The following is a 144,179-nucleotide window of genomic DNA, read 5'->3' as shown; positions in this document are numbered from 1 at the left end:
CATGAGGTTCTTTCCTCCCTCGCAGGGACATCGAGCGACGCAGCAAACACAAGGAGGTGATGGACGGTGTTCTGAAACTTTTCAGACACTCGCCTCCAATCACAGATCTGGTTTGAATCCATCATTGTTCTTTAGCTCACTTCGCAACCCCAGTTCAGACAAAGCTATATGGAGGAACGCGGCCATCCATCCTGGTGCTGCACAAGCAACTAGCAGTGGACCGTAAGAGGCGTTTGTGTCCTTGTAATGGCAGAATTCCCATACTATTGATCTAAGTGGAGTTGCCTTTAGGAAGTGGACATCATGGCAGCATTAGCAGGTATGACAGTAGCACTGGGGTGGAGGATGACAATGGTGATTGCATGCCTGGGTTTACCCTAAGACACACCTCATGACAGGGAAAATGGGGATTTGCTGCTAGAGAGGGAGGGGGCAAGAGAGGTTATAATTGAAAGGGAGGGAATAGGAGAGATGCCGACACTGATTAGATTTCAAAGGGAGCGAATAGGACAGACCATGATATCGATTAGAATTAAAAGGGTGTGCATAGGAGAGACCATGAAACTAATTATATTTAAAGGGGGGGTGAGATAGACCATAACATTGATTACATTTGAAAGGAAGGGAATAGGAGACACCACAACATTGATTACTTCAAATTGAAACCACAACAGATACTCAGGGGGTGAATGGGAAAGACTATGCCACTGGTTCGGACATGGGCAGAGTTAGTGGCCGGCAGACAAGACTTAGAAAAGCAGAAGGCAATGCCAGGAGGCTGGGGCACTGCATTATGGCGCAGGTAGGGAAGGTTCTCAGAGCAATCAAATAAGATCAATATGATATGAATAGTTTCAGAAGCACAAGGCAATGGAAGTGACCAACATTACCTGTGACACAGACTAGCGTCACTTTGCTGCTACAACTGCCTTTCCACCTATCAGCCCAATCACCCCATCTGTGTCCCTCATGGACCTCTCTAGGAACCTTCGATACCCCCTGTAATTGAGAAGAGTCCGTAAAGTTTTAGTACCTCGAACCTCCCAATGACCCCTTCCTTTTTCTGGGCCCTCCAGTCCATTCTGTCATTCATCCCTTCACCGTGCCTTGATGTGGGTTCAACAAGCTCCAGAGACATCACAGACACCCCCAGTGTCTCTTTTAGTGGCCATCTGTATGAACGGGGAGCAACCTAGACCTCGCGACAGCAGCCAGGCACCATTACAGGATCTTCTCAATACGCTTTGGACTTGGATAGGAGATGCCCAGTGTGGAGTGGGATGCTGATAGCCAGACTTGTTAATTATCTCCCCCCCAGGCTTCAGGCATTCCGAGTTAAAGTAAATATGATTAGCCACTAGTAGCTGCTTCCATCAGCATGTGGGGGTTAGGCCTAGCTTGGACCTGATTTCTCCAAAGTACAAAGCCCTTGCAGTTGCTCCTGTAGTCAGCTCGAGGATATGCAACTACAGATGTTTTTATGCTGGCCTCCCTGGTACTCAACTCGGCGGCTTGCTCAGAGCACAGAATTAGTAGTACAAGTAGTGGATAAAAAGGGACCAGTCACTGCCTCCAGAAGATCCCTTCACAGGTTGTCTTCGAAAGATTGAATGAGGCTAAAGCTAGGCTGCTGGATGCTTACGTGTATCAACAAACAACCACCTTATGAATGTGTCTAAAAAATATACAATCCCCACGTGAGAAAGCCTAGGAGCCATGAAAAAATGCTTTTGCAAATTCCACTAATTAAACTTGAATCCAAGGCCCTGTATTATGAAATCCTGTGCCAAACATTCTGAGATGCTTATCCGATCACACCACTTTTAGAAAAGCAACAAAATCCCACTTCGTCTAGAGAGGTCACGTGACAAGAGACCTATTTTGGAAGTGTGCGAATGTAAGTTCTGCCTTATGTTGGGAGGAAGCCAGATAGACAGACTCACAAACAGACCGACTGGCAGGCAGGCAGGTAGACAGAGATAGATATGGAGGCAGACAGACAGACAGACAGACGGACGGACAGACGGATGGATGGATAGCTAGAACAGCCAAAGCCCAACAGGAGAGATAGCACTTCCAGCAGATGCTAGATTCAAAGCATGTAAATCAACAAATGCTAACAATGGGTACCACTCATTTTGAGAGTACCTTAATAGTAATTGGTCATCACGGTTTACTTTGCTTGGTGTACCTCATCCTCAAGTATTGAAGTTGGTGGAAAGGTGTAATGGATAATCAGCCCAGTTTATGTTTATTCAGGGTGGTTTTACAGTACTCTTTAAAGTAAACCTAGCCATAGAACCACTTCTGGTTTTGTCCATTTGTCACTAACAGGCGATGTAGGGAAAGCCTCGAATACTAGTAAAACTTAAGGGCATATCAGCAACGAGGCGATAGAACATTATCGCCTCTATTACGGGCGTTTTCGGCCGAAAAGCGGCGATAATTGTATCGCCTAATTAGCAAGGTCACGCTATCGCGTGAAACCTTGCTTTAGCGTAGGGAAATCTTAACGCCAAGCTTTGCATCTCTAATGAGATGCAAAGTGGGCGTTCCTGACCTGACATGACAGGAGAAATGTCGCTATCATCAATCCCCACGCTATGAAGCATAGCAGCAAGAAAAGTAGCGATAAGCTCTGTTATCGCTACTTTCCTTACGCCTGCTTCAGGACTGACTTAGCCATGATATCCTATGGAGGGTGGATATCATGGCTAGGTTTGTGAGGCCCTATCAACAAGCTAACGCCACATTTCGTGAGATTATCACTGGGATTCCAGCGATAATCTCACGTTAGGCAGTTAGCGCTAGGATTATTATCGCTTTTGAGATAAGCGTTGCTAATAGCACGCTATCTCAGTGATAAAAATCCACGCTAGCCAGCGATAATTATCCTAGCGCTAAGTGCGCTTAGCGATAATTATCGCCGGTTGTTGTTGATAAGCCCCTTGATTAGCACATGTGTTCTCCATGTATCCTATTTTATCTCTGCTGGTGGCTTTTATATTTTTTTAAGTGCAGTACAAAAAGTAACATTAGAGTTTAAAACATCAATCCACATCATCATCTAAGCCGTGAGGCACTGAAGCTTTCATTTCGATAGTAATGGCATGGTTTATCGTAAAGCTTCATGATCTTTGTTCAAAACAAAACATGCAGGCAATAAATCAATGGGAAATAATGCATTATGGGTATAAGCCTTAAGGGTTGCCTCATCTCATGGACTCCCCACCTGAGGCAAATCAAGTCATAGCCAAGAGTCCAGACCTTCTAAACCTTGAAGCTGAGTAGGGCCCAATACTGTTTATTGGGCCGCCACTTTTGTTAAATTGGGGCACACTGAATCTGGCCAATACATATGCAAAATACTGAGGCCCTGATTATGAGTGGGCTGGAATGGGCGAAATCCTAATAATACTCCTGGGTGCCGCTTTTATGGGTGCAGTAAATGGGTTGACGCTTGGAAAATGGAGAATTACAATACAAACAAAGGGGCATATCAGCAAGGCGAGGCGATAGAATTATCGCCGCTTTTGCGGCCGTTTTCGGCAAAAAAGCGGCGATAATTTTATCGACAAATTAGCAAGCTCACGCTAACGCGTGAAAACTTGCGTTAGCGTAGGAATTCCTAACGCCCAGCTTTGCATCTCTAATGAGATGCAAAGTGGGCGTTCCTGACCTGACATGACAGGAGAAATGTCGCTAAGCGACATTTCTCCTATCATCACGCCCCACGCTATGAAGCATAGCGGCAAGAAAAGTAGCGATAACCTCTGTTATCGCTACTTTCCTTACGCCTGCTTCAGGACTGACTTAGCCATGATATCCTCTGGAAGGTGGATATCATGGCAAAGTTTGTGAGTCCCTATCATCAAGCTAACGCCACATTGCGTGACGCTGGGTTTCCAGCGATAATCTCACGTTAGTCAGTTAGCGTGAGGATTTTTATCGCTTTTGAGATAAGCGTTGCTAATAGCACGCTATCTCAGCGATAAAAATCCACGCTAGCCGGCGATAATTATCCTAGCGCTAAGTGCGCCTAGCGATAATTATCGCTGGTTGTTGCTGAGATGCCCCAAAGATATATGGCTACAGGGTGGCAAAAATGTATGATTGTTCCATACTAGGTTTGTAAAGCTCTGTGAAAGTAGGTGCTTACTTTATGATTTTCAAGGTTTCCAAAGAAATCTACTAGGGAAAAACTGCAACGTTTGGCAAATACTAAAAATTCTGATTCTAGAACAGACTTTCGTTTGCACAGGTCTCAGACTTATCACATTCAACATTCGGGTCTAAGTGTATTCAGAGTGTTAGGGCTGGACCCCAAATCAGGTTGAATTTGTCCTGACATTCCTTTCCCCGCACTCTCTCTACCTCTAGAGATATTGACACCAGAGGAATCTGTAACTCGATGTGCCGAAATACTGCTTAATCTGAGATTTTGGAAAGTAACATGAGGGAATGGTGTTTTGCAACGATGTCTACTTATTTTTCCAAGATCCAGAGTCACCTGCTTATAGCCAATTTTTATATTTTTAGTGATGGTATTTTAACAAAAAAAATTCAAAACTCAATTTAAAGCCAAAAAGAAGCTGCTTACACTTAAGGAATTTTAAACGTTTTATTGTATGTATCCAGCTGTGCAAAATTTTATGGTTTTAATTAACTGAAATAAATGATTTTGACTTGACATGTAATCCAGAGTTACCTGCCTGTAGCCCAGGCAGGTAGCTCTCATTATTGCCCCTACTGGCACTGCCAGGAACACCCATTATTAGGTCTCTAATTTCCAATCCAATCCCAAACAGCTTTATTCGACATTTGTCATAAAAGCAATAAACAAGTACAGGAGCAGCATATATACAAATCAAAAAAAGTCATTAAAATCCCTAGAAACAACTTAATTAACATATAAATTTAAAAAAGCAAACATTAAAATATGTTCATGGGTTAAAAGCATTACAAACATTCTCACTAAAAATGCTACTTAGTATCCAGGGGCCAGTAACACATTAATCCTCAATGCTGCGTTTTCGTATGATCCAAGCCCATCCTAGAAACTTTGCCACAGCTACAACAATGGCCGGTGATGTACTAGTACATAAAATCCTCATTGCCTCACCACTTAACCTAGTGCCCAATTGCTTACAGATTAGTCTCAACCACACCCTCCTAGGAGATAGGTATGCGGGACATACAAAAAACATATGGCTTAATGTTTCCTCTTGGAACTTGCACAGTGGGCATAAGGTAGCTTGGCTCATCGGGGCATTAGACCATCGAGCAGTAAAAGAATTAAAGGGCAAAGATCCTACCCGCAACTGGAAGTACAACTTTCTGTCTAATACTTTGGTGACAAGGTCCCAAAAGAACTCCAACCTTGGGACACATTTTATATTCAGAAAGTCATCAGTTAAAGAAGAGGTTTTGCAATCGGTCAATATCTTTATATTAATCATCTCCCAGTATTTTTCTTTTAAATAAGATTTTGTCGGAAAAGAAACAACCGAAGGCTTTACCCATAAGTCACTCATACCCAGCGCCTCAAGGGTTTTTCTAAGGTCCTTGAACCACCCAATATCACGAGATCCAATCATGGACAAAACATCCTTGAAACCAGCTGCATACTGGGATAATGCCGGCGTAGTCCACAATCTGCGCCAGTATAAAATTGGTCGTAATCTAGCTATGTCAGCAATGGCACTCTTACCCAGATCATACCTAAGAGGAACCAATGGCGTACTTTGGGGAAGTGATGTAATGCCACGAAAGAACCTGTTCTCAGAGATGGTTAAAGAGGACAAGCCTTCGAAGCCCCACAATTCAGCCCCATATAATGATGCACTAACTGCTTTGGCACTATAAACCTGGAGTACAGGCTTAATTGGTTTCGTTAGTGATTTCTTAAATTCGCCGCTTATTACTCCAGTGAGCTGTCTATGCTTTAGAGCTGCCAGTTCTTTCTGTTTGGTCCACTTAAGATTATTTTGGATATTGACCCCTAGATAAGTAAAAGCCTGTACTTGCTCTAGGGATTGGTTAAACAATAGAAAGGAATTTTTAAAATGCCGGTGGGGATTAAAAGCCATGAACTTAGTTTTCTTGACATTTACTTAAAGACCCCGTTCCTGACAGAAATTCTCAAAAATACCTAACGCTCGCTGTAGACCGCTTGGAGACTTAGCAATTAGAAGCGTGTCATCCGCGAACATTAGAATCGGGATTTTAGCACCCGCGAGAGAAGGAGCATCCATGTTTTCAGCTAAAAGACGATCAGCAATACCGTTAATGTATAAAGAAAATAAAGTAGGGGCCATTGCACACCCTTGACGAACCCCCCTTTCTACCGGGAAAGCCTCCGTTATCTCGCCCTGGCCTCCCCACCTTATTCTGGCGGAATTATCCTCGTGGAGCCTCTGAATTAAAGATAACAGTCCTGGATGAAGTCCCAAATCATTCAATACCTTCCATAACTTGAGGCGAGGGACTAAATCAAAGGCTGCCCTTAGGTCCACAAAGACCGCATAAAGACTCCCCTTACCCAAAATCACAATCTTCCAATATAGGAGGACAAAGCGAAATACCTGGTCCACTGTACGTATGTGCTCACGAAAACCCGCTTGGAATGGGAACAAAATGTTGTTTGAGGCTACCCACAAGTGGACACGATTTAAAATCAGTCTACCTACAATCTTCTGGGTAGCATCAATCAGGCTAATGGGCCTGTAATTTTCCGGGAGCGATCGGTCCCCCTTTTTGAAGACTGGAATTATCTCCGCCAATTTCCATGCACTGGGGATGGGAGCACCATGCACCAGGGCATTAACAACCAATTGGATGTACCTCCCCCACTTAGCTTTATCATTCAGAAGGAGGTCTGCAGGAACCCCACCTGGACCAGGGACTTTTCCTGAGTCACTTCTGCAGTACTAAATTCAGGAATTGTGGAGATCACCGCAGCAGTATCTACACTAGTTGTTGTGACCTGGTGGGAAGCATATTGGGGTTTAAAATACTCTACCCACCTCTCTGGCGCAACATTATTTTGTGGCCTCTCTGGTTGGCCACCATTACCCCACTTCACAATACCCCAAAACAATTTACTATTATTCTTAGTACTTGCTTCCAATAGATCCAACCACTTAAGTTCATCCCATTGACGTTTAGCCCTAATAATACTATTTTTAAAGTTATTTCTACTAACTCGGACAGCGCCTACATCGCCGTCCTTTAAAGCTTTCCCCAGTGATAACCTTGACTGTCTGCAGTCCTCGTTATACCAATTAACTTGCCTCTTAAGCGCTTTTTGGCCGGAATTCCTTTTCTTTATAAAATAAGATCTTAGGGAAGTAAAGCGGCTTGTATGGATAGTTATTACATCCCCTACCTCCCCATTTGAAGAAAAAATCTGTTCCATTTCTTGAATAGAACTGTTAACCTCCCTTGAGATACTCTGGAGAATATTAGAATTCTCGAGTATACAAGACCACCTCAGGCATCGCATATCATTAGATAGCACGACATTCGAGGCGGACAACTCACCCAACGCCCGTACATCAGGATCCCCCTTCCATAATTTATGGGAAAGACAAAGTGGATTATGATCACTTTCGGGCAATTCGAAAACCTTCATGTCAACAAGGGCTTGCCACAGGCTCCCAGCCGCAAGTATATAATCAATGCGACTCCGATTTTGTCCATTATTAAATGTGTATGCACCGTTGCGATCACTAGGCATCCTACCATTCAGTGCCCTCAAACTCTTCTCCATACAGAGAGAGTTAATCTGGATTATTATTTCTGTCCATCTTTTTACAGGAGGCAATTCTGTAGTGGGGATTCCCCAAAATGTATTTTCATTTTCAAATTCGTCTCCCGCAAATAATATCAGGGGATCAAAGGTAACATTAAAGTCCCCTACTATCATCACCTGGGAACCAGTTGAATGAAAATCAAGCAACCTTCTCTGTATGTTGCCGGTGCTGTGGCGCCCCTGATGTTAGGGTGAAACGATCTGTCTTGTGTGACCTTGTTATGTTTTTAAAAAACAATAAAAAGATTTTCAAAAAAAAAGAAAATCAAGCAACCTCAATAACTCATCAAAGACTGGGGATCTTGCCCCACCCGAACCTCTCGCATAGATATTATAAATATCAATTGTACCCACGGTTGCTAGCTCTAATCTAAGCAATTGTATGTCGGAACACCCAGTAGGGATAGGCTTACTGTTTAAATTTAGATCTTGTCGAAGCCATATCGTTAACCCCCCCGATGGACGGCCATGGGCCCCTTTTTTAGCTGGAATATCATAATTTAAATATCCTACACAAAACCTTGGTTCCAGCAACCAAGTCTCCTGGAATAAGCAAATATCATGTTATTAATAAATGCAACCCATTCTTCAATGGACAACTTGGCATTTAATCCCGCTATATTCCAGGATATTAATGAACCACCCTTCACTGGTAAAAATGTGTTAATAGATGTAGGGGGTTGAGGGGCAATTTCAACAGGATTTATCGGGAGAATAAAATCCAAAATCTGCTCTGGGGCCATAGTAGAAGAGCAAATATTAGGCCCTGAAGCCATAGGTGGGACAAAGACATTGCAAGAGCCAATATAAGGGTTGACAATACTATGGCAAAGGGTCCCATCAATTAGTTCCCTTGGAGTAGGGCTACAAGAATCTGTTTCTCCCAAGGCATTCGGTCAATCAACACCATCCAGAGAAGACCCAACCCCTCTGCTATAACTACTCTGTTGATCCCGCTTTACCCACCCTAAACCATGCTGTATAGATTTCCTTAACTGGATAGGGGAGCCATTAGGGGAACATGACCTAAACTCCAAGGTAAAAAGATTCTCCACAAGTTCGGTAGTATTTAACCTTAGTTCAATACAATCAGTAGGGGACAATGGGGAGGACAACCTAGTTGCTCTAATAATATCATCTCTAATGACAGAGCGGCAACCTCTGACATGTCTAAGCCAATGGATCGCCTTGTTTTTCAACGAATCAGCATTCTCGTAGTCTCTAGTTTCATAGGCCGGTGCCATGAATGTCCCATAATGCTTCACCAGGACACTTTGAAATTAATGCATGGGCACCTAGCTCAAGTAGAACAGTAAGGATTTATCAGTTACACCTTCAGTTTCATGATCAGGGCTGGACTGGCTACCGGGCGTTTTGGCATGCTGCTGAGTTGGGGGCTGATTTCGTTGATGGGAACCTGCGATCTCCATCAACGAAATTAGTCCCCACCTCAGTGACATCAGCCCCCAGCTCGGCAGCATGCCAAAACGCCCGGTAGCCAGTCCGGCCCTGTTCATGGTAGGAAGAGGCCAAGCCCTTTAGAGCAGGATGTCTTTCTCTCTAGTGCCAGCAGAATAGACTCACTCTAATAAGGCTAGCTGTTAAGTTGACAAGACAGTAGCATTGATGTTTACAGCTCACATGATTGGCAGTGGAGTTACTGCCCTAAGGCCATTGGAGAAAGAGTAATTAAGGTTCAGCCACTTGAAGACTCGATTCCTCTGGATTCTGCTGCCTTCTGCAGTGGGGATTAACCAGTGCTGGATTAAACCCTGTGGAGTCCCTTAGGTAGTAGAAATTTCACCCCCCCTCGCAAATTATTTCATAATACCTTATGCACCAGTTCTTTTTACCAACTGACAGCTGCCAGAAGATGAGCTTTTAAGAGACAAACTGTTATTGAATCTTAAGTCTCTGGTTTATGTACTTTAAGTTGTTAATAGGTACATTACATTAATACAGTATTTTCTCTATAGAGTCTTTAATGTAACGATTTTGGGTTTTTTGAGTTGCTTTATTTTTTTGTGAAACAATATTTAAGAAAGCTTGTGTGTAATTTTCTTTCAATATTAGTTTGATCTTTGTTGCAGGGCCCCTAAAAGGAGTGGGGCCCAGAGGCCGGTGCTTACTTTGCCTATTTGGTCACCTGGAACTGGGATTTGCAGCTGTTCTTGCTGCTTCTGACCAGACTCAACCCGAAGTCTTGTTGGAGAACCCAAACTCTCACTGTGGGTGTTTTGCACAGCTGTTTGAATAGGAAGGAGCCTGCTTTTGACACAATGTGCCCCTCCTTTTGCTGTTTTTACACAAATGATTTCTTGCTCTCCTGGCACAAAGGAATTCTGGGGCATATCATCAAAAGCGGAGTTAACATTATCGCCGTTTAGCGGCAGGAAACTGCCGCTAAAGCGGCGATGACGGGCTGGATAATATGCCCTAGAGAATTCCAATAGAAGCCCATGTTCTGGTGTTAGCATGGGCTTCTATTGGAATTCTCTGCGGCATATTATCAAGCCCATTATCGCCGCTTTAGCGGCAGTTTCCTGCCACTAAAGCAGCGATAATTTTAACACCGTCCTTGATAATATGCCCCTACTTTTGGTATTCACAGAAGGCATTTAGTAGTAGTAAAGTTAGGATTTTGTCTCAGTTAGTAGTAGTAAAGTTAGGAGTCCTAACTTTACTACTACTAAATGCCTTCTGTGAATACCCAAAGTAGTAAATTTAGGATTTTATCTCAGCTTAGTTCTGTGAATCGGCCCCCTTACCTTTAAATCCACCACAGTATGAAAAACTGGCCATTAAAACTGTAATTTGATGAATGCTGTAGTCTGTCAGCACTGCGAGGATAACCTGTCACACCAAAACGGTAGACAATGGCAATCATCACTGACCATGTACCCATGTCCCAGAGGGCATATCCGCACACACTCCTGTTAATTATGCAAGGCTGACAATGTCAGCAGGCTGAGGCGTGCATGTGTCACAACGTGCTGAATCCCAAGTGGATGGTACTCGTGTTTGCTCAGTGTTCGAGAGATAATGCCATTGATTTTCTACATGACCCCTGGAAAGGACAATGGAGAATGCATTTGCATTAAAAGTGCAAATCATAACTGTGTTTCTCAGATCGAGGGAGCGGCTGTCAAGCCCTTCGGCATCACTCATGGAGGGAAGGTGGGAAAAGAAGGCGACGCTGTCTTCCTTTATTTGCATGCAGACAATTCTCTACAGAGCCTTCAAGATGAAAGGATTCTGGAAAAATACAAAATGTCTTTTTATGCAAGCCTGTGAGATATTATTTTTCAGAATATGGATGAAGCATCGCCTCGGTTCAGGGATGTTCTTTCTTCTCTGTGTACGAAAAGGATTCAGGAGTAACTAACGAGCTGAATTGGCGACTTATTGGCTTTGTGCCTTTAATAAAATTTTGATGACTACTTGGTGGCCAAGCCTTTATCCAAGGGCCTTATTTGTACTTTAAAGAGAAGTACTCTAACTGCGGAGTGGCATCTCCTGGCTGATTTTCCTCCACCATTTGTATTGTATTGTGGCGTCAGGGACGTAACACAAGCCCCTGCGGTGCAAGGGGGCCCTCAGCCTTAGAGGGGTCCCCAACCATTTAGGAGGCTCCCATTCAGTTCAAGGCCAGGGCATATCTGTGAGATATGGGAGGCTCAATGCCACGCATCACATTCTGCAGGGGGCCTCCATTATTTTGTGTTACGACACTGTGTTGAAGACATGCAGGTGATGAATTGTGTATAGAATTTCCTTCTGAAGTTGTGGGATTTTTAGTTTCCTTTTAATTCTATTTGAGTTATTAAGGGTCATTTTTACAAGGGGATTGCGCCACAAGATCGTCACTTTTTCCGACGTTCCAGTGGCGCAGTTCCCTGCTCCATATTTGCAAGGCAGCGTTAAGCCACTTTGCATGGCTTAACGTCAAATTGTAAATATCGGCCCCTTTCACACAAGTATCTGCGTGAAAGGGGTGTGCAATGAGTGTTGCTGTGGGTGTTCCAACACGACATCTATTGCTTTTTGACGCTGCCCCAGATTTTCATGGATGTGTAAATCTGAGGCAGCACCAAAAACTTATGCCACTGATTAGCAGGCGATAGATTGTGGCAATGAGGCAAAATACTTTTATTTCTCCTCGTTTTTGCTCTTCCTATGTGTGCTCCATTCTGCAGTACGCATAGAAAGATCAAATCGCTTTTAAATATTGTTTATGTGTGTCCCTTCCTGAAGATAAATAATCATTCCCTGCAACACTGACACCCCTTTCCCCCTTGCACCATGATGCAAGGGTGCTAGCGTTGCAGCGAATCATCCCTGCACAGCACGCACCCTTGCATTATGGCACAATAGTGTCTGTGTTGACTCTAGGCAGCTTGTTTTTAGCGCCAGTGCAAGGGAAAACACAGGTGTGCATTATATTCTTGTAAATATGGCACATCCCTGCGTTTTTATAAATGATGCAGCGAGGAGCTGCTAAATTGAATGCAGCGCTGCACCATTTTTTGTATATTTCCCCGTAAGTGTTGTTTTATTATTTTATTCATAGAACAGACATTTAAATAACCCAAGAGTTGGGATGGGGTAATGCTAAATATATGCATTTTCATATCTTTATTTCTTTTAAACTGGTGAAGGTATATGTTTGTGAACTAAAACATTTTCAGTTTTCTTGCTTCTTGTACCTTCTCTCATGCTTACATTTTCCACTGCCACCCTTACCTGCCGTTGTAGCACCTTGCAAGTGGTCCGGGTGGTGTGGGGCAGTGTGTTTGTGATTGGAACTGTGCTGAGAGAAGATATCAGGAAGGAGTGGCTGACATATTTTCTCTTTTCCTAGGTCTTATTAGGCTCAGGCTTCATCCCTCGCCCTGTTGGTGAGCTCTGGGGCTTCAGGGCGGGTTGCAGCTCGGGGTTGGTTGCAGCATTCCAGGAAGGTATATTGTTCAGAAGTGCCGGCACACATGCACGGAGACATGTTATATTGAGCAGTTTAGGTACTGTGCACCTGCTGTTTTCCTGAAACAATACTACATCACAATGCACTACCACCCAGATCCCAGGTTCCTCTCCTACTACTTGTTGGCTTTAAACTTTAGTGCTTCATTGCCTTTTGACTAAGTTTACACTATAGAAATACTATATTTAAGGTTTCTTGATTCACATTGACTGCACGATGTGTTTTTGTTATGTAGATTAATTCCGTGGCTCCATAATCTAGAATTAGTGAATAAAGGGAATACTAGGATATTTTTACTATTCCGGTGAATCCAATCATTTTCCTTAATGAGCTCTTGTTCTTTTTCCCTCTGGGTTAGAGGACAACCCAACCTGACTAAAGCGAGTTATCTTATAATGCATTGCATCACAACGCTTTTGCAGATTCCTCTGGACTGATTGCTCGCTCTGTATTTCTGGATACCTAATATTTCCTCAGTCTCCTGATTTATTTTTCATCGTACTGAATGAAATCAGCTTAAAGACTTCAGTCTAACCATCCATTGGGCATTAGCCTTTTTACAATAAAACATGAGAGGAAAATAAAACTCCTGCACTTAGAACTATACAAGGCAGAGGAAAGGCTTGGAAAGAGATAGATTAGGAAGTAGGAGGAAACAGGGATGCACACTTACAATACAACAAGTTACACACATAACACAATGGCAGCAGCGGCCAGCACAGGTAAACGCAGAAGGACGGAGTGGGAGGGGGGAGTCGACAGACAGCGGATTAGGTATAATTAAATCAATAAATAATACCTATTCTGTCATTAGTCGGCTTCCTTCCTGCCGCACCTTGCCCCGCCCCACCGCGCTTACCTGTGCCAGCTGCTGCTGCACTATAGCATGTACATTAAGCATATATACAATGTATAGTGTAAGTTGTGTAGTCTATGTGGTAATCACAGTTTGTCCTCAGAGAGAGATAATTGCAGCGGCGGCTCGCCGAGGGAGGTAAATAGTTTTATTTATTTAATTACTTACCTTACTCCTGTCCATCGTATGTCGGACTCTACTACCCACCCAACCCTGCCCCTACCCCACCCCACCCCACCGCCTCGCAGTACTCCCTCGGCGAGCCGCTACTGGATAATTGTTACTCATGGATCTCCACAAGGCTGCCCACATTCATTTTTGTTCTAAACTCGGAACCAATTGTCCATGTCATCATTACCAACAATGTTACATATGAGAACAAAGTATGCAGAGTAGCACGTTAATTAGGATTTACCCACATGATGTAGCTATATACACATGTAATCTGGACAAGACCACAAAGGGAAGGATATATGGCAGGTGTCCTAGTCACACATTCAATATGGTTAAGACACACTTAATACGGCACCCTACAAAGCCTTCTACAGCAAGGAACAGTTGCCGAGCAGTAGACTGTTTTGGAATTATGTTTTCCTATATAACAGAAAATATGTTTGAGGAGACGTGTGATGCTATCCTAAAATAAACTTTTGCATAACTGAAAAATACTATTCACCCCCATCCCTTTTAGGTCAATGAAACTTCACTTAGATAGCGGTTTTACCCTGCCTTTGGCCTGCACTGGTATCGCTCTTGTCAGGACTGTCAGACCAAAGATAAGATTGAAGCCTTTGGTAAGGTCTAGGGTTCTGAAAACGATCATGCACAAGAAGAGGAGCGGTTTCTTAAGCTTATTAAAAGATCGATCTAAATCTAAAATGGCCGCCAACACTGGACCGAAGGAGCTGCAGGTTAGCGTTCTAGCTTTTCACAAGGCTAATGAAGATGCAGGTGCTGAGAGGTTGCCGCTTCGCACTTCACCAAGAATCTGAGCAGAGAAGGTCGTTGCCAAGCATCGCGAAGTCAGTCAGGGAAAATTGATACTTCGTTGCGCAAAACCCGTTCTTGAGCATTGTTAGTTTGTAGCGGAGATAAAACAAGTAAGACTGTTCCTGATATTAAAGCCGAAGTTGAAGTAGAGTGATAAATTGTCGAACATGTAACAGTTGATGTTATTATAGTTTAAGCAGCTTGGGAAGTCTAACCAGCAAAGGAAAATAGTAAAATAGTACCCAGGAGAATGCTCCTTACCATGTAAATAGAATTTACTTCAGACACAGTTTCCAGAACCTCTGCATGTGGAGAAATTAGCGTACAGCATATTAGTGAGAGTAGAGAGAGCGGCGAGAGATTGGAGGAAGTAGGAGTTCCAGACGCACTCAGGAGACAGAAATAAACTAGTATTAAAAGTATACTCACAGAACAGAATCCCGTCGAGGCGCTCGTCTCGAGTCCTTGGGTAAGGGCTACTGAGAAGATACCAGAACCAGATAAATATACAAAAGATAAGTAAGAAGAACAGGAAACGAATATTGTTCAATTTTAGTTACAGTACCACAAAAGAAAGAACAGAAAAATAAGAACCAAGATCGAAAGAAGAGAAGCATTGGTAACTATAGACAGGGAAGGTGATAGAGGAGGATCTCATTGCACACCACATACAGCTAGGTAGGAAGGGCAAGTTAACGAATAATGTTGTTTCTTTTTTAGTCACAATTCACCTGTCCCGTCCAAGAAGATAGAAGGGTCTGAAGAGTGAAGAACCCGGAGGACGATAGTGGCTGTCTCTTCTCTGTCCCATCCCCTTTCCCCCCTCAGAATTCCAGGGTGTGTTCGCTCAGATTATAACGCGGAACACCCGGAAGGCTAGGGGAGGTACTGGGAACTTGCGACATTCTGCTCCCGTGCTACGAGGCCTTGACAGAGTGAAGTGCCCAAGTTTTTTTTAATTGCACCTGAGCAGAATGGGGGAAGGTTTAGATTTAAAAAAGTTAGGAGAAATTCTGGAGGGAATTCAAAGGGAGTTGATTTCAGTTACAGAGGAGAGTAGGGAGCTGAGGAGAGAAACTACAGATTTAACCGTAAAGATGAGCAGCCTTGAGTCTGGCCCAAGCTTAAGATATTCTGCATTTCCTGGAGGGAGTATTAGTGATTCACGGGATTCCCAACCCAAAGTTACTACACAAGTACTTCACTCCCTGTCCCCAGTAATTCCTTTAGCGCCCCCAGAGCGTTTCAGTGGAGATCCTCAAAAGGCTCAAGTATTCCTGACACAATGCACATTACACTTTATGTGTCGTCCAGCACTTTTCCCCAATGCGCAGTCTCGTGTGGCATTTATCCTGTCTTACCTAAGTGGGGATGCCGCGTCTTGGTCTCTGCCTTTGGTCACCAGTAATGCTCCACTTTTATATGATTTGGACGAATTTAAAAAATAATTTCTTCGAATCTTTGACCGAAGAAGAGTTTCGCAGGCAACTGACAATGAACTATTGGAGATAAAACAGGGCAGTCAAGAATTAGTGGCCTACCTGGCCCAGTTTAATAAGTTGGCTGTGGAGACAGAATGGCCGGAGAATAAAAGAGCAGCCGTGTTCTATCAAGGCTTAAAGGACGAATTAAAAGATGCACTAGCACAAGTGCCTAATAGGCCCACAGAGATTTTGGCATTAATTGATCTAGTACTAGAAATCGATTTTCGTCAGAGTGAGAGAAGAGGAGAAAGGAAACGAGATTATCGTCCAATTGTGGCAAGGTTCGATCGAGTAAGGTCAGAAGGCAATAAGGAAAACGACTTGTCCCGTGGGGGTGAACCCATGCAAATAGGATCCATCCGAGGACCACTTTCAAAAGAAGAGAAGGAAAGACGGAGGGTGAACAAGCAATGCCTTTACTGTGGAAGCACTGGGCATTTCGTCCGGGATTGTCCTAAGAAGCCAAAACAGAAAACATCGGAAAACGCCTTGCACCACCAGTAAGCGGAGTTGGACTGCTGGTTGCTAATTCTGAGACAGCTCCAACAAGACATACCTTGGCGAATACCATACAGTCGGCGGCTCCGCACATGGTAGTGATGATGACGCTACGGTATAGAGAAAGAGTTTTGAAACAGGTAACTGTCATGTATGATTCAGGAGCAACGGGCAACTTTTGTGATATAAAGTTTGCAGAGAAGATCGGATTACAGGCAATCATGAAAGAAAAGAGTGAGGCAGTCCGAGCAGTAGACGGAACAAACCTTTCATCTGGGCCCATAGTAAGCCATACAGAACCAGTGGAGTTGGAATCTGAAGAAGGACATCGAGAAAGCTTACAATTCAATTTAATAGATGCCCCACAATTCCAATTGATATTGGGACTGCCATGGCTTACAGAACACAACCCCACCATCAATTGGGAGGCCCGAACGGTAACATTGAACTCGACGTATTGTAAGGAGAATTGTTATCACAAATGTCTACGAGATCAAGAAGGGACGCCAGCTTTTCATTTAAGTGAAAGAGAATCCACAATCAGTGTGATAAGTACCATCGAATTGCCTGCAGAGTATGCCGAAATTCAGGAGGTATTCAGTGAAGCTGAAGCGAAGAAGCTTCCCCCGCATAGAAATTTGGATTGCAAAATTGAATTGGAGCCAGGAAGCAATCTTCCCTGTAGCAGAATTTATGCCTTAACGGAGCGAGAAGATAAACACCTGAAGGAGTATCTACGAAGGTATTTGGAGAATGGATTTATAAGGCCATCCCAATCCCCAGTCTCTTCTCCACTTTTCTTTATTCCGAAGAAAAGTGGAGAATTGAGGACGTGCATAGACTACAGGGCCATCAATCGGATAACAGTAAAAAATCGATATCCCTTGCCTTTAATCTCTGTGCAATTGGATCAGGTGAAGGAAGCTAAAATTTACACCAAGTTGGATTTGCGAGGGGTGTACCATCTAGTCCGAATTCGAGAAGGAGATGAGTGGAAGACGGCTTTCAGGACCAAGCATGGGCTCTTCGAATATCAAGTAATGCCATATGGCTTATGTAATGCCCCAGCCGCCTTTCAGCACTTCATAAATGATGTGCTGAAAGAATTCATCGATAGGAATGCCATTGTATACATAGATGACATCCTCATCTACTCGAACACAGTGGAAGAACATCAAGAACACGTTAAGAAGGTCCTGCAGAAACTGCGAGAGAACAACCTATTTGTCAAGTTGGAGAAGTGTGCATTTAGCGTTGCCTCTGTGGAATTTTTGGGTTTTGTGTTAGCCCCGAGTGGAGTGACAATGGATGAAAACAAGATCAAGGCAGTGTTGGAATGGGAGTCTCCTAAATCAGTAAAGGAAATCCAGAGTTTCATAGGATTCGCCAATTTCTACAGGAGGTTCATTCCAAATTTTTCTCAGAAAATGATTCCCATGACAAGATTACTCAAGAAAGGAGTCCAGTTTGAATGGACTAAGGAAGCAGAAGAATCTTTCAATCTACTAAAGAAGGATTTCACCACGGCCCCAATTTTACTCCATCCCGATCCTTCAGAGCCATTCTTTGTAGAAGCTGATGCCTCCAATTGGGCCCTAGGAGGAGTGCTCTCTCAAAGACATAAGGTTACACGACAACTGCACCCGGTGGCTTACCGTTCAAGAAAACTAACTGCTGCAGAAACCAATTACACCATCACAGAGAATGAGTTGTTGGCCATCAAGGATGCGTTCAAGGAGTGGAGACATTACTTGATGGGGGCGAGGCATAAGGTAACTGTCTATACTGATCATAGGAATCTAAAATTCTTAAAATCAGTCCGAACTCTGACTCCAAGGCAATTACGTTGGTCTCTATACTTCGCAGATTATGACTTTGTAATTACTTATCGTCCTGGCTCTCAAAATGGTAAGGCAGATGCCTTGTCCAGGAGGGGAACAGAAGGAACTTTTGAAGACATTCCGATTCAAACAATTTTACCTGCTGATAAGGTAATTGGAGCAGTGTTACAAGAGTTGCAGGATGAACAAAACCAGATGTCGATGTCCAAGGCAGAAATGGAAGATTGGGTGAAAGAAGATCCTGGGCGAGAGATTCGGGGAGGTTTGCCGTATCACCATGGAGCTCTTTACCTGCCAACACCAGAAATGCAGCAAAAGTCTTTGAAGGAAGTTCATGATGACATACTGGCCGGGCACAAGGGTATTACAAAGACTGAAGATCTAGTGAGGAGACGATTTTGGTGGCCAGGTGTAATCAAGGATGTACGGCATTACGTAACCACTTGTGAGGTCTGCGCTAGGGGAAAGTCGGAACGGCAAGCTCCTAAGGGGTTATTGCAACCACTGCCCACTCCACCTTATCCATGGCACACAATGACCTTAGACTTGATTGTAGATTTACCATCCAGTAGAGGGTTTGATACTATATTGGTATGCGTAGATGCTTTTACCAAGATGGCCCACTTTGTCCCTTTAAAAGGGGTTCCCACGGCAGCGACTCTGGCACATGCCTTTAGTCAGAACATAGTTCAAGCCCATGGAATACCAAAGGTGTTAATATCAGATAGGGGTTCCCAATTCTTATCTCATTTTTGGAAGGCCTTTACAAAGAAATTGAGTATAGACACCAGGTACACAACCAGTTACCATCCAGAAACTGATGGCCAAACCGAACGAGCCAATCAGGAGTTAGAGCAATACCTCAGATTGTGTTTATTAGAGCAGGAGGGGGACTGGCCGGATTATCTATGGGCCGCAGAGTTTGCACATAACAATGCAAAAAATATGTCCACAGGTTACTCACCTTTTTATCTGAACACTGGAAGGCATCCCAATCTATCACTAAATTTCCAGGAAGTAGATGTACCAGCAGTTACTGATTTAGTAGAACATCTGGCACAAATACATAAGGCAGCCACTGAAAATTTAACTAAGGCCAAGGAAAGTTACAAATTTTATGCAGACAAGAAGAGAAGAAAAGAACCCGAATTACAGGCAGAGGATAAGGTATGGTTAAACACGAAGAATCTTAGACTTAAAGGGGTAAGAAAGTTTCAGCCAAGATTTGTAGGCCCCTACCTGGTTAAGAAGAAATTAAGTGCAGTCAACTACCAGTTACAATTGCCCAAAGGCTTACGGGTTCATCCCGTGTTTCATGTCTCTTTATTAAAGAAGGTTTCAAAAGATTTACGAATCAAGAGACCCCCAAAGCCAATTCAAACTGTGCAAGGAGAAGAATTTGAGGTACACCAAGTATTAGATGCTAAGAGGCAAAAGGGACAATTGTATTATTTATTGGATTGGAAGAACTATGGGCCAGAGGAAAGATCTTGGGAACCATCTTCTAATGTACATGCCCCCAGATTGATTAGAGAGTTTCATAGGAGATTTCCAAATAAGCCCAGGCCGGGAGGAAGCTCTTTGAGAGGGGGTACTGTCAGGACTGTCAGACCAAAGATAAGATTGAAGCCTTTGGTAAGGTCTAGGGTTCTGAAAACTATCATGCACAAGAAGAGAAGCGGTTTCTTAAGCTTATTAAAATATCGATCTAAATCTAAAATGGCCGCCAACACTGGACCGAAGGAGCTGCAGGTTAGCGTTCTAGCTTTTCACAAGGCTAATGAAGATGCAGGTGCTGAGCGGTTGCCGCTTCGCACTTCACCAAGAATCTGAGGAGAGAAGGTCGTTGCCAAGCGTCGCAAAGTCAGTCAGGGAAAATTGATACTTCGTTGCGCAAAACCCGTTCTTGAGCATTGTTAGTTTGTAGCGGAGATAAAACAAGTAAGACTGTTCCTGATATTAAAGCCGAAGTTGAAGTAGAGTGATAAATTGTTGAACATGTAACAGTTGATGTTATTATAGTTTAAGCAGCTTGGGAAGTCTAACCAGCAAAGGAAAATAGTAAAATAGTACCCAGGAGAATGCTCCTTACCATGTAAATAGAATTTACTTCAGACACAGTTTCCAGAACCTCTGCGTGTGGAGAAATTAGCGTACAGCATATTAGTGAGAGTAGAGAGAGCGGCGAGAGATTGGAGGAAGTAGAAGTTCCAGACGCACTCAGGAGACAGAAATAAACTAGTATTAAAAGTATACTCACAGAACAGAATCCCGTCGAGGCGCTCGTCTCGAGTCCTTGGGTAAGGGCTACTGAGAAGATACCAGAACCAGATAAATACACAAAAGATAAGTAAGAAGAACAGGAAACTAATATTGTTCAATTTTAGTTACAGTACCACAAAAGAAAGAACAGAAAAATAAGAACCAAGATCGAAAGAAGAGAAGCATTGGTAACTATAGACAGGGAAGGTGATAGAGGAGGATCTCATTGCACACCACATACAGCTAGGTAGGAAGGGCAAGTTAACGAATAATGTTGTTTCTTTTTTAGTCACAATTCACCTGTCCCGTCCAAGAAGATAGAAGGGTCTGAAAAGTGAAGAACCCGGAGGACGATAGTGGCTGTCTTTTCTCTGTCCCATCCCCTTTCCCCCCTCAGAATTCCAGGGTGTGTTCGCTCAGATTATAACGCGGAACACCCGGAAGGCTAGGGGAGGTACTGGGAACTTGCGCCATTCTGCTCCCGTGCTACGAGGCCTTGACAGAGTGAAGTGCCCACGTTTTTTTTGATTGCACCTGAGCAGAATGGCGGAAGGTTTAGATTTAAAAAAGTTAGGAGAAATTCTGGAGGGAATTCAAAGGGAGTTGATTTCAGTTACAGAGGAGAGTAGGGAGTTGAGGAGAGAAACTACAGATTTAACCGTAAAGATGAGCAGCCTTGAGTCTGGCCCAAGCTTAAAATATTCTGCATTTCCTGGAGGGAGTATTAGTGATTCACGGGATTCCCAACCCAAAGTTACTACACAAGTACTTCACTCCCTGTCCCCAGTAATTCCTTTAGCGCCCCCAGAGCGTTTCAGTGGAGATCCTCAAAAGGCTCAAGTATTCCTGACACAATGCACATTACACTTTATGTGTCGTCCAGCACTTTTCCCCAATGCGCAGTCTCGTGTGGCATTTATCCTGTCTTACCTAAGTGGGGATGCCGCGTCTTGGTCTCTGCCTTTGGTCACCAGTAATGCTCCACTTTTATATGATTTGGACGAATTTAAAAAATAATTTCTTCGAATCTTTGACCGAAGAAGAGTTTCGCAGGCAACTGACAATGAACTATTGGAGATAAAACAGGGCAGTCGAGAATTAGTGGCCTACCTGGCCCAGTTTAATAAGTTGGTTGTGGAGACAGAATGGCCGGGGAATAAAAGAGCAGCCGTGTTCTATCGAGGCTTAAAGGACGAATTAAAAGATGCACTAGCACAAGTGCCTAATAGGCCCACAGAGATTTCGGCATTAATTGATCTAGTACTAGAAATCGATTTTCGTCAGAGTGAGAGAAGAGGAGAAAAAAAAAAGCGAGATTATCGTCCAATTGTGGCAAGGTTCGATCGAGTAAGGTCAGAAGGCAATAAGGAAAACGACTTGTCCCGTGGGGGTGAACCCATGCAAATAGGATCCATCCGAGGACCGCTTTCAAAAGAAGAGAAGGAAAGACGGAGGGTGAACAAGCAATGCCTTTACTGTGGAAGCACTGGGCATTTCGTCCGGGATTGTCCTAAGAAGCCAAAACAGAAAACGTCGGAAAACGCCTTGCACCACCAGTAAGCGGAGTTGGACTGCTGGTTGCTAATTCTGAGACAGCTCCAACAAGACATACCTTGGCGAATACCTTACAGACGGCGGCTCCGCACATGGTAGTGATGATGACGCTACGGTATAGAGAAAGAGTTTTGAAACAGGTAACTGTCATGAATGATTCAGGAGCAACGGGCAACTTTTGTGATATAAAGTTTGCAGAGAAGATCGGATTACAGGCAATCATGAAAGAAAAGAGTGAGGCAGTCCGAGCAGTAGACGGAACAAACCTTTCATCTGGGCCCATAGTAAGCCATACGGAACCAGTGGAGTTGGAATCTGAAGAAGGACATCGAGAAAGCTTACAATTCAATTTAATAGATGCCCCACAATTCCAATTGATATTGGGACTGCCATGGCTTACAGAACACAACCCCACCATCAATTGGGAGGCCCGAACGGTAACATTGAACTCGACGTATTGTAAGGAGAATAGTTATCACAAATGTCTACGAGATCAAGAAGGGACGCCAGCTTTTCATTTAAGTGAAAGAGAATCCACAATCTGTGTGATAAGTACCATCGAATTGCCTGCAGAGTATGACGAATTTCAGGAGGTATTCAGTGAAGCTGAAGCGGAGAAGCTTCCCCCGCATAGAAATTTTGATTGCAAAATTGAATTGGAGCCAGGAAGCAATCTTCCCTGTAGCAGAATTTATGCCTTAACGGAGCGAGAAGATAAACACCTGAAGGAGTATCTACGAAGGTATTTGGAGAATGGATTTATAAGGCCATCCCAATCCCCAGTCTCTTCTCCACTTTTTTTTATTCCGAAGAAAAGTGGAGAATTGAGGACGTGCATAGACTACAGGGCCATCAATCGGATAACAGTAAAAAATCGATATCCCTTGCCTTTAATCTCTGTGCTATTGGATCAGGTGAAGGAAGCTAAAATTTACACCAAGTTGGATTTGCGAGGGGCGTACCATCTAGTCCGAATTCGAGAAGGAGATGAGTGGAAGACGGCTTTCAGGACCAAGCATGGGCTCTTCGAATATCAAGTAATGCCATATGGCTTATGTAATGCCCCAGCCGCCTTTCAGCACTTCATAAATGATGTGCTGAAAGAATTCATCGATAGGAATGCCATTGTATACATAGATGACATCCTCATCTACTCGAACACAGTGGAAGAACATCAAGAACACGTTAAGAAGGTCCTGCAGAAACTGCGAGAGAACAACCTATTTGTCAAGTTGGAGAAGTGTGCATTTAGCGTTGCCTCTGTGGAATTTTTGGGTTTTGTGTTAGCCCCGAGTGGAGTGACCATGGATGAAAACAAGATCAAGGCAGTGTTGGAATGGGAGTCTCCTAAATCAGTAAAGGAAATCCAGAGTTTCATAGGATTCGCCAATTTCTACAGGAGGTTCATTCCAAATTTTTCTCAGAAAATGATTCCCATGACAAGATTACTCAAGAAAGGAGTCCAGTTTGAATGGACTAAGGAAGCAGAAGAATCTTTCAATCTACTAAAGAAGGATTTCACCACGGCCCCAATTTTACTCCATCCCGATCCTTCAGAGCCATTCTTTGTAGAAGCTGATGCCTCCAATTGGGCCCTAGGAGGAGTGCTCTCTCAAAGACATAAGGTTACAGGACAACTGCACCCGGTGGCTTACCGTTCAAGAAAACTAACTGCTGCAGAAACCAATTACACCATCACAGAGAAGGAGTTGTTGGCCATCAAGGATGCGTTCAAGGAGTGGAGACATTACTTGATGGGGGCGAGGCATAAGGTAACTGTCTATACTGATCATAGGAATCTAAAATTCTTAAAATCAGTCCGAACTCTGACTCCAAGACAATTACGTTGGTCTCTATACTTCGCAGATTATGACTTTGTAATTACTTATCGTCCTGGCTCTCAAAATGGTAAGGCAGATGCCTTGTCCAGGAGGGGAACAGAAGGAACTTTTGAAGACATTCCGATTCAAACAATTTTACCTGCTGATAAGGTAATTGGAGCAGTGTTACAAGAGTTGCAGGATGAACAAAACCAGATGTCGATGTCCAAGGCAGAAATGGAAGATTGGGTGAAAGAAGATCCTGGGCGAGAGATTCGGGGAGGTTTGCCGTATCACCATGGAGCTCTTTACCTGCCAACACCAGAAATGCAGCAAAAGGCTTTGAAGGAAGTTCATGATGACATACTGGCCGGGCACAAGGGTATTACAAAGACTGAAGATATGGGGCCCAATTCACAGAACTAACTTAAGACAAAATCCTAAACTTACTACCATTTTGGTATTCACAGAAGGCACTTACTCATTTTGGTATTCACAGAAGGCACTTACTCATTTCGGTATTCACAGAAGTTAGGAGTCCTAACTTTAGGACTCCTAAATGCCTTCTGTGAATACCGAAAGTCTTAAAATTAGGATTTTTCTCAGTTTAGTAGTAGTATAGTTAGGACTCCTAACTTTAGGACTCCTAAATGCCTTCTGTGAATACCGAAAGTCTTAAAATTATGATTTTTCTCAATTTAGTAGTCCTAAGTTTAGGACTCCTAACTTTAGGACTCCTAAATGCCTTCTGTGAATACCGAAAGTCTTAAAATTAGGATTTTTCTCAGTTTAGTAGTAGTATAGTTAGGACTCCTAACTTTAGGACTCCTAAATGCCTTCTGTGAATACCGAAAGTCTTAAAATTATGATTTTTCTCAATTTAGTAGTCCTAAGTTTAGGACTCCTAACTTTAGGACTCCTAAATGCCTTCTGTGAATACCGAAAGTCTTAAAATTAGGATTTTTCTCAGTTTAGTAGTAGTATAGTTAGGACTCCTAACTTTAGGACTCCTAAATGCCTTCTGTGAATACCGAAAGTCTTAAAATTAGGATTTTTCTCAATTTAGTAGTCCTAAATTTAGGACTCCTAAATGCCTTCTGTGAATACCGAAAGCCTTAAAATTAGGATTTTTCTCAGTTTAGTAGTTGTAAAGTTAGGAGTCCTAACCTTAGGACTCCTAAACTGAGAAAAATCCTAATTTTAAGGCTTTCGGTATTCACAGAAGGCATTTAGGAGTCCTAAAGTTAGGAGTCCTAAATTTAGGACTACAAAATTGAGAAAAATCCTAATTTTAAGACTTTCGGTATTCACAGAAGGCATTTAGGAGTCCTAAAGTTAGGACTCCTAACTTCTGTGAATACCAAAATGAGTAAGTGCCTTCTGTGAATACCAAAATGAGTAAGTGCCTTCTGTGAATACCAAAATGGTAGTAAGTTTAGGATTTTGTCTTAAGTTAGTTCTGTGAATCGGGCCCCTAGTGAGGAAACGATTTTGGTGGCCAGGTGTAATCAAGGATGTACGGCATTACGTAACCACTTGTGAGGTCTGCGCTAGGGGAAAGTCGGAACGACAAGCTCCTAAGGGGTTATTGCAACCACTGCCCACTCCACCTTATCCATGGCACACAATGACCTTAGACTTGATTGTAGATTTACCATCCAGTAGAGGGTTTGATACTATATTGGTATGCGTAGATGCTTTTACCAAGATGGCCCACTTTGTCCCTTTAAAAGGGGTTCCCACGGCAGCGACTCTGGCACATGCCTTTAGTCAGAACATAGTTCGAGCCCATGGAATACCAAAGGTGTTAATATCAGATAGGGGTTCCCAATTCTTATCTCATTTTTGGAAGGCCTTTACAAAGAAATTGAGTATAGACACCAGGTACACAACCAGTTACCATCCAGAAACTGACGGCCAAACCGAACGAGCCAATCAGGAGTTAGAGCAATACCTCAGATTGTGTTTATTAGAGCAGGAGGGGGACTGGCCGGATTATCTATGGGCCGCAGAGTTTGCACATAACAATGCAAAAAATATGTCCACAGCTTACTTTTTATCTGAACACTGGAAGGCATCCCAATCAATCACTAAATTTCCAGGAATTAGATGTACCAGCAGTTACTGATTTAGTAGAACATCTGGCACAAATACATAAGGCAGCCACTGAAAATGTAACTAAGGCCAAGGAAAGTTACAAATTTTATGCAGACAAGAAGAGAAGAAAAGAACCCGAATTACAGGCAGGGGATAAGGTATGGTTAAACACGAAGAATCTTAGACTTAAAGGGGTAAGAAAGTTTCAGCCAAGATTTGTAGGCCCCTACCTGGTTAAGAAGAAATTAAGTGCAGTCAACTACCAGTTACAATTGCCCAAAGGCTTACGGGTTCATCCCGTGTTTCATGTCTCTTTATTAAAGAAGGTTTCAAAAGATTTACGAATCAAGAGACCCCCAAAGCCAATTCAAACTGTGCAAGGAGAAGAATTTGAGGTACACCAAGTATTAGATGCTAAGAGGCAAAAGGGACAATTGTATTATTTATTGGATTGGAAGAACTATGGGCCAGAGGAAAGATCTTGGGAACCATCTTCTAATGTACATGCCCCCAGATTGATTAGAGAGTTTCATAGGAGATTTCCAAATAAGCCCAGGCCGGGAGGAAGCTCTTTGAGAGGGGGTACTGTCAGGACTGTCAGACCAAAGATAAGATTGAAGCCTTTGGTAAGGTCTAGGGTTCTGAAAACGATCATGCACAAGAGGAGGAGCAGTTTCTTAAGCTTATTAAAAGATCGATCTAAATCTAAAATGGCCGCCAACACTGGACCGAAGGAGCTGCAGGTTAGCGTTCTAGCTTTTCACAAGGCTAATGAAGATGCAGGTGCTGAGCGGTTGCCGCTTCGCACTTTACCAAGAATCTGAGGAGAGAAGGTCGTTGCCAAGCGTCGCAAAGTCAGTCAGGGAAAATTGATACTTCGTTGCGCAAAACCCGTTCTTGAGCATTGTTAGTTTGTAGCGGAGATAAAACAAGTAAGACTGTTCCTGATATTAAAGCCGAAGTTGAAGTAGAGTGATAAATTGTCGAACATGTAACAGTTGATGTTATTATAGTTTAAGCAGCTTGGGAAGTCTAACCAGCAAAGGAAAATAGTAAAATAATACCCATGAGAATGCTCCTTACCATGTAAATAGAATTTACTTCGGACACAGTTTCCAGAACCTCTGCGTGTGGAGAAATTAGTGTACAGCATATTAGTGAGAGTAGAGAGAGCGGCGAGAGATTGGAGGAAGTAGGAGTTCCAGACGCACTCAGGAGACAGAAATAAACTAGTATTAAAAGTATACTCACAGAACAGAATCCCGTCGAGGCGCTCGTCTCGAGTCCTTGGGTAAGGGCTACTGAGAAGATACCAGAACCAGATAAATACACAAAAGATAAGTAAGAAGAACAGGAAACTAATATTGTTCAATTTTAGTTACAGTACCACAAAAGAAAGAACAGAAAAATAAGAACCAAGATCGAAAGAAGAGAAGCATTGGTCACTATAGACAGGGTAGGTGATAGAGGAGGATCTCATTGCACACCACATACAGCTAGGTAGGAAGGGCAAGTTAACTAATAATGTTGTTTCTTTTTTAGTCACAATTCACCTGTCCCGTCCAAGAAGATAGAAGGGTCTGAAGAGTGAAGAACCCGGAAGACGATAGTGGCTGTCTCTTCTCTGTCCCATCCCCTTTCCCCCCTCAGAATTCCAGGGTGTGTTCGCTCAGATTATAACGTGGAACACCCGGAAGGCTAGGGGAGGTACTGGGAACTCGTGACATTCTGCTCCCGTGCTACGAGGCCTTGACAGAGTGAAGTGCCCACGTTTTTTTTAATTGCACCTGAGCAGAATGGCGGAAGGTTTAGATTTAAGAAAGTTAGGAGAAATTCTGGAGGGAATTCAAAGGGAGTTGATTTCAGTTACAGAGGAGAGTAGGGTGTTGAGGAGAGAAACTACAGATTTAACCGTAAAGATGAGCAGCCTTGAGTCTGGCCCAAGCTTAAGATATTCTGCATTTCCTGGAGGGAGTATTAGTGATTCACGGGATTCCCAACCCAAAGTTACTACACAAGTACTTCACTCCCTGTCCCCAGTAATTCCTTTAGCGCCCCCAGAGCGTTTCAGTGGAGATACTCAAAAGGCTCAAGTATTCCTGACACAATGCACATTACACTTTATGTGTCATCCAGCACTTTTCCCCAATGCGCAGTCTCGTGTGGCATTTATCCTGTCTTACCTAAGTGGGGATGCCGCGTCTTGGTCTCTGCCTTTGGTCACCAGTAATGCTCCACTTTTATATGATTTGGACAAATTTAAAAAATAATTTCTTCGAATCTTTGACCGAAGAAGAGTTTCGCAGGCAACTGACAATGAACTATTGGAGATAAAACAGGGCAGTCGAGAATTAGTGGCCTACCTGGCCCAGTTTAATAAGTTGGTTGTGGAGACAGAATGGCCGGAGAATAAAAGAGCAGCCGTGTTCTATCGAGGCTTAAAGGACGAATTAAAAGATGCACTAGCACAAGTGCCTAATAGGCCCACAGAGATTTCGGCATTAATTGATCTAGTACTAGAAATCGATTTTCGTCAGAGTGAGAGAAGAGGAGAAAGGAAACGAGATTATTGTCCAATTGTGGCAAGGTTCGATCGAGTAAGGTCAGAAGGCAATAAGGAAAATGACTTGTCCCGTGGGGGTGAACCCATGCAAATAGGATCCATCCGAGGACCGCTTTCAAAAGAAGAGAAGGAAAGACGGAGGGTGAACAAGCAATGCCTTTACTGTGGAAGCACTGGGCATTTCGTCCGGGATTGTCCTAAGAAGCCAAAACAGAAAACGTCGGAAAACGCCTTGCACCACCAGTAAGCGGAGTTGGACTGCTGGTTGCTAATTCTGAGACAGCTCCAACAAGACATACCTTGGCGAATACCTTACAGACGGCGGCTCCGCACATGGTAGTGATGATGACGCTACGGTATAGAGAAAGAGTTTTGAAACAGGTAACTGTCATGAATGATTCAGGAGCAATGGGCAACTTTTGTGATATAAAGTTTGCAGAGAAGATCGGATTACAGGCAATCATGAAAGAAAAGAGTGAGGCAGTCCGAGCAGTAGACGGAACAAACCTTTCATCTGGGCCCATAGTAAGCCATACGGAACCAGTGGAGTTGGAATCTGAAGAAGGACATCGAGAAAGCTTACAATTCAATTTAATAGATGCCCCACAATTCCAATTGATATTGGGACTGCCATGGCTTACAGAACACAACCCCACCATCAATTGGGAGGCCCGAACGGTAACATTGAACTCGACGTATTGTAAGGAGAATTGTTATCACAAATGTCTACGAGATCAAGAAGGGACGCCAGCTTTTCATTTAAGTGAAAGAGAATCCACAATCTGTGTGATAAGTACCATCGAATTGCCTGCAGAGTATGCCGAATTTCAGGAGGTATTGAGTGAAGCTGAAGCGGAGAAGCTTCCCCCGCATAGAAATTTTGATTGCAAAATTGAATTGGAGCCAGGAAGCAATCTTCCCTGTAGCAGAATTTATGCCTTAACGGAGCAAGAAGATAAACACCTGAAGGAGTATCTACGAAGGTATTTGGAGAATGGATTTATAAGGCCATCCCAATCCCCAGTCTCTTCTCCACTTTTTTTTATTCCGAAGAAAAGTGGAGAATTGAGGACGTGCATAGACTACAGGGCCATCAATCGGATAACAGTAAAAAATCGATATCCCTTGCCTTTAATCTCTGTGCTATTGGATCAGGTGAAGGAAGCTAAAATTTACACCAAGTTGGATTTGCGAGGGGCGTACCATCTAGTCCGAATTCGAGAAGGAGATGAGTGGAAGACGGCTTTCAGGACCAAGCATGGGCTCTTCGAATATCAAGTAATGCCATATGGCTTATGTAATGCCCCAGCCGCCTTTCAGCACTTCATAAATGATGTGCTGAAAGAATTCATCGATAGGAATGCCATTGTATACATAGATGACATCCTCATCTACTCGAACACAGTGGAAGAACATCAAGGACACGTTAAGAAGGTCCTGCAGAAACTGCGAGAGAACAACCTATTTGTCAAGTTGGAGAAGTGTGCATTTAGCGTTGCCTCTGTGGAATTTTTGGGTTTTGTGTTAGCCCCGAGTGGAGTGACCATGGATGAAAACAAGATCAAGGCAGTGTTGGAATGGGAGTCTCCTAAATCAGTAAAGGAAATCCAGAGTTTCATAGGATTCGCCAATTTCTACAGGAGGTTCATTCCAAATTTTTCTCAGAAAATGATTCCCATGACAAGATTACTCAAGAAAGGAGTCCAGTTTGAATGGACTAAGGAAGCAGAAGAATCTTTCAATCTACTAAAGAAGGATTTCACCACGGCCCCAATTTTACTCCATCCCGATCCATCAGAGCCATTCTTTGTAGAAGCTGATGCCTCCAATTGGGCCCTAGGAGGAGTGCTCTCTTAAAGACATAAGGTTACAGGACAACTGCACCCGGTGGCTTACCGTTCAAGAAAACTAACTGCTGCAGAAACCAATTACACCATCACAGAGAAGGAGTTGTTGGCCATCAAGGATGCGTTCAAGGAGTGGAGACATTACTTGATGGGGGCGAGGCATAAGGTAACTGTCTATACTGATCATAGGAATCTAAAATTCTTAAAATCAGTCCGAACTCTGACTCCAAGACAATTACGTTGGTCTCTATACTTCGCAGATTATGACTTTGTAATTACTTATCGTCCTGGCTCTCAAAATGGTAAGGCAGATGCCTTGTCCAGGAGGGGAACAGAAGGAACTTTTGAAGACATTCCGATTCAAACAATTTTACCTGCTGATAAGGTAATTGGAGCAGTGTTACAAGAGTTGCAGGATGAACAAAACCAGATGTCGATGTCCAAGGCAGAAATGGAAGATTGGGTGAAAGAAGATCCTGGGCGAGAGATTCGGGGAGGTTTGCCGTATCACCATGGAGCTCTTTACCTGCCAACACCAGAAATGCAGCAAAAGGCTTTGAAGGAAGTTCATGATGACATACTGGCTGGGCACAAGGGTATTACAAAGACTGAAGATATGGGGCCCAATTCACAGAACTAACTTAAGACAAAATCCTAAACTTACTACCATTTTGGTATTCACAGAAGGCACTTACTCATTTTGGTATTCACAGAAGGCACTTACTCATTTCGGTATTCACAGAAGTTAGGAGTCCTAACTTTAGGACTCCTAAATGCCTTCTGTGAATACCGAAAGTCTTAAAATTAGGATTTTTCTCAGTTTAGTAGTAGTATAGTTAGGACTCCTAACTTTAGGACTCCTAAATGCCTTCTGTGAATACCGAAAGTCTTAAAATTATGATTTTTCTCAATTTAGTAGTCCTAAGTTTAGGACTCCTAACTTTAGGACTCCTAAATGCCTTCTGTGAATACCGAAAGTCTTAAAATTACGATTTTTCTCAGTTTAGTAGTAGTATAGTTAGGACTCCTAACTTTAGGACTCCTAAATGCCTTCTGTGAATACCGAAAGTCTTAAAATTAGGATTTTTCTCAATTTAGTAGTCCTAAATTTAGGACTCCTAAATGCCTTCTGTGAATACCGAAAGCCTTAAAATTAGGATTTTTCTCAGTTTAGTAGTTGTAAAGTTAGGAGTCCTAACCTTAGGACTCCTAAACTGAGAAAAATCCTAATTTTAAGGCTTTCGGTATTCACAGAAGGCATTTAGGAGTCCTAAAGTTAGGAGTCCTAAACTTAGGACTACAAAATTGAGAAAAATCCTAATTTTAAGACTTTCGGTATTCACAGAAGGCATTTAGGAGTCCTAAAGTTAGGACTCCTAACTTCTGTGAATACCAAAATGAGTAAGTGCCTTCTGTGAATACCAAAATGAGTAAGTGCCTTCTGTGAATACCAAAATGGTAGTAAGTTTAGGATTTTGTCTTAAGTTAGTTCTGTGAATCGGGCCCCTAGTGAGGAAACGATTTTGGTGGCCAGGTGTAATCAAGGATGTACGGCATTACGTAACCACTTGTGAGGTCTGCGCTAGGGGAAAGTCAGAACGACAAGCTCCTAAGGGGTTATTGCAACCACTGCCCACTCCACCTTATCCATGGCACACAATGACCTTAGACTTGATTGTAGATTTACCATCCAGTAGAGGGTTTGATACTATATTGGTATGCGTAGATGCTTTTACCAAGAAGGCCCACTTTGTCCCTTTAAAAGGGGTTCCCACGGCAGCGACTCTGGCACATGCCTTTAGTCAGAACATAGTTCGAGCCCATGGAATACCAAAGGTGTTAATATCAGATAGGGGTTCCCAATTCTTATCTCATTTTTGGAAGGCCTTTACAAAGAAATTGAGTATAGACACCAGGTACACAACCAGTTACCCACCAGAAACTGACGGCCAAACCGAACGAGCCAATCAGGAGTTAGAGCAATACCTCAGATTGTGTTTATTAGAGCAGGAGGGGGACTGGCCGGATTATCTATGGGCCGCAGAGTTTGCACATAACAATGCAAAAAATATGTCCACAGCTTACTTTTTATCTGAACACTGGAAGGCATCCCAATCAATCACTAAATTTCCAGGAATTAGATGTACCAGCAGTTACTGATTTAGTAGAACATCTGGCACAAATACATAAGGCAGCCACTGAAAATGTAACTAAGGCCAAGGAAAGTTACAAATTTTATGCAGACAAGAAGAGAAGAAAAGAACCCGAATTACAGGCAGGGGATAAGGTATGGTTAAACACGAAGAATCTTAGACTTAAAGGGGTAAGAAAGTTTCAGCCAAGATTTGTAGGCCCCTACCTGGTTAAGAAGAAATTAAGTGCAGTCAACTACCAGTTACAATTGCCCAAAGGCTTACGGGTTCATCCCGTGTTTCATGTCTCTTTATTAAAGAAGGTTTCAAAAGATTTACGAATCAAGAGACCCCCACAGCCAATTCAAACTGTGCAAGGAGAAGAATTTGAGGTACACCAAGTATTAGATGCTAAGAGGCAAAAGGGACAATTGTATTATTTATTGGATTGGAAGAACTATGGGCCAGAGGAAAGATCTTGGGAACCATCTTCTAATGTACATGCCCCCAGATTGATTAGAGAGTTTCATAGGAGATTTCCAAATAAGCCCAGGCCGGGAGGAAGCTCTTTGAGAGGGGGTACTGTCAGGACTGTCAGACCAAAGATAAGATTGAAGCCTTTGGTAAGGTCTAGGGTTCTGAAAACGATCATGCACAAGAGGAGGAGCAGTTTCTTAAGCTTATTAAAAGATCGATCTAAATCAAAAATGGCCACCAACACTGGACCGAAGGAGCTGCAGGTTAGCGTTCTAGCTTTTCACAAGGCTAATGAAGATGCAGGTGCTGAGCGGTTGCCGCTTCGCACTTTACCAAGAATCTGAGGAGAGAAGGTCGTTGCCAAGCGTCGCAAAGTCAGTCAGGGAAAATTGATACTTCGTTGCGCAAAACCCGTTCTTGAGCATTGTTAGTTTGTAGCGGAGATAAAACAAGTAAGACTGTTCCTGATATTAAAGCCGAAGTTGAAGTAGAGTGATAAATTGTCGAACATGTAACAGTTGATGTTATTATAGTTTAAGCAGCTTGGGAAGTCTAACCAGCAAAGGAAAATAGTAAAATAATACCCATGAGAATGCTCCTTACCATGTAAATAGAATTTACTTCAGACACAGTTTCCAGAACCTCTGCGTGTGGAGAAATTAGCGTACAGCATATTAGTGAGAGTAGAGAGAGCGGCGAGAGATTGGAGGAAGTAGGAGTTCCAGACGCACTCAGGAGACAGAAATAAACTAGTATTAAAAGTATACTCACAGAACAGAATCCCGTCGAGGCGCTCGTCTCGAGTCCTTGGGTAAGGGCTACTGAGAAGATACCAGAACCAGATAAATACACAAAAGATAAGTAAGAAGAACAGGAAACTAATATTGTTCAATTTTAGTTACAGTACCACAAAAGAAAGAACAGAAAAATAAGAACCAAGATCGAAAGAAGAGAAGCATTGGTCACTATAGACAGGGTAGGTGATAGAGGAGGATCTCATTGCACACCACATACAGCTAGGTAGGAAGGGCAAGTTAACTAATAATCTTGTTTCTTTTTTAGTCACAATTCACCTGTCCCGTCCAAGAAGATAGAAGGGTCTGAAGAGTGAAGAACCCGGAAGACGATAGTGGCTGTCTCTTCTCTGTCCCATCCCCTTTCCCCCCTCAGAATTCCAGGGTGTGTTCGCTCAGATTATAACGTGGAACACCCGGAAGGCTAGGGGAGGTACTGGGAACTTGTGACATTCTGCTCCCGTGCTACGAGGCCTTGACAGAGTGAAGTGCCCACGTTTTTTTTAATTGCACCTGAGCAGAATGGCGGAAGGTTTAGATTTAAAAAAGTTAGGAGAAATTCTGGAGGGAATTCAAAGGGAGTTGATTTCAGTTACAGAGGAGAGTAGGGAGTTGAGGAGAGAAACTACAGATTTAACCGTAAAGATGAGCAGCCTTGAGTCTGGCCCAAGCTTAAGATATTCTGCATTTCCTGGAGGGAGTATTAGTGATTCACGGGATTCCCAACCCAAAGTTACTACACAAGTACTTCACTCCCTGTCCCCAGTAATTCCTTTAGCGCCCCCAGAGCGTTTCAGTGGAGATACTCAAAAGGCTCAAGTATTCCTGACACAATGCACATTACACTTTATGTGTCGTCCAGCACTTTTCCCCAATGCGCAGTCTCGTGTGGCATTTATCCTGTCTTACCTAAGTGGGGATGCCGCGTCTTGGTCTCTGCCTTTGGTCACCAGTAATGCTCCACTTTTATATGATTTGGACAAATTTAAAAAATAATTTCTTCGAATCTTTGACCGAAGAAGAGTTTCGCAGGCAACTGACAATGAACTATTGGAGATAAAACAGGGCAGTCGAGAATTAGTGGCCTACCTGGCCCAGTTTAATAAGTTGGTTGTGGAGACAGAATGGCCGGAGAATAAAAGAGCAGCCGTGTTCTATCGAGGCTTAAAGGACGAATTAAAAGATGCACTAGCACAAGTGCCTAATAGGCCCACAGAGATTTCGGCATTAATTGATCTAGTACTAGAAATCGATTTTCGTCAGAGTGAGAGAAGAGGAGAAAGGAAACGAGATTATCGTCCAATTGTGGCAAGGTTCGATCGAGTAAGGTCAGAAGGCAATAAGGAAAATGACTTGTCCCGTGGGGGTGAACCCATGCAAATAGGATCCATCCGAGGACCGCTTTCAAAAGAAGAGAAGGAAAGACGGAGGGTGAACAAGCAATGCCTTTACTGTGGAAGCACTGGGCATTTCGTCCGGGATTGTCCTAAGAAGCCAAAACAGAAAACGTCGGAAAACGCCTTGCACCACCAGTAAGCGGAGTTGGACTGCTGGTTGCTAATTCTGAGACAGCTCCAACAAGACATACCTTGGCGAATACCTTACAGACGGCGGCTCCGCACATGGTAGTGATGATGACGCTACGGTATAGAGAAAGAGTTTTGAAACAGGTAACTGTCATGAATGATTCAGGAGCAACGGGCAACTTTTGTGATATAAAGTTTGCAGAGAAGATCGGATTACAGGCAATCATGAAAGAAAAGAGTGAGGCAGTCCGAGCAGTAGACGGAACAAACCTTTCATCTGGGCCCATAGTAAGCCATACGGAACCAGTGGAGTTGGAATCTGAAGAAGGACATCGAGAAAGCTTACAATTCAATTTAATAGATGCCCCACAATTCCAATTGATATTGGGACTGCCATGGCTTACAGAACACAACCCCACCATCAATTGGGAGGCCCGAACGGTAACATTGAACTCGACGTATTGTAAGGAGAATTGTTATCACAAATGTCTACGAGATCAAGAAGGGACGCCAGCTTTTCATTTAAGTGAAAGAGAATCCACAATCTGTGTGATAAGTACCATCGAATTGCCTGCAGAGTATGCCGAATTTCAGGAGGTATTGAGTGAAGCTGAAGCGGAGAAGCTTCCCCCGCATAGAAATTTTGATTGCAAAATTGAATTGGAGCCAGGAAGCAATCTTCCCTGTAGCAGAATTTATGCCTTAACGGAGCGAGAAGATAAACACCTGAAGGAGTATCTACGAAGGTATTTGGAGAATGGATTTATAAGGCCATCCCAATCCCCAGTCTCTTCTCCACTTTTTTTTATTCCGAAGAAAAGTGGAGAATTGAGGACGTGCATAGACTACAGGGCCATCAATCGGATAACAGTAAAAAATCGATATCCCTTGCCTTTAATCTCTGTGCTATTGGATCAAGTGAAGGAAGCTAAAATTTACACCAAGTTGGATTTGCGAGGGGCGTACCATCTAGTCCGAATTCGAGAAGGAGATGAGTGGAAGACGGCTTTCAGGACCAAGCATGGGCTCTTCGAATATCAAGTAATGCCATATGGCTTATGTAATGCCCCAGCCGCCTTTCAGCACTTCATAAATGATGTGCTGAAAGAATTCATCGATAGGAATGCCATTGTATACATAGATGACATCCTCATCTACTCGAACACAGTGGAAGAACATCAAGGACACGTTAAGAAGGTCCTGCAGAAACTGCGAGAGAACAACCTATTTGTCAAGTTGGAGAAGTGTGCATTTAGCGTTGCCTCTGTGGAATTTTTGGGTTTTGTGTTAGCCCCGAGTGGAGTGACCATGGATGAAAACAAGATCAAGGCAGTGTTGGAATGGGAGTCTCCTAAATCAGTAAAGGAAATCCAGAGTTTCATAGGATTCGCCAATTTCTACAGGAGGTTCATTCCAAATTTTTCTCAGAAAATGATTCCCATGACAAGATTACTCAAGAAAGGAGTCCAGTTTGAATGGACTAAGGAAGCAGAAGAATCTTTCAATCTACTAAAGAAGGATTTCACCACGGCCCCAATTTTACTCCATCCCGATCCTTCAGAGCCATTCTTTGTAGAAGCTGATGCCTCCAATTGGGCCCTAGGAGGAGTGCTCTCTCAAAGACATAAGGTTACAGGACAACTGCACCCGGTGGCTTACCGTTCAAGAAAACTAACTGCTGCAGAAACCAATTACACCATCACAGAGAAGGAGTTGTTGGCCATCAAGGATGCGTTCAAGGAGTGGAGACATTACTTGATGGGGGCGAGGCATAAGGTAACTGTCTATACTGATCATAGGAATCTAAAATTCTTAAAATCAGTCCGAACTCTGACTCCAAGACAATTACGTTGGTCTCTATACTTCGCAGATTATGACTTTGTAATTACTTATCGTCCTGGCTCTCAAAATGGTAAGGCAGATGCCTTGTCCAGGAGGGGAACAGAAGGAACTTTTGAAGACATTCCGATTCAAACAATTTTACCTGCTGATAAGGTAATTGGAGCAGTGTTACAAGAGTTGCAGGATGAACAAAACCAGATGTCGATGTCCAAGGCAGAAATGGAAGATTGGGTGAAAGAAGATCCTGGGCGAGAGATTCGGGGAGGTTTGCCGTATCACCATGGAGCTCTTTACCTGCCAACACCAGAAATGCAGCAAAAGGCTTTGAAGGAAGTTCATGATGACATACTGGCCGGGCACAAGGGTATTACAAAGACTGAAGATATGGGGCCCAATTCACAGAACTAACTTAAGACAAAATCCTAAACTTACTACCATTTTGGTATTCACAGAAGGCACTTACTCATTTTGGTATTCACAGAAGGCACTTACTCATTTCGGTATTCACAGAAGTTAGGAGTCCTAACTTTAGGACTCCTAAATGCCTTCTGTGAATACCGAAAGTCTTAAAATTAGGATTTTTCTCAGTTTAGTTGTAGTATAGTTAGGACTCCTAACTTTAGGACTCCTAAATGCCTTCTGTGAATACCGAAAGTCTTAAAATTATGATTTTTCTCAATTTAGTAGTCCTAAGTTTAGGACTCCTAACTTTAGGACTCCTAAATGCCTTCTGTGAATACCGAAAGTCTTAAAATTAGGATTTTTCTCAGTTTAGTAGTAGTATAGTTAGGACTCCTAACTTTAGGACTCCTAAATGCCTTCTGTGAATACCGAAAGTCTTAAAATTAGGATTTTTCTCAATTTAGTAGTCCTAAATTTAGGACTCCTAAATGCCTTCTGTGAATACCGAAAGCCTTAAAATTAGGATTTTTCTCAGTTTAGTAGTTGTAAAGTTAGGAGTCCTAACCTTAGGACTCCTAAACTGAGAAAAATCCTAATTTTAAGGCTTTCGGTATTCACAGAAGGCATTTAGGAGTCCTAAAGTTAGGAGTCCTAAATTTAGGACTACAAAATTGAGAAAAATCCTAATTTTAAGACTTTCGGTATTCACAGAAGGCATTTAGGAGTCCTAAAGTTAGGACTCCTAACTTCTGTGAATACCGAAATGAGTAAGTGCCTTCTGTGAATACCAAAATGAGTAAGTGCCTTCTGTGAATACCAAAATGGTAGTAAGTTTAGGATTTTGTCTTAAGTTAGTTCTGTGAATCGGGCCCCTAGTGAGGAAACGATTTTGGTGGCCAGGTGTAATCAAGGATGTACGGCATTACGTAACCACTTGTGAGGTCTGCGCTAGGGGAAAGTCGGAACGACAAGCTCCTAAGGGGTTATTGCAACCACTGCCCACTCCACCTTATCCATGGCACACAATGACCTTAGACTTGATTGTAGATTTACCATCCAGTAGAGGGTTTGATACTATATTGGTATGCGTAGATGCTTTTACCAAGATGGCCCACTTTGTCCCTTTAAAAGGGGTTCCCACGGCAGCGACTCTGGCACATGCCTTTAGTCAGAACATAGTTCGAGCCCATGGAATACCAAAGGTGTTAATATCAGATAGGGGTTCCCAATTCTTATCTCATTTTTGGAAGGCCTTTACAAAGAAATTGAGTATAGACACCAGGTACACAACCAGTTACCATCCAGAAACTGACGGCCAAACCGAACGAGCCAATCAGGAGTTAGAGCAATACCTCAGATTGTGTTTATTAGAGCAGGAGGGGGACTGGCCGGATTATCTATGGGCCGCAGAGTTTGCACATAACAATGCAAAAAATATGTCCACAGCTTACTTTTTATCTGAACACTGGAAGGCATCCCAATCAATCTCTAAATTTCCAGGAATTAGATGTACCAGCAGTTACTGATTTAGTAGAACATCTGGCACAAATACATAAGGCAGCCACTGAAAATGTAACTAAGGCCAAGGAAAGTTACAAATTTTATGCAGACAAGAAGAGAAGAAAAGAACCCGAATTACAGGCAGGGGATAAGGTATGGTTAAACACGAAGAATCTTAGACTTAAAGGGGTAAGAAAGTTTCAGCCAAGATTTGTAGGCCCCAACCTGGTTAAGAAGAAATTAAGTGCAGTCAACTACCAGTTACAATTGCCCAAAGGCTTACGGGTTCATCCCGTGTTTCATGTTTCTTTATTAAAGAAGGTTTCAAAAGATTTACGAATCAAGAGACCCCCAAAGCCAATTCAAACTGTGCAAGGAGAAGAATTTGAGGTACACCAAGTATTAGATGCTAAGAGGCAAAAGGGACAATTGTATTATTTATTGGATTGGAAGAACTATGGGCCAGAGGAAAGATCTTGGGAACCATCTTCTAATGTACATACCCCCAGATTGATTAGAGAGTTTCATAGGAGATTTCCAAATAAGCCCAGGCCGGGAGGAAGCTCTTTGAGAGGGGGTACTGTCAGGACTGTCAGACCAAAGATAAGATTGAAGCCTTTGGTAAGTTCTAGGGTTCTGAAAACGATCATGCACAAGAAGAGGAGCGGTTTCTTAAGCTTATTAAAAGATCGATCTAAATCTAAAATGGCCGCCAACACTGGACCGAAGGAGCTGCAGGTTAGCGTTCTAGCTTTACACAAGGCTAATGAAGATGCAGGTGCTGAGCGGTTGCCGCTTCGCACTTTACCAAGAATCTGAGGAGAGAAGGTCGTTGCCAAGCGTCGCAAAGTCAGTCAGGGAAAATTGATACTTCGTTGCGCAAAACCCGTTCTTGAGCATTGTTAGTTTGTAGCGGAGATAAAACAAGTAAGACTGTTCCTGATATTAAAGCCGAAGTTGAAGTAGAGTGATAAATTGTCGAACATGTAACAGTTGATGTTATTATAGTTTAAGCAGCTTGGGAAGTCTAACCAGCAAAGGAAAATAGTAAAATAATACCCATGAGAATGCTCCTTACCATGTAAATAGAATTTACTTCAGACACAGTTTCCAGAACCTCTGCGTGTGGAGAAATTAGCGTACAGCATATTAGTGAGAGTAGAGAGAGCGGCGAGAGATTGGAGGAAGTAGGAGTTCCAGACGCACTCAGGAGACAGAAATAAACTAGTATTAAAAGTATACTCACAGAACAGAATCCCGTTGAGACGCTCGTCTCGAGTCCTTGGGTAAGGGCTACTGAGAAGATACCAGAACCAGATAAATACACAAAAGATAAGTAAGAAGAACAGGAAACTAATATTGTTCAATTTTAGTTACAGTACCACAAAAGAAAGAACAGAAAAATAAGAACCAAGATCGAAAGAAGAGAAGCATTGGTCACTATAGACAGGGTAGGTGATAGAGGAGGATCTCATTGCACACCACATACAGCTAGGTAGGAAGGGCAAGTTAACGAATAATGTTGTTTCTTTTTTAGTCACAATTCACCTGTCCCGTCCAAGAAGATAGAAGGGTCTGAAGAGTGAAGAACCCGGAGGACGATAGTGGCTGTCTCTTCTCTGTCCCATCCCCTTTCCCCCCTCAGAATTCCAGGGTGTGTTCAGATTATAAAGCGGAACACCCGGAAGGCTAGGGGAGGTACTGGGAACTTGCGACATTCTGCTCCCGTGCTACGAGGCCTTGACAGCTCTGGAGGCTTTTTCAACAGTTGAGTTCACATTTGATCAAATTCCTATCTGTCTACAGACTAGCCCAATGTGCTGTTAAAGTCATGAAGATTCCTGTGATTCAAGAAAGTGGGCTAGCTCCAGTTTATACGGTCATTCATGAGTGGAATAGTGTGAAGGAGTACAGGGAGACAGGATGGTTCTTGTGATGAACTTCTTTATTCAAGCTTCAGGTACAGTAACAGAGTGGCAGCAAGGGAAAGTATCCTTCTCAGAAAACAGCGTGCACGGTACCTTGATAGAATTAATGCTTATCTGTGTTGGAACGTTGCTGTGATGACCAGGAGAAGACTTCTTCTTGTCTTCTCCTGAGGTGGTCTTGCTTGTGTTCAATCTTCTTCACTCGTCGCCAGTGTGAAGAAGTGCAGGGAGACAGGATGGTTCTTGTGATGAACTTCTTCATTCAAGATTCAGGTACAGCAACGTCCTAGCCACAGGACAGCCAACAGCAACTGACTCTGAGCACTTGGCAACAGGGATCAAGCACTCAGTACATTCTAGAGTCATATGGTTAGAATGTTCTACATAGAAGCAGCTGGCTAGCACTGAGCAACACTTAGGCAATTACCACACACCTTCCCACCAATACAAAATTACAGGTTGTGGTAAAAGAAATTATATTCAATTCAAAACATAGTTGAGTAGTTTCTGTGGAGTTTTTTGTGTGTGAATGCTTCTACGCAGAGGAGGATCAAGCTTAGAAGAAACAAGTTGGCCGTCTCGACTGGAGGGAGCAAAGAGACGTACAGGAGCGATCCTACTCAAATTCCAAATACGCCCATTATTAAGTTTCACAGCATTAAGAAACAGCTTGGTCACTCTATGAGGAGGGGAGAATTTTGCACCACCAGACTTCTGGGGAAAGCGTACCCTCACACAGTCACCCACACTAACCAAGGTGCGAGAAACCACATGTCCGGCATCAAAGTTGGCCATTTTTTTTAACTGACTTGAGATCCTGCAGAGCTTGCCATTGAGCATCTTTACGAATCTCAATGTCAGCACGTTTCCCTCTCAGCCAAGTCTGGAACATGTAAGTATTGGGAGTGCGCCCCCTAAATAACTCAAAAGGGACTTTTTCAGTGGTGGAGTGGGGAGTTAAGTGTTAAGCCATAACTCTCTCAAGTATCACAGACTTCCAGTCACAGCTTTGTTCCTTGGCTAGTTGAATCGATTCCTTCAACACATGGTTGAATCTCTCCACCATTCTGTTGCACTCCGTGTGGTAGAAAGAATAATGCTTGTGTTCAATTCCTTTCTTGCCCAAGAACTCTTCCATCTCTCTTGACACAAGCTGTACCCCATTGTCGGGCAGGAGAGATTCAGGGAGACCTTCTCTGCAGAAAATATCCTCCAAGAATTTTGTGACATCTCTGGTTTCTATACTCTGAGTTACCTTGACCTCAGGCCATCTGGAGTACAAGTCAATCAAGACTAGAGCATAAGATTGGCCCACCTTAGAGGAGCCAGCCCCTAAAAGATCCAAGGCTACATGTTGCCAACACTGTGTGGGAGCCTCTCGTAAAATCATAGGTTGGACCCTAATCTTGCAAATTTTATCACAGGCATTGCACTCTATGCAGTCTCTTACCATGCGCTCTACAAGAATATCAATACCGGGCCACCAGAAGTGCAGGCGAACCCTCTTCTTTGTTTTGGAGATGCCTTGGTGACCCAGGTGGGCCAAGTGAACTATTTTCTGTCCGAGAGAGGGACAAGATGCTTTCCTCTCCAAAGTAAATCATTACTCAGCAAAAGTTTGTTCCTTACATTCCAGAATTTCCGCACACCTTCAGACAAGCTCTTAATACCTGTCCACCCTCCTGATACCAATCTGCACACATGAAAAAAGTAAACCAAGGTCACTTTTCATCGACTCTCTACACTCTGACTCAGAAACAACTCCTTCGACAACCTCGCACACTTTGAAGTCATCAATTTCCCACGTATCTTCGGGGTCAAGAGACATTTTGTCACATTGCATGGGCACTAAGCAAGAGAGACAGTCTGCTACTTTGTTGTCCACCTCGGGGATGTATTTGACGACAAACTCGAAATCCTGGAGTGCCATGACCCACTTACATATTTTAGAGGAAACAGCGTCTAAGGCCTTTTTACAGAACAAGTCTTTCAGGGGTTTATGGTCTGAATGGATGACAAAAGGGGTACCCCAGAGAAATTTTTTGAGTTTCTTGATGGCCCAGAAAATGCAATGTGCCTCCTTTTCAATTACTGAATATTGAAGTTCTGGACCAACAAGAGCTCTTGAGAGAAACATGATGGTTTCCTCCTTGCCATCCCTTGCCAGTTTAAGGACAGCACCCAGGCCTTTAGATCTGGCGTCAGTGACAAGAATGGAGCTCGAAGAAGTGAGAAAAGCTCTGCAGAGAGGTTGCGGAACAAAGAGCTTTCTTGACTCCCTCGAATTCCAACTGGCACTGGGTAGGCCAAAAGAACTTCACACCTTTCTTTAAGACGGACATGAGAGCAAAGGTGCGGCAGGCAAATCGTGGAACAAATTTATTGTAGTACTCGGCCATTCCCAAGAAGGTTATCAGTTCATCCCTGGACTGTGGGATGGGAAGTTCCGCAATGGTCTTCGCCAGGCGATCTCTGGGCTAACTCCATCACCAGTCAAGATGTGGCCCAGATAATCAATTTCAGGGAGATTAAACCTGCATTTATTTTCACGCAGTGTAAGACCTCTTGCACTGAATCATTCAAGTACACTCCTCAGTCTCACATCATGTTCACCTTGAGACAAGCAATGGATCAAGACGTCATCTTGGTATATCTTGACTCCCTCCACACCACTCAACACGTCTTCCATGGCTCTCTGAAAAAACAGAGGCAGCAGAGATCAGGCCAAAGGGAAGACATGTAAACTTGTATGTTCTAAAAGGGGTAATGAAGGCGGTCAAGTCCATGGACTTATCATCACTTTTGACCTGATGATATGCAGCACGAAGATCTAAGGTGGAGAAGATGCGTGCGTCCCTAAACTGGGCTAACATTTCAGTGATGTTTGGTAGGGGGTACCTGTTGGAGACCACCGCGTGGTTGAGGGCGCGAAGATCCACACATAGGCATACCTCGCCAAAGGCTTTGCGTGCAAGGACTACTGGGACCAACCACTCACTCGCCTCAGTCTCAACGCTGATACCTTCTTTCTTCAATTTCTCGAGTTCGGAGCGCATAGGCTCCCTCATAGCCAAAGGTACACTGTGCACTTTACATGTGGCTGGCAGAGCATCGGGTTTTAGCATGATCTTGTGAGTGTAACCCAAGAGGCAACTCAATCTCTCACTGAAGACCTCTTTGAATTCAGAACGTAGGTCTCTGAGGATAATGCAGGGATCATCACCAGGAACTAAGGACACACCTAGGTCAGCCTGGTGAAACCAGCTGATTATGCTGTCACCTCTGCATGAAACATAAATCTTCCCTGCAGTTAGTCTTCCTTTGTATTCAAGATTGCCGATGAAGAAGCCAAACCATTTTATTGGGTGACCACCATATGCTAAAGGTTTTATATCAGGTTTGTTAGATTTTACTTTCCCATGCAGCTTAAAGTAAAAAAACTCTTTAGGGATGAGAGAGATCTTTGCCCCAGAGTAAAAGAGCATCCTAATGTTACAATCATTCACTAGAACCTCATCAACAGGCCCCTTCCTCTTGTTTTTATTATTGAGTGTGATAACCTCCCCACAGTGCAGCTCATCGTAATCAGAGTCACTTCCACTCTCAAAGGAAACCTCCTTGACACGCCTGCTTGACATATTCTTTTTGGCTCTACAAGCTTTGGCTAGGTGCCCAACTTTTCCACAGTTGTAACACTTAGAAGTGAGAGCAGGGTAAGACTTGTCATGGGCAAGGTGACCGATCATGTCGTATCTGTAGCATTTCATGCTTGTGTTCCCCTTGAATTTGGAGTTAGAAGAGGTATGGGCAGGTTCACGTTGTTTCCAAACTGGATTCGTGGGATTTTTGGTAACAGTGTGAACCTTTTCCTACAAATCACCATTCTCTTTTTTAATTAGTTCCACGCAAGCCAGGGAGTGTTCGATCCTCTTGGCTAACACCACAACCTCATCAAGTTTTGGGTCATCTTTTTGCCAAAGCTCGTCCTCAATTTTCTCAAAGCTGCAACGCAGCATAAACTGATCATGTATGCGCTCTTCAAGGATCCATCGAATTTACAGGTGGCGCCCAATTTATGCAGAGCAGTAATGTACGCTTCAACTGACTCATCGCTTTTTTGCACTCGCTTTCCAAAATGGCAGCATTCCAAGATGGTGCTAACCTTTGGGAGGTAGTGCTTATCGAGCTTCTTAAGGCAGATTTCAAACTCATTGAGGCTATCTGACTCACTATCATTCAGATCTGGAAGATGTTCGAACACTTCCTGGCGTTCAGAACCCAAACAGTGCAACAGTAACGCTGATTTTCTTTCAGCACTCAGAGATACCCCGCAAACCCTTGCATAATTAAGGAAAACCTTTTTCCATTTTGACCAACACAGAACTGGGTCCCTAGGGTTACGGAGAAAAAACGGGGGAGGAGTAACATTTTCCATTTTAAAACACAGTTGTAGCAGGGTATGTCACGTTTGTAAAGCTGACGTATAACAGTCACGCCTGTATCATCAAAAGTAATACAAATGAGAAAATAAGTATATGTGATTAACACCAAAAGTATAGAAAGTATCTGATGTGACTTCTAGTTTGTTGAGCGCGTGTAAATTCAAGTCAAGTGTGTCAACGCAGTGAGTAGTAATTGGTATGCTGAAAGTATCAACGCAAGCAGAGGTAAACCGCAATTGAGGGTTCAAGGAGTTGATGCGCAAATGTAAATAGAGATGCTGTGCATATCAGCATAGTAATGCTTTCTTGGGTTGCTGTGTGCCTCAGCACATAACAAAATGCACCATAAACCAAGAAATGATGAGGTTTGCTATGCTGAGCGTATCAGTGCCAGCGTAGACAAGCAGAAGTTGAGAGTTCAATGAGCTGATGTGCAAATGGAAGTAGAAATGCTGTGCACATCAGCGTAGTGATGCTTAGTAAAAATGAGTTGCTGTGCACATCAGCGCGAAATATTATGCATGGGGATCAAAGAAATGTTGAACTTGCTGTGCACGTCAGCGTGTTATTAGAACTGAATCGACGTTCTCATAAAAATGCAGAAGAAACACGGAAGCTGTGAGTGTCAGCGCTTTGTCAGGGAAACAAGGGGACTCCGCAGCCTAAGTCGGTAAGAAACAGGAAGGCTGTGCTCGTCAGCACATTGTCAGGGAAACCAAGGGACTCCGTAACCTAAGTTGGTTGCATGGCAACGGAGAGTTTGTGTTGCGTAAAAATGCGCTGGACGTCAGGCCTGCGTAGCAGTGAGCGGTGACGTCGGTCCTCGATGCAAGAAAGAATGGATGCGTTCACAGGAGACAAGCGGACGCTCGACGTAAGCAGACAGAAGCGCTTTTGAAAAATGCTTTGAGGAGAGCTCGCAGTCAAGTCTTAACTGTATGTGTAAGAAGCGTTTCCAACAGTGTACACTCCCCAAATTGAAGGACATACACGAGTTCTGTCAGAGAGAAGGGAGCTTCGATCAAATCAGCATAGCTCGTGAGAATAGATTGCTGCACTTTAAATGTGCGTTATGTAGACGAGAGAAAACACGCTGAGGAGAACGGGCATGCGGTCTCAGGTCACAACACAAAGCAGGGCGGAAAGGCAGAGTGGCAGCCAGGGAAAGTATCCTTCTCAGAAAACAGCGTGCACAGTACCTTGATAGAGTTAATGCTTATCTGTGTTAGGACGTTTGCTGTGATGACCAGGAGAAGACTTCTTCTTGTCTTCTCTTGAGGTGGTCTTGCTTGGGTTCAATCTTCTTCACTCGTCGCCAGTGTGAAGAAGTGCAGGGAGACAGGATGGTTCTTGTGATGAACTTCTTCATTCAAGATTCAGGTACAGCAACGTCCTAGCCACAGGACAGCCAACAGCAACTGACTCTGAGCACTTGGCAACAGGGATCAAGCACTCAGTACATTCTAGAGTCATATGGTTAGAATGTTCTACATAGAAGCAGCTGGCTAGCACTGAACAACACTTAGGAAATTATGACAAATAGCCGGTAGTATGTTTGCTCTACTGACTGAAAAAAGAACATCTCATCTTGACGGGATGTCCTGAAAGATTGTACGATGTTTTTTTCGAAGTGTGTACTTACTTTATTAATGGAAGTCAAATTAGCTTCATAAATATGGTATTGCAACTTGTGTTTTATGCTCACGGTCTGCATCATACAAATCCATTTCTCCGTGGGTATTCCTCACTGCAGAATAGAATAATCCTCTTTTTTAGAGGTATTCCATTAACAATACAGATGCAAGTGGGTGACTAGGGAGTCACTTAATCATGGTCAGATGTACACACAATTGGATTACTTTATTTGAGAGCAACACAGGCACAAAGGTGTTAGAGCAGACTGCATTGTGGCTATTGTCATTACCCTTTCCACATGGGAGCCAGTGCAGGGCTTTAAGGATTGCAGTTCACACCAAGCTTGTGGTGAGATCCTGTTCTAACTGTCGACATTTTCCGTGATAACTCAATAAAAGGATTGGCTCAGATTATTTGTTATGGATGGTAAATGTAATGGTAAAGCTATGATGTTGGACAGCCGTATGAACTATGATGGTTTACAGTCACTTAAAAATAAATGTGAAAATATCTAGATAATGCTGTTTAAGTAGTACCCATCAGGCACTAATTTCACTTGTGCCTGATGGGTACACTGAACCACCAAAACATTTTCTTTGAGGTATGTAGGTGGCAAAAACCGCAAGCTGGCAAGAGTAGAATCATTTTGGCACAAGGGGCCGTATTACATAAAGTGCCCCAGGAGCGCAATGGGTGTTTGTGCCTGCTTTGCGCACCCCGGGGTTACTTTAGTTTTACAGAAGGGGCCACAGACGCTTGTGTGGCCCCCTCTGTAATACCCATAGCGCAAGCACTATCTTTAAGGGGGTGTTCCCTCATTTGGATGGGGGCATGCGGGTAAACAACGTTTACCCCAAAACCTTTTCAAAGAAGGGAATCACAACGCGGTTGTTACAACGACCGCATTGTGATTCCCTATACCATTACTCCGCAAGTCCGAAGAACGACTTGCGGGGGGGGGGAGGTGTTGGATTTAAAACCCAACACCTTCCCTAGTGTCTGCACAGACTGGAGTTGGAATAGTAAATTATACTATTCCAACATCCAGCTCCCCCCCACCCAACCCCCCCCGCAAGTCGTTTTTCCGACTTGCGGAGTAATGGTATGCAGAATCACAACGCGGTCATTGTAACGACCGCGTTGTGATTCCCTGCGGGGAAAAAGGCTGCGGAATAACGTCGTAGATTCAGGCATGCCCCATGCAACGTGGGCACAGAGGCAAAGAACCCTTCAGAGGGCCCACTGACAGTGCACCACTTAAAAGGTGGCAAACTGTCAGTGCTCCTCCTGAGAGCAGCCCTCTGCAGGGGGTAAAGGTGGTCCTATTGACCCCCCAGACATCCCTGTGCAGTCGGGTGCAGTCACTGACTGAACCCTCCTGCAAGGGGATCTCTAATCCCCTTTGAAAGTGCAGGCGGGTTGCCGCCTGCACTGTGAAACACAAAGTGGCTTAAAAGCATCCGCTCTGTATCTCAAAGCATGTATGCGGCTGCCCTAGGGACAGCAAATTCCTGGTAATAGGGCACATTTTAATTGATTGCGCCAGGCGCACCATTTTAAAGGTGCGCCTCGCGCCTACAACATAATACCGCCCAAAATCTACAGGGCATCAATAGTTAACATATTCCTCATTTAATTTAATTGTGTAACGGCCTAATTCCTGAGGCAAAATCTCAATATGCAAAAAGAGTTGCCAGGCCGGCCATTACATTGACATTCATCTTACTTGGGTTCAGCTTCAAGAAATTGAACCCCATCTAGTACTCAATGTCACCGGCAGGGGAGGAGGGGGGAGGAGGCACTGAACACTTTGGGGCAGTTTTACTAAGTACTTGCTTTGCCCTTGCGTGACGCAAGCCATCACAAGGCAACCCATGTCCTTATCCTGGATGACTAAGTCACTCAAACCCACTATGTGTGGCTTGGCATGGTGTAATAACTATAAAGTAAAGCAACGCAGTGCATAGTGCTGCCTTGCGTTAATTTGATATGGGTTGGTGTTACATGGGTGGAGCATGGGCTTTCCCATGCATCTACCAGTGTATTTTGACACAATCCCAGATTTACAAAGACTTGTAAAACCTGGGTTTGTGTCAAAATGGTGTGCCTACCTGACAGAGGAGTAACAAGGAGAAATATCTGTATTTCTCTCGCTAATTCCTCTTTCATGTGTGCTGCATTGTGCAGCACACACAAAAGAGGAATATGCCTCCAAGGACTGTTTTTGTACATGAGGTTGTCCCTTGCTGCACAAAAGCAATCCTGTCCATAACGCAGTTGCCCCTGCACAATGGTGCAAGGAGTAAGATCGGGATGACACAATAAAGAGCAATGCTTGATTCTGTGAATAAATAGGTTTTATTAATTTCTCTATACTTGGGAGCTCACACTGCTCCAACCTTCCCTGGCTCTTTTTCTACCCCTATCTATCTGGCTCCTTCCTTTCCGGTTCCTTGCCCCTTTTTCCTCACCCAGGCAAGTCTGCCTATGAGGTCCTAGTGCCCTCCTATTGTTAGGCTACTAGAACATTACAAAAGGGTGCCTGCATTGGCGGCTCTAGACAGCACACAGTGCTCCAGCACAAGAAGAGAGGAGAAATGCTCAATATCTTTGTGATATGGAGCATTTCTGCCCTCTTTCTCTCTTGCAATGCAATGCAGCAAGTTGCCTTGCTGCATTGCGTTGGGTGAAAGAATAGTGAATCTGCCCCTTTGTGAAGAGAGTGGAAACATTTTAAGAAGATGTATATCATTGGTATATTTTTACAACTTCTCTCCACTAGCATGCAAGTATTTAAGAAAGTGATGGGTGGGCTGCTTCAATTACTCTCATCTACTGGTAGTTACTCAGCCTGCATCCCAGTCCATCGTTTTTGGCCCACAATGCTAATTCAGATTAGCCAAAAGGAAATCCGCCTTCATCCTCCTAAAAGTTCATAGTGAACTGCCAGGCTGCATCCTCTCTGAATTGGAACACATGCAACCCAAGGCAGGTTTTGCCATAGTTGAGGCTTACCAGTCAGATGCAGCTTGGTTGCAGTGGCAAAGAGAGCATGGGACACGTCTGGGCATATTCATTGCACTTAGAGTGTCACACTGAAGTATACAAAAAAGAGATTAGTGGGATGCTTGAAATAATCTCAGCCGCTGGTAATTTCTGGAGGCCACATCCCAGTCCATTGTTTTTTTGCCTAAAATACCACCTCCAATTAGACCCAGCCATGTGCAACTGAGTCTTGATCCTGCTCGAAGAGGAACACTCTAGCCCAAACTGCCCACCAAGTTCTCTCAGAACTGCAACACAAGCACCTCAAGATCAGGTTCAACCTGTTGTGGCTCATCAGTCATGTGGTGCTTCGTTTCAGTGGTGAAGGGAAGAAATGACACAGATATGGACATACCTGTCGCACTTAGAGCATCGCAGTGAGGTACAGAAATAGGTGAGGGGTAGGATGTGTGAATTAATCTCGGCAACAGGTAAATACATGGGCCATATCCCAGTCCATCATTTTTTGGCCCAAAGTGCCACCCCATTTTAGACCCAGCCATATGCAAATAAGTCTCTGAGTGATTACCAGTGCTGACATTATTTCTAGCATTCCGTTCCAAAAATGATGGACTGGAAAGACACCCAGAGCGCTTGCCAGTGTCTGAGAATAGTTCAAGCATTCCATCCATCATCTTGTTGCTGTTGTTGTAGTCTCCTCTAGCATGTGGAAGACCCATTAAAGACATCATAAAATGGTGACAATGGTGAGCATTGAGGCACTCTGCACAGCAATGAAAGGTATCTATGCTGCAAAAACAGTGTTCCTTTGATAATGCCAGCTCTAGGGTCTCCCTATCCTTATCCATTCCCAAAATTGTGGTATGGTTGAAGGTGTCTAAAGATTACAACAGATCAAGAAGAAACAGTATTTTGACACCACCACCATAAATCTGCTGTAGAGGTAAACCAGAATGACTGTGACTACAATTTCCTTACCATGAGGAGGTCAGAACTTGAAGCCTGCTTGGACTTTATAGACACTCTTTGACACTCCTAAAAGAAAGCCCACCCATTACATAGCTATAATCCAGAGAAACCAGCTATGGGGTGCATCATATTAAGGACTAATGTTATAAGACCTGCATATTAATAAACAGGCATCAAAACATTGCACTATGGTAGAACAGAAACACTGGTCACCATATTAAAATTGTAACTATAAGGACGCTTCTTGTGTAATGTTGTATAAAATTGTATATAATTATGTGATTGTTTGGAAAAAGTGTGAGATTTTCACAAGTTTATAATATTGTATCAGAAAACATATATATGTATGTATGCCTGCATGTATATATCAATGAAAAAAGTAAGCTTAAAAGTTTGTTAGTTAGGAAAATGTAATTGTTTCTTTTTATAGAAATCAAACAAACTATACAAACATTAGAAATTTCAAAGTTATAGTTATAACTTACATTTCAAATATATGCAACACTTTCAAAGTACTATGTCGTGCACCTCCGTACACAGTCTTGTTGCCTCACTCGCCACACTGCATTAAGTCTAACTCACCATTCTAACAGCCTACACAATCTAAAAGTTCGGAGCCAGACCAATTTACCTCAGCTTAGAGCAGGTCCTGACTGTTGTGGGTGTTAATGTCACCAGAGTAGGTGGTTGTCCCATTCCTGCCTTACTATATGCAGACAACACAGTTTTGATGTCCCGTACTACTAAAAGCCTGAATAAGCTTTTCTCCCTTTTTATTAATTTTGTGAATAGCTTTGACCTATCCAATAATTTCTCTAAATCACACCATGAGCTTGGGCCCATCAAAATTAAAAACAATGAAATATATAATAGATTGCCAGCACATTAGAAGGGTGAATAAGTTCAAGTACCTGGGGATTCAAGTGGATTCTGAGCTTAACTGGCACTTGCTCATTAATCAAAATGTTTCCTCTTTTAGCAGGACTATATTTGGTGTCAGGGATTTTTCCCGCTGAATGGGGCGTATCCACATCCAATCAGTTCTGGAGATCTACAGGGTTAAATGTATCCCCTTAGTGTGTTATGGCGGCGGTATCTGGCTGGGGATAGGGCCAGGTTGCTCCACTTCAAGTTGCAGAAAATACGTTTTTAAGGAGTCTCCTGGGCATTTGCCGAAGCACATCTTACAAAAGCGTCCACGAAGAACTCGGTATGGATTACTTAGCTGATCGGCTTTGACTTAATCCATTAAAGCTCTGGAACTCAACCTGGACAAAGGAGTAGTTGGGTTTTAGTAGATTGATCCTGCTAGACAGCTTACAATTAGACAAGCCCCTACAGATCCCATGGTTGGCGTACGTGGCACGCAGTTTGCGGGCTAAAGGGAGGCCTGATATGTTTGTTGACACCACAAGCATAACTCGTGCCAATGGAAAATGGGTCGAAACGGCACTTATGGATAAGTACAGGTCAGAACGTGAAGATGTTGCCCTAACAAAGCACTCCATGCGACATGTACTGTTGGTGAAAACAGTTAGTAACATTGAACCTTATCTGACCTGGGACATACCTCATCATCAACGCCGATTGTTGACCCATTTTAGGTTAAACTTATTTCACCGACTGGTCCCTTTTAATCAGGGTTGTTTCAAATCCTCAGATCTGCCCCCCTACAACTGCGGTAACATCTCGATTAATGACACATTACGTGTGGTTATGTCTGCCCAAAATATAGTTACCTGCGCCACAATTTAAAACGCCCAATTTTATCACCACTTAATTTTAACCAACTTAGGCCAGCCTTACTTTTTTTTACAGCTATTGAATTCACCTTTATCCTGCTTTTTTCTTGTGCGCTTTCTGGTGGGAGTTTTAAAATATGAATGACTATTATACTGATATTTTATATGTTGTTTTTAAATGAAATGATTTGTCTTTTTGGATTTTATCTATAAAATCGAATAAAGATTATGATGATGATGAACTCTGTTAAGGGTTTGGCATCTGGCTATAAGAGCACATTGTTCTGCTTGACAAATATCCTTGCCTGCTCTTGGACTAACATTCTGAAGAGGCTGGAAGGTGGCACTGATCCACTATAATTACAGTGACAAACAATATATAAAAAGTTGCAGAGAGCTTATGGATACTCTGCCTAAAAGCAAAGATGTCATATTGCATTTATTTATGTGTTTCAGGCACTTTATCCATTACGAAGATTCCAACGCTGCCTGCCATCAAACCATTCCCCATTCCTTCTTGCCCAGGTGATTTAAAAAGTAAGCCATATCCTACATTAGAAGGTATACATTACGTTAGAGATGCTAAGTTCAAAAGATTTATCTTGGACATGTAGTTTTGTTAACTTTAGCTCTCCAGTAACAACATACACACAAAACAACCTATAATGTAAGGGATATTGTAGATGATGGTGAACACTGTGATCTCTGTAAATGAAAATTATATCACTCTTTTTGCATCTAGACTGATTGTGTAAGGGACATATAGGTATAAAAGTGTTAATTGTGTTTCTAATCACGTTTTTTTGAAGGGTTATCCCCAAACTTTTTGCCTTCTTCCTCCTATTTTTCTGACCCTCTTTTTGTTGGCTTTAGGACCCTGGGCACTTTATCACTGCTAATCAGTGCTGAAGTGCATGTGTGCTCTTCTTTGAGCATGGTATGATTGATTGACACCAGTTTTGCATATTTAATTTACTTGTAAGTCCCTTGTATTCCGAGGACCTGTCAATTAAATGCTACTATGGGCCTGCAGTTCTGGTTGGGCCACCCACAGAAGTAGCCTTTCAAACCTGTCTCAGGCCTCTGCTATTTCAGGGCCTGCGTGTGCAGTTTAGTGCCACATTGACTTGGCATCAAGTTACTTGCCAAGCCTGAAACTCCCCTTTTACTACATACAGGTCACCTTTAAGGTTGGCTCTAGGTTGCCCTATGAGCAGAGTGCTGTGTAGGTAAAAGGTAGGACATGTGCCTTTATTGTATGGCATGTCCTGGTAGCCACAAACAGCCTATTCGGTTCCTCCATGCTGTGAAGCTTACTCCTTTCATAGTCTAACTTTGGGAACTCCCTTATAGGTATTTAGGTGGTAATTACTGATCTGTAAGAAGTAGCATTGCCATGTTTGGTATGTTTGGTATAGTGATGATATATCCTACGTACTGGTGTAGGTGGATTTTATATTACTATTTTAGAAATGCCACTTTTATAAAGTTTTACAACAAACAAATGATGGACGGAATGCTGACAATGCACACATTCTCCCCCAGTCAAAAGATCTGGGTTAAATCCATCATTCTTTTGCCCACCACGCCACCCCAGTTTGGACCCAGCCATATGCAAATCAGTCTTGACCCTGTGCCCCACGGGAACAGTCCAGACCGAACTGCCAGGCCAGGACCCCCCTGGACCAGAAACAAGCATCCTAGGACCGGTTTCAGGGTATGTTACCCTTCTTCAGCCAGGCTAGCTCGAATCCAGTGGCACAGTGAGCAAGGGAACCACATCTGGGCACACCCATCCCACTTAGGGCGAAAAGTGTTACAGCAAGCAAATGATGGACGGAATGCTGACAATGCAAACATTCTCCTCCAGTCAAAAGATCTGGGTTAAATCCATTGTTCTTTTGCCCACTACGCCAACCCAGTTTGGTCCCAGCCATATGCAAATCAGCCTTGACCCTGTGCCCCATGGAAACAGTCCAGACCGAACTGCCAGGCCAGGTCCTCCCTGGACCGGAAACAAGCATCCTGGGACCGGTTTCAGGGTATGTCACACTTCTTCAGCCAGGCTAGCTTGAATCCATTGGCACAGTGAGCAAGGGACCCACGTCTGGGCATACCCATCCCACTTAGGGCGAAAAGTGTTACAGCAAACAAATGATGGACGGAATGCTGACAATGCAAACATTCCCTCCAGTCAAAAGATCTGGGTTAAATCCATTGTTCTTTAGCCCACTACGCCACCTCAGTTTGTACCCAGCCATATGCGAATCAGTCTTGATCCTGTGCCCCATGGCAACAGTGCAGACCGAACTGCCAGGCCAGATCCTCCCTGGACCGGAAACAAGCATCCTGTGACCAGTTTCAGGGTATGTCAACCTTCTTCAGCCAGGCTAGCTTGAATCCAGTGGCACAGTGAGCAAGAGACCCATGTCTGGGCGTACCCATCCCACTTAGGGCGAAAAGTGTTACAGCAAACAAATGATGGACGGAATGCTGACAATGCAAACATTCCCTCCAGTCAAAAGATATGGGTTAAATCCATTGTTCTTTAGCCCACTACGCCACCTCAGTTTGGACCCAGCCATATGCGAATCAGTCTTGACCCCCTTCCCCATGGGAACAGTGGAGACCGAACTGCCAGGCCAGATCCTCCCTGGACCGGAAACAAGCATCCTGTGACCAGTTTCAGGGTATGTCACCCTTCTTCAGCCAGGCTAGCTTGAATCCAGTGGCACAGTGAGCAAGGGACCCACATCTTGGCATACCCATCCTACTTAGGGCGAAAAGTGTTACAGCAAACAAATGATGGACGGAATGCTGACAATGCAAACATTCTCCCCCAGTCAAAAGATCTGGGTTAAATCTATTGTTCTTTTGCCCACTACGCTACTCCAGTTTGGACCCAGCCATATGCAAATCAGTCTTGACCCTGTGCCCCATGGGTCTAAACTGGGGTGGCATGGTGAGCAAAAGAATGATGGATTTAACCCAGATCTCTTGACTGGGGGTGAATGTTTTGATTTGTTTTGCATTCCGTCCATCAATTGTGTGTCTTTTACTTTTATAAAGTGGGCATTTCTCAGTGCTTATGACTCTATGTGATTTGCAGCCTGACTTCAATCCACACATGGGGCTGATTGACAGCAACACTTTGTGCATACTTTCCAGACAGCCATGCACAGGAAGGGCAGGGTGTGACAAAGAAGGCATCTGAATTTATCTGCATAGTGATGGTCTTCCTGGGCTGGGAGAGAGGGAGGCGGGATGCACTTACATTTGTATAGGCTGTGTCCTGACCTCACACAAAGGGCTCATTTACCTCCTAGTGTGCGTCTTGAGCCAGGGCTGAGTTTAAAGGGGATTCTTTTGAAGTCCAATGGCTTGTTGGCTTGCCTCCTGTTTCTGTAGTCTCAGGAATTTAAAAGACTTCACCTTCATCGTCAACTCAGCACCTGGACTTTACTTGCTGTAACTCTTGCTCTGCCAAGTTATGCCAATCCAGTCCAGGGCCATTGGAAGTGAGTTTAAAGTGGTGCATCTGCCAAAACCTGCACATCCACGCCATTGTTTCATTTGGAACCGACACATCTCTTGCTCGGAGATTGGGACTGACGCATCACCACTGTTGCAGAAACCACATTGGTGCATCAAACTCGGAACTGTTGCATAGCATACGGAAACGCCGCTTTGGAGCCAACGCATCAACGCCACTGCTTGGAGAAGATTTACACATAGCCCTCCAGCATGGATTGACCTGGCACAATTCATTCACAACCACAGCACTTGGAACCAGTACCTCAATCAACAGAACTAAAGCATTGCTGCAGTTGCGTAGAGAAATCCAGTGCAACACCTCAACTGTGTGGGGATCATTGACGCATCCAATGCTTCAACAAGGATTACTGTACTTTTGCCCAGCGGGCCCTGCGTGGTCCTGTAGCCATTCTGCACTCCATTGTGGGCATCATGGAACTCTTAACTTTGACCTGGTCCAGGGCTACCATTTAATTCTTTGAGTGCTATGTACTTCTAAGCTCTATTTTTTAGATAAGCCTGATTGCTCTGTGCCAAGCTACCAGGGGGCGAGCACAGGTTATCTTTCAGTGTGTATCTGACTACTCTGACTAGAATTGTGGTTCCTGCTTGGACAGGGTGCATACTTCTGCCAACCACAAACCCAATTTCTAACAACCAGTAACTTCTTTTTCTTTTCTCCTGAAAAATTCCACAAGCTCACCCAGAGCACTTTTTTCGCAAATAAATTATGACATCCTATTAAACCTTATTTCATAAAAGTTTTTAAAGTAGCACATTGCTCTTGAAACACCTTTGCTAACACTCACTGCAGCTTTTCACTCTAGAAATAGCAATATCATCACTCAAACATTTCATCGGGCTAAAGTGCACGCACAATTCGGTTCATAACAACAGTCCAGCTTGTATTGTTACATTCTTTGTTTTATCATTTGATGAACAATGCTTCCTTACAGTTACACACATTTTGTACATTTAATTTTTTAACACAACGTCCAATACTTGGTGATACCTCTTTACATTTTAAAGTCTACTCCTCAAAACCCATATTAAGAAACATACACCTCTACAAATCACCAAGAACAATGTGAACTAGCTCTGTTCTGCACCTAATCACATCACAGCATTCATTTAACCATGTAATATAAATGGTAACAATTGGTTGAACCTTGCCCCTTTTTTTCTTCTTCTCTCCTTTACAATCTTGCAAAGCTCTCAAGATCTCGTAAAACACCTTGTGACAGGCTCAGTAATTTTCCATCAGGGTCTCCTCGTGCAAGATTGCGTGTGTCCATGCAGCAAGCTTTACTCCCTGATATATGCAAACTACTCTCACGAGATTCTTGTGGGATCGTAACAAAATTGTAGTTAAATAGCAGCATGTTGGACCGAGTATCCTCTCCGCTGAGACCTATCTCTTTTATGACGGGTGTGTGTAGCAGGGTGTGGGAAAAGACTGGCCTCTCTTATCAGACCTCTCTCTCAGATGACAGGTGTGCGTATTAGGGTGTGTGGGGAGTGACTAGCCTCTCTTTTCGCACCTCACTCTCAGATGACAGGTGTGCATAGTAGGAAATGGGGAGGTACAGCCCTCTCCTTTCAGCCCTCTCTCTCAGATGACAGGTTTGCATAGTTGGGTGTGTGTAGGGATTGGCCTCTCTGGTGAGACCTCTCTCTGTAATGATGGGTGGACATAGTAGGGTGTGGAGATGGACTGGCCTCTCCTTTCAGACCTCTCTATCAGATGACTGGTGTAAAAAGTAGGGTGTGGGGAGGGACTGCCCTATCCTTTCAGACTTCTATCTAAGATGATGGGTCTACATATTAGGGTGATTTTATGAGGCTTAACTCTTCTCAAACCAATGAGCATAAGTAGTAGAGTCTGAAAACACCATCTCCAGTAAGACTTTTTCATACAGTAACAATTGTGCATAGCAGAGTGTATTCAAACTTAACCTACTCCTTCCTACTTTTCACAATCCCACGAGAGTCTTGTGAGTTTGTAACATATTTATTTTTTAAAGAATTAACCTTCTAGTCATCAGAGTACCTATCTCTCACACATTTCCTCTCAAAAACAACAACCACAATATGCATTTTCTCTAATGGAGTGTATTGAGAACTCATCTACTCCTTTTTACTATTCATGATCCTGCGCTAGTCCCGTGAGATCGTAAAAACTGCTTAGAAACAATATACATTTATTACCTTCACAGTACGTATCCCTCAGACACCTCCTCTTTAAATCTATAGGACAGGATGCCTTTCAGCTGCCTCCTTTTATATATTTTTTTAATGGTGACCATTTTATTTCTAACCTTCTAACAGCCACCCAATCAGAGCACTCATGAGAATCGCAGGAGCTGTTTGCTTTTTTAAGAGCATGAAGGCTCACAGAAAAAATGTGCCTCTCGACCAATCACAGGGCTTCCTTTCTGATCTTGTGATCTCGCGAGCCCAGATGCAAAAATATACAATTATTTTTATCCTTAATAGCTCAGAAACTACTAAACTGATTTTCACCAAATCACAAAAAGCACAATCTGCGGACCAATATCTAGCTTTCTGACGAATTTGGTGAAATTCCGTTCAGCAGTTTTTGCTAAAACCTATCTTAACAAAGTTTATGGAAAATGCATGGGGATTTTATGTTTTTGGAGCCCTCTTAAATAAGATTTGTTAAACATGTCAAAAAACATCAGTGATGCTATTTAAATTGTCATGAGTGATGTCAATAACCATGTCATGAGTGATGTGATATGTGAGGTCATAAGCAGTGCATTGAGGGGGTGCAAGTTAAAGTTAGCTTAGGTAAATATAACTGCTGAAGTTTGGCAGTTTTGTACGAGTGAAATCTGAGCCCAACTATAAAGTTTTTATTCCATTTCCTAACATAATGTCCCCATAACCTTTGGGTTTTTCAGTGAATATATATATATATATATATATATATATATATATATATATATATATATATATATATATATATATATATAGATAGATAGATAGATAGATAGATAGATAGATATATATAGATATATATAGATATATTTATATATAAAGACCCAGAATGTTGCCGATTAGTACTGCGCTAAGCTAATTTTAGTTGTCGAAGAGCTAAGCTCTTAGTAATTTTATAAAAGATAACTAAGGGTGTGCGGTAAACTCCGCTCCACTGGTGGAGTGTGCGGAGTTCTTGCTACTCCGCCCTTTGCTTGAAATGCGAAATTTACTGGTGCACACACCCTAACTTCCTTCGGATCTCTGATTACCTCAGATCTAATAATAGCTTGAAGCACCTGCTTGTTACCACTAAGACTCCCTGACAGCCGGCAGCTTATTATAAGCGTCAGCCATCCATCCCGGACACTAAAGAGAAACGTCAGCCAACTTGGGAGAGCTTGCATGCAGGTCACCGTCAGACACCCGGATCATGGCCAAAATATAATATTAATATCTCTGGTTACTTCGTGTTACCGTGCAAAAGATCAGTGACTGGCACGCATTCTGGTATTTTTGTTGTTTTAAATGAAAGAGTGCTTCCGGAGTCTTCCATCGATTTTGTAATATGTTTTTTCTTCTAGGACTCCTACCTTTACTACTCCTAAACTGAGAAAAATCCTAACTTTAAGACTTTCGGTATTCACAGAAGGCATTTAGGAGTCCTATAGTTAATACTCCTAACTTCTGTGAATACTGAAATGAGTAAGTGCCTTTTGTGAATACCAAAATGGTAGTAAGTTTAGGATTTTGTCTTAAGTTAGTTCTGTGAATCGGGCCCCTTGTTTTTAAATACATCTGCAAACGCATGACTGCAATTCTTTAAGATGTTATGAGCAGTGTTGTGGTTTTGACTGTGGGTCAGACTCGTCATCATTAAATGAAGGAGCACAGGATATTTGTATCTATCTATAAGGCAGCATGCATTATTTTGCATGTTCAGTATGTGATATATGTTCACTGATTTTTTAAATGTTGAGGGCTCTCTAGTGGTGAATTTTATAAACGCGAGGTTTTTCTCTGGATGCAAGTCACATTCAATGATCTCTTTATATATACTCCGCCATCTTGCGGGACGCTGTGGAATTTAGCAGGGTTTTACAGTAACGTGAAGTGAAGCTCCGCAAGCTCCGCCCAGGAGCGTTGGACTATTCTTTATGTCAGCTGGAAACGAGTTCCATGTTTTAACTGTCCCCAAGATGAAACTTCTTCCAACCCAACGAGCTTTCTTGAATCTGGGGGTCTGTAAACATTTACTATGTGACCATCTTAGGTTTCTGGAGGGAACATACCAGATCAGATGCTTCTTCAGATATTGAGGACTGACACTGGGATTTAAATGTAATCCTTTTTTGACAGGGAGCCAGTGCAAGGTTTTCAAACCGTGGGAGATTGGCAGAAATCAAGCAATATCCGGCAGCAATCTGGCTGCCGCATTTTTGGGACGCTGTAAGTTTTGTAAGTACTGCAATTGGATGCTCGTGTGAAGAGCATTGCCATAATCCAGTCTGGACAGGGACAATGCTGTCAGTGCCAGGCGGTATGAAAGGGTGATCTTTCCTAATTATCTTTAGAATGAAGAAGATTGTAGAGGTGAGAGTATTGATCTGATGTTTGAAGGTCAGATTGTCATAAAATATGAAACCTAGGTGTTTCACCTCCTTCACTGAGACTGGAAGATCTCCCAAACTAGAGGGCCACGATCTAGGTGACCAAAAGGAGGTATGTGTACCCAGCAGGAGGACCTCCGTCTTTCCCATGTTCAGTTTTAGGCAGTTGGAACTCATCCACTGGTTAACCTGGGTTAACAGCCGTTGAATTGATCAGCAGTCTCTTCCACTTTACTGGAGACTGACACCACTAACTGGGTATCATCAGCATGAGAGACAAATGAGAAGCCAAACTGCCTGACAATTTTACCCAGGGGGTAGCATAGATGTTAAACAACGTGGGGCTTAAAAAAGAGGCCTGTGGTACCCCACATGGGAGTGTGAAATGCTCAGATGGAAAAGCTCCTGTCTGTACTGATTGAACCCTATTAGATATAAATGAGTCAACCAGTTTAAGGGCAGTTCCTCTTGTCCCTAAATCTGATAACCTGTTGGCCCGTATTTCATGGTTTACTGTGTTGAAAGCTGCTAATAGATCTAACAGACTCAGAGCGACTTTATCACCAATATCCAGAATTGATCTTAACCCTTCAGTAGCCATGAACAAAGCAGTTTCAGTACTGTGCCATATTTTGAGATGGATCTAAAAGGACCAAGGAAGAGGTAAAATTAGGGAGTTTTAAATTTAGCACTATTCCCAATACCTTTGCTGGGAAGGGTAGTCAAGAGATTGGTCTACAGCAGCTGGGATGGGCTAGATCTAAATTGGGTTTCTTCAGAAGTGTGAGAATTGAGGCCATTTTCCAAGCATCATGGAAAATACCTGAACTGATGATTCCTTTGAATACAACCCCCATTTGTTCACTGATAATTTCAAGGTGCAGTATTTTGGGGGGGGGGGCATGGATCAGATGGAGCCCCAGATTTGGATGTCCTAACCACTTGGGAAATCTGTTCTGCAATAGGTGGGGAAAAGGAAATAAACAGATTAGTTGGAGGGGAGTTATGACTGCTGGAGAATTTCCACTTGCAGTAACATCACTGTCCCTAAAGGATCTATAAACTGTCTCCACTTTATTCTTAAAGAACTGTGGGGCATATCAGCAACAACCGGCGATAATTATCACTAAGCGCACTTAGCGCTAGGATAATTATCGCCGGCTAACGTGGATTTTTATCGCTGAGATAGCGTGCTATTAGCAACGCTTAACTCAAAAGCTGGAAACCCAGCGATAATCTCACGAAGTTTGGCATTAGCTTGATGATAGGGCCTCACATATTTAGCCATGATATCCACCTTCCATAGGTTATCATGGCTAAGTCAGTCCTGAAGCAGGCGTAAGGAAAGTAGCGATAACAGGGGTTATCACTACTTTTCTTGCCGCTATGCTTCATAGCGTGGGGCTTGATGATAGAAGAAATGTCGCTTAGCGACATTTCTCAAGTAATGTCAGGCAGGAACGCCCACTTTGCATCTCATTAGAGATGCAAAGCTGGGCATTAAGAATACGGGCGCTAATGCAAGGATTCACGCGATAGCGTGACCTTGCTAATTAGGCGATAAAATATCGTCGCTTTTCGCCCGAAAATGGACGCAAAAGCGGCGATAATTTTATATTGCCTCATTGCTGATATGCCCCTGTTCTAGTAAATTGCAAAACTCAACACTGCTGTCAGTACTGTGGGGCTCTGGTAGTCATGAAGAGCTCTTTACTAGAATTGTTCACCTGCAGAAGTTTTGCTGAGAAACACTTGCTTTTCTCTTCCATTATCAGTTTCTTATAGTCAGAGAGAAATTGTGCTTTTTTTGTTGTTTCAGATAGGTCGTAATTTGCTCTCCAGTGTCTCTCCATCCTTCTACATATTCATTTCCAGAATCTCAATTTGTTGGAAAACCAGAGTTCTGATGTGTTTTTTCCGCCTAGTGGAAAATGTTTTTTTCTGGAGCTAAGGGATCGACCACAGCTTTAATCCAGGTAGAAAACCTATGAGCTGCAGTGTTTGCATTTGTGAGCAGGTCGGGCTTTGAACTGGTTAGGGACACTTGTAATGCAAGGGGACCATTGTTCCTCCAGTCATGACCTTTAGATACTATGCGGGGGTTATGAAGTCTCGGGGAGTGCTGCAAAGTACTTACTGTAAACATTATGGCTGCATGGTCTGACCATAGAATAGGCAGTACATCTGAGACCTTCATAGATGGATTTGATGTAAATATGCCATCTAAGGTATGTCCTGCAGCATGTGTAGAGTGCTCAACTATCTGTCTCAAGGAAAAATTTAACCTGGATGAGTCAACTCCTCTAGTAGGCAATAACAAATGTTCACAATGTAAAGATTGTGACACCACTATAATAACAAAAAGATTTGTTTACAATTCCTACACAATAAACATGAAATTGTTTACCAACTGAAACACTAGGAATAACATTTATCTCCTATTATGCCCCTGCCATCTGGGATATGTAGGGGAAACCTCAAGAACTCTAGCAACTAGGCTGACTGAACATCGTTCAGCCATCCGCACAAAAAAGATTAGTGCCACCTTAATCAAACACTATTTAAAAGCTAGCCACAACCATGAACAAATTGACTGGCTTATTCTGGAAAAAATCATGATAAACCAGGTACAGACTCTGAAACGATAAGAAAATGAAGAGAGGTATTCTGGATCTGTACTCTGGGCACATTTTCACGAGGTTTAAATCTAGAAATCCCGTGGGAACAAGCGATATGATATGCTTGCTAGTTGTTAGCTTGCCCCACATAAATTGGCCTCTCACTTTTTAAACCCTGGATTTCTTTAGGTTTTATAGACACAACCAATTGCCATTTATGGAGTGCCATAAACATTCATATTTTAATACATTCCCTAAGTGCCCATCTTCGATTTCCTTACCTGACTCATAAAAATCTAATGTGTTTTATATTTACAAAAGATGCATTTAATACTCTGCATCCTTTCATTAACACATAGGGTAGAAGCCTCAATACCCCGTCTGTCATCCTGGCTATAAAAAGACTAGCTACAACGGTACATTGTCATTATGTGACAGCTTATATTTATGGACCTATAGCAAGCCATTACGTGCCCTGTGTTAATTTGGGGCCTCTTAAATATGTAAATACAAGAAGAGATTACAAGTATACTCTCCACATATTTAATTTTTCTGGTAACCTTAATTAATTGTTAGTCATCTCGAGGCACAATTTATATTTTTATTTTTTGCATTTCGCATTATAAACAAGCAATAGGCAGCTGAATAAGGTATCGTTATGCCATTGTGCTCGTCTCGTATGTCAATTACTCGCAACTCAATAAAGTTTTTGTCCTCATTTTATGTGATTGGTCACACAACATCATGTGATCAGCCACGGAAGTGCTCAAAGTTCCGGTTAGTCTCACACTCGGTTACGACGTGAGGCAGAACCCCACATTAGGCATCCTGGCATTAACATAACAAGTAAGTTACTGCGCTGTATGGTGCTTCGGGAATTTTGCACACCTAGTCTTATTGAAGAAACCTCCTAGCATAATGATTAGTGAGCACTGTTTAAATACCGGGATAAAGTACTGTTGTACCCTGCACATAGGTAGCCACGTTGTATATTTCAAGTCTTCTTTATTGGTTCCATGTCAGAGTAGTATCAATCTCTGTCCAGCCAGCTCTAGTCAGGTACTAGCCATGTACCAGCCCCACCAGGAGCAGACTGCCTAGCTGCTCAGCCCATCTCCAACTGTCACCACTCATCCACACTGGCACCCAGGCATTCCATTCATCACAGTCACACCAACATTCAGTTACCATCTCTCACTCTGGCTGAGCAGCTAGGACGACCTAGGCTGATTACATATAAATGTAATACTTAGGATATAACATTATCCCTTTCCTTTAAATAAAAACAAAAATTACAATTCTAAAGAGAGAACTATACATAAAATTAAAATTCTAAAGAGAGAACTATACACAAGAAAGCGGTAAAGTTTGGAACTCAGGGATGTAACTTAAAGCAAAACATCACAAGAGAGTGAACAATACAAATCAAGAAAAGATGAGCAAAATACGACAACAAAATATATGTGCATCAATATCCCCCATCCTCCCCATGACAAATTATCAAAATATTAAGAAGCATAAACTTGTAGACATTCAAGTACAAATTGTAATACTGTGAAACAAGCTGTAAAATTATATACTGTAATGCATAAGGTATAACACCCCGCAAAACCAATCCCAACAACAAGGGATCTACCAAGATATGGGACAACGACCCATGAAAACTGTGTGAGGGGCTAGCACCCAAAACATTCACCCTATGTAGGGTTGTACCTTAGTACTGTGCAACATGTGAATGGAGAACCCAAAACACGCACCCTATACAAGGTTGTACCATAGTACTGTGCAACATGTGAATGGGGTCTAAACCCATATCCTAACACTATGTAAGGGTTAACCTCAATAACGATTGTAAATGGGAACAAAACCCATGACCCAAACCTCCTGTAGAGGTCACTAACTGGGACTCAAACCCAACCCAAACCCTGTAAATAGGGATAAAACTGTGACAGGAACACTTCCATAGCCCCAAACCCATCCCTCTTTTAAGGGAACACTGTAATGACCACCCACTAGAACAAATGGACGTCCCATCCATAAAACAACTTAAAACTGTGGCATCACGAAATACTAATGAAACTGTACCATAGATAATACAAATATAATACGATTGAGTGTAGAAGACTGGTGAACTGTGCCCAACGTCGGTGAGCGATTTCTCACCCGAATACAACTACTCTGTAAATGTATTAAACTTGTGCACACAACCTAAAACCAAAGATTTTCATTTTGCATAAATAAACACAAAAGAATGTTGGGCACATTGTAATATATATGAAAACACAATCTTAGAAGCTGAAGCAGGGAGCCCCAGAACAATGTCAAACCACATAGTCTATAACTCTTACATGGTCGTGGCAACACACGTGGTCTGTGACATACAAATGTGCATATGTACATGACTGCCTCCAGAGATGAATATGGTGGACATAGGAGAAAAACAAACAATGTAAACTTAGCTCCGACATACGTGAAACGGAGCACCTCACTAAAAACCTCCATCGAAGGCGATTCCTCCATTCATGCCACACAGTCATTTAAAATGGAATATCCGCTACACTGCTGTCTGAAAAGAATACTCCTGCGCCGCAACTACGTACCTCATTCCAAAAGTAAATGCGTTGAAGACGGATTGCTTCATGCAGACTGAATTGAGAACTTCATTGCAGCAGCATGGTTGGCAGCAGACAAGCAGAATCCCAAACGAATAGTAAGGAGCTGACAACCACAAGATGGCGGTACACTGCGTGCGGCGTACCGGGTGGCTCACGGCACATGCGTGCGCCAAACACTACTATGTAGCCATTATGACTTGGGAAAGGCTGAAACGACATCAAAGAAGAATCGGAGATCCTCGTGAAGGTAAGAGCGCGCGCCAAGCATGACACGCGCCTCTTTTTTCAAACCGCGACAGTGCGGTTAAACTGCCAAATGTCAAATCCTGCCAAGGACAATTAAAATAAATAAAATGTCTCACCATAATGATTTGCTCCAATGCGCCAACACTTGGAGCCGGCTGCGAGTGACCATAGAGCGGTACAAAAGGGGGTGGTGATGGACGGAGCATCAGAACCAATCAAACACTCACACCCAGTCAACAGATCTGGGTTTGATCCATCACCGTTCTTTAGCCCACTCTGCCACCCCAGTTCAGACATGGCCATGTGCAAATCAGTCTGACCTGTGCATCATGGGAACAGTCCAGCCCGAACTGCCAAGCCATACCTTCCCTGGACCGGAAACAAGCTTCCTAGGACCGGTTTCTGGTATTAAAGAAATGACCGGCATCAAATAAAAATGCCTCACATTTGAGACAGAAAACCATCGTTAAGCATTCCACAGAAAGACTATTCTGGTGGAAGTTGTAGGATCCTTGAAAACCACATCAGTCCCAGCGCTAATTTGTGTGCAAGACCCCAACAATAAGAGACAAAAAGAACTGTCTCACCTCAAATGTTCCAAAAGCCGGGCATATATTTAGACGAGGCAAAATCACTGCTTGTAGTGAAATAATGCCAATCCAACTCCGACAAAGACAGCCCAAACAAGACTGTTAGATAAACAATAAAGTCTCAAAGTGTTTCACTATCTTCAATTTCTGAGGCTTGTAGCAGATAAAATGTCCTTAATTCTTCTTTCCATGTGTCAGCAAGACACTATCTTCGCGAACCACACTACCTGTGTGCAGCGCTTGTGACACACTGAGACCTACTGAACAACCAGTAGAGTCATACCGTTCCTGTGAGGTACCTGCGAATTACCTTCACTGAGTTAGTCCATAACTCACATCTGTGCAGCTACAATTTCTTTATGCCATAGAAAAATCCATGCAGCATATACAAAAGGATGTGGTAGGGTGAAACTTAGTCCAGACTTACCCTAACAAAATAGACCATACCTGTGCTCAAATCCATGGAGCAAGTTCAGGCTGGATACACACAGGAGTTGGGGCCGTCCGATGACATGACACGGGTGGGGCTGGCTTGCCTGTTGCTCCAAACAAGAGGCTCTTTACTTTGTTTCTTGAACTCTTCTGTCTTGGTTCTCAAATTCCTTGTAATCTCTTGGTTTCTGTAATCTCTTTTATTTTCTCTTGGTTTCAGTACCATCCTTAAAGACGCTTGAGTCCAGGTCCGCTCATCGACAAAATAATGTTGTACCCTGCACATAGAGACACTGGTAGCCATGTTGTATGTTTCAAGTCTTCTTTATTGGTTCCATGTCAGAGTACTATCAATCTCTGTCCAGCCAGCTCTATTCAGGTACTAGCCATGTACCAGCCCCACCAGGAGCAGCCTGCCTAGCTGCTCAGCCCATCTCCAACTGTCACCACTCATCCACACAGGCACCCAGGCATTCCATTCATCACAGTCACACCAACATTCTGTTACCATCTCTCACTCTGGCTAAGCAGCTAGGAGGACCTAGGCTGATTACATATAAATGTAATACTTAGGATATAACATTATCCCTTTCCTTTAAATAAAAACAAAAATTACAATTCTAAAGAGAGAACTATACATAAAATTAAATTTCTAAAGAGAGAACTATACACAAGAAAGCGGTAAAGTTTGGAACTCAGGGATGTAACTTAAAGCAAAACATCACAAGAGAGTGAACAATACAAATCAAGAAAAGATTAGCAAAATACGACAACAAAATATATGTGCATCGATATCCCCCATCCTCCCCATGACAAATTATCAAAATATTAAGAAGCATAAACTTGTAGACATTCAAGTACAAATTGTAATACTTTGAAACAAGCTGTAAAATTATATACTGTAATGCATAAGGTATAACACCCCGCAAAACCAATCCCAACAACAAGGGATCTACCAAAATATGGGACAACGACCCATGAAAACTGTGGGGCCGATTCACAGAACTAACTTAAGACAAAATCCTAAACTGACTACTTTTTTCTCCTTTCAATACTGGGCAACCTGTAACTGCTACCACAGCCACCTACCGCTGATTTCGACCGCTGTGCACCGCCCCTTCTCGCCGGACCCGCTTCGCGGGTCCCGCTTCGCGGAGACACAGCGGCTGCAATACTCCAAAGGGCCTCTTCCAACCGGCAGGGCTGCGAGGGTAGAGCGGAGGACTCCACGGACCAGGAGTCCCCGCGCGCCCGTTACCAGCTGGGCTCCTCTCCCTGCCGGCCCCGCCCCCAATCGCCGGCAAAGTTAAAAGGCAGTCAAGCCTCACTCCAGGTGGATTTCTCCTTTCAATACTGGGCAACCTGTAACTGCTACCACAGCCACCTACCGCTGATTTCGACCGCTGTGCACCGCCCCTTCTCGCCGGACCCGCTTCGCGGGTCCCGCTTCGCGGAGACACAGCGGCTGCAATACTCCAAAGGGCCTCTTCCAACCGGCAGGGCTGCGAGGGTAGAGCGGAGGACTCCACGGACCAGGAGTCCCCGCGCGCCCGTTACCAGCTGGGCTCCTCTCCCTGCCGGCCCCGCCCCCTTGGGGTCCTTAGATCTCCCATAAAGGAAAGGTAACAGTGCCGCTGCGCGGGAGCGCGCGGGAGGGCGCCGGGAGAAGCCCGGGACAAGGGCGGGACCGTCTGTGGCCGTCCGGGGTCGGACGAGGTTGGGTTGGGCCTAGAGTCTTGGTTCTTTGTACATTTACCGTCTGGTTATACCGCATACTACATCTTGCGTTATATTGTGGCACCTCTATTAATTTTCAACTATGGCCCTAAGATCGGGTAAACAGCGCCTTGTGCATATTCAAACCTCTAAGGGTGTTGTCTCAGGCCCCCTTGACGCTTTTTTCACCCGAGCCACAGGGATACTAGAAAAAGAAATTGAACTAGCCGAGCATAGATTGTCCCTGGACTTAGTTACTGGGAAACGCTCATCTATTGGTGCCCTGGCCCGTGTTAAAAGCCCTTTAATTAATGCTGCATTTAATTGTATCTCTACCTCAGAGACTGAAGTGATAGCTCATGTAGATGGGGACGGAGATCCAACATCTATGTCTAATGATAACTTTGAACCAAAATCTGATAATAACCTGACCTGTTTAGAAGAGGAAAGCCAAAATACGGAGGACGACGAGAGTAGCCTGTCCAGAACCCCCCAACTTTACCCTCTAACTTTATCCAGCATGCCTGCCTTGCCTCCAGTACTTACCAATCAGGTCCCTCGGAAAAGAAAGCACGCCCCAAGCTCAATGGGAGAAATTGTACAAAAACAACCTAAAATAGATCATGTTAATAGTTCCTCTCATTCCCAGACCATACAAGAACCCCCAATAGTGTACTGTCCTTCATTGGTCCACTCAGGGTCTTCTAATCCTTGCCCAACATGTTTTAGCAGTGACGATGTCCTGTTGGTAAAAATAGAAGCAATGATTAAAACCTTATTGCATCCGATCTTAGAAAATACCAGGATACTGTCCGCTAAAATAGATGTTCTGGAAGCAGCGGTCAATATTAATATGGACCTCTTGCAAAACTTAACGACTACTAGTTTTAAGGCAAGGGGCCCTAACCCCATAGGGGGTGCTAACCAAGAAGGGGGGTCAACCACAACTATCCCCGTAGGGACACCTTCTACTATTATTATTAAAAAACCACTAACAGGAGCAAAAACCACAGCTACTACATCGACTACTGTAAGCAGAGCCCATACTAAAGAAACACCCAAGGCTAAATGCCCAGTGGCAACTAACAACACGCAGGGGAAAAAACCTCCAGCAAATGGCGCAGTAAATCTACCTAACAACACTCCAGCACAGACTTCCATAATGGGTAGGGAGAGGAAATCCACTCTCCAAGATAGGAATCCGAGGACAGACAACAGAAACTCACGACAGCCACCCAGAGTAAATCTACCTCCTGAAACGTCACAATACACCATCGTTCTAACCGGAGTGGCCCCCCTAAGAGAAGGTATTAAAGAATCACAAGGGGATCTGCGGAATAAGGTCATCTTCTGGCTAAACAAACATCGCCCTTTGCCCCCGTCATCTCCCACCGAAATCCTCTTTGTAAGGAGAGTAGAATGGGTAGGCAAGGGCGAAAAAGATCTGGAAGGTGACTGTATTTTAGTTTCATTTAGAGACCCGTGGGTGGTGGAAAGAATCCAAAGGAAAGCTAGATTTGCCCATCTGGGTGATGTACAGACCTTACACCTTGGTTACTTCTACCCACATATGTACCCAATTAATCAATTGGGCCCCAATCATTGGAAACTTAAAGGGGGAATGCCCCGGGAGCCCATAATCCATCACCCACAATACTACCCTCCCCTTTTCAATCATTTCGAGGCACTGTCAGATCTAGAATGGGTTGACTGACTATGCGCACCGACCCAGTTACCGAACACAGTTATAGGGAAGGGGGAGGGAGTGCATATCCCATTTAACCCCACTTCGGAATTAGTAAAGGAGCAACAGTCCCTTTCCCATAATAACACTAGTATGCTGAGGGGGCAAAGTGAGGAAGAGGCTTCCACCTCCAATATAGTTGTGACTAGTCTAACAAATGACAGCTTACCGAGCTCCCATTCCCCCCCCAATGTTAGCAATAACCATGTAGAGGTAAACTCTTTAATTTCACATATGGTATCTTGGAATGTTGCTGGAGTTAAGACCCGAATGATTTCTGAGGATTGGTTGGCCTTTATAGGTAAACATGAGGTTGTCCTCCTGCAAGAAACATGGGCCACATCTCCGTCTTATATGGCTGGATACATAAATTTTTTCAAACCAGCTATAAAAGGTACTAAAGGGCGGGCGTCAGGGGGTCTGATCACCTGGGTAAAGCAGGCCTGGTGTTTTTCAGCTTCTGAACTGTATGTGGATAATCCCGATATATTGGCTATAAGGCTGAGGGAAGTTGGGGGGCAGGAAATGCTTATTATTAACATATACTCTAGAGGCCTCCCTGGCGGCCGTGGCCCCAAGCTGATAGGCGCCCTAGACACATTACTAATGGGTTGGAATAAAGGCTCATTTATTATAATAGCGGGTGATATTAATTGCACAATTGAACCACTGTACCTGCCGGAAGACAATTGGGGGTTTGAAGAAGATGCGACCTGGAAAATCCCCGAACTTTCCAATAAACTGCCAGTCAAAGCAACGGAGGCTGCCCTGAACTGGACTGCCTTCTGCCTTACTTGGGGACTAAGGGCCGCAAACGGACGCACCAAATCGGACATTGGAGCCAATCCAACTTTTGACAATGGTGCGAGGAAAAGTCGTATTGACTACATCCTCATAAAAATGGAATATTGGAGTATAATTGTCGATATGGAAATTGTATTGCGTCCGGAAAGCGACCATAACCCACTGTCCCTGAAAGTCAAAACGCATGGCATGAAAAGACTAGCGGAACCAGATCCAAGGGGGCAAGGGGTTGTAACCGTATCAAATGACCGCAGGAGACTGAAATGGTCAATCATATCAAATGATGCAATGATACAGGCCAACATTGAAAAAGTGGTGACTAATTCTTTAAATAAAGTGAGGTCTGCTGTTGTTGAGAGGGGTCAGGGTGATCTAGACAAGATCATGGGTATACATGACAAATGCTTCTCTGAGCTTAAAACTCTTCTCTCAAAACCTTGTAAGCCTAGCAACGGGCACCAGAATGCTCCAAGAGCAAAATGGTATAATAGAGAGTGTAGAGAGGCGCATAGTCACCTAATAGAGAAAGTTAAATCCAGAGACCTAAGTGCAATAAAAGAGGCCAGACAAAGGTACAAAAGAGTCCAATGGGAGGCAATGAGGGAATGGGAAGACGACTTTTGGGCAGACCTTTTGGACGCTAGTAAATCTAACAACCAGACCAAATTCTGGGATATCGTTAAATGCGGAAAAGACGGTGAATTCCGTATCCCGTCTAACAACGTATCCCCGGAAGTCTGGATAAATCATTACTCCTCCCAATTTCGTACAGTAGTTGTTGACCCTACGTCTGTATCTAATCTGCTACCGGCAATACCCCCTGGCAACGTGACTATGTCCTTTACAGAAGCGGAAACGGAGCATGCAATAGGCCTAACCAAGAGAGGGAAAGCTCCTGGGTTAGATCAAATCCCAGCAGACCTATTTAAGTTAAACCTAGGCCTTTGGGTTCCCTATTTAACCAGTATATCTAACACTATAGCGAGAGGTGCCCATATACCCAGGACTTGGAAGGGGGCGGAGATCCTCCCTATACACAAAAAGGGCGATAGATCGAACCCAGGGAACTATCGCCCTATTAGCCTAATCGACTGCTTTCAGAAAGTTTTTGCCCGTATGATTCTGGCGAGGGTCCAAGGGTGGATTGAACTAGAAGGAATACTGTCCCCGCTACAGGCGGGCTTTAGATCTGGTATAAGTACCATTGACCAGGTTCTGAGGTTCTGCATGATTTTCTGGAAGGTCGTTATACTGGGGGGCGGCACCATCTATGCTGCTTTCATAGATTTGAAATCAGCTTTTGATTTGGTGCCGAGGGGAAAATTATGGCAGGTACTAAGGGACCTAGGAATGCCGGGAGAACTGGTGGAGATGATTATCAGACTACACGAAGATAACTTTGCCAGGGTAAGATGGGGGTTACAAGGACAATATACTGACTCATTTCCGGTTTCACGGGGAGTCCGTCAGGGGTGCGTTCTCGCCCCCACCCTCTTCTTACTCTTTATAGATCAGGTAGTGAAATTCTTCGGTTCTATTAATACTGACGCACCGTCCTTGGCGGGGACTAAATTCCCAATGTTGATCTTTGCGGACGACACTCTTCTCCTTTCTAAGACTAGGGGAGGTTTGCAGTCGGCTTTAAATCACTTTGAGGAATATTGTAAACAGAACGACCTCCAGATAAATGTGGGGAAAACCAAGTTTATGGTTTTCTCCAGGAAAAAACCAATACGTAGCAGTGTACAGCTTAACAGGGTTAACCTGGAACAAGTTGATACGATGACGTACCTGGGGGTCACTCTGGATTGCCGACTGTCTTGGAAACCACAAATAGAGACCCAACAGCTAAAACTTGCCCAACTGACTGGTTGTCTTTTGCGTGAGCAAAAGAAATCAATCACTAAAAGGGTTGTCCCCGCCCTACAAATCTATGATGTTAAAATTAATGCTGCGACACTTTATGGGGCAGAGTTATGGGGTTTTATGGACCTCTCGAGTTTGTATAGGATACAGTGTAGGTTTCTTCGTAATCTGGTAGGGCTGCCCCAATCAACCCCACAGATTCCACTTTGCCACGACATGGGCTGCCTCCCAATATCGGACATGGCAAGATACAGAGTAGTGTCCACTTGGAGGCGCATATGGACTTCGGAGGATTTGGCCCTTTTTGCAAAAGAGCTAACCGAGGTAAAGGCCATGTGGGGATCGGAGCAAATCCCATGGCTTCGCTCGGTGAAAAGGAGCCTGCATGATATGGGCTTGAGCCATTTGTGGGTTTCGCCAGGTACGAACAACTTTCCACCGAAAAAGGAATTTAAGGGTTTATTTTGGGCCTCAACTCGCCTTCCCTTGGCACATGCCTCCAGTTCTGACAACTTGACGGGGCGTTTTTTAAGTTTTAAAATGGATCCAGCCCGGGAGGCATATTGGGACCTTATTCCCAGGTCAATGGATAAAAAACTATACCACCAATTCCGAGTGGGCTCATTACCCCTAAACTCCTTTACCTTATCTTGGGGCAATAGCTCCACCAACTCTTGTAGTCGCTGCCCCGGATGTAAGGAAACCGAGGGTCACTTTTTGTTCGCCTGTCCTCAATACAGAGAACCCCGCTTAAAATGGTTAAAACCCATTTTTAAACGTATGTCATGTAAAAAATCCTCGGATGCTATCTGGGCTCTAAAAACAAACACCACTGATTTTATTGTGATATGCTTGGCTAAGTACTTAGGCTGGGCATGGGCAATCAGAGCTAGGAGGAACTTAACTGTCTCTGGATCATAAAGTACAATGTGTATAGTGTTTATCTGCATATGTTCAAATCAACCTCTATGATCAGCTATATCCAATATCTTGTCTCAATAATGGTTTAATAATTTTTTTAATTGTATTTTTTTTTTTTTTTTTAGACTGATTGTATACTTGATAAACAAATTGATTTTTATCTTTCTAGCATGAATTTGTATAATGTGGAGATTTTGATACTATTTTTAAATACTTGTTTAAATTGTCTTTTATGATTTTATCATCGAAATAAAGACATAAAACCTGACTACTTTTGGTATTCACAGAAGTTAGGATTTTGTCTTAAGACAAACTTAGGACAGACTTAAGACAGACTTAAGACAGACTTAAGACAAACTTAAGACAAACTTAAGACAGACTTAAGACAGACTTAAGACAGACTTAAGACAGACTTAAGACAAACTTAAGACAAACTTAAGACAAAATCCTAACTTAAGTCTGTCTTAAGTCTGTCTTAAGTCTGTCTTAAGTCTGTCTTAAGTCAGTCTTAAGTCTGTCTTAAGTCTGTCTTAAGTCTGTCTTAAGCCTGTCTTAAGTTTGCCTTAAGACAAACTTAAGACAAAATCCTAATTTCTGTGAATACCAAAAGTAGTAAGTTTAGGATTTTGTCTTAAGTTAGTTCTGTGAATCGGGCCCTGTGTGAGGGGCTAGCACCCAAAACACTCACCCTATGTAGGGTTGTACCTTAGTACTGTGCAACATGTGAATGGAGAACCCAAAACACGCACCCTATACAAGGTTGTACCATAGTACTGTGCAACATGTGAATAGGGTCTAAACCCATATCCTAACACTATGTAAGGGTTAACCTCAATAACGATTGTATATGGGAACAAAACCCATGACCCAAACCTCCTGTAGAGGTCACTAACTGGGACTCAAACCCAACCCAAACCCTGTAAATAGGGATAAAACTGTGACAGGACCACTTCCATAGCCCCAAACCCATCCCTCTTTTTAAGGGAACACTGTAATGACCACCCACTAGAACAAATGGACGTCCCATCCATAAAACAACTTAAAACTGTGGCATCACGAAATACTAATGAAACTGTACCATAGATAATACAAATATAATACGATTGAGTGTAGAAGACTGGTGAACTGTGCCCAACGTCGGTGAGCGATTTCTCACCCGAATACAACTACTCTGTAAATGTATTAAACTTGTGCACACAACCTAAAACCAAAGATTTTCATTTTGCATAAATAAACACAAAAGAATGTTGGGCACATTGTAATATATATGAAAACACAATCTTAGAAGCTGAAGCAGGGAGCCCCAGAACAATGTCAAACCACATAGTCTATAACTCTTACATGGTCGTGGCAACACACGTGGTCTGTGACATACAAATGTGCATATGTACATGACTGCCTCCAGAGATGAATATGGTGGACATAGGAGAACAACAAACAATGTAAACTTAGCTCCGACATACGTGAAACGGAGCACCTCACTAAAAACCTCCATCGAAGGCGATTCCTCCATTCATGCCACACAGTCATTTAAAATGGAATATCCGCTACACTGCTGTCCGAAAAGAATACTCCTGCGCCGCAACTACGTACCTCATTCCAAAAGTAAATGCGTTGAAGACGGATTGCTTCGTGCAGACTGAATTGAGAACTTCATTGCAGCAGCATGGTTGGCAGCAGACAAGCAGAATCCCAAACTAATAGTAAGGAGCTGACAACCACAAGATGGCGGTACGCTGCGTGCGGCGCACCGGGTGGCTCACGGCACATGCGTGCGCCAAACACTACTATGTAGCCATAATGACTTGGGAAAGGCTGAAACGACATCAAAGAAGAATCGGAGATCCTCGTGAAGGTAAGAGCGCGCGCCAGGCATGACACGCGCCTCTTTTTTCAAACCGCGACAGTGCGGTTAAACTGCCAAATGTCAAATCCTGCCAAGGACAATTAAAATAAATAAAATGTCTCACCATAATGATTTGCTCCAATGCGCCAACACTTGGAGCCGGCTGCGAGTGACCATAGAGCGGTACAAAAGGGGGTGGTGATGGACGGAGCATCAGAACCAATCAAACACTCACACCCAGTCAACAGATCTGGGTTTGATCCATCACCGTTCTTTAGCCCACTCTGCCACCCCAGTTCAGACATGGCCATATGCAAATCAGTCTGACCCTGTGCCTCATGGGAACAGTCCAGCCTGAACTGCCAAGCCATACCTTCCCTGGACCGGAAACAAGCTTCCTAGGACCGGTTTCTGGCATTAAAGAAATGACCGGCATCAAATAAAAATGCCTCACATTTGAGACAGAAAACCATCGTTAAGCATTCCACAGAAAGACTATTCTGGTGGAAGTTGTAGGATCCTTGAAAACCACATCAGTCCCAGCGCTAATTTGTGTGCAAGACCCCAACAATAAGAGACAAAAAGAACTGTCTCACCTCAAATGTTCTAAAAGCCGGGCATATATTTAGACGAGGCAAAATCACTGCTTGTAGTGAAATAATGCCAATCCAACTCCGACAAAGACAGCCCAAACAAGACTGTTAGATAAACAGTAAAGTCTCAAAGTGTTTCACTATCTTCAATTTCTGAGGCTTGTAGCATATAAAATGCCCTTAATTCTTCTTTCCATGTGTCAGCAAGACACTATCTTCGCGAACCACACTACCTGTGTGCAGCGCTTGTGACACACTGAGACCTACTGAACAACCAGTAGAGTCATACCGTTCCTGTGAGGTACCTGCGAATTACCTTCACTGAGTTAGTCCATAACTCACATCTGTGCAGCTACAATTTCTTTATGCCATAGAAACATCCGTGCAGCATATACAAAAGGATATGGTAGGGTGAAACTTAGTCCAGACGTACCCTAACAAAACAGACCATACCTGTGCTCAAATCCATGGAGCAAGTTCAGGCTGGATACACACAGGAGTTGGGGCCGTCCGATGACATGACACTGGTGGGGCTGGCTTGCCTGTTGCTCCAAACAAGACGCTCTTTACTTTGTTTCTTGAACTCTTCTGTCTTGGTTCTCAAATTCCTTGTAATCTCTTGGTTTCTGTCATCTCTTTTATTTTCTCTTGGTTTCAGTACCATCCTTAAAGACGCTTGAGTCCAGGTCCGCTCATCGACAAAATAATGTTGTACCCTGCACATAGAGACACTGGTAGCCATGTTGTATGTTTCAAGTCTTCTTTATTGGTTCCATGTCAGAGTACTATCAATCTCTGTCCAGCCAGCTCTTTTCAGGTACTAGCCATGTATCAGCCCCAACAGGAGCAGCCTGCCTAGCTGCTCAGCCCATCTCCAACTGTCACCACTCATCCACACAGGCACCCAGGCATTCCATTCATCAAAGTCACACCAACATTGCGTTACCATCTCTCACTCTGGCTGAGCAGCTAGGAGGACCTAGGATGATTACATATAAATGTAATACTTAGGATATAACAAGTACCATATTATAAACGCGGATACATCGCCTGTTTAGATTTTATTAACTGCCAGAAGTAAGTGAGTGCAACTTAACACATAAATTACTGTGCTGCATGGCGCTTCGTGAATGTTGCAGACCTACTCTTATTGTACAATCCTCCTCAGCATAACGATTAGGGAGCACTATCTAAATTCCAGAGTATAGTAACATATCACAGACGCGCAAACATCGCTCACCTCCCTTTTAGATTTTATTAACTACCAGGAGGTATTTTTATTACCGTCCACATGGTTTGTGTGTCATTTCTCGTTTCATTTATGAAACATAGGCAGTGCTCTTTATCATTCATAATGTTTCGTTGTCAGGGGGCCCCCTTTCATATGACCAACGATATCAATGACCAATTCCATATTCTACCGCAGATACTTAACTCTCATGTCGTCAAACATAAATAGCAGCTTAATTATCATGCTTGTATGTTCTAATGGTATAGCGCATTCTTAAACCGTCATCTTAGCTTCATACTTTAGTCACTTATAAGTGAGTCACACTCGATAAAGTTGTGAAACTTTTTCTTTTTGGTTTATTCTTTTCAGAAATCATCAATTATGTAAAACTGCTTTTCACAACATGATGTAAGTATTTGATTTTTGGCTCTTAAAATAACCAACATGGGATACCGATTTTGTTAAAAGAATCTTCCAAATTGACCTTATCCTGTTATAGATACTATCTAAATAGCACTCCTTAGAATAGTCCAGGACATAAAGTTATAGAACTCAGTTAGACAGAACTAGAATTATTAAAATGGAGCATCTACCCACATGCCTACCTCTATATTACAAAGAGATAATCAAAGAGAGGGAGTAAAGAGGTATAAGGATAGAACCTACCTCCTATCTGATATTTAATAAACAAAAGTGATTCTATCCTATCAAAAAGTGTAAAAACGAACCATATATCTTCTTACATGATATGAGGTTCAAAAAAGATTGGTCACAGATATCGTGGCATTGCACGAGAGATTGGATTGTTCTAATCATAAAAACAGCAAGTAGATTGGCATCTGAATTAAAAACTGAAATCCAGACTATTGAAATACGACTGAAAAGTTATGAGTCGACCAGTAGTTTGAAGAAACATCTAGAAGAACTTAATAAGACACTGAATGACTTTGAAGCCACTCTTAAACAGAGTAAATACAATAAACTTAAAAAGGACACCAGCAAATTCAGCCATGAGAGGGTGTATCATTATATCAGAGAGGATTACAAACCACAACAAGAAGCGACAACAGACGATGATTCATCCGACACTGGTTCTAACAGCTCGGGATCCAACTATGGGAAAAGTCCCAGACATCCCACCATGAGGAACAACTACAGACGCCCAAATCAACAAAGACCGAGAGGATGGGGCAATTTCCAGGGACCCCCTATGTATCCTCCACAATTCTACGGACCACCTCCATTCCCACTCCCTCAAGGAGCATATCCACCATGGCAGTACCCACCTCAAGAATACTCGTATTTTGACCAAACTCCTTTTTTAGGGACGCGCCAAGGAAGAAACAGAGGAAGAAATCGAAGGGGCACCAATGTCCATTGGACACCGAGAGAAGAAGAACAGGCGAGAATATCGACCAGGAGCATGACGAAGGCGTCGACCAGCAAGAAATGAGTCTAATAGTCAACCTAACTGATGAACCACTGTCCACTGCACAGGTTTCAGTCCTGGAGAAAGGACTAGGTTTCGTACCTACAGCAAACATGGACAGTTTCTTGTTATGCAAAGAAATTCAAGACTTCATGAGGAGACTGAAGCTACAAGTCTTTTTTAGAGACAAAGAACCTAGAGAAACACAAGAGGGAGACTCCGGTTTGAAACCCAAATCCACTTTTATTCCATCTGATATCACCCTTCCCATAGAGCTACTTACCTTTGAGAAGGCTGTGATGAAGGATCTGGAGAATCTCCATCCTACTACTAACCATGTCTTTCAAAATGTAACGAGAAGCGAAAAACAAGCAATACAAGAACTGAATAGCAATCAAAACTTGGTAATAAAACCAGCCGATAAAGGAGGGGCCATCGTCATACAATCGAAAGAACAGTATGACAAGGAATGTAAGCGCCTACTCCAAGACCCTAGAAACTACGAAATTCTGGAGAATGACCCAACTGAAAAGGTAATGATCAAGATTATGAGCATGGTGGAAGAGGCCCTCACACATGGATGGATAACAAAGAAAGAAGGAGACTTTCTTATCCAAGACTCACCGAGAACACCGTATCTATACACACTCCCAAAAATACATAAAAAACTAAAAGATCCTCCAGGTCGCCCGATTGTGTCTGGTATAGGCTCCATTTTAGAACCTATCTCTAAATTTGCAGACGCCTTTTTAAAACCCATGGTTCAAAAAACATCTACGTACTTGCGAGACACCAAAGATGTCCTCGTACTACTAGAAGACCTTCCTTTCGACCCTAGACATCAACTGCTCATTAGCTGTGATGTTGAGAGCCTTTATACCAGCTTACCACATACAGAGACTCTCAACATAATTGAGGAGGTTCTATTCAACATTGACTGGGTGTACCAAACCCCCAGAAACGTCATCATGGAATGCTGCAGCTTAGCATTGAGGGAAAATTTCTTTAGATACGAAGATACCATCTACCTTCAGAAGCACGGGACCAGCATGGGGAGCACCTTCGCTCCTAGTGTAGCTGGTCTCTACGTGCACCATCTAGAGACTACGAGGATATTACATCCCAATAATCCTTTCCAGGGCCATATTGGTATCTGGAAAAGATACATTGATGACATTTTGATCATATGGAATGGCGATGAAACCACTGCCAATCACTTCATGACCTGGCTAAACTATCAAGATGAGTTTCTGAAGTTCACCAGCACAATATCCAATAAGGAGCTGACCTTTCTTGACTTAAACATATCACCTAAAGATGGAAGACTTGTGACTACCACTCACTTCAAAACCACAGCGAAAAATTGCCTTTTATTGTATCAGAGTTTCCACCCGAAACACTTACGTGATAACCTTCCCTATGGACAATTTTTGCGCCTACGACGCAATTGTACTGAGGTTGATGATTTCAAAAACCAATCAGAAGAACTAAAAGTGAAATTAGCAAAAAGACAATACCCCAAACGAATTATTGAGAAAGCATACAAAAGAGCACGCAACAATTGCAGAGAAAGCCTTCTTGAACCAACCACACCAAAAGCAAAGGAAGAACGTCCTTTTTGCATTACCACTTATAACACCAACTCCAATAAAATTACGAAAATCGTAAATAAACATTGGCGCATTCTGAACAGTGGTGGACTCAACCTCCCAAAACCCATCTTCGCACACAGAAGAGGCAAAAGCATACGTGATATGTTGGTCCATACTAGACCCAGCAACAAGGATCCCACAGGTTTATCAACCGCCATGGCCAAAATCCAAGGACACCATCCATGTGGAAGATGCAAAGTCTGCAGTCTTACCAAAAAAACTACAAGTATCACCTTTTCTGATGGCACTGAATGGGAACAGAGAAGATTCACCACCTGCAACAGCCACAACGTTGTGTACTTGATCAGATGCCCCTGCCAATTGGAATATATAGGGATGCCACGAGATGCGTAAAAGTGAGAATTGGCGAGCACAAAAGCAACATCAAGTGCAAAAAAGGAGCAACGAAAATGGCAGCACATTTCATTGACTTCGCACACTCACCAGAAGAAATATCATGGACAGTCATAGAACATGTACCTAATGACAAACACCTGTTTGAGAAAGAACAAAGATGGGTACATCGCATTAAGACCAACATCAAAGGTCTTAATGATGATATTCCTTGGAGTCAGTTATAATTCCACTAAGGATTATTTCTTTATGAACATAACTTTACTCCTCAAACACCTGCTGCATTCAATCTATCTGATCCACCTTCTGGCACACTGTGAAACTATCGACATATCTTGAGGAGCGCTTTTTATTCCCCCATTTGGTTAAATATAATGTAGTAGATGGTCCTGTTATTTCATCTTTACAGCACGCAGCGCCACCTATGAATAATAATGAATGAAACGACCATTCTGTTTTCTTTCTATGAGCTCGCGCCCATGAACAGTGTGCTTTTTGTGTCTTTCGTTTTTATTTCACAATAATGACGGGGAGACATCTGATGAACACAGACAATGAATAGATGTTTCATTAAGTAACGACCAATGAACTACGCGATCGGCTGGTGACTTCATTTGGTGTCCTGCAGAAAGTCGCCACTTTACTGCCGCAACCAGGAAGTGAGGGATTGGTGTTTCACAAAAGTCCATGTTGGGCGGCCATCTTAAGCTTTTCACGCACTAGTAGCGCGCTTGCTTCCTACGTCCTGCATAAAGTTGTTACCATATTACAGCAACCAGGAAGTGAGGGATTGGTATTTCACAAAAGTCCATGTTGGGCGGCCATTTTAAGCCTTTCACGCTCTAGTAGCGCGCTTGCTTCCTACGTGCTCCCGGCCAATAAAAACACTGCTGTACACTTCAGTGTTTACATCGACGGAGCGGCACGGAGGCATACGGAAGCGAGGCATGATCCTGAAAACTGTAAGTTGTGACCGGGCCAGGTCCTTAAAAACAGGTCAGGAGTTTGGTAAGCTCGCCTACCACCAGCAGCTACCGTTTCACTAACTATTACGATACTTACTATTCTGTAGTGACTATTACCAGGCGTCCTCCCCTCCAGTGCGTGCTCATGAAGCCTGAACAGTACAACTAATCAAAGTATGTACATTACGTCTTCTTGCATGTAGTGTATGACTGTGTACCATCATGTCTATTTTATGTATTCAGTATATATATACCATTGTGTGCCTTTGTGTGGTAATGTTTCGTATAGTCTGTTTTCTATGTCCAACTTCCCCCCTTTTTCTCCTATAGCTTTTCTAAAAATCGGGTGCTGAGTGCAATTTACCATACCCGCTTAGATATAGAATGAAAAATATATATATCTAGAAAAATATATCACAGATCAATATCAACTGTATTTGCAGCAAGATATACTATAAGTACGGTGATGTGTTCATACCCGACAATGATGAAAAAGCCATGTATTTCTGGTGTTCTCTTCATCCTCTTTCCTTTCTTTCAGATACCAATTTGGTCCTATTTTCCGATTGGGGTCAGTGTACCCTAGGGCGCAGCTTTCATTCAAGTCTGCCAATAGAGACGAATAGGCATATGAATCTAGAAATTCTCTCTAGTGTTTAAGGGATTATTATTTTCTGGTCCTGATGAGTATAGCAGTGGGGACTGCTCACGAAACATGTCGACCCAGTAGGTAACCACTAAATTGAGATTTCCTACTCCTTTTCCCCATTTTTAATGGTCCCAGCTAGAGAACAGAATAAAATTGTTTTTTCTACTAGCCAGGGTCTTTTTAATTTTATTTTCACGTATCCCTAATCACTCACATCCCTTGCACTACACATAAGCCTATCACAACAACAGTGCTCCCGCGTAGCCGTTGGTAGTAGCACGCCCCGCCCCGTAGAGGGACGGGAAGACCCCCACGATGAAGCATGACACTATGGGACTCATAGTGTGTGAGAGGTATTTTAAAAACACTTAGTGCTTTCCGTGGCACTCCACGGATCACTTCAATTTCACTGTACTAATTATTGTAAAAATCAAAAAATATATAAAATCAAGTAATCAATTAACTATTTAGTATCACGTTTTTACACTTTTTGATAGGATAGAATCACTTTTGTTTATTAAATACCTCTATATTACAACATATAAAAAACAAAAGTATTGACATTTTTGCAATACTGTTCTTTCCTTACAGTTATCATTCATGGATGTCCGATTAAAGAATTGACTTTCAGTGTTGTATAACCTTGTCGGCATCACACAATACATCTTTACACCTTAAAGAAAATATATCAAGATATCTATCATTAAAAATATATGGATAAAACGATGATGGTATTACATATAAGATAAGATACTGTAACATAGGACATGCTTTTACCTTTTAGATTAACATTTACAGACTCCCAAGAAAATTTGTGCTACACAAACCGTAGTTGAAACTTGGGCATCCTCGATAAAAATAGGGTAAAGATTTAATTCACTCCATTTTCAGGGGTAGAGTCATAAATAGTTTGCAATCATGGAGAAGCTCCATTATCAACATCTGGGGACGTGGTATTTACCTTTTAATCTTTTTTCTTTTCTCTCTTTATCACCATTCACAAATCACAAGGTTATACGGTTTACTCCTTTATTATTTTAACGCATTCTTCTCCTTGCAATTGGTTCATGAATCTTCATGAATCATTGTATTCCTCTTTTTATGAATTTCTGACTAATTTAGAGACAATCTCACATGTCCTATTCCAGCCATAAATCATTGGCATTCACTCATGTTGCTCTGCCTTGATCTTGTTTGTTATCTGAAAACATACTAATACTAAATACACGCAATTATGCGGCATCATTTAATCAAAAGAAAGAACCACTCATGTTAAGCATTTTCTTTCCAGATATCACCTTTTTTCGTAATGTGGCCTTTCTTCCTGACGAAGGCACTTCCCAGTGCCGAAACGTGCGTTGAATGCAAATACAACTGTAGAATTGTTATTGTGCCACACATTTCTTCGAATGCAAATACAACTGTAGAATTGTAATTGTGCCCCACAGGTCATTTATGAACACAAAAACTGGATGCCAACAACTACAATTTATTCTGTAATCACGTTGTTTTTAATAGAGTTTAGATTGCATGAGATGTATGACTGTAGATATGAATGGAATAGTATGATTGAGTGATTTTTACTGTTTAACTGATTATCAATAAAATATGCACTTTGTATTTTCATAAGAAAAAGAGCCTTGATTGGTTCTTTCAGTACATATATTTAGAAGTTCATCATTGATATTGTAAAATGTGTGTTGTCTTATTGTTGCCTCAAATATATACATTGAGTCAAGGAAAAATTGGCCATAAATTTCGACTAGTGAAGCTGTATCGAGGTCCTCCAGTTTTTCTAAGTGATAATTGAAATCACCCAACACTGAGAAATTAGCTGTGTCGATACTAGATTCAATAAAAGGACTAATGGAGTTCACAAAGGTATTTCCTGAACCTGGGGGCCTATATAACAAAAGGCCTTTAAAAGTATAGTTTTTAGGTCTCCCATACCTGCGTTGCAGCGAGCATGCGCTGCTCGCGTCTGCGAGACAAATTGAGGGTGAGTATATTTCAGAAGGGGGGCTTGAAGCCCCGCCCCTCATTTTCATTGGGTAGCGTCACCATTTATGGTAAACGGTGGCTTTCCATTGAAAATGAGGCTTCTGTGTTACCACCCTTTGTCCTTTTGGGACGGCCCATCCGGACAGGGTCTCTTGCTTGACGGCTGTCTTGAAGCAACTTCTTATCTCAGAGGCGTGTTATGTAAACAAGCCTCTTAGATCCAGTCCTGATGGGCCTCCCAAAAGGAGACAGGGTGCAGCGTGTTTATTTTTGCATCGTGCTTACGCTTTCACTGAAAGTGAAAGCGCGATGCAAATATAAACAGCGCTATGGCAAGCGCTTGTTCTTAATTGTTGTCGCTTCAGAGGAATTCCCCTCCTCCCCCTGCATGCTCAACATCTCGCTAATCGGGAGGCTCGAGGGAGGGATCCCTTTGTGCGTCTTCCCTTTCCGCAACCCTTGCGCAATTAGCTGACACTCTCATTTATTGTTTCCCCCTGTGGATCTCCCAGCTCAGACTATTCCTTTAAATGGAAAAATATGTGAGCCCAGCATCTACCGGTCACGTGGGTACCGCCGCGACCCTCTGGTATCCCTAAATAAATAAAGTGCGCCTATGCAGCTTCACTTGGACAGCCTTGTCTGATACTTTCCAGGACAGGTATGTCAACCAATACAACAAGGGGAACCCCTGCAAGGTAAATATAGGTAGAGGCTCAGGGGAAAAATACTGAATCAATAATGAAGAAAAAGTTCTCTACCTGTTTGTTCCAAAATGTACTCTGTATCATTAGATAAATAGGTTGACACTCAAACTAAGGCTAATCATAACAGAAACACAAGAACAGTTTAAATGCATAAACAAAAATCAGTTAATGAGTGCTTTTATTTTTCACAATAGTCGTTATTCAAATAGTCGTATTCACAACACGTGCTTATTCGTGACTTAATGGAGTAGACATCAGAACATATACAAAAACCATAATTTTAGAAGGTCCCAAACATCATCAGCTGCACACAAAATCACAAACTTATACCGGTATCACAACACACCAACATCACACTTCATACTTACAAAAATAAAGAAATGGTCAAAAATGACCCGGAAATGACCGGCTGAACATTAGCCGCAGTAAACAATGTATAAATGAAATCATAAGAAAGCATTCAATACAATATTAAAAGGTCCATGTTGCATCTGAGTGATAGGGGCCCTATCACTCAGATGCAACATGGACCTTTTAATATTGTATTGAATGCTTTCTTATGATTTCATTTATACATTGTTTACTGCGGCTAATGTTCAGCCGGTCATTTCCGGGTCATTTTTGACCATTTCTTTATTTTTGTAAGTATGAAGTGTGATGTTGGTGTGTTGTGATACCGGTATAAGTTTGTGATTTTGTGTGCAGCTGATGATGTTTGGGACCTTCTAAAATTATGGTTTTTGTATATGTTCTGATGTCTACTCCATTAAGTCACGAATAAGCACGTGTTGTGAATACGACTGTTTGAATAACGACTATTGTGAAAAATAAAAGCACTCATTAACTGATTTTTGTTTATGCATTTAAACTGTTCTTGTGTTTCTGTTATGATTAGCCTTAGTTTGAGTGTCAACCTATTTATCTAATGATACAGAGTACATTTTGGAACAAACAGGTAGAGAACTTTTTCTTCATTATTGATTCAGGACAGGTATGTCGCCATTAATTTGAACCAAGCAAGCTGTCCTTTGTTCCTTCCCTGCGCCGCCTGTGCTCGCACAGACTTCGTGGCACTGTGGTCCGGCACTGCAGGGGTTTTTGTTGCCAGCGCCGTATTCCATGGATTCTCTTGGCTGTGGTGCCCCGTCCACTGCTCTGACAACGGGGTGGTGATAATGCCTCACATCAGCCCCAGTGCATTATTTTTTTGACACCTTAGTGTCAACAACCTCTAATTTTTGGTAGCCCGACACCCTAGTTATGTGTACGAGAGGGGCTGTTTCACATGCGGAGGGGTGCGCACATAAGTGCCAGGCTGCCAAGACACTAGGTCACTGCCAGGCCAGTATTCTACCTTTAAGGGGAGCAAGCACTCTGTTTAACCCTGGTGATACTCATGTATTACCATGATTACATTTCATATGCATGCTTAACGATGTCCGCTCTTCCAAACCTCTCCAAATCAACATTGGCAGTCTTCTTGACACAACTAATCTTCACCTATTATGCATTTCGGAATCTTGCTACGCCGTTCCGAGGGGCATTCTATCTTAACTAAAGGCAGCTATCAAAAGAAAGGGCAATATTACCGTAATTTTCAAGGGGCCACTAAACTGCAAAAGTTTTTCCATTGTGTCTCAATGTAGTCTTCGCGAGCTCCATCTAAAACCACGGGGCATATTAGCAAGACTGGCAATAAAATTATCGCTGTTTTAGTGGCAGGAAACTTCCGCTAAAACGGCGATAATGGAATTGCTAATATGCGTTATAGAATTCCAATAGATGTCCTGCACATCTAACCTGGCCTTCTATTGGAATTCTATAATGCATATTAGCAAGACCATTATCGCCGTTTTAGCGGCAGGAAACTGCGATATTTTTATAATTTTATCGCCGGCCTTGCTAATATGCCCCCACCTATTTTCACATTTGTCATCCATTCAGGCTTGTTAGTGCAGTGACCGCGCTGCCCTTCCCCTGCAGGCAGCTCTGTGCACGAGGGCTGAGCGCTCCTGGGTGCTTAGCCGCTCGTCCCTCTGCTGCCGGGTGCTACTGCTAAATCTCAAACGGAGAGTGTTGGCTGGGATGTGTAAATCTGAAACACTTTTCACAACAGGTGCCTACCAGTCCAAATACGGCACCAGAGAAAGTTTTATTATGCATCTGATTGAGCATTGAAGACAAGTGTGAGTTTTTAATAAAGAAAACAGGTTGAGGAAAGATAGAGGGTAGTGCCTTCTTAGTAGATCAGCGTCAATAAATAATAGACGTCAGGAGAATGCTCGGATAAATATCGCTTATTTGGTTTTATTTGTGTTTTAGTTAAAGTGCAAATATAGATTGTGGAGAGAAAAGCCGAAAGCCGACACGTGTTTCGCCCTAGTGACCCATTGGCCGTCGGCTTTTTCAAGGCGGTGCTTCAGTATCATCAAAATCTTCCTTTGAGGTCAAATAATTCGTCTCTGCGGTCTCGGAGAACCCGGGTCACGGTTTAGGTAGTCAGATATAGCCTATATAGGATATAGGCTATATCTGACTACGTAAACCGAGACCGCAGAGACGAATTATTTGACCTCAAAGGAAGATTTTGATGATACCGAAGCACTGACTTGAAAAAGCCCACGGCCAATGGGCCACTAGGGTGAAACACGTGTCGGCTTTCGGCTTTTCTCTCCACAATCTATATTTGCACTTTATCTAAAACACAAATAAAACCAAATAAGCGATATTTATCCGAGCATTCTCCTGACGTCTATTATTTATTGACGCTGATCTACTAAGAAGGCACTACCCTCTATCTTTCCTCAACCTCAACTTCACAATGGCTCTTGGGTGTAGCCATTCACGAGGATTGTGCCACATTTGAATTGGGCACTGACAAATGTAGCGCCGAAAGTACAGAACTTTCCACCCAAACAGCAACTCATACCTAATAAAGAAAACAGCACCCCAGATGCCAGTGCAATACATTTGCAGTGCACGTTCGTCAGCTTTCATGACAGTTCACCAAAGTTGGCGCATGCAATGTGTCTCGCTCATTTGCTTTTCAGGCAGCGCGAGACGCTGCACAATGTGATATTAATGCCCACGTCTATTTTTCAGCTGTGCCTTCTGATTACAGTTGTGAACTCAGACAATGTGTCGGGATGGTGTGTAGGCTTCTTCTGTCCCTGCATTTGATGCGAGAGTTCACACCTCGTTGTCTCAAAACGGGTCTTCTCGTTTTATGAAGGTTTCATCTGTCAAAGCTTGGCGGCATTACTTGATTCATGCACATTTCCCCAATTCTCCTTGTTATGCTTTGGCCTGGACGAATCTCATGTGAAAATACACAAAATGTCAAATAAAATTAAGCATTCTTACGTGAAAAGCCAGTCCGGCTTTTAGAGCGATTTATTTAGTGGAAATCGGATGGTGTGTGACGAAAACAGCTGCTGTAAGCATTCTGTATTGCTAATTCATGCATTGTTCCCATGTAAAATAACATGATTTTTACCTAAAGAAAATTTCAGTTACTCATTGGCGTAATGGCATTTCTGTTTCTGGGCAGCTATGCGCTTTATAAGTTATTACACAACAGAACATAAGAATGAACATTTCACGCATAGAGTGCAACAGAGGCTGACTAAGCATACATGGAAGATAAGACATGCACCCTCGACCAAAGCATGATACAAACTATTTCGTGCCATAGTCTACTCCCATGAAATAAAGAACCAATTGTGCTTACTCTCTAAATTTGTTTGACTTTCAACTACAAACAGCTGCAGTGGAAAAATAAAAGGCACATTTTTGTGTCTGTTAGTAGCGATTGTCAGAGTCAACAACTAAGCCCTAAGAATTGGGTAGTAAATTTAGTGGAAAGGACAGAAGCATCAATATATTGTTCATAGCACCCTTTCCTGCTTTAGTTAAATCTGAAAAATGTAATTTTGGGAATAACTGTATGTAATTGGCACATTTTACAAATTATAGCAAGGTGAGACAGTAACAACACATCATTCCCATTTCAATACCCACAAATCCCAGAGATCTTTTTTTACTGGTGTATTGTGGAAAAATGTCAGGTAGATTGTCATTAATGTATTTTACTCAGCCCACTTCTGACTAGTGAGATGAAGAAGGGGCATGGCCAATCTAATAAAGGGCGTGGCTTAAAACACGTAAGCTAAACATATGTGCTTAGCATAGTGTGCCACACTACTGGTATTTTGCTGGTTCTGTCAGCATCCACTTATATGATACAACAAGTAACATTACACCTACAACAATCCAGGACTATTGGCTTTGCATATTACAAAGGACAATTGAAAGATGCACTGCTTCTCTGTGCTTTTTTTAATAGCATCATGGTGTTTGAGGCCGCGTAATATCTAAGACTAAATTATCATGATGGCACTGAACCAGTTATGGCATCCATTGGCATTCTAAAATATAGAATTTATACTCGTTGTTTTCTTTGTCTACACAGCTAAAAACTTATAAGGTCCCAAAAGCGAGACCGATTGCATTGCAAATGCTTGTTGCTTAATGCAATCCGGAACGATAAAACGTTGCAGTCTGGGCTGATTCCAGCTGCGGAACCAGAGACTGACAGATAATCTCTGCAGATAATTGCTGGACCCACCCACCCGCTTGTCTGCTCGATCTGCTCTAAGAATCGAATAGCCCGCTGGAATAGCTAGAACCAGGTCTGGGTCGGACATTTCCTCTGCCCATGTTTCAGTGACAAGTGTCATGTCAAGCATATATGTAACCGCCATCTCTGCAATTTCTACTTTATGTTTTATTAGGGCCCGAACAGGGTCCCAATAGAATTTTTTCTAGCTTATCAAGAGATTTAAATCCCATGTTTAACAAATATGTTTAATACTATAAGTAATGTGGGCCCACCAGCCTCATGGAACACAACAATAATAATTCCCATGTTTAAAAAGGGGGATAGGTTCAACCCACAGAACTATGAACCTATCTCCCTTTTAGATAGTACAGCAAAACTGATGGGAGGACTCTTGCTGAACAGATTGGGGGATTGTGCCACAGAGAACAATACCTTAATACCAGTGCAATATGGTTTCCAAAAAGGCAAGGAGACAATAGACCAATGTCTTAATTTTAGTTTAAGCATAGCAAAATATACATCAGCAAAATCTGAGAAAATCTATATGGCCTTTATGGACTACCTGACGGCCGCTTTTGATTGTGTTCCCCACCCCAAAATATGTGCCACTATGGAAGAGATGCACCCAAAAATATTTGTATCCGTCAGATGTATGCCCAACCCACTGCATGTGTTGACTATGGCAAGGATGGAGAATGTTCAAGGCCTTTTAAAATAAAACAGGGAGTAATACAGGGTTGTGTCCTTGCCCCCTTTTTATTTTTAATATACACCAACGGGGTGCAGGCAGCCATGAAGAGAGTCACAAAAGATGTACCCACCTTTAAAGCAGCTCCCCTTCCAATGCTGCTATATACAGATGGTGCTGTGTTAGTTGCAAGAACTGGGGTCGGGCTACAGAAATGTATAGAGGCTTATTCCAAATTCATGACTAGTATGGATCTTCGTATTAAAGACGCCATATCCTTTGCACTGGTGACATGCATACAACCTAAAAGACTCCCAGTGTTTCACATAGAGTCTCATAGATTGGCAGTGGTGGACACCTTTACTTACCTGGGGGTTGTATTTGACAGAAAATATACTTGGTCAAACATGGTGGATAATATGGCCCTAGCCATGGAGAAAAGTATTAGGGCTATCTTCATTCAGAAGCTAGGCTCCAAGATATTTGAGGTCATAAAAAAGGTATTTACCACAAAGCTGTCACTGTAGCATCATATGGAGTGGGGCTCTGGGGGATGGTGGCAATCGATCAACTACAAAGAATAGAGGATGATTTTTACAAAAGATTACTAGCACTCTCAAGTAATTGTGCATATTTTATTTGTCACACAGAGCTAGCGGCCCCATACATTTAAGACGTTTTGAGACTTCCTCTGATTATGTTATGGCACTCGGACAATTTACATAAAATCACATGTTTGCCACATGTGACAACAACGTTGGGAAGTCTAGGTTTGGGGGTCCATTTGCTAATACTTCCAGCTGTAGATCCATGTCCAAAGAAAGAATGAAACAAATATTACTAGAGAAGCCCGTAAGTGACTGAGTAGAAGCAAGTTGCACCAACCTCTCAGTAAAGTTATCCCTCAAATGCCCCTCTTTACTCAGGTAGGTGAATCATATCTAATGTTTGTGGTAAATCCTCAATACCGTTTTATCCTAGTTGGATTTTGTCTGAACTATATGCCATTAATGATGGGCTTTCCCAAGAATATTTATTCACTAAACAATCTGCCAGCATGTCCTTGTGACAAAAGGTCAGACCAGTCCGACTTGCATATATTATTCTTTTGTAGTTTTTATAACTCATATAGGAAAAGTTAGATTCTCCCCCTTCTGCAAAAATTCAATTTCAAACAATGCTGAGCTGCACTTCATTTTATAAAACAATTGTCCAATACCTTTGTTTGTTATATTATGGCATGCTTTTTATGGTCCTCCTGGATTACTAAAGGGCCTTGACAGGATGGGATAGTGAAGATAACAGGGATATAACTGAGATTAAGATCAAGGGCACAATGCATTGTATATTTTTGCGGAGATTGTCTTTTTAATAATTGGATTTTATATATGAATTCTAAACCTGTTTTATGAGGCATGTTACATGATATGTACATACATTTATACATACTACTTGATTATTAGAAAGGCCAAACGGACTGGGTCAGTAAAGGATAAAATGGAGATGACTGAGTTCAAGATCGATGACACAATGCACTTTATACTTTTGTATGATTGTCTTTTTAAACATCAGATTTAATAGATGAATTTTTAATTTTGCCTTGTAAATCATTTTATATGTTATGTACATATATTTGTATCAGAGATTTTTTTTATTTAATGTTCTTTATATGCACTGGAAACAATGTGAAATAAAGATTTATGAATGAATATAGATATACCGATATATGTAGATATATAATCTCAATATTTAGTGCCACAATATTCTGTCATTAATAGTTTTGCAGTTTACACTGTAAGTACATAAACTCTATATTTAGCATCACAATATTTATGCTGCAATATTTGTGTATCACAATATTGTTGACAATAATACTACGTTATAGAAGTTATACTATACCACACAACATGCAATGATGATCTTTAGAGTTTCAGAGAGAACACCATTTTATTAGTGAGTTTCCCTTACTTACAGTGAGTAAGACTCACAATCAGTAAGTGACACCTGCTTTCAATGAGAAGTGGACAATCCCACTTTGTTAGAACTGGTCTCAGTTTGACCAAAGGAGTCAAATTAAATATTAAAATATAAGCCACTCCTTGGTTTTGCCCACTAATGTGTGGCCTGTGGGGTTGAGGTTCCACAATGCCAAGTGGGGCCTAATGGAGTTTTTTTGGTCTTGGTGGCAATTCCTTATTAGCTGGTCTCAATTTCACCCAAAAACTCACACTTAGCAGATGCACAACCCATTGCTGGGGCAGGACATAATGACATTATCACTCCTCTGGCTTTCGTATGTGCCTTCCTTTGGCATCAGTGGATTAATGTTCGAGCTCAACTGTATTTTATGTAAAGCACATGAAGTCTAGTGGACCAGCTTGCTTGGTATATTCATTCATTCATATATGAAAACCTTACAATAATATTTAATATAACTAAAGTTTTTCAAGTTTAATAAACTGTTTTAGTTTTCCTTATACTTGACCATAGGGAGATCTCCACCACCTCGGGGGGGGGGATCTTTCTAAGGTATAACATAGAGAATATTACCCCACACTTAACTATTTGGAGATCTCCACCCGCTCTCGGAGTCTCCATATGGTAAAGTATACAGAAATGTTCCCTATACTTTACCACAGCGAATCTCCACCTTGGTTGCAAAGATGTCTGTTAGGTAAATTATAAGGGAAATGTAAAAAGTTTATTCAGCTTCAAACGAAAATTGAAGTATTTTCTGTCAAATATTATTGTACATTCATTTTATACATGTATTTTAAATTTAGCTAGAAGGAAAGGAAACATTTTTACACTATTCACAATGTTTTTTTTTATTAAATCCATTATTAATTTAAATATATTCAATGAAAGGAAAAATATCTGCGTCTCTGAGGTTTTCTCTTGGCTCAGTCGAAATCAATTGAAGTGTAACTCTGAAAAGTCAGAGATTATTTTTTCCGGCTCTCGTCTATATGAAGCATGGCATTCCTGGTGGCCGCAGGAAATGTCCCCCCCCCCTCGTCTGCTGCTACTATCGTGAAAAACCTGGGGGTTAGATTGGATGCCACCCTTTCCATGAAGGCGCAAGTCCAATCGGTGGCTGGGACCTGTTTTGGGGTGCTGAAAATGCTGAGGAATTTTCTCCCCCTGCCTCCAGTCTCCCACAGGAAAACAGTAGTCCAGGCCCTTGTGGTGTCGAGACTGGACTACGTTAACTCCCTGTATTTGGGTCTACCGGAGTACTTACTCGGCCGACTACAGATGATTCAGAATGTGGCGGCCAGGGCCATCTTTTTGACAAGACCCAGGACTCGCACATCTCATCTTCTGTTTTCACTTCATTGGCTTCCGGTGCGAAAAAGAATTCATTTTAAAGGTCTAGTCCTGGTTTTCAAAGCTTTTCATAAGATTGGAGCCCCCTACCTAAGAGAAAGATTTCAGCCTTATACACCGCAGCGCACCTTGAGGTCCACTACTCAGCGTTTGATCTCGACTCCGAAGGTCTTGCTCTCCCGGGTAGGGGGAAGATCTTTTCAAGCGGTAGCATCTCGACTATGGAATGGTCTCCCTCTCCCTCTGAGACAGATACCGGACCTCCTTACTTTTAGGAGGAATCTGAAAACATGGCTTTCCAGTTTTAGGACTTTTCCGATTCTGCTGTGGGCCGGGGTTCGGTATACTGCTAGGTGGTCTTTTTCTCTTAGCGCCAGGACACTCTTGGGAGTAGACGCGCGCTCTATAAATACCAGATAACATAACATAACATAGTTTATAATTGAATAATAAAGTGTTTTATTTTTAGTTATTTGTTAAACATTAAATTCTATTTTATTATATATTAAATCTTTTAAATAATTAAACTTAATTTAACTTTATTTTCTATGGACTTTTATTTTAAGTCTCTACCTCCATTCTTTTCTGTCAGAGGGAGTTCCATTGGAAGTACTAGTAGTGGGGAAAGAGTGTGCTGGCTTTATTTCAGCTCTGAGTAGGCGAAATTGACTACTGTTTTGGGCCCCTTTTTGGCTGTAATAACTTTAGAAGTGCAGTTTGTGAACAGGAGTGGATTTACTCCTTTCAGGATGGGTGCTCAAACTATACTAAACCTCTCCTTCGCCCTCCCAAAAACTCTCCCATTTAGTAGAAAATATGCCCAAGTATGGCCCTTTTTCCAGCCGCTCCTCAGGTACCCCCTCCCACAATTAATACTAATTAGTAAACTTATGTGTGTGATTATCTCCCCGCAGAAAAGAAAGGAGAGGTGGAGGTGGATCTTTATACTCATAGGTTTCTGGAAAGCATATTATGGTAATTCAGTAGTACTCCTGTAGTACTACTATATGTACTACAAAATGAAGTTTGTAAGTATGGCCCTCTACATTTGGATATTCCTTAGGTAAAGAAGGCACTGATCTGTGATCAGGTCTTCCTCTATTCCACCGGCTGTTTCAACCTTCAAAAACTACAATTTGTATGGTAATTTGTTGCATGTTAATTACTACTTATTTTCTCTGTGCTGTATTTTAGGTTTGAAATTGATCTTGTATTTTTGCATGATAACAATTACTGTTATACCCTATGTTTATTTATTATGCCATGGAGCACTGTGCTACTTGCAAGGCATGTAGTTGCTCTGAAAGACTTTTTGAGAAAAAAGAATTGCATTGGACCCAAAATGCAGGGTCCTCAGTAACCACCTTGAGGACCCAATTATGTTGTTTAACCTTATTTTGCTAGTTTGTTACTTATGGCACACTTCAATGATTGTAAATATTCACCAGTCCCATAATCACAGTTATTTTAAAGGCCGTTGTTAACACCATATTTATTCATTCTAATGGAATATTGATTGTCTTTGGAGTCATCACTATCTTCGTGCAGCACCTGCCTGCTTTATTATTGTAATTTATTATTTTAGCTATCACTGTTATTTCAATTAGAACACAGTCACTCCGGTGCCTTATTTTTATTCTATGAGTTCACCTTGTATTTATGTTAGTTATTAATTGATTTCCTAGTAGCGTCGGCCATGGAGAAGTCCAGGACTGCAGACTGGCACTGCTAGTATCTTTTTTCTTTGAGTTGCTGTGTGGTCAGTTATTCAATTCTAATGTGTGCTGACAGAGGGACTGATTCCCCCTTTCCCTCCCCTTGCACTCTTAGAGGGCCTTTTGCATAGACATGCATCTAATGATAGCCAGCTACAGTTTGCTGTTCTGCAGCTACCTTTATACCTTTAGGCAGAGGTGTGACGCCGCGGCCAGGGCGACTGATTCTGAAATCTGGGGATCACGGTTCGAGCTCTGGCACCGGCGGCAGATTAGCCCAGCACCATGTGACTCTGAGCAATTGCTTGCTTAATCTTCCTGACGGCCCCCGGCGCCTAGAGACCCTTACGGGTGATTGTTCGCGCTTTACAAATGTGGATTATTATTAATGCCCACCTTTTGGTCCTTGTAATTAGAGATTCCCGGCCCCAGCTGTCTGCTTCATTATTTGCATTTATTTTTGCTAGCACTATTGTCATTTTATATAGGACACAGCTGCCATAAAGCCGTATGTTTATGTTTTGAGTTTTCTTTTAATTTATATTGGATCTGATTTGATTTCCTAGCAATTTCGGCTGTGGAGGAGTCCAGGACCACAGATGGACATTGCTGATGGCAGGGATGCCGATCTACTGATAACAGCAAGTTAGTATAATGTAGTTTGCGGCTGCCTTTATGTTTATTTACTATCTTGTAACTGGAGATGCCTGGCTATTCCTGCCTGCTTCATCATTTTAATTCATTGTTTTAGCTAAGACTATCCATCCCCTCTGGAGCTCCCATGGACCCCTGCCCCACCCCCTCTTCAACCTCAGAAACAAGAAAATCAGTTGCTAACTCACTCTCATTCTCATCGCATCCATTGCCACAGTCACCTTCCCTGATGCATAGAAACACGCAGAAGTCGGACCCCTCCTAAAGAAATCCTCTGCCGACACCAGTGAACTCAAGAACTACCGTCCATCTGGCTACTCCCAGTCCCCACCAAGGTTCTCGAGAAGGCCATCAACCGTCAGCACACCGAACACCTGAGGCCCTATTATATACAGAGTGCACTTCCGCTGTTTGCGCCTGTTGCACCTTAAAACAGGTGCACCAGGTACAAACAGGGAGAGTGCACCCTTTTACATAGATGGCACTGCCCCTGGGAGCAGTGCATTCAAGTGAAATACTGAGCGCCTTTGAAGAAACCGCTCCGAGGTTCACTGTGCAGGCGGCAACCCGTCTGCACTTTTAAAGGGGATTAGAGATCTCCTCGCAGGCAGGTTCAGTGAGAGACTGCACCCACCTGCAAGGGGATGTCTAGGGGGTCCTATGGAACCCCTTTACCCTCCAGAGGGCTGCTATGAGGGGGCACACCGACAGGGTGCCACCTGACAGCTTCTTTGCTTCTGCGCCCGCATCTATAATACAGTGCGGGCGCAGAGGCAAAGGGTTTCCCTCATTTGCATGGGGCCACGCCCCCATGCAAATGAGGGAACACCATCCTTACAAAGCAATGGCGCTGTTTGTGCACCAGCACTCTCAGTATTACAGAAGGGGCCACAAAAGCGTCTGCAGCCCCTTCTGTATTACCAAAGTGCCCAAGTGGCAAATGCAGTTGCACCCACTGGGTACTTTGTATAATACGGCCCCTGGAGAGAAACAACCTGCTTGACACCTCTCAATATGGTTTCCGTGCCAACAACAGCACCAAAACCACCTTGATCGCTGTCACCAACATCATTCGTACCCTCATGGACAGGGGACAATCAGCGGTCCTGATCCTCCTCAACCCCCAAGTGGATTTCAACACGTATCCCACCACACACTCATTAAGAGTCTTCAGCACATCAGGATACAGGGTGATGCCCTCAGATGTATTGCATCCTTCCTCACAGCTGAACCCATAGAATTCACCTGTCACCCTTTGCCTCAGAACCAAAGTCCACCATCTAGGGTGTCCCCCAAGGATCATCCCTCACCTCCACTCTCTTCAACACACACATGACGCCCCTGGCCGAAATCCTCAGAACCCACAACTTCAAAATCATATCCTATGCTAACGACAACTAGCTGATCCTCTCCCTCTAAACAGACCCCTCCACCATGAGAATCAACTCCCGCAACTGCATGACAAATATCGCCGACTGGATGAAGACCAACTCTCTGAAGCTCAACATTGACAAGACCGAAGTGCTGATCTTTGAGAACACTCACCTTGAAATGACAGATCAACACAGTTTCTGCAGCCTGCTTCCATACTCTCCACATGTTCCGAAAGAACTTCAAATGGCTCCCCAATAGCACCTGGAAAACCATCACTCAAGCTGTAGTCACTAGCCAGTTGGACTACTGCAATGAACTGTATGCAGGAACCAACTCATGAAGAAACAGAACTCCGTGGCTAGACTCATCCTTAACCTGTCCAAATGGACGCGCATCAGCCTCCATCTCAGGAACCCGCACTGGCTCCCTATCCAGAAAAGATGCCAATTCAAAATGCTGACATACTTACAAAGCCCTTCACAACCAAAGACCAGCATATATCAACCACCGCCTGAACGTCCACCAACCCTCCAGAGACCTTCGATCCACGTCCCTCACCCTCGCACAGACACCATCCATCCACCGAAGCTTCTCCTACCTTGCTGCCAAGTCCTGGGACGGCCTTACCCTCCACCTCTGGTCAGCATCCTCTCTAGCAGATTTCAGAAAGAGGCTTTTTGACTGAGCCCAGAAATGTAGTGCCTGGATTGCCTTGTGGTTGATTAGCCGTGCTCTATAAATACATATTGATTAATTGATTTTTTTATTTTAATTATTACAAAGTCTCTCTGGGGCCGGATTTTTATTCTAATCCTTCACCTTATTCTTTATTTCTTTTATAAATCTTTTGATTAGATTGTACAATACTTTAGAAAGGTATTAACGAATAAAGGAATAAAAGGACTATGTGTACACAGACAACTGTCCTGTCTTACAAGAACATTATAATCCTGCACAAGAGTGTTTCACCATCCTTCAAAGAAAGAGTTAAACAACAGACAATATCAAGAATAATCTTATGAGAAATAGAGTAAGTCCCACCCATAGGCCCATGGGAAAAGAAATGTTAAATCATGGAGCATTGGGTGTCTTTACAACAGAATTGTAGATATAGTATTAACAAAACTAAAAGTAAAACTACGTAGCTCAGGGTGAGGCTTAATAAACACATTTATGTAACATAAAATCCTATTGCCCCTTGAGAGAAGAGGCTAAACTGGGCAATGTGTCTTTTTTATAAATATAAATCCCAGGTGCTTAAAATAAATTGCCACCTTATCATTCAGTTTGTAAATCAACTGTTCATGCTGGGCCAAGGCTTTAGACCATTCCATAAAGGTAGAACAGTGGTAGATTTCCAGTGTCTTAAGATGAACACCTTAGCCACAGACAGAGCTGTGTCGACCCATCTTTTTACTTGATTAGTAATTCCTACTAATGCCTCTTTATCACAAAGTAGAGTCAGTTCTGTAGCTGACGTGAGCTGCGATTTGCTGCATGAACATAAATTAGACCATACAGAGTTCGAAAGGGGTTGCAGTCTTGTGCACGACTGAAGGATGTGGTTCATATCTTCTACCATGTTTTGATCACCTTTTATTTATGTTAGTTTTGATTCAATTTCCTAGTAGTCATGGCCATGAAGGGGTCCGCAACCGCAGGCAAGCACTTCTGGGTGTCTTTTTTCTTTGAGTTACCTCATAGCCTGATTTTCATTTCTAACACTGGCTAGCCATAGGATTAAACAACCCTCACCCGTCTATTGCCCTATTTACAGGCTCAAACCTTCCTTTTTAATACATATGTCACCCCTAAGTCAGTCCCTGGCCAGGCCAAGGGCAGGGTGCAGTGTATTTAAGAAGTAGGACATGTACTTTTAAGTGAAAAGCTCCTAAATTCATTTTTCACTACTGCAAGGCCAATATCTCCCATAGGATAACATTTGAGATTTGAGATTACCCTAATACATTTTATAAGAGTAATTTCCAAATGGGAAGATTAAACTATTTCCAAATGGGAAGATTAAACTGATCCAAGTTTGGTGTCTCTGGATTCACAGTTTAGCTTATTCTGGGAATGCCACTTTTAGAAAGCCAGTCAGTCAAATAATCTTTATTTCGGTCATAGACCCTAAAAGATACATACATACAGACAGTAACATTGCTGGTATTACCAGCATTTAAGATTAAGAACACAATACAATTATCATAGTATATACAAATTATTTGAAGTTAAAAAGATATAAAACAAAATAAAAAGGACACAGGATTTCAATCTTGGTTAATTAATCACAGGAGGTAGACATAGATTAAAATGATTATAAAAAAGATCTTCTTCTACGCCACATAGCATTGATAAAGCGCGAAACAGAGAAAACAAAAGCAGTGGAAGTGTTGGATTTAAGTATTCTGAGGGCCTCTTTGTAATGACTAAACCCCAAATTTCTACAAAGTTGAACAAGCCACTGTTGTCGTGTGGATTTGTACCCTGTGCAGAAGAAAAAAACATGGGACACAGACTCTTCCTTGGCCCCACAGGCCGGACATTCTACAGTCTTATCTGTCGACCATTTATAAGAGAAGACCCTAAGCGGGAGTGTGCCATATCTAAACTGCAGATAAAGTTTTCTCGCTATACTAGGCAAGATCTCATCTAAAAACGGCTCCACTCTATATTCGGCTTTTATATTAAAAAAGTGGAGGGTGAGCGAGCCCAACCCGGGGTTGCCAAGGATGTCCGTGATTCTGTTCATATGGTGCAAATGGACCAAGTCGGCACGTGACAGCTCAGCACGGGCTACAGTAGGATTAGACCAAAGACCTGGTAAACCCAGTCTCATACTTTCTTTTTTTATAAAAGCAAACCAGGGCAGTTTCTCAGACCCAGAGAGGCCCATTACCTCTGCGGTTTCAGCTCTAAAGTGCGTCAGCTCCGGGGTAACCCAAAGTCTACGCCAATAGGTTAGAGGCCGTAGAGCCACTTCTTCTTCTATATGTCTAATACCCATGTCCATTCTGATGGGAATAAGAGGGGTGCTAGATGGGAGAGCCAGCAAAGATCTTAAAAATAAATTTTCAGTCTTGCAAATGTCTGGTATCGAGGAATGGCACCACAATTCCACCCCGTATAAAATTGCTCCCCGTGCTTGTGCTTTATATATTTCTATAATGGAAGCAACTGGCTTGGAGGTGGATTCTCTGTGGAGTTTTAAAATGCCACCTATAGTTTGCACAAGTCTTAGTTTAACCTTAGCCAATTGTGGGCCCCAATCCATTCTATCTGTGAGAGTGATACCCAGATATTCGAAGACAGTTACCCTGTCCAGCACTATGCCATTCAGGGAGGGATTAGGACATCTGGTCTTTGGTGGATTGCAGACCATAAACTTGGCATTTTTAGTGTTAATCTCCAACCCCCTTTTGTGACAGAAATCATCAAAGCTGTACAGGTCACGTTGGATTCCATTTGGCGATTTTGACAATAGGAGAGTATCGTCAGCGAACATTAATGCCACCACCTGATCATTTTGTAACTTTGGGGCATCGATGTCTTTGACCCCCTTGAGGTGGGCAATCAGTGCGTTTACAAAGAGACAGAATAGGGTGGGTGCCAGAACACAGCCCTGTCTGACTCCTCTTTTGACTGGGAATTTAGATGTTAAGCCTCCCCATTTACCACTCCTCACTTGTGCAAAATTATCCAGATGGAGCCTCCTGATGATATTGAGGAGGTTTGCAGGGATCCCCATATCCTCCATTACTGCCCATAATGTTTGACGGGGTACCAAATCAAAGGCAGATCTAAGGTCAACAAAAATTAAATAGAGGCTGCCACCCTCTACTCTCACAGTTTTCCAGTATAAGAGTTGGAGCCTTAATAACTGGTCGACCGTGGATGTCTTTTCCCTAAAACCGGCCTGATGGGGGCTGAGAATCGACTGTTCCTCCATCCAGATCTGAAGCCGATCGAGTATAATACGTGAAAATAGTTTTTGACTTACAGCGATCAGGCTGATCGGACGGTAATTAGCCGGGAGTAGTGGGGATCCTTTTTTAAACACTGGTATGATCTCGGCTCCCACCCAGGTATCAGGTAATTTAGCTCCCTGAATTATGGCGTTGAACAGAAAACAGAGATATGGAACCCAAATCTCTGTTTGGTCCTTGTAGAGATCGCCAGGAATGTTGCGAGGCCAGGCGCCTTGCCTACTGGGAGCCTTTTTATGGCAAGTTCAATCTCCTTCAGTGATACTTTAAAATGGGATTTTTCGTAAGGAGTGAGAGGTGAGGGAAGGTTGTCAGGGGAGCAATTTAGTGCCTCGTCGATGTTCTGAGACAGTGAGTGAGGAGAGGGATCATAGGAGGGATTTGGTTCTGCCAGAGGGGCATACAGCAGCTGGAAGTGCTCAACCCATCTCTCTGGTGCAATGTTTGGGTCATCTGCCTTTTGTCCAACCCTACTACCGGTTCTTATAATTGACCAAAATTCCCTCACGTCCCTATTCCCTAGGGCAAATTTTATGGCATCCCATTTACTGTTATCCCAATTCTGTTTGGCCTCGATTAGCGCTTTCTTATAATCTAGCCTCTTGTGTTTTATTAGTGGTCTGTTCAGGGATTTAATTGCTTCCAGGAGTGTCCCCTTTGCTTTCTTACAGTTCAGATCAAACCATGTGGAGGCCTTCTTATTCTTCCTTGATTTAGCCATTGGTGGATTTAGTAATTCGGCAAGAGCAGTCACTAGACCAGTGTGAATGTTGTATATTTGATTGCAAAACAATTCCTGGCCCTGATCTAAATGACCACTTAATTCAAGGAATGCCTGATGGACAACTTGATGGAGGGTAGTCATTTTGTCTAGGGACCTTTTCACCATTGGCCATTTAAGCCTTCTTCTATCACTTGAGAGAAGGGGAGTACCTCGGTTATCTACTCTTTCCTCTATATTTAAACCCATCTCAGGGAGACTTATGTTGAGGAACTTCGATTTTCGATCACGATCGAATCGACCCGCCATTTTGTAACCCGCCGCCATTTTGTGTTGCCATCACTCAGGCAGCACGGCGAACGAAGTCTATTCTGCCTTTTCCGTAGCTTGGTGTCAAAATCCGTCCTCTGCCTTGTTTGTGAAGCTGATGTTTGGACTAGCCGAGTACACTAATCCGTGTCTGGCTTTCCTAATCCCTGTTCCAACTATCTGTAGGCTCACACCATTCTTTCCCGATCATATCTTATCGACTGGCCTTCACTGTCTCCTGCTAGCATTCTCTTGTGTCATGCCTGTCCTCCAATACACACAAACGTATCTCACCACCTGCAAGTCAGTTGTAATCTGTTAATAAATTAGTTTGGGGGTGGGATGACAAACACAGCTGGAGGAGAGGTCTCTTCGAGTCATCTGATCTTTCTGTTTTCGAATCTTTCTTACTGGTTCCGCTTTGTTTTCCACTTACCCTATTGGCTCTTTTCTTCTTTGCTTGGGGCGTGTGTTTTGTTAATAATTCTGTATTGTATAATATTTAATCTGATGCGCCACAGAGTGAAGTGGCAGTCTCCTGAGAACCTACTTTGTATACTTCTAGGATAACTGTACTAGCTGCAGCTAAATAAATCCAATCTTCTAACGCCGACACAGTGTCCCGTGTCTCTGTGTAACGAAGCAGGTGACCCCAGAAGACGGAGGGCCTACCCTGCGCCACCAGGTCCAAAAGGTTCTGGTTCTTCAATTGGCGCCCAACGTGGGGCTGCTTTAGTGGTACCGGTTCTGCTCGAAGGTCGTGAGGAACCTCGCAAGAAAATTCCGGAGGGTTCGCGAACCACACTAAGCGACCCCTGTATGTCGAAAGTGGTCCGAAGGTCTTTTGCAGCGCGGTTACTCCTTCCTGACGGCTACTGGCAACCGCTGCCCTGACTGCTGCCCTGCTTTGGCCCATTCCTTTGGTGATGTATGGTAAAGCGAGACGATAGACGGGCCTCTGTTGGTGGAAGAAGACGTCCTTAGTTAAGTTAAGTATTTTCGTGGGTCGCGCCCACAAATTTTGGTTCTTTGTTTGATGTCCTTAGGTGTCTTAGATTTAGTTATTGCAACGACTAAAGCCGAGGGTAAGTGCATTTGTGCTGCGTAAACTGAGTTTTACTCCCTTGAAGTTTGTGAACAGTCCAGAGACATTGTGAAATGCCTGGTCTGACTAAGTTTGGAAGAATTTGTTGTCTTGGTTGTAATAGGGACTTCCGACTTGAGGACTCTTGTCCGATTCCTTCGGTTGGAACTCCCACATATGAGCTCTACTCGAAACATGGTATCGGCCCCATTGCCTTTAACGAGACATGGACTCGATACACGAAGAAAGATGGTGTTCTTAAATGGCCAGAAAACGGTAGTTTTGATCCTGATGTGCTAGATAATTTAGAAACAGTTTTGTTCAAAAGAAAAGCCCGGCCGGCAATGTTTGACTCTCTCCGCCTTTGGCGTAAGGAAGCCAAACAGAAAGAAATTAAACAAGCAAAACGAGCTAGGAAAGCACAGGGTATGACGATTATACAGGCTGCCCAACAGTGCAAGAATGATGAAATTGACAATGCGACTGAAATTTCAGAAAGACAACATCGCATGGCGATAGATAAATGCTATCCGGTGTTGCCTGTTTGTCCTTCTAATAACAAGAAAGATATAGAAGAAGATCCCCTAATGTCTCATTTATTGAGGTTGCCTCCGCCCTATGCGCAAAATGCCAATGTGCCTCAGCCGTTACAGCCTGCTCAGTTGCTGGTAGTACCTCCGCCGGTTCCGGCTCTTCAGCATTTGCCTCCCCCAGTACTACCGCCCTTGCCGGTTTTACCATTAGTTTCAACTTCTCAGCCTTCATCTCCTGATCTTAGCTCTCCTTTGCCTTCTGCTCCTCCTGTAATTTCTAGTTCTCCTCTTGATAATTCTCCTAATATTCTGTCTCCAGTTCTGATGTCTAATTCACCGTCTATGCGTAAGCGTCTCACAGATTCCGTCACTAGTATTTTATCTCCTTTCTTTGGAGCTCTTAATGCGTCTCCGGCTTTTGCTCGAAGACAATCTCGTAGTCAGTTCCCAGATTTCGGGGAACGAGAGAAGTTAGATTCTCTTGCACGAAGATGGATCAAGAAGGGTCCACAATATAGTATGTCTGATATTATGCCTACCTTTTTGCAATGGAATGCACCTACACAAAGGTATGTTTTTAATGTAATGTGCGATATTCTCATTAAAGAATGGGAAGATGTGAGTTCGAGTCCGATCTCACAAGATTTGTTAGATGTCCAAGCCGATTTTGAAAAGGGACTTATTGTAGGTTCCAAAGTTGAGGAAGCTGTAAGGACACTCATCTCTTATAGAACCTTATTGTTCTCTCAGATTTTTCTTGATTCTGATCCGTCGGTTAAACTGACATCGAAAAATTACCCTATGAGAGAGGTTCCTCCAGTATGGAAGGAAGAGGTTGCAGGAGTAGGTGCTAATCCAGCTATTCCAGCTCACTTTCAGCGTATATGGGTACATGTACCATGGAAGAGATCTGAAGTTTTGGCCCTTAAGCAGACTCTACCAGATCCTCGTAAGAACCCTGCAGGTTATTACAAAGAATTATCGCAGACAATCGATGCTTGTATTATGAATTTGGCAGATATTGATATGCTAATGGGTGATGTAGTCCCACAGACAATATGGGCTAAGATTCGTAGAGAGGATCACGCACAGGAATTGGGTGCTACTTGGAATGTCATAGCTGATACAGATAGAGACCAAGTGGGTGGTGCAAAACCTGACGCTTTGATCTCGGAGCTTCCTGGTAGAATCATCACGTTAATGAAAACTATGATGCCTGCATTGAGAGTGAATTGGGATAAGCTAGCAGCATGTAAACAAAAGAAAGATGAGTGTCTCTGATTTCTTTACTCGTTTCGAGGAGACATTTATTGATCATAGTGGTCAGGACATGGCTACCGAGGGTGGACAGCGACTATTCGTGGACAAATTTGTATTCAATTTGCTTCCCGAGCTGTCACACAAAATAAAGGATTCAGAAAGTTCTTGGGCTGTTTCTTCTTCTGCCCAAATATTGGCTACTGCACAATATTACGAGAATAGGGACAAAGAAGAAAAAGAAAAGCAAGAGAAGAAGACGAAAGATTTAAAAACGAAGGTCCTCTTGCAGCAAGCTTATCCGCCACGTTATGTTCAGCCTCAGACTCAACAGCCACCGCAGTTTCAGAGATTATATCAGAAACCTGAGCCATACATTTCGCGACCTTTGTTAGGTCCTAATCAATGTGCCTATTGTAGAGAGGAAGGTCATTTTAAAAGCAGTTGTCCGGTTTTATTGCAGCGCAATGGAGCGTCATCTGCTCCACAAGGTCGTGCTGGCCTCCAGTCAGCAAACAGAGGTAGAGGTCGAGGTATGTGAACTCAAGAACAGCGTGCCCTTCCTTCTCCTAATTCCATGAACTACTTTGATCAGCAGAATGTGAGATCCGCTCAATATTATAATGAAGACCATTATGTTGAAGGCGAAAATGAGAGTCTTCATGCCAACTAGGACAGCCATGGACAAAGTAGAGGAGTTGTGCCAATCCCAGTAGATCAAAATGGCCCTTATGTTAACGTCACTACAATGGGTGTATCAGAGCCATTTCTTCTAGATACTGGAGCAATGAGAAGTTCTATTATTCATTCTAAACTCCCTGGGGCACCTTTGTCTGGCTTAACAAATGTTTCTGTAGGATTCTCTGGCGCCCCTGTTCGCAATCCGGTTTCTTGTCCTTTGCCTATTTCTGTTGGTCCTTATGATTTGGAAGCTTCACTTCTGTTAACGAATGGTTGTGGTGAGAATTTGTTGGGTCTAGACCTATTGAAAAGAATGCATGCTACAATATGTTGTTCTCCTTCAGGCATACATCTCACTCTGGGTCAGAAGATAATCTCCTCAATGTATCTGTCTAAAGATCAGTTTCCTCCTGAGTTGCTTTCTCTTTCGACAGCACTTTGGGCCACGGGTCTGAATGATGTGGGTTGTCTTGAAATACCGCCTTATGTTGTTACTCTCAAGCCCAATGTTGAATTACCACGTATCCCACAATATCGAATTTCCGCTGAAGGTGAAAAAGCGCTTTTGGAAATCATTCACGATCTAATTCGGAAGGGTGTGGTCGAAGAAACGAGAGGCAACACATGCAATAGTCCTATTCTTCCTGTTCTTAAACGTACTGATCCTTCTCAGCCTCCTGTATACCGGTTTGTAATTGATCTGCGAGAAGTAAACAAAATTGTGATTCCACAATTTCCTGTTGTTCCAGATATTACTGCTTTGTTGACTATGATACCTTCCACAGCGACTTGGTTTTCTGTTATTGATCTAAAGAATGCCTTCTTCAGTATTCCAATTGCAGAAGAGAGTAGGGACATTTTTGGTTTTTCTCTTGGAGGCCGAAGCTTCCGATTTAAGCGCGCACCCCAAGGGTACTGTGAAAGTCCCTCCATTTACAGCCAAGCTTTGAAATGTCATCTTGATACTTTTCATTTGCCGTCTGGTGCCGCCCTTATCCAATATATGGACGACTTGTTAGTCGCCGCCGATTCAGAAGATATCTGCAAGGATGTCACTGTTGCGTCACTTGTTTAAGCTGAATCACAAGGTCTCACCTTCCAAACTACAGTATGTTTGTCGAGAGGTTACCTACTTGGGTCATCTCCTATCAAAGGAGGGACGACGATTGACACCAGAACGAATTCAGGCGGTTGCCCGAATGTCTGTACCATCCACACAAAGAGAAGTACGTGCTTTTCTGGGAATCACTTCTTATTGTAGACAGTGGATCCCTAACTTCTCTTTGATCGCCAAACCTTTGTTGGCACTCACTTTAAAAGATACGCTTCAGCCCCTTCCTTGGACTGAAGAGTGCCAAAAGAGTTTCATTGATTTACGCACTGCTCTGTGTTCTGCTCCTGTACTGGGTACCCCATATTACACTAAGCCTTTTACGCTGTATGTTCACGAGAAAGAAGGTTCTGCATTATCAGTCTTGACACAGCAATTTGGAGATAGACAGCGGCCATGTGCTTATTTTTCGGCTACGTTAGATCCCGTAGCTAAAGCATTGCCTATTTGTCTCAAAGCCACAGCAGCCGCAGCGATTTCTATCCGACAGTCCGCTGGGATAGTGTTAGATAACACTCTCATTGTCATGGTGCCACATGCAGTGGATACCTTACTAAACAGAACGAAGACACAGCATCTCACGAGTGCACGTTTAACTGGTTACGAGCTGACGCTATTGGCTAGTCACGTACACATCAAACGATGCAATACTCTGAATCCAGCTACTTTATTGCCCCTTCCAAATGAGGAGAGTGTTGAGGATCAGCATGATTGTTTCTTCCGTACTGAGGAAGAGACAAAAGGAAGAATTGATTTGAGAGACACACCGTTAGAGAATCCAGATGGGACTCTATGGGTAGATGGTTCTTGTTTTAAGATGCCTAATGGAGATACGGTTTCAGCCTATGCTGTAACTACCATACATACGATTGTGGAAACTGCACGTATTAGACACAATTCAGCGCAAGCAGCAGAGTTGATAGCACTGACGAGAGCTTGTGTATTATCAAAAGGGAAGAGAGTATACGTGTACACTGACAGTCAGTATGCCTTCGGTGTCGCGTTCAATTTTGGGCGTCTCTGGAGAGAGAGGGGTTTCCTAACTTCACATGGCACTAAGATACAGCATGGTCAGTTAGTGACTGATCTCCTTGAGTCACTTGCTTTACCTGTCCAAATAGCGATAGTGAAGTGTAGTGCTCACAAGAAGATTACGGATGATGTTGGACGAGGAAATGCATTTGCTGATGAAACAGCAAAGAAAACAGCGAAAGATTCAGTGAGTCGAATGTATATGGCAGGTCCTGCGAATTGGGTCAGAGAGAGAGGAATGTGTGAGAATACAGTGGAAAGCGTGAAAACGATTCAGAAAGAGGCTACAGAAAGAGAGTTAAGCAAGTGGAGAGAAAGTACGGGAATGTTAGATGAGATGGGTTGTTGGGTAGAATTATCCGAACATCAACGTTGGTTGTTACCAGATGCTCATGTACTCCCAGTGGTTACTATGGCTCATGGTCCAGCTCACCTTAGTGCAAAAGGCATTTGTAAACTTCTAGCTCCAGTTTGGCAGAATGAAAATATCCCGAAATGTGCAGACAACGTAGTAAAGCATTGTATTGTTTGTCTGATGTATAATTCAGGAAAGGGAACCCCCACTCCAGCAGGTCACTTTGCTCCTCCGACATACCCATTTGAAGTGTTGCAAATCGATTACATTCACATGGATCGATGCAACAACCTCAAATATGTTCTGGTGGTAGTATGTGCCTTTTCGAGATGGATAGAAGCATACCCTTTGAAAGACAACACAGCTTTATCCACAGCCAAAATCCTTCTAAAAGAGTTCTTTCCCAGGTTTGGATTGCCGCGCATTGTCTGGAGTGACAATGGGAGCGAATTTGTTGGCCAAGGCATGCGGAAAGTTTGGGCAGGTCTTGGAATCAAGCAAAAGTTCCATGCGGCAAATCATCCCCAATCAGCAGGTTTAGTAGAATGTTACAATGGGACCTTGAATTTAAAGTTAGCGAAGATTCAAGCAAGTACGGGACTTAATTGGCCTGATGCTTTGCCGTTAGCTCTGCTATCCACCAGAACTGCAGTACACTCTCGTCTGGGACTTAGCCCTTACGAAGTGGTGTTTGGCCGTCCGGCCAACATATGGGGAATACCTCGTCCTAAAAAGTTCTCAGATTTGCCCTACCCAATGTTGATTGACTATTTGCATGACCTTACAACTAAATTGCATGTCCTTCATCGACAGGTTCAGAGTGCTTTGCCGGAGGCTTCCACAGATCCAGGTCACTCCATCCGGCCAGGTGACTGGGTCTGCACCCGAAATTTTCAGAAGAAAAAGAATTTGGAACCCAGATGGCGGGAGCCCTGAATGGTCCTACTAACGACAAGGACAGCAGTTAAAGTTAAAGGAAAGAAAAATTGGATTCACGGTGTGCATTGCAAGAAAGTACCTTTGCCCTTGCCTTTTGATCAGTGGGTTCATAGAGGGATTGGTGACTGTGAATGCGAAACAGTTCCACAATTTGTACCCTTTAGCGATGCACACCTGAATGGGACATTGTCTGAAAAAGAGGACGACGACATTTTACAGGAAACAATTCCATTGCATCGTCGTTTGAATACAACTGAACCAAAAACATTGTTTCGAGATCAGAGTGTTCTGGGGAAGGAGCACTACAACCTCAGGCCCAGACCAAAGAACAATTGAACTTTCTTCTTCTCCCTTGTGTAGTGTTCTGTTTAGGTTGCAGGGTCACGGTAGGAGTCTAGGTCACGACCTGAGTAGTGACAATAGGTCTGCAGGATTTTCAATGTCATAGGACGGTTGAGCATCGTGACTTCAGTGATTGAGGAAGATTGCAGTGAGCATCCACTAGTGAAAATGGAAACTACACCAAGTAATAAAGAGAGAAGAAATGAAATGAAGAAAGCATCTTGTAAAATAATGTACAGTTGTTACAGTGTAACTCTATGTGTTTTGATATCCTTATGTATTGCTTTGGCGAATATTGGTTGGATAGTTTATGTTTTGCAGCCAAGAAATACCTCCCCTTCCTCCTCTTTACCTTCTTCTACTATCTCTCCACACCTCTTCCATACTTTCCCTTCACATGAACTTGTCAGAAGAACCGAGTATTACAACAATTCTTTTGTCCAGCTATTACACCAGCATCAATTAGTGGTTAACACAACTGATTGTTGGGTATGTGGTCTTATGCCGCATACTACTGAGAAAGGAATACCATATTTAGTTCTCCCTTTCTCCTATGAGGGTTCTGCTTGGGCATTCTTTGTTATTTTCTCAAATGCATATCAAAGTAAATTCAGACGGTCTGTTGCTTCACAAATTAATTATCCGGATTTTAGTCATAGTTCTTTGATTAAGGGTATGGTAGTTATGGCTAAAATCATGGAAAATAGCAAGATTTCTATCGATGAAAGAAAAGCATACACCAATTGGAACGTCACCCAATACATGTCGAGTCTTAATAATAAAATGGGAAAGGAGAAATCCTCACCAATCTGGACTATACCGCATCAAGGTAACTTCTGTTTAAAAATAAACGATCGCTCTTCTGACACTGCACCAAAGAGTAACTGTTCCTACACGTACATTTATTCCTCTCTGAACTCACCTCCTCTAGTACCGTCTCAAGACACCTATTTCATTTGTTATGATAAAGCTTATACCTGGTTGCCAATGGGTTTCTCTGGTACCTGCTACATAGCTTTCCTTCTTCCTCCTACTTACACTGCTTCTGCCAATTATCACCGAACCCGTCTCAGCCGAGGGATTATTGACTCCAAAGACACCGCGGGACAAGAAGGAGGAGATTTCCTTAAAGGTTTTCTTCCCTTCTGGGGTCCAATGGCCAATAGCAGAAATATAAGGCAACTGGTCCGTGTCGTAGAGACTACAATAGACATCACTGTAGGAGCCTTGAGTAATATCACGGCGGAACTACAGGCGGATCGTCTTATGACCTTACAAAATCGAGTTGCCTTAGACTTTATTCTTGCCGATCGTGGTGGAGTATGTAAATTGATCGGGTCAAGCTGTTGTATTTTCATTCCTAATGACGCTCCGACAGTATACCAAGCTATTTGCTATTTAAGTTGCATATAATCTCCGAGTCTATTCATCAGGACGAAGGAGATTGGTCCTTAACGGAATGGTTTTGGGGACTACTGTCCAAATGGGGTTGGAAAGCATTGACATTCCTTGGAGTAATCTTGACAATCATATTTTCCTGTTGCCTTTGTATGCACTGTGGTCCCGCTATCTGTGATCTTTGTGCTACTATGTGCATTTCAAGACCCAAACCTCAAGTAACAGAAAACATAAGGATGATGTTACAACAACAGCTTGATGATCTCATGGCTATTGATGTGGACTCAGATTAACGTGAGTCTATATTGCCTGAGTTCTGGCAAAAGGAGCGTCTGAGGAACTTCGATTTTCGATCACGATCGAATCGACCCGCCATTTTGTAACCCGCCGCCATTTTGTGTTGCAATCACTCAGGCACCACGGCGAACAAAGTCTATTCTGCCTTTTCCGTAGCTTGGTGTCAAAATCCGTCCTCAGCCTTGTCTGTGAAGCTGATGTTTGGACTAGCCGAGTACACTAATCCGTGTCTGGCTTTCCTAATCCCTGTTCCAACTATCTGTAGGCTCACACCATTCTTTCCCGATCATATCTTATCGACTGGCCTTCACTGTCTCCTGCTAGCATTCTCTTGTGTCATGCCTGTCCTTCAATACACAAACGTATCTCACCACCTGCAAGCCAGTTGTAATCTGTTAATAAATTAGTTTGGGGTGGGATGACAAACACAGCTGGAGGAGAGGTCTCTTCGAGTCATCTGATCTTTCTGTTTTCGAATCTTTCTTACTGGTTCTGCTTTGTTTTCCACTTACCCTATTGGCTCTTTTCTTCTTTGCTTGGGGCGTGTGTTTTGTTAATAATTCTGTATTGTATAGTATGTAATCTGATACGCCACAGAGTGAAGTGGCAGTCTCCTGAGAACCTACTTTGTGTACTTCTAGGATAACTGTACTAGCTGCAGCTAAATAAATCCAATCTTCTAACGCCGACAGAGTGTCCCGTGTCTCTGTGTAACGAAGCAGGTGAACCCAGAAGACGGAGGGCGTACCCTGCGCCGCCAGGTCCAAAAGGTTCTGGTTCTTCAATGTCAAGTACAAGGGCGTTGTGGTCACTATCATGACGTGGGAGGATCACAAAGTCAATTACCCTAGGCCAGGTCCTTGCCTCTACCATAACATAATCTATACGGGAAGACTGGCCAGGGCGATTAAAAGTGGGATTACCCACCAAGTCGGATTGAGCACGGCCATTACAGGCTCTCAGAGAGTGGGCTATAGTAAGAGAATTCATCTGAAGAGCGAGTGGTGACCATGCCTTAATCGGGGGTACTTGAAGATCTGGAATGGACCAAAGTGAATCCTCCTCGGAAGTAATAGACTCCACAATGCCCGGCAAAGGTTCAGACTGGCAATTGAAGTCCCCTGCAACAATCAGAGTGCTCTCCCCCTGTACTGCAGATATAAATTTGTCTAAAATATCCAATGTTGGTTATTCTTTTCCCATCCGAGTAGGACGGGAATAAACATTAATAATAATCAGACTAAATTTAGACAGGAAGGAGAGTCAGATACATTGAAGATCTGGGGTTGGTGTATCTAGTTGTGACACTGAACATCCTAAGTGTGAACCAATCAGGATGGACAAACCCCCAAAGGGTCTACCCCTCTCGCCAATTGAAGCCAAATTATTAACTGAAAAAAAGCCCGACCTGAGGAAGTGTTCCCTGATCCAAGTCTCCTGGAACAGGCAGACATCGAACTGATCACTAAAAAGTCCCCAATCTGGGGAGGCCATCTTGTTAGAAAGCCCCGCCACATTCCAGGACAAAATGGTAAGTTTGTTATCAGATACCAATCCTCCACCATTGTCATTTAGGACCCTTGTCACCGTGACTGGAGCAAAGGGAGGGGTGGTGTTATTATCACTTGCAGAATTAATAGTTTCATTCACCTTATGAGGCCATAGGGACAAAATAGGTGGAGACTGAAGAAAACCTACAGTTGCACCATGCCTTGTTGTATCCAATTTAATTGGAGTAACATTATAGTCTAAATTAATTCTAGTCCTCAAAGTACTAGTAATCTGACCGGAGTGGGTAACTATATCAAGGAGGCCTGAAAGGTGTCTACCAGCGTTTAGGGCATCCGGCCTACCCAGTCAATCTACTTCTTCCAATTGGGTATAACGATTAGATACAGGGATATTAAAAAGAGAAAAATGTTGTTGAGAGCTAGCAGAAGTAATATGAGGATTCAAACCTCATCTTTCGAAGTTGATTAAAGACTGAGGGGCGTCCGTCCTCCAGGGATATGGATAGAAAAAATCAAGGGTAAGAGCTCGGATATTCGTGGGAGATTCCTTGTTAATCGGGGATTGGAATGATGATCTTTGGATAGTTTCTGGGTATCTAAAATTAATAATCACACAATCCCCACCAATGGACTTATATGTAGGGCCCACCCAAGCAACCCTCCTTACCATCAAAATGTCACCTGCCTTATTATATGGGAATTGCTTGTTTTTAGCCAGCCAAAACAGAATCTTATTACGTAATTCTAGGTGGGATTCTTTATGACCTGTCTTAAGTTCTGGTATTCCTGCCAATATGGTTACATAGGGAGCAGCCTCCGCGGGTAGATTGATTATAGGGAGACAAGATTGTTGCAACGGACAACCACCCCCCCCTACATTCCCTATAGCAGATGGCGGGGCACTTGTGTCAGTAGCAGATGCATTTCTAGCTGTTGGTAAAGTGTGGGTTGGCGACGCCCGCACAATGTTAGGAGTGTTCTCATACAAACTTTGGAATGGTGACCGGGCAAGCCCTTGACCACCGGTTAGAGTCACTCCAAAGTCATTTATGCTGCTAGCTTCAGGATTTTAAGGGGCTCGATCTTGAGACGGTTTGCTAACTTTAGATGACTGCAGTATCCGGCAGGAAGGTAGTTCCTGTGTAGTCGAGAGCCCGTTCTTATGTATGGAAGCTGTAGGAATTACTATAGGTTCCTGGTTTGAGTGGGCATGAGGTAGATTCTTGGTAGATGCAAGATTTTGTAGATGTTGGAGGATGGGGGCGATCTCTTCCCTCATGATCACTCGACACTGGGCTAGGAAGTCCGCCATTAGGGCTTGAGCCCAGGGAGGATAAGTCTGGTGTGGCGGGGATTTGGGAGAATTGGACAGAGAAGTTCCACTATCGATTGGCCTCACAGTGCCTCGAGCGGACCCTCCCCTTGCTTTTTTTCCCTTTAGGGCCCCTATTTTTGTCTTGTTTTCTTTTCCTAGATCTAGAGTCTTTGGCAATAGTACCCTCGGTTCGAGTCTCTAGGCTTGGTGTGGAAATATATTCGAGGTTGGATGGAGCCACACTTTGGCAGTTATTCTGTTCTAGGAAATTCGTTGGATCGTTTAGGGGAAGTTGAGTCGAGGAGTAATTGAGAGGCGTCTTTCGGTCTGTTCAATTTCAGATGTGACAACTCCAATCACCTTCTGGAGCATTAAATCAATAGCTGTGGGCACTGATGGTGAGGGTGGATTTGGGTTTAACCCGGGCATCTTGGCTGCACAAGCACGTCTCCCCTGTCTGCGAAGGGGGGTATCTGGGGGAGCCATTGTAACACAGGATAAAGTAGTTGATAACTGCACAAACGGGTAACCTGATTAAAGAAATGGTACCTTATATCTGATGGAAAGGTATGGGCCCCGAGGATCCAAGGGTTGAGGGGCTGGCCCAGCCCAGCCTCCTTCAGGCGATGACGGGCAAGGACGGGCCCGCCCTTGGCCCGGGCTTCACCCGCTTCGCGGGAGTCGCGCTTCGCTTTATGCGCCTCCTGGCGCAGGAGAGTGGCGGCAGCGCCTTCTGGCGCTCGATTGGCAGCAGGGCAGTATGGGGCTTGGAGTCCTCCCCACTCATAGCGGCTTTTGGAGCGGTTCCCGCGAAGCGGGAGTTGCGCTTCGCTTTATGCGCCTCCTGGCGCGGGAGAGTGGCGGAAGCACCTCCTGGTGCTTTAATGGCAGCAGGGCAGTATGGGGCTTGGAGTCCTCCCCACTCGTAGCGGCTTTTGGAGCGGTTCCAAGTTAGGTGTCTCTAGATTCACAATTTAACTTATTCTGGGAATGCCACTTTTAGAAAGCTGTTATGCAAACAACAGCAAGCATTATTTTATTTTAGCCATTTACTGCCTGTTGCTGCCTCTGATCACATGGCTGGTGTAGTTGACAGTTGGGCTTCTTGTATTTTTCCTAGACAGCCACACACAATGGAAGCATAGTTGTTACCCGAGGAGCTATCCTGGCAGTATGGGAGAGAGGAGCTGGGCACCGCCTCACTTACACTTGAATAGGCTGTGTCCTGTCCACACATAAAGGGCTGCATAGCCCCCATAGTGAGTTTGGAGCTAGGGCAGGAATGACTGGGATTCTGGGCACTTCAAAGGCCTGTCTTTGAAGTCTCCCCTATTTCAAAGACACAACTGGATATAAGTACTGGACCTCAGACACCACACTTCAGTACACCTCTGGATCTGTGGATACTCTGCCAGCAAGAAGGACTTCTGTGCTGCTGAAAGGACTGGCACTTTACCGGACTGCCACTCTGAAGGAGCTGCTGCCTGCCTGAGCTGACCTGCTGCCTGCTGGCCTCTTGCCAGGCAAGGACAAACTGGACCTGGAACCCATCTTGAGCCCAGGATCCCACAGGGACTCAAAGGGCTAATCTGCTGGTCTCCTGATTTGAAACTTAGAGACATAACAGGCTCCCCACAGCTCCTGGACCCTTCTTCAATGAGTTCCTGATCCCCAAGAGGCTCCTCTCAGGTCCCTGGGTCCTTGGTGTGGTTCTCACACTCTTCAAGTCAAGCTTTGGGCTCTTCGCAAGTGGGCCCATTTGCTCCAGAACCATGCCGCTTGCACTTAGAATCTGTGCAAGCCAGCACAAGTTTGTCACTTCGCAGAGCAATTATCTGCTGGCGTGGATCGTCAGCGAGAGGCCCTAGCCCATCCACGATGCCCGGTCTGCTTTTAACACCTGCCAATCATCGTCAGTGCACTATCCTTGCCCCTAACGAACTTCTCCCCCATGAACGGACTCTTGGCACAAAACTTGAGAAGGGAAAACTTTAACTGTACAAACCTGGGACTCTAGTCTACCTTACACTCCATCATTGGTCGGCCTAAACATTTAGATTTGACCCGGTCCAACGCAATCAGATATCCCCGGTTGGCGCTTTATAATTGTAAGTGCTATTTTAGTTGATTCTTTAAATTTTCATAACTCCAGTTGTACCTATTGTATTTTTGTCATTTTGGTCTGGTTTTATGTATAAAACAAAGCTCTATTTTTCTGAGCCTGCGAGGAATCTTTTTGTGTGGTGTTTTCAATCTTTTACTGTTTGAAGTGTTGCACAAATACATTACACATAGCCTCTAAGGTTAAGCCAGATTGCTCTGTGCCAAGCTCCCAGAGGGTGATCACAGTTTAATTTAGGGTGTGCTTGTGCCTTACCCTGACTGTGATTGTGGTGACTGCTTGACCAGGGCTTATACCCCAGTCATCCAGAAACCCAAATTCTAACACTCCCCTCATGAAGGGACATGGAAACCCTTTCTCCCCCAAACTATACTGGGACCCATCTGGATCACTGTGTATTTCACCCCACTCTGTTGGGGGAACTTGAACCATCCTCTTTAGGATCACTTCGCAATGCCTTCCCAGACACTCTGGTACTCACCTAGAGGTCTGCCTCCTTGGAGAGCTCCCTGGGGCCAGTGAGCTTGTAATCAACCAGGTATTGGTGTAGCTCTGGAAAACAATGACTGAACATGTGCTCTCTTGCAACTAAATAGTACAGCCATTCAAATATGTTCACGTCACTAACCTTCACCCAACCATCCAATGCCTTACAAAAGTAACCCCAAAAATCCCCCCCAGGATTGCTGAGACAGTCTCTAGCTGCCCCTGAACCTCAACTTGAACGCTTCTTGGGTGAATCCCTCTCTTGACAAGGGTTTCCTTCATAGTGGGTTACCTCATCCTGTCCCCCTTCTCTAGGTCAAGTACGGTGTCCCTTCTATCACTAGGTATATCCCTCCAAAGACCAGCTCCCCAATCCTCCTCAGGGAACCTCTGCATCTCTAGAGCGACTTTATATGCCTTAAACCACCTGTCTGTGTCATCAACCACCTCAAAGACAGGCACCAAGGGGCATATTTATGACATTTGTGGTGCAGGGCAGCGCAGCAAGTCACCTTTCTGTCCTGCCCTGCTTCACAGGAATATGGCACGAATGCGCCGTATTATTCCATTCAGTCAAATTCTTTTCTTTTTCCTTGTGCTGGCACCATTTTGGCAACTTAGCGCCAATGCACACGCCCTTACAACAGGGTGCAAAGTTGCCTGTGTTGTAGGTATAATTATTTTTGTGCAGAAAGGCACCCCTTCCTGCATATAAATAATCTTGAGAGGCTTTTACCTCTTTCTATGTGTCGCTGCAGAATGCAGCTCACACAGAAAGAGGAAAAAACAAGGAGAGATAAATTTATTTCTCCTTGTTATGCCTCTCCTTGGGAGGTGTATCTTTCTGTCACTTTCTCAGGTTTACTAGGTGTTGTCAATCTAGGAATGCATCACAAACCATGGGAGTTATGTGGGAAAACTTACAAAATGCCCATGGAATACCTGCACAGGACAAAGAACTGCAACTCAGCAATTTGAGCTGCGTTACTCCATATTTTTGGAGCCAAGCAAAGTGGCTTTGTGCACCTTAAAAAATATGACTTACGTGTTGGGTCGCTCTTGCATCATGTTCCGTTGCGCAAGAGCTATGCAAACCGGGTTATAAATATATCCCCAAGTCTCTGGGTATGTGGAGTCTTCCATCAGCACTGGTCACTGTAGTTTCACTATTGCCACTCCTGCTGTACTCGAAAAGCTGTTTGGCCTTCAAGTCCAGCTCTCTAAGACTCAATTCATGAGTCAACACAATATTTCTCTTGTCTAAGGCTCTCTCAGCCACAGACTTTCTATGTTCTACCTCCATGACAAGTTTTCCTTAGCTAAGGCCCTCTCAGCCTCAACCCTCTTCTCCTCCACCAGTGCCCTTTCAGCCTCAGTTTTTCTCTCTTCTGCAGCCACTTGGGTGAGCTGCAGCCTCAGGTTCCTCTCAGCCTGTCTGCCCCTCAGCTCCTCAGGAGACAGGGTGTGAGATAAGATACTGCTTCCTGCATTGTATCCAGCAGTGAACTCCATCTCTGTGGGCTCTCCACTCCTCTGTGGAGCCATTGCCAAGTAATTTTCCTCCTCCTCCTCATCCTTGTCAGGGCCAGCGCCCATTGGTCCTTTGTTTTGGGTCAGGAGAAAAATGGACTCTCCTATCTCTAGCCCTAGAGCTGCAAAGTACTCCTCCTCAGAGTCAATACCCTCCTGGTCATCTAGAGGTGTTCCATACCAGAGTTTCACCACTAAATAAATACAGGGCTGCCCACAGGTCTGCCTTAGTGGTTCCCTTCTCCATGACCAGCCCCCTCTCCTTGCAGAACCTTCTCACCTCCTTTATGGTGTAATATAATAGGCAGTTGTGATCCCTTTCCATTCTGGCAAGGTATCACAGATGCGACAAAATAGTTCCAAGTGTATGACGGTGAAGCAGGAATCATAATTTGGAAAATGACCAAATAAGAGAAAAAGCAGAATTTCAAAAACTCATAATGGTCTCAGATATGAGATGGTAGTGTACACCACATCAGTGTATGAAAGTGCACAAACACAATTCCTATCCTCACCGCGGATCACCAATGTTACAAATTGGGTTGTTGGTTGACAGGGGTGTGAGCCCTGGTCAAGCAGCAACAATAATCCTAGAAGGGTAAGGAACAAACAAGCCCCAATTTAACCTGTGCTTAACCCCCAGTAGCTTGGCACAGAGCAGCGTGGCTTACATTAGAGGCAATGTCTAAGACATTTATGTAACGCTTCAAACAATAAAACAGTGACAACACCACACAAAAAGATCCCATACCATGTCAGAAAATAAGAGAAAATGTAATGAATAAAACAAGACCAAAATAACAAACATCCAATCAGTAGAACCAGAGTTATGAATTTATGAATAATAAACTGCAGTATAGTGCCTAAAAGCAGAAAGCTCCAACCACGGCCATATTGTCACACTGGACCAAGTCAAAGTCAAAAGTTCAGGCCGACCGCAATGGACCATGGCTCATATACAGTCCCAGATCAGTCTTGCTGAAGTTTTAACTTTTCAAGTTTTTGGCCAAGAGTCTCAATCACGTTGAAGAGGGCTGCAAGTATCAAGGAGAGCATTACTGGTGGTGGTCGACTTATTGCAAAGAGCAGGCCAGGCAGGCATTGAGGATGGGTAGTCTGGAGCCTCGCTTTGGCGGTCCTCTGCAATGATTGATGCTTGCTTATACAAAGAGGGAGAATAATTAAGCAGTTAGTGTACTTGTCGAGAGCCTGCAGCTGCAATCCTGTGCACTTGCGTTACTCTCTATTTTTTGTACTGTATGTATAAATAGTGTTTTTAACCTTGTTTTTATTCACTTGTGATCTAACTCAGGGATTTTTAAGAAACTGCACTCTGTGCCTACCAATTGGTCTCTTCCCCTACACATAAAGCAGGCCATAAATGGACCTCATCTGCTCGAACCTACAAGAGGTTGCAGTGCATACTCCCTCTCCGGTGATTTAGTCGGATTATTTCTTGGTCCCTTTCCAGATACATCTGAAGGTTAGGGCTAGGGTCACCTCTCTGCAGAAGGGTTTGAGGAGGAACTGGAGTAAGGTTTCCCCTTAGTCCCTAACTCCTCTTCTTAAGGACTCCGAGCCCCTCCTCTCAAAAACCTTGATGACAGCATTGCAAACTTGAATGAATGGTTCAGGGAGGCCCTAGATATAATTGTGCCACTGAGGCCTGTTAGCTCTTCAAGAGCAACCCCTTCCGCTCCTTGGTTCTCCAAGGAGATTAGAGCCCAAAAAGTGATTGCAAAAGACTGGAGAGTAAGTGGAGAAAATCATATACTACGGAGGACAAAATTGGTTATCCAGCGGCTCTGAAAGAGTATGGCAAACTGCTCATTGTTAAAAGAAGAGATATCCTGACCGATCGCATTACCAGCGCTGAGAACTCCTCTAGGGAAGTTTGTAAGATCGTGAAATCCTTCACCAACCCCTCGGCACTCTTGCACCTGACTATCCCTTCATTGGAGACGTGCAATGGTCTTTCGAATCTTTTGGAAGAAAAACTCTCCTAGATCTATGCCTTGTTCCCGGCGGCCCCCCACAGTAACGGAGTGGATGCCTCTAATGGCTTCAGTCAGAACCAGCCGGTGTTCTCTGAGTTCGCAATGATTCCCGTGGATGCTTCCCTGGTTGACCTACAGAAATGCAAATCCGGGTCACCTGGTGATCCCTGGCCTGCAAAAAAAAAAAGTTTACTAGCAGAGTGGCTTAATCCATCCCTTAATGTCATCTGGAATTCCTCACTCAGGCTAGAGGTTTTTCCATCTGCCTGGAAACACGCATTTCTTCTCCCTATACTCTAAAAACCTAACACTGACACTGAAGTCACCAGTAACTTCAGGCCCATTTCTCTGCTCGCGCCCCCCCGCAAAAGTCATAGAGAAATTAGCCCGACAGCAGCTGGCGGCCTTTATTGATTCTGGCTACTGGCTACAGCACTGAATCCGCGTTGATTGAGCTGGCTGATTCCATTCGCTGGGCAGTGGATGGAGGTTCCGCAGCCATGCTGGTACTCCTCGACCTGTCAGTGGCGTTTAACACGGTGTCTCATTCCATATTGCTTGATCGCCTTAAGCAAATTGTTCTTCGGGGGACAGCACTGGACTGGGTCACATCCTACCTTCATGGCCGAGAAGAACAGGTCTTTCTCCACCCTTTTACCTCCTCCACAAAACCATTAAAATGGGGGGTGCCCCAGGGCTCGGCCCTGAGTCTGCTGCTCTTCAATATCTATTTGACATCACTGGCGAAGCTCATTGCTAATACTGGGATCAAGGTGACATCCTACGCGGATGATACCCAACTGATGTTCATCTTCAGTGGGGTATTTGCATCGGTCTTTGACTCCTTCAAAGATTGCCTAAAAAGCATTTTTGTCTGGATGAGCAGCAATTTTTTAAAGCTCCACGCCGATAAGACGGAGGTTCTGTTTTTTAACCAAGCAGCACCACCTCCGGCGGCCCTGTAGTGGCTAACAGAATTGGGATCTTTCTCCTGCACCCAAGGACTCGGTCAAGAATCTTGATCCACTAGCAATCTCATAAATGAAGAAGTGCCTTTCTGCTCTGAAATAACCAAGAAACCTCTCTGTCTCATTAATTTCCAGTTATTTCCTACTTTCGTGCACCACTCATGCAAATCCATATGCGTGCTCATTGGTAGGCCTCTCACCATAAAACGTGGATTACGACTCATTTTAAATGTGGCAACCAGCAGTGCAAACATATCAAATATATGTTTAAAGTGAAGTTTCTTATCCTCTTCATAACCTTAGAGTTTTTTTTCTTGCTCGGTCACACTTTCATTGAGTGTCCAACACAAACGCAGTTGCATAACGAAATATGTTTAGAAGCGTCAAGACAACATTATAAAATAAACAAACATAAATAAATAAAAAACTAAATATAAACGCCACTTAATATATACCAAATTGGTTTCAATGTTTTATTGAGGTACGTGTGCATCGCAAATCATTTTTTTTTTAAATGAAGTACTTATGAAATACGTATTACAGTCTTCAGCCTAAATGAGAGAGATTTGCTTTGCATTTACACTTTTGACCATTACAAATGTGAACACAGCCACAGGGGAACTAGGATTCGAACTATGTATATCTGTTGGTTAACCTTCCAAAATTATCTGTGAGAATGTTTCAGAATGTAACAAGCTGTGTCCAAATTCCACAGTTATTACTGTAAACTTATTAGTACCACCTTGGTTTGCATAACCAAGGTGCTGTCCTAGCGAAAACAGAGTAGCTCTATCATGTGTCTGTCACCACGCTATGCTATTGCCAGCCACTTTCCTGAAGTTCGCAGGTTTCACATTCTGTGTGTGAGTTTTTTTTTTATATGTATTTTATTAGGAATTAGGTTGTCCCAGTCACCGCTATACATTCCATCCTGCATTTTTATATCTTTTTTTGTGTTTTTATTCAACCATTCACACCTCTTTATGTTAACATGGCCATAGCTTTACTGTACAGTTGCTATAAAAGCTTATAGTATGGTATGGTGCGCACTGTTTTTCTTTAAATAATCATTCCACTGCAAACAAAAAAGCATAAATAGAAAACACTCCCATTTACAATGTCAAGAGCTCCAACTCCTGAAATGCCAGACCTCTTGCATTGCAAATGCTTGCTATTCATTTGTTTGTATCCTCAGTGTCTCTAGTAGAGATTTTTCGGTGGCATACAAGGGTTCCATAGATAAAAGTGGTAGGGCCACCTACAATGTGCGATCATGAGGATTGTGTGTAGCATATGCATATGTTAATTTATAGATAAATACATTAATAAAAGGCTTCTAAAGCACAAGAAACACATTTGTTTTTGTACCACAGGTTTCTAGAGCAGATACAAATCTATTTTTACACTGCATATTTATATATATAAATATAGAAACCTGTTGCATTTATTTATTTGTCTTGCACTTGATGTTTAATCTTTCATTTATTGTTGCTCTTTTGCTTTCAACAGTGCTGCTACCTTAATGTCATCATGTCAAAGGTCACGTGCCAACAGCTTCTCTAACACCATCATGGTGAAACCGTAATGCGATGTCACTTCCTGTGATGTCATCAACGACTGAACGTTCGGTTGATGTTTCTTCCACTGCCCCAGACATTTTGGTGAACCAACGTCAACGTGCCGAGGCCTGTGTTCTGTCACAGCCCAGCCCGACCCTGTAAGTGCCCTTGTCCTCGAGTCCTCACTGGAACAAATCCAAAGGCCATGCTTTCTCTTTGATGCTTTTGCGGCATCTGGATTAAAATGAGCAGAAACAACACGTCCTGGCATTTGCTCTGAGAATGCCGTATGCGGTTCAGCATTTAGAATCCGCGACCTTCTGCACGAGGTGTTTATTCAGGACAGACTTTCTCAGGCAGCATATTTCAATCAAAATGCCACGGTGTAATTGGTTGGCTGTGTGGCATGAATGCTGTTGTTTCGGAGTGGAAAAAATATGATCTAATTAAGGTTTTGCTGACAGAATAGGGCTGAATACGTATGTACAGTCTTTATTTCAGAAACGTGTAAATAGAAGCAGCAGTGTTAGCTCATGTGAACTTGCCTTCTTCTATATTATTTTATTTTCATCTCCAACAGGAAACTAATATTTTCCTTCTTACAGAATGAGAACATATTTCTGGCGTATCTCATCCAAGTCCATACTAGTACTTGCAAAAGTCCACTTATTAATAGGACTTGAACTGGGCTCTTCACTAAGCTGAGCCAGCTACTCACTAAAACGAGCAGGTTTCTGAAGGAGTTCACTAAACGCAAAACGGACATCGGCTTCAGCAGCATGTTTCACGGTTCATCTGCCATAATAACTTCAGCAAGGGATCAAAAAACATATTACCACCGTCATTTGAAGTGGCATGTGCCCTGATTACGAGTATAGGTGCTATTTATCGAGAGCCCGGCGTCCGTTATTTAACAGGTGCAATCAATAGCAAAATATTACAAGGTTGTGGGGAATAACATGCAGATTTTGGTAAATACCCCATGCTTTTCCCCTATTAAAATTTGGAAGTTTTGACCTGCCACTATTTAACGAACGCTGAGTTATTTAAAGCATCCGATAATTATGCGGACTTGCTGAGGTGTCTGGAACATTTGTGAAAGCAGATACCATTCTTGAGCTATTCTGGGGCAATGTTATGTAGTGCGTTGAAAGTGTGAGTGAGTAGTTTGAATTGTGAATGGGGAGCCACTCGAGCACTTTCATGTGTGATGTGAGTGAAGCGTGGGAGGTTAAGAGTGATTCTGGCCACCGAGTTCTGAATAGTCGGCAGCCTTCTGGTGCTATTGATCCCCGCATAGAAGGTGATCCTGTAGTCCAGCTTGTTTGTGACCAGGGCAAGCATCACAGCTTTTTGGGTGATAATTGAGAGCCATTTGAAATCTTTTTTTCAGTATGTTCAGAGAATGGAAGCATGAGGGTGTGACGGCATTGGCTTGGATGGTCATGTTGAGTTTACTGTCGATGATAATCCTGAGGCTCTTGGCATAGGTGGTGGGCGTTGGTGCCAGTCCCAGCTCTGTTGGCCCCGAGGTGGAATCCCAGGATGATGTGCTCATAGTGAAGCTCACGATTTGGTTCTTGTCTGTATTCAGCTTTAGACAGCTGTTCTTCATCCAGTGGGCGATATCAGTCATGAAGGCATTGAACTTGATCCTGGTACTGAGTATTTTGTCTGTGAGGGAGAGAATGAGTTGCGTGTCCTCCGCATAGGACAGGACATTATTATCAAGAGGGCAAATGATGATGGCTAGAGGGATCACATATGGGTTGAAGATGGTTGGGCTCAGGGTGGATCCTTGCTGAACTCCACATATGAGTTCGCAGGCGTCCAAGGTGTACAGTCTGGGTCCTTCAAATAGGAAGGGGCAGGTCCATTGGAGTGCTTGTCCTTGGATTCAGATGTCATGTAGGCGTTGGATGAGGATGGGGTGGGATACTGTGTCAAATGCTGTGGAGAGGTCCAGAACAATAAGAGTTTCCATATCTCTTCTTTCCAGGGTCATACAGATGTTATCTGGGGCAGCAATGAGTGCGTGTCTTGCGGTGGTTAGGTCTGAAACTACACTGAGAAGTGTTGCTGAGTTGGTGGTGGTTGAGGTATTTGGCAGATGGGTGCGCCGTCAAAATGTGATGGACATTCTATCCACCTTATTACAAGTGCATTTGGATATAATGCATTTGTAATAAGGCAAATGGGATATCTGCCACATTTGTAATAGAGTACTCATCCCTCAAACTCCTAAATCAGGCACATTGTTTTAAATTTCCACGTGCAGTGTTAACTTTATCTGATACAGTCACATATAACTGTATAGTGCATACATCTTGAGTAAAGTCTGAACCCCCCCAAATAAGCAGAGGGTGCAAGGATTTAGAAACATATTTGCTGAGACTCGAAGAAAAAAACCTGTGCTTTTTGGCGCTAATGGACATTTTGGATGGCATAAAAATAAATGTTTATACTCACTGTAGAGGTTACTCGCCTATTTCACCTTTAAAATTCTCTCTACACCACCATTAGGTTATGATCACTCCACTGGGGCTCACTAAATCACGTTCAAATTGTACTTAATGTAAATACTTTAAAAAAGTTCCTTCCTTGAAATATTTTCTGTGGTACTTATGATTACTGTGATAACAAAATAAATTACACTCACTTCGGCTGAAGTGAGTACAACTGAGATATACTGTCTTGTGGGCTTTTATACCTATGAAATACTACCAGGCTGAATCCAATTAAGGTCTCATCGTATATTCCTTGTCTATGTTTTTTGATAAATTCAAGCAAGTCACACTGTCTTGCATAGTTCGTATTGTCTTTTACAAAAGAGTTCTTTGTGAACATTGTTTTTAGCTTATTAGCAATACCCAGTTCGCAAGGGCATATGGGTCGCTCTTGTTATTTCAGAAACTTCCTTGATCTACATCTTTATCTTAAAGATGACAGAATTTACACAGAACCTTTTCCAAAACCCATGGCACACAACTCGCTATTAAGCTACTCTAGAATTCATCCACGTGCACTATTGAACAATCTCCTTGTAGGTCAGTTCTTGAGGTTGAGGAGAAATTGCACAGAGGTAGCCAAATATAAACAACGTGCCTTAAATTTAAGCAGGGAATTGCAGGTGAGACAATATCCTGATTACCTCCTTCGTGGAGCAGCCAAAAGAGCACGCAATAACAACAGGAAGGCTCTCCTTGAGACACACAATAAAGAGAAGACTAACAGAATGGTATGTGTGAGGACATTTAGCCATTTAACGAACAATACCAAGAGAGCACTAAACAAAAACGGGCACATCCTAAGTACAGGAGAAGTATCTCTGGACAGACCTTTATTTGCCCTGAAACGGAGCTGTTAGCTCAAAGATCTACTAGTACACACACAACCAAAATGTAGACCTCTACAAGAGAGACAACAAACACTCTGGGGGGGTCCCCCAGTAGTAGGAAACTTTCCATGTGGATCTTGTTCAGTGTGTCCATTTACAAAACACACCAAACAATGGGAAATGGGCTTACAGACACCCTGGCAATTAAACAACCACACTAATTTCAACTCATGGGGTGTGAACTACATGATCACATGTCCTTGCTCACTCATATACATTGATATGACCACACGCAGAGTCAAACACAGAATTGTAGAACATCGGAGCTCTATTAGATGTAAAAACACATGACTGACCAGGCACTACCTAGAAATGAACCACACGGAAGACGATCTGTCTTGGGCGGTTATTGACAAGCCTAACTATGACACACAAATGGGTCCCCTAGAGAGAGCCCTCTTCAGGAGGGAACAACCTTGGGTGTTTCGCACTAGGAGCCATACTTCAGGATTGAATGATAATATCCCTTGGTGTTCCCTATGACACTTAGGAGAGTGAGTGAGATGATGCTACTCACTAGTTTCCATTGTGGATTAATTTTATACCTGCTACACCCAGCAAGTAGTCTCAAATAGATGGATAATTATTGCCCTTCTATCTATAAGTGATTATTCCTCCTGTTGGGTTTAGATACTCACTAATTAATATAACATAGACATGGAATATCTGAGTATGTGTACAACAACTACACGTATTCATATAGTTACCATTAGTTGTGGGTACTTATCCTGTGTAACAAGCTCCTCAATGAGATTATAGGGTCTATAGCAAGCCCTTACTGACTACTGTAGTGCACCTTGTTTCCATCATATAATTTATGGGTTTGCCGTTTGTATAATTTATATTTCAATCCCACTAACGATCATGTGGGGTGTTTTTCCAATCCGGGAACTGCATTTCCCAGCACCCTCGGGACCCAGAAGTGATCCGTTGTTCACTTCCGCCCGTCAGGAATAAAGAGGAAGGGAAGAACACATCCTCTCCCCCTTCGAGCCTTTTAGGAGTGTTCAAGCGGCCAGGAGACTGAGGTAAGCCACAGTTGTTGTGAGCACCGACGTTATACTGCATAGTAACCCTGGTTCTATGTAGAACTGTGCACAACGATTTTCACAGCACTCCGCTGGTGCGAATTGAACACACTTGTAACGTGACTGAGTGTTGCAGGCGCCATTTGGGTGAAAGTTTTTGTTAGTTACTTTTTTGTTAGTTAAGGGAAATGGGACTCTAAAGGTGTGTGGCATTAGCTATGCGGGCCGATATGTTCTAGCGTTCTTTTGTTGGGTCCTGCGCTTCACGTGCAGTTACCCATTGACTATTTTAATGTACCGCCTCTGTCCTTGTGACTCGAATATACTATATGAGTCACTGTGATGCCTTCCAACTTAAGAATATTCACATTTATACCGTTATCGGACATGTTTCAAGTCATTTCATGGCTGATGTTTTGTAAGCGCTATTGGCCACTACTTATAGACCAATGAAGCTGCATGTGTCCCAGTGCTTAGTTGCACTTATCCTAACACATGTTTCTTGCAACACACTGTTACGTTGTGCTCCCAATCAGAGTCCTGTCCTCAGGATGACTGTGTTTGAGGACTCAAGAACAATTTGCATATTGTTCTTCCACCAGCCTAAATCAACCTTGGGCCATCACCTATATCTAGATATACCCTGTTTGGAGCACCCCCCGACTCACTGTATGTGTCTCTTCTTGAATGTTACCTTCCTACATCATTGGGGCTCTCGATGGGTATAGCTGTTTAAACTTTATGGATTTGAGTATATTAGGAAAATGAGTGACAATAGACACTCTTTAGCAAGCATGGACACACTAGAGAGGTGTATTATACTCACAACTACTCCTAGGTGCCATGACACACTTTTCCCACTACACATAGCAACCTATATCCAATGAGCCATTGCTCAACACAGAATGTAACAATTGGTCTTCGTCCTTAATTTGGGAAGAACCCCTCATCTTTTTAAAAAAAGGGTGTGATACCTTCTGTCTGTCTGACTGTGTACCACTGTGACTTTTACACCTCTAGAGTCCTGAGATCTGTTTCCTAAAGGACTCATGAAGGTGGAGGTCGATTAGTAGTCTCCAATTGGTGAGACTGCATGCAATTAATTATATATGTTTTTTATACACACACTTTTGTAGTGATGGTGAACGACACTGGTGTTTTGAATATTGGGAATGTTAAAATGCATACTGTGTTTTGATATGTGTCTGTATATCCCTACAGAATGTGGACCTGACTGCTAGCTGGTACCACTGACTTTATCTATACCAGTAAAAGTATGGTAATTTTCTAATATTTCATACTTATCAAGCGGAGTGACATAGCTAATGGTCCTGAAGAATGCCAAGAACCTTTTTGGTCTATTAAGGCACAAACATGTTGACCTTATCTTAATAGGGAATATCCATACCCCTATTTTTTCACCGAGCTTATTTTAATCTATCGAGTGGGGACACGAATAAAGTATTAACCCTGTCAACCAGGAGATAGTTTTAATTCACATTTTGTTTCTTTGCACTCTGCCCCTCTCTCTGCCCTACATTGGATGATATAAAACACCTCGTGCACCTCTCTTACGGGCGAGTTGTAGCCCACACTGGGTACTTTGCGGACCCAGTGTGTAAGAGGGAACCCAATGATGAAGTATGTCACCTTAGGATGAGCAAGGGTTCTCATCTTAACAAAGGTGTGCGTTTGTCCCACTTACCGTGATACATTGGTGAGTAGCTAGACACACCATCCTGTTACCTTTTGTGAGTTCATAAAAATAAATGTTGAAACCCATTTTCAACCTCTGCAACAAGAGATTAGGCCTGGGCCGAGTTCGCGGAGTTCTGCTATTCAGAACTTGCAGAAGTGACAAAAAAAACTCCACCAAGCTGTGTGCAGTTCTGCGAGCAGCGCAGTGCGTTACCTTGCACCATTCCCACTGATTTTAAGCACTTGGTGTTTGTCCCATGATATAAAATCAGCGCAAATAGCATCACGTACAGCGCAACAGGGCGCTGCTTCCTTCTGCCACTCGTTTTGAAGTCCTACTCATGCGGCAGCTTCCTCAACGTGCACTGAAGGTTTCTCAACGTGCATGGTAGCCACCATCCGCGACTGCCCTTCGTTGAGAAATCTCGCTGGGAAATGTTCTAGTGTTGGATTTTCCTCGCTCATGCTCGCCAACTTACCATTGACAAGCACAAGCGAAGAAAAAATTCTGCTCCGCGAAGATGATTTTTTCAGAAATCAGTCAGCTCCACGCAGCGTATAGCACGAAAAACTAATCAAACTCCGCGAACGGAGTGGAGTTCACTGCCCAGGCCTAAAAGAGATGTTGCAATGTTTGATGCTTGGTGAGAGAAAAGTGTCTAGAACTAAAAAGAACATGCAGTAGGCACAGGTTCCAGACTATTTGCAATTGTAGAAAAGCCCAAGAGCTCATGGCATTGAACATATTACATGTTTTTAAGAGTTGGAAGCGTTGAAGCAACCTCATCAAATACACAAATGACGTTCATGTTGCTAACAGATCAAGTGCTGCCATATATTTTTTGTCTCTTTGCATACATGCAGTGTAGCAATGTTTGCTTTTTTTGTTTTATGGATTTCTGCCTTGTCCCTTGGGGAACTGGCGGCCTCATTTATGGCATTTTGGCGTAGGGCAGCACAGTAAGACACCTAGCTGTGCTGCCTTACCCCAAAATGAAAAGCAGGAATGCACCGTTTTAGAGTAGTAGGGTTCATTCCTGCCCATGATGGTGCTATTTGGCAGCCTAATGCCAATGTAGGCACCCTTGCACCATGGTGCAAGGGTTCCTCCATTACAGGCAGAATTGTTTTTGTTCACAATGGGGTACCTTCCTGCACAAAAACAATCCTACGAGGCACTGTCCTCTTTTTATGTGAGCTGCTCTGCAGCACACATAAGAAGAGGAAGAAATGAGGGTATATAAACATATTTCTCCTTGTTTGCCACTCCTTGGGAGGCGTACGGATTTGGCGCTTCCCCAAATTGACATCACTTTGTAAATCTGGGGCAGTGTCAAATTCCATCGGTGTTGTGTGGAAAAACCCACTGCAATGCCCATATAATGCCTTACTCATGATTTATGAGGACACACAAAGCCACGCAGGGTGACTTTGCATAGTCTCAAAATCTTTATGAGAGCCCTGTATCACGCATGTGCCAAAACATGGTGAAAAAGTGATTCAGGACTCTCATAAATAAGCCCCTGGGTTTTTACCTTTTTCTTATTTTATTTTATCTTTTAATTTTTTTTATCTTGCCACCTGTTTCCTTAGTTTTTTTAGTTTTTCATGTTGTTTTGCTATTATGCTTCTACTTGCATTTATGATATTTTCAGTTCATTATATTAAAAATGTTGAAGAATATTTTCTGCTGTTTTTCTTTTCCTAATTGTCTGCTTTTTATATCCCATTACTTTATGTGAAATCACAAAGGTTGTCTTTAATTGATTTGATCTTACATTTTTGCAGTGAACACCCTTCAAGCAGCTAAAATGCATCAGGACTTTGAGGAACACCCACATGAAGATGTTGGACTTGAATGCTAAACTTACAAGAAATTGTGTGCCAATGCTGGCAATCTTTTTCGCTTAGATACTTCACTACCAGATATGCGGGTACATGTTGATGTTTTGGAGATGTAATTGATTATGTTAATATTATTCCATATTGTGAGCACGAAGCTACCGTTTACAAGCACTTGATGGCAATATCCATGATTGAAATATGACCAAAATAACCCCTAAAAAGCATCCAAATTAGGGAAATGTATAATATATGATTTAAAATGTGTTTCCACGCTTTGTACTTCAAAAGGGATTGTACTCAGACACATATTAATGCCGTTTTGGGCAAACACTGAATGATGTAATTGGAAAAAAGTACAAACAGGTTCACCTGAATTATGAACAGCAGCACAACCACTCTAAAAATGATGTTAGGGAGTTCTCTAACTATATACAAGGACACACAGACCACATTCAGACAAATACAGCTCTTTGTGCAGTTTTCATTGAAAAAACTGAAAGGCAGTTAATCGCTGAAAAAGGTGACTTTTTTTCTGCACAAAAGTTCTCTCATTGTACATAGACAAATTACGTTTGAAGGTCAAGAAGAAGTGATTCGTTAAAGATGTTGCAGCTTTACAACCTCTTAGATATATCAACATATATCCATTACTAATTGTCAGAGTTAGGTCACAAGTTCAACTAGAAATATGTATACTTAATTTTTTTGTCATAAAAGAAAAAAGAAAAATATACTTGGTGTTTTATTCATTCACATTCTTTTTTATTTGTTGCATATATTACAAAGTTAAAACTGAAGTTCTTGCAATAGGTATCCAACATGCAAAGCAAGTTGTGTGTAATGCAGTATTAATATTCATAAACACACTATTTATTACATTTGTAAAAATGTAACTAATGGATGTCGAGCTAAGTACAATTTGTAGGGAGGTTTATTTCTAGAGAAGTCCTATACATGGTGATCTTGAATGCAAACAAGCTAAGCCTAAGCACTAATTAGCTGCCCTAATTGACTGGCCCTGCCTGACATCCTCCGTAGCCGATGATTTGCTCATCTTGTGAGTTCTGTACAACTGGTATAATTTTTAAATCGAGCCTGTGCAGCGCATGCGCTGCTCTGTGGCATGCTTTATTGGAGTATGGAGTTGAAGACCCGCCCACTCTCTCCATATTTGTAATTGGTCTGGGTCATGGTCCTTCGCAAATTCTGGCTTCTGATTGGTTACTAGGCTTGTTAGTCCTTCCTTAGTTACACCTTGTCTTCATTTGTAACCTCCCATGAGGACTGGCCCAGTTACTGCAGTTGTTACACTGTACGTCTTTTTTAGTCTGTAAGCACTATTTTCTTTAATGAGTTTCTCCTACTCATATAATATAAATCAGTCCAAATCTCCAAAGTAGTACGTATTCCAAAGGATTCTTCTTTATTGTTCAATTTAAAATATGAATTTTTTGACAACAGCACACGCAGCCGACGCGTTTCGTCCAACAATGGACTTCTTCAGGGCTGCAACAAATTTATGTACACAAAAACACAAAAAATAAGTGACATACATAAAGACAAGAACACAAGTAGCACATACAGTACATCTATAGATCTTAAAAACATGTTGAACTGAAGTATATTAATATCAACAAGTGACAGGCTCATGTGAGCACATCTTAAAACGGCTAAAAAGGCTACAACGGTAAACTACAATATTACAGATTTAGCATTTCTCTTGCTAAAGACGCTGTCTTCGTCTCGCTGTCTTTTCTTGGTTTTATCATCACCAGCTGGTTTCCATTTACTTGACATTTTTCTCCTTATCTCACTGGGGTGACGTCTCTCTTTCATTTTCGTCTTTTCACCGTTATTTCTTTCTCAGTCCTCAGTTCCCCTTACGACACTTTAGGGTCATACCAAACATGTGACATATGTTGAGGAGGGCCCCTATGTCTCACTGCAATATTGATTTGATACTCAATGTACACCGTTGTTCACTGTAATATTGTAGTTTACCGTTGTAGCCTTTTTAGCCGTTTTAAGATGTGCTCACATGAGCCTGTCACTTGTTGATATTAATATACTTCAGTTCAACATGTTTTTAAGATCTATAGATGTACTGTATGTGCTACTTGTGTTCTTGTCTTTATGTATGTCACTTATTTTTTGTGTTTTTGTGTACATAAATTTGTTGCAGCCCTGAAGAAGTCCATTGTTGGACGAAACGCGTCGGCTGCGTGTGCTGTTGTCAAAAAATTCATATTTTAAATTGAACAATAAAGAAGAATCCTTTGGAATACGTACTACTTTGGAGATTTGGACTGATTTATATTATATGAATTGAGTGGTGCATTTGGTGCTGTGTTTTGTCATTTGTATATTCCAAGTATTGGAACGGCATTGTGCTGGCGGGTGCTAACCAATAGTGCACACTCCTGGTGAATAAATAATTTTTTCACCTTATTATTATATTGAGCCACTTTTAAATCCGGTGCTGTCTTAGTGGGATTCCGCTAGCCCTGTGGTTTTTACTTGAGTTTCTCCTACTGCAGGCATGACATGCTTTCCTGCAACATTCAGTGTGCCGTGCGTGCTTTCACTTTCCGAGCAGCCGGAAAAATGGTGGCCGCTTCTTTTAATAGGTCTCATATTTACAAGAGTTTGAGCAATTGGCATTGTAAATGACAATGCCTTTTATTTATGTGTTAATTAGCAAAACAGATAAACAAAAGGCATTGTCATTTACAATGCCAGTAGCTTGAACTCTTGCAAATGCGAGACCTATTGCATTGCAAATGCTTGCTTGAGTGGCAATAGAGTGCAACATGCAGACAGAATTACAAAGGGCTAGATTTACTAAGTAAGCACTTTAATGCCTCAAATGCTCCAATATGGCATTTGCAACCATTAAAAGGCTTTTCCTTATGTTTTAATACAATTTTAAGAGTCAGAAAAGTATTTCTGACTCCTAAAACAGGATACCGAATGGATAGCTATTCAGTATCTAGAAGAGACATGTTGAAGGTGTTTAATACTGAATTAATATCTTATGTATCAATGTTTTGGAACCAAAATCCAATCTCATAACATTGATATTTTGCCACCTCTAAGAAAGTGGTAAAGCATTGGCAGAAGGGAAGGGGTCCCTTGGTGATCCTTCTCCTTTGTGAATGTAAAAAAAATGTTTGTTGAAGATTACGCAGTGTCACAGGAGACCACGGCCAACTCTTAAACAAAAAAAATAAAGGTTTCTTTTTAAACACTGTCCCATTCCCTTCAGTGAACATGAAACGCATTTAACAAATAACGTTTGCTTTATGATAGAGCATCCTCAGACACAGAGAACTGATGACGCCAGCAAGTCACCATCATTGTTATATCTTCAGATTGCAATGACTAGGTATTTGTGACCTATCTCATTAATATTCATGAGGTAGGTCTGTTTCTGACCCAGTACAAGTCAGAATTTTAAATTCACTCTATTACATAGATCGATTCTTAAAATGTGTTACTGGTCGCTAAAATACTGGTCGAAAATTGCAACCAGTATTTTGTGACCAGTAAATAGTACAGCAGCCCTAAGTGCCAGAGTGACTGAGAGGCTCCCAACGTGCCTCAGCAAAGAATGTTTAGGCGACCCAATGTGCTTTTGAAGAGACCAAATATCTCTTCTATTTTGTCCTTAGTTAGGAGGCACACTAATTAATTATTAATGGTCCACATTGTCTCATATTGAAAGTTCTGAAGTAATATATTGTTAATCAAAATAAAATACTATACACTTTTATCAAGTAGTAACCTCATAGCTCATATTTTGCCACAATGTCCAACACAAACAGAATAAAATTCTACAAAACGCCACCTTTTGTTAAACCACAAATCTCTGATAAGTAGCTAATGTCTTTCCTGTTACAATGAGGAAGCAGCCCATTATCAGGGGTATGAACTAGTGTGTAAACTGAGCGAATCGTAGGCAAATCCTGGAAAGTTGGCATTGTATTGTGTAATCAACAGATCAACATGTTTGGTACTTCTTGAAAAATTATTCGAGTAGTGCATTTTCATGTTACAGAATATTTATTTCTTTGCACTAAGTGGCACGTAAAGTATATGGTTCCAATCTAAATATCCTACAGTTTTTGGAAAACCTTCAAAAGCATAAAAAATGCTTTCGTTGTTGACCGTTATATGGAGGAGTTTGAGCATTGTTTGAAGATCTGTCCATTTCAGCACTGGACAGATAGCACACAGAAAAATGTAATATCCCAAGGGCCAGTTTTACTAATGTTTCAGGCAACGCAACACAGCAAGAGAACTTGCTGCGCTCTGTTGCTTGAAATCGAGAGAGCACAAATGTGCCATTTCTACAAGATATGGCGCACTTCTTCCCCATCTTATCGCTGGTTCACTGTGTGCTGCCTGTGGCCATTGCACGCACCCTTTCTCCATTGTGCAAGGGTGCATGTGTTATGGGCAGGATTGTTTTTTGTGCAGGAAGGCCCTCCATGCACAAAAACAATCTTTAGAGGCTTATATCTCTTTCTGTGTGTGATGCAAAATGCAGCACACACGGAAATAGGAAATAAGAAGGATAAATAAATATATTTCTCCTTGTTAGGCCTCTCTGTAGTAGGTGTACCATTTCAGTGACATTCCAAGTTTCCTGCCTTTAATAAATCTTGGATGGCATCAAATTCCATGGAATGCCTACTGTAACGAAATGTAACGAAACGAGGCGCCAGCCACTGCGTTGGGTTACATTTCTTTAAAGAGTCACACAAGGTGGCGCAAATTGCCTCTTGCTTGACTCTGTAAATCCCATTTAAGGACCTGTAAGGCCTTGCAACAACTTGCATTGTGAAAGGACGATGCAAGTTAATGGGGCTCGGAATGTTTATGCAACTGTGGCATGAAAAATTCAGTAGCTAGAGTTGCTAGCTTCATAGAAGTGAAATGATTTGTTTTAAATAGTTCAATAAACAAATGATCACAAGGAAGAAGATGATCATTTATAAGTTAGCCATCACATGGACTAGAACTCATAAATTCAGATTATTGAGACATTGCAAAATATTCCTGGCATAGATAATTCAAAAAGATTACTACAACGGGAAGCATTTTCGATTAAGAAATTGGATACAATGAATCCCAAAGGATTCAACGATAAATTAGAGATGGTATGTTTCTTTTGAAAGGCATATAATAGCATATACAGTGAACACATGAGAAGATCAGATTGTGCATTCCTCTAATGGTAAATCAGATATGGGACATATGGCCAGATGTATCAAGGGCTTTCCTGTTCGCAAACGGGCCGATTCGCAGAATCGGCCCATTTGCGAACGAGAAAAAGCCTTTTGGGATGTATCATCCCAAAAGGTCATCGCAAAATAAGAAATCACAAAATTTGTAATTCCCTGTTTTGCGAATGCATTGAAGGAATCGCAAATTGCGTTTTCATAAATGCAAATCTGGAAACACCCATAATTTACGATCTGGCCTTAAGGAATCGCAAATTACCACCAACTTCAAGTTGGTGGTAATTTGCGATTTCCTAGAAAAATTCACTTTTTTGCATTTTCAAAGTGCCATGTGGTGCACATTAATGCCCTTGCATGCATATTTCAGGAGTGCAACAGGGTATCCTTTTGGCACCCTTGCACCCTTGAAATTGCATGCACAATTTGCGAGTACCTATTGGGTAATGCAATTCCCATTCAATTTGCAAGTCGCAAATAAGGAATGCGTAGGAATCACTATTTAAATTGCAAAACCTACATACATTGCATTTTGCAAGTCCTTAATAGCAAATCGGTAAAATTTGCTATTAAGGACTCGCAACATACAATAGTGATACATCTGCCCCTAAGTGTCCATCAGTCAATCCATCACCAACGCAACATCATGACATAAATGCTCAGCCTCCAAGCAATCCGAATGAAACCATACATCAGTTGTCTAATTCCTCGTGATTACACACAACGCTTTCCGATATGATGTTGTTTTCAACATCGATAATGTCAAAGTACTATCCACATAAAACTCCATTCTTAGAACACACTGATTTATACATATATCATGGATGCCGTAGGTAGCCTCTTAATATCCACTGCTGATTGGACCAGTCCGAGTTAGATTTCTTGATGAGATCGTTTTATTCCGGGAGTGTGCTGGTTTGGTGTTCTTTCTAAACACATAGTCTTGAGCTGCTTATTGATTGTGGTGTTTAGTCGCATGTTTCTGTGCTTCAATATGGTGTTTATCTCCGTATCTAACTCACAGTTATATACCATAGATCTTTTCAGTTCCGTTACATTGAAGATATCCCAGATTACATTTTATACCTGTTAACTTTCTCATTAGGAGGTGCGATGTAAATGCCACTCTCAGTGCCATGGTTATTATATCATCTAGAAGGTACGCACACACTCCAAGATGGTGTTCAAGATTACCTGCTTTTTCGACTACACTGAGAGTGAGGTGTTCTGTAATCATTGCACTTCCGTTTTAACCATTACACCCTGCTCCCTACACACACGCCTTCGAGCGACTTGAACCCTGCCGGAAAGCTCCAACACGTTTAAATATAACAGGTTCAAATCTCAGTAGGACGGAGTCTCTTTTCTCCGGTTTTGAGAGGGGCTGTACCCATATTCATCGTCGCAATTTTTGTGTGACTTTTTTTTTTAAGCTCAGGTTGCGGTTTGAACATAGAAATGTGTTGACTTCTCCAGGAGCGTGGTGGCATTAGGTATGGGCATGTCAGTATCTCCTTTAATTTTGTAGACTGTTTCGTTAGGTTATGTTGTTGACCCAGGGCTTTCTGCATCTCATTTAGATTATATACTCTGATCATGACTGCCAGCAGGTACACATTCGAGTATCCGCAGTAAGTATGGTCAGCAAGCAGTGGATTTTGGTGGTATCATTGGCACGCGGTTCTCACATTGCATGATTGTTTGCTGTTGAGCACAGAGGTCTAACAATGAAGGGACTTACCCAGATTGGTCATGGCATGGAATACATGTTTACATCCATGGAATTTAGAGCAAACTTTTGTTGGTCCACATAGAGGAGAGATAATGGAAGCACGGTGTTGTGAGTGTATAGTTGGAGGGCGTTGGAACCTTGTACTCAATGCTTCTTATTTAACCTACATGTCTCACCCCACATGGATATATACTCACATATCTATATGAGCTTGGGATACACAAATTAATACAAGGTGCCTTAAAGTATTAGTTGGTATGCGTTGTTCGACCATATTTGTACATGAGATTTTTCTGTTTTTTCAGATTTACCCCTGATGAAGGGACTTGGGTGCCGAAATGCATTGGGCACACCTCTTGATTGTGTTTTTTGAGAATTTATGAACCTGCTGTATCATTTGAATGTTTTGAACATATAATTTGTGTGAAATTAGTATTTGATCCGTGCTCATTGATGCAAAGAGCACACAAGGTAACAATTTTTATCACTGGTTGAAATTGAAGAGATGCATTAAACAATAATCATGTTATGAAATATTGTCAAAACATTTGATATATTGTTTGAAAGTCGTGCACACCTTTGACCAAGTTCCCCACAGGAACTTGGCCTTTGCTCACAGATGGTCTAGCACAGTCACTGTTGTTAATACTCTGTATCTGCTGACTGTGAACTTATCTGACCTCGAAAATGAAGAGATTAAAAATAATATTTATCACCTGGGATCCATTTTGTGTCACACTGTCTTTACCATGAGGTGACAGTTACATACTGCCTATCGCTAGTGGGTTAACACATTGTTTCCTTATTTTCCTTTCCTTTCTCTTTAAATGTATTAGCATGAAATAATGAGTTATTTCTGGATAACAATATACTCAAAAAGTGTCCAATTTGTGATAGTTTATTTGCATACACTACTTTCTCTACATGACTATTAATGGAGTATGAAAAGTATGATAAATAGTACACAGACAGACTTGCACTGTATTATAAAGGTGTCTGTATGTCACTGCAGATCCTGGGTATCCACCTATACCATATAATAGAGAAGGAACTATATACAATAGGGTAAATGGTCTTTACCACTTATTAATGCTCACAGTATTGGGACTCGGTTTGATGTATTGTCTTGTATCGGTAAACAACGTTTACCCCGAAACTTTTTCTCCGCTTGGAATCACAACGCAGTCGTTACAACGACCGCGTTGTGATTCCGCATACCATTACTCCGCAAGTCGGAAGAACGACTTGCGGAGGGGGGGAGGTGTTGGATTTAAAATCCAACACCTTCCCTAGTGTCCGCACAGACTGGAGTTGGAATAGTAAATTATACTATTCCAACATCCAGCGCCCCCCCTGCGCAAGTCATTGTTCCTACTTGCGGAGTAATGGTATGCAGAATCACAATGCAGGCGTTGTAACAACCGCGTTGTGATTCCAAGCAGGAAAAAAAAAAGGCGGCGGAATAACGTCGTAGATTCCTTGTATCACAAGTTAATTCATAAACCTATGGTATACCAAGGAACAAAAAAATATAGGGGCAGATTTCAAAAGATAACATGCAGCATTCCACAGGAAGGAAACTTACTCTGTTATATTGCTTCAGAGAGACAGAACAGGAAAGGAATATATCTACTAAGGTAAGTCACATTTCTACTTTCTTGATATCACTATCAAACAATAACACTGTTTAGTTCCACATGCAAAGTTAGAAAGTTATTCTAGGACAAGGCTCGCCTTTTGGTAGAAACAGATCACAAACAAAATGGGCCCTCTCTTGCTCTATGTGCAACATCAGATGCATTAGTTCATGACAGAGAATAGTACATGAAGTGCTGGTGGAGAGAATAGGAGAGCATAATATCATGATAGTAAAATGTTTTCTCTCTTTTATGCTTGACATAACTCAGTTCCGCACCGGATAGATTTACACATTTTTCAAGGAACAAAGGGCACCGACCAAACTTGGTGCAGCGTGCACCCTGAAAAGGAGAGAGTAGGACAGCACCGCCTTTACTAACAAAGGTACGTTTTTTCTCTATTGCTGTGGCGAAATGCTGTAGGCTACCCTGGTGGAGTGCAGATGTCCACTGGGTTGATGGATGGTCCATCGGAGATTGATGTAGACTGGTCCTTGAGCATGGATGGCTTTGTAGGGGTGCATTAGGATCTTGAACAGGCATCTCTTCTTGACGGGGAGCCAGTAGAAGCTTCTAAGTTGTGGGGTGATGCCGGACCATTTTGAGAGGGTGAGGATGAGTCTGGGTGCAGCATTCCATGTAGTCTAAAGTCGCTTGATGAGTTGGGTGGTGGTGCCAGCTTAGCGTGTGGTTCCGTTGTCTAGTCGGCTGGTGACGAAGTCTTGCATGACTGTATTACTGTTGTTGATGAGGATCGACCTGAAGATCTTTCAAAGCATGCATATGGTGTTGAAGCAGGTGGAGGATATTGCATTGACCTGGTGATTCATGGTAAGTTTGATGTCCAGGATGATGCCATGGTTGCTGGAGTGGTCTGAGGAGGTAGGTGTAGGTCTGAGTTGGGGGGGCCACCATTACTCATCCCTCGGTGAGTGTTCCTCCCAAATATGAGCACTTCTGTCTTGCTGTGTTGAGCTTCAGGCAGTTGGACCTCATCCAGTCAGAGACCCTTGTAATGGCATTCCAGAAGTTGGTTTTGGTGGTTGCAGGTCTTCCGTAAGCAAGAGAATGAGTTGAATATCGAGGGGGCTTCTGGAAAGGACGAGATTAGATACTTGGGGGTAATGATATCGCATGACACCGACAAAATAGCGAAACTTAATTTCGACAAAGTTCGGAAGGAGATCTCTAAACTTTTGAATTCCTGGTCTCACCTCCAATTATCAATTTTTGGAAGAAGTAACTTGATTAAAATGGTAATTCTTCCAAAGGTTACTTTTCTTTTCGATGCAATACCCCTACCTTTTAAAACGGTTTGGCTAAAGAAACTACAAGGGGATTTGGGTTCGTTTATATGGGCAAGTAAAGGGCCAAGAATAGCTTGGAAGAAGCTACGAAGAAGGGTTAAGAAAGGAGGAATTGCCTTACCAGAACTCCTCTTTTATTCATGGGCTTTTCTTTTAAAGAATGGAAAGTATCTTTTCAACTCACCCAATCCCTTAATTGCAGGAGACTGGTGGTCCACAATAGCGAACTTAGAGCCGGGAGGTAAGGAGGGGTTCATTTTTAAGTATGCCGACCCCAAATTCTTTAAAAAGGTTAGGTTGAAGATCCTGAAGGAGTTTGCAGAGAGTTGGTACAATGTGAGGAATTTTAACTTTAAATGTACAATTTGGGTAATTCTTTAATGCGAGCATCATTTTAGGTAAATTATTTACAAGCTTACTTTTTTGGAGTGCATAATTACATATCTGAATGCCAGCGACAGTGTTTTAAAAGCAAGCAACCAACCAAAATCAGCTAAAAATTACATTTTCAAATTAAGGGGCATATTAACAAGGCGGCGCTATAAGATTATCACTGCTTTTGCTGCCGTTTTCGGCCGAAAAGCAGCGATAATTGTATCCTCTTATCATCAAAGACACGCTATCGCGTGTTTTGCTGACTTAGCGCCCGTTTCCAGCACGCCTAACTTTGCATCGCTAATGAGATGCAAAGTAGGCGTGGCTGTGAAGCCAACCAGGGAAAATATCGCAAAGGCAGCTTCGCGATATTAACAAGGAAGGGTAGCGATTTTTTTAAATCGCGTTAAGTATGCCTTAATGAAGGAATTTAACATCTGTTAAATTCCTGACTAAGGCATACTTAACATGGGGGGTGGATTCTGTGGCTAAGGATCATCTAGGATATCGCCGTTTTCCACCATGGAAAACTGCGATATCCACACTATCTCTGGAATTTTTATCGCCTCAGCGATGCGCGTTGTTGATAACGTGCTAACCGGGCAATAAATTCCAGAGATAGCCGGTGATAAATATGCAAACTCTAAGCGCGCTTTGTGATATTTATCGCCGCCCTTGTGGCCTAACGGTTAGGGCGCTCGACCTCGGACCTGGGGGAACTGGGTTTGAGTCTTGGTAACGACGCTAAACCTCCTGTGATTCTGGGCAAATCACTTAATCTCCCCGTGCCTAACAAAAAAATGAATGTGTGTCCTCATGTAACGTAACTGGTGCTATGTAAAGCGCTCTGATACCTGATTGGATTCGGGTCAAGTTCGCGCTATATAAAACTCTGCTAAAACAAAATAAAAAAATAAAAAAATATGCCCCTTAGTTTTTACTCAACCGGACCTCTAGGGTAATTTTCTTGAATGCAAGATGCATTTTGTTAAACTTGGAAGTCATTTGTCTAGTAAGGCTACCTATTTTAAAAATAAAGGTTAAAGTGACATGGTTAGGTGATGAATCAAACAAGAATTTACACTTAATAACTGAAAAACACTGAAATTCGCCAGTTAAAGTTCTGTGAGATAACTATAACTTCCAGCCCTGTGAGGCACTGCTTATGACCTCAAATATTAAATTACTCATGACAATGGTAAATTACATCATTGATAAGATCACTAATGACAATCTCAAATGACACAGCCGTAGTTCTTCTGTTCACATTACTCCATAAACCCCTAAATCATTGAAAAAAATAAATTAGTACAAAAGGACCTAAAATCATATACAGCACAGAATTCCTCTTTGTGCATCTGCGTAAGTATGGAATAGCCATAGGTTAACCTGGAGAAAAGTCTGCTTCAGGATGGTAAAAGTTTCATGGTGCACACTTTACCTTCCAGTAAATTTTGAGAGCAAGCTCCACTTTATGTCAAACAATGTAGAGACTGCCTGCAAGTAGTGTGAGCAGCAAAAGATTGTTCCACATATGTTGTCACTTAAATTCAAAGCCTGTGGCCAAATAACTATCTGAAAAAAAATCGAAATATTTTGTTTAACATAAATTAGCCCGATGCAGGGAGCCAGTAGGAACCGTGGGCGCCTTCAGGCTCCTACCGCAGTCCCCAACTGTACAAAGTGGGTACCCTGGGTGGGACCAGGGCACCAACACTTCAAGCCAGGCCCCTGAGGATGGGGTCCCCAGGGCCAAAATCGGCCTGGGAGGTGAGGCACGCAACCCCCTCCCCTTGTTTTTTTATTTAGAAAAAAGAAAGAAAGAAAAAGGCTGGGCCCCAGCAGATGATGTTCCCCTTCCTTTAATAAACGTTTTTT

At 42.8% G+C, this 144,179-nt stretch overlaps 1 long non-coding RNA gene across 4 annotated transcripts; it reads left to right on the top strand.

The window, feature by feature from the left end:
• Positions 1-46,440: 46,440 nt before the first annotated feature.
• Positions 46,441-132,653, top strand: LOC146820819 (uncharacterized). 4 transcript variants are annotated; one of them, XR_014963053.1, is made up of 5 exons: positions 46,441-46,523; positions 53,458-53,538; positions 97,045-97,123; positions 123,990-124,197; positions 131,951-132,653. It is a non-coding gene; the product is annotated as an uncharacterized LOC146820819 (long non-coding RNA). The 4 variants fall into 4 exon arrangements; XR_014963055.1 differs by having other exon boundaries at positions 46,460-46,585; XR_014963052.1 differs by lacking the exons at positions 123,990-124,197; positions 131,951-132,653 and adding an exon at positions 110,389-113,231 and having other exon boundaries at positions 53,458-53,526.
• The last annotated feature ends 11,526 nt before the right edge of the window (positions 132,654-144,179 follow it).

The sequence above is a fragment of the Triturus cristatus genome, chromosome 6, assembly GCF_964204655.1.
Source record: "Triturus cristatus chromosome 6, aTriCri1.1, whole genome shotgun sequence".
In the NCBI taxonomy this organism is placed as follows: Eukaryota; Metazoa; Chordata; class Amphibia; order Caudata; family Salamandridae; genus Triturus; species Triturus cristatus.
The sequence above is the reverse complement of the archived record's forward strand: the minus strand, read 5'-3'. Positions and strand labels throughout refer to the sequence as shown.